Source organism: Pinus tabuliformis, chromosome 2_2, assembly GCF_031772625.1.
Source record: "Pinus tabuliformis cultivar Carrire ecotype Pingquan chromosome 2_2, CPIR1, whole genome shotgun sequence".
Lineage (NCBI taxonomy): Eukaryota > Viridiplantae > Streptophyta > Pinopsida > Pinales > Pinaceae > Pinus > Pinus tabuliformis.
Window position 1 is genome coordinate 316930697 of NC_142300.1, and position 144179 is coordinate 317074875.

Consider the following 144179-nt stretch of genomic DNA (forward strand, 5'->3'; position numbering starts at 1 on the left):
CTCTCAGAATAAGATTAGGATTTTCATATACAGGAGGTGGATCAGGATCAGGATTTGATCTGGTGTGTCGTTTGGAAGCCAGTGTGTTGAATTATTCCAAAAAATCAAATGTACAAAATCAACTTATTCAACCTATCGAATTCTAAACTCATCATCAACATTCTAGAATTATCTGAAGTACTGAGGCAATTTGAAATTCAGATGTTTTGTTTATAAGACTAGACCGAAGATTGATTGAAGCAATTTTTATCTACTTATGCACTCGCAAAGCAATGTGCAGTTCGAAGGCTACCTGGCATAACTTCAGGCTCCGTCTGTATTTTATAAAACGAAGAACACTAAAAAACAAAAAAAAAATTCCCCAGTAGAGTCGCGACTATGTTAGTGCCTAAATCTACCTCAGGCTAAGAAAGGTAGGATCTAGGGTAACATCAAACCATGCTTAACCTGGTAGCTAGTGCTACCAGGTCGAGAGAGGGCTCTCTCCTTGTCAATCTCAAAAAAGATGGCCAATGAAGTTTGAGATGACTGATGTAATGACTGATTTTAGGTTAGGTATGTGTACAAAGGTGTTTGATTGAATTTTATAATGTTTTGTTGGCTCGAATGTGAAAGGCAGATTTGGGTCCGGGGAATGAGGCTCAGTTTTGCAGAGATCTCTATGGGGCGAGGTAGGAAAATGGTTTAACACTTTAAATTGAGTGAGATGGAGAGCTTTTAGACTGGTGAGGAGTTGGAGAGGACATGAAAATCTCAGGGATCCTCTTCAAATAGCTGAAAACATAAATAACTAAATAAACCCTAGGTGGAGCACAGGAATTTCAATGGATTTTACCTTTATCCTTGTTTAATTTAGTTAAGATGAAGCAAAGAGAGATGATGGCATACATAAAACACATGTAAAACTTAAAATTAAAGAAGGAAACACAATACCAAATCAAGATGCCACAAGAATCCCATAAAGTGCTGGAAACCCTGGTCAATTCCTTAGCCAAACTGCTTAAAAGAGTGTACAACAATGCTCAAAGCATTCACAAGAGTCCAACCATGCTAATGACTGAAAAATTACAAGATATAGGCAACCAACAACTAATCCTAGCCTCTAGGGGTCAAGCTCATAAGTTTAGGAGCTGTTCCAACAAAGTCTAAACTGAGAACTAAAAAGTAGGTAGTGGAACAACTTGCCTCTAAAAACTAGGGAACTAATTCCTTTAGTTGCAAACTACTTTTTCATGGATGAATCTACCTCTATGAGTGAAAATTTAGCATAATTACATCAAAATTCATCATGTCATATTAAATTACATCATGAGTTTGACAATTAGAAGGAGAAAAGTCAAACTGTGAAGAAACTAGGTGAAAAACAGATTTTATTTTAGCCAAAATGAGCAAAATTCCTCCAATGCGCCGCACTGATTTCCCTATGCGTAGCGCCTTTTTGCAGCTGATTTTGGAGGCCTTCCCGGTGTCAAAAGTTTCTCCAAGTGGGCATTTTGGAAAGGTCAGCCTGTCTACCTTCCCGAACAAGTGGAATTTTTGAATTTGGCCTCCATTTGTCCCTCCAAAGCTGAGTTCTCCCAACATTGCTTCCTGTGTGTCCAAAAAGGGGCAGAAAGGTAATTTTTGAGGTGTTTTTTACCTTTTTGGAAGCTCAAAACCTGTCAAAATTTCTTGGCCATTTGGAAGCATGCATATTTTTCCATGAAAAATCCAAAAATGCTATGTTTAGCTAAAAAGGAGGTCCCCATCAAAAGCACGCACAAGGTGGCGCGGCACATCAAGAAGAAAAACCTGTTTTTTAAGCCAAAAATTTCAAAATTGCAAAAAGTGTCCCAAATTTCTTGAAATTTGGGTTGAGTGTCCTTCATCAAGAGTTGTGGTTGGCCAAGGAAGCCTCAACCAAGATCTGAAGTCTATCTTACTCTTTTCGCTTCCTTGATGCTTTCTTCAACTTGGCCTTCAAGTCCCTGATTCTTGCCTTGCACACTTTGTTTCTCGCCAAGTAGTGGTAGGACATGTACCTCAACATAGTTTTCTCTCTGTTGGCCTTCTCTAGCATCCTTTCCAAGTGGATATTTTCCCTCTTAAGCCAAAATTCATGATCAGCATTGATTTCTTGTTCAAGTGATATGAGCTTGACTTTCCTCCTTTTGGCAGCTTGCCGGTTTTCTCGTATGTTTTCTAGCTCCATAATGGTTTGCTGATCCTCTAACTATTTGTTTCTTTGCTCCAGATATTTAATTATTCACTTAGCTCTTTCTAGGTTGAGATACAAATGTTGAATGTCATCTTGTTGCTCCTGAATGATCTCTCTAAGCTTTGAGCTTTGTGAGCCCAAATCGGTGTCGTCATCCTGAAAAAGAATGAAATTTGTCTCCTGCCCTCCTGAAGGCCCCTGATCATGTAATGGCTTCTTGCCCTTGTGTTGTGCCTGCTTTGCTGATGGAGGAAGCAAGACCCCTTCCACCCTCGGTGGAGATAATACTCGCTTTGCTGCTGCAAACAACCTTTTAATGCCCTTTTGATAAGTGACAAACACTGGCACACTAGTGGTTTGTGTCTCATTCATCTCCTGCTGATGTGAAGGTCCTCCTATCTCATGAAAAACTGCTGGGGTACTTGAGGACCTGTGAAGACCTCATGTGAAAAGAAATCCTCCCATGAGATGTTCTGTAAACCAAGTTGATGCAAGACCACACTTTTGATTAGTGCAAAATGATATATACTGTTATACTACTGCTGAGGAGGCTTCCTATGCACTAAGGTGGTCGTCTTCTCATTGTTTCGGAAAATAAAATTGGCCAAATTCATCATTCTCACCCTAGTGAAGTGCATCAACAATCTGACGTGATAGGCATATAGGCGAGAAAACCGGCCCTCACAGCTGAAATATTTAATTATGAGTTTCATCAAGGGAGCATCTGTGTCTTTCAGATATCTGAAGGGAAAAACTCTATTGAGATGCCTCTGATAACCAACCTTGATGTAAGGCTCATAATGCTCTCTATCAAGCTACTACCTTTTATTCCACTACTCACCAACATTTGGAATGCCAGTTGCTTGAGAAATAGTCTCGGGTGTCAAGGTGAATGTCACACCTGCCAAAGTGACTTGACCATTATGAATATGGAGCACAAACAATCTGGCCAACTCATGATGGTATTGGACTCTCTCTGCCATCTCACAGAACTGATAACAAGATTTGTGTTGAAAGCATGTGACAGCAAGAGGACAGGCCAGTAGCTTGGCAAGTGAAGTAGGCTCTTCTCGTACATTTTTACCACCCTTGTGAGGTCTCCTTGGTGCATGCATTTCTCTAGAAGAATCACTGAGTGTCTCCTCATCTCGTTCATAGGAAGGATCAGACTCCATGTTTGCCAATGTTTGAGTTTTCTTAGATGAGTATGAGGAGATTTATGGTGTCTTTAGATTTTTTCTGCCAAATGTATGAGGGATTGTGGAGAGAATGTGTATGATGGGTTTTTGGAATATTTCTAACAGGATTTTTCGGAATAGAAGGGTTTAGGGACAGTAATTAGGCTTTGGGGCAGCAGTTAGGGTTTGGGAATCTTTAACTAGGGTTTGGGATAGTAGGACTAGGGATTTAGGATTAGTGATTTTAGGGATATGGGGTTTTGGGAATGGGTTGATGAAAATGTAATGAGAAGGAGAAAATGAATGAAGGAATGAAGGAGTGAGGGAGTGAGAGATAGCTAGGAGTGGAATTGGCAGCAAAAAACACAATTTGTAAACCCTAAGCAATTGTTTTTGACCAAAATTGCAAGGAGGTAGGGTTTCAAGTTTTTCTCATTAAATCACCATAAACATCAAGAGAAACTCATTCACTGATCATGGAGGAATGTTTGACTTACTTGAACACCTGAGGATTGAGAAAATTTTTGCAATTTGGGAGAGTTTGTGGGTGAAATCGGCTTCCAAACCCTGTGCACCGCACCACAAACCCAGTGCGCCGCGCCACTTCAATGCGCCACACTTGTGTAATTTTTACACTGCAGAGGGTGGCCTAATGCACCGCGCGAGATGGATGCACTATGCCCATGACCCAATGTGCCGCGCCTCTCAAGTATGCCCAAATTGCTGCAGTTTTGCCTCCTTTGCGATTTTTGACCTTTCTCTTGGTCACTCCTTCTCCTTTGGATGGAAATGAAGTTTTTTAAACACGACAAATGGTTTATATACAATGGATTTTAATTTTTCGCTTATCAAAAACCCACTTTGTAATGTTTTCCTTTGACTTGCTTTTAAAACTCTATTTTTTGGCAGTTTGCTTTATTTTTGCCTTTAATGAACTGAATGCTTTGAATTTTTGTTTTCCTTGTAGGGGATGAAGTTGCTGAAGGTTGGCAAGGTGACCAGGGTTGCTACTAAAGTTACTACATATGGAAAAAATGAAATTACATCAATTTTGTACATAAAAACATAAAAAAACTCTGTTTTTCCTCAAAACAAGGTTTTGAGGAAAAATCAATCACTGAGCATGTGATTATGGAAATTATTGTTGTTGAAACTTTATTTGTCTTCCTCATGCTCATGTTGACCTTTATTGAGCATTTTCAAGACCTTATTGATGAAACCCTAGACCTAATGCAACCTAAAACTCTAAAAATGACTTTTGCATATTTAAAGACAAAAATTGACTGCAAATGATCTAGATGAATGAAAATCGTCCAGCACATGAGGAAAATGTATAATAAGCCACTACCGTCAGATGATCTATGAACCTAATGGAATGCAACGGGTCAGGTGAGACACCTAACATGCAATGCAACAAGAGAATTTGATCACTGATGGAGGGATGAAGATACCAACACTAACTTTATAGATATGTTGTAAAGGAGTTATGGGTAACTTGCTGCATGACGTGTTAAGCCAAACTGCTAACTACTCTATTTGTAAATTTTTGGGGTAGATGTTTGAGGCTTGTAGCCTATAAAAGCAATCAAAAGTATCCACAATTGGGAGAAGTAGTGGGATTTTCTATGGCCATCTTTTTCTTTCTTGTAAAGCTGTTAGGTTGAAGGTAGTGTTTTGGAAGCCTTCATAGGCTGGAGATGACCTTTGGATTCTCAGTAGTATTTTGTGGCAGGTCATTGCTATGCTATGGGTTAGTTACATACTTTTCCAACAAGCTTGAAGCTAAGTGAGAGTTCATACATTTGGGAATGAGTTTCCTTCTTCGTTTGAATTGGGAATTTGGGGATTGGAGGCTCGTCCCTAGATCTCAGTGATATGGGTTAGTAGGGGGGCCATGAATCCACATTAATTTAATGAAGGATTTTAAGTGTATACATTGGGGAGGGGAAAGAGGCTCAAAATATCTAGATATTAGGATATTTGGGAATCTAGATGGTACTCAAACCAATAGGAGTAGGGATAATCTATATATCCAATGTTTTCGATATTTAGGCATCTCAACATCTAAAATTCTTGAAAACCAACCTCATTCCACAATATATAAATGTTATATGCGAAGGTGGAAAGGTTATTAAGAGTAGTCAACGGATATTGATGTCAATATGTCATTCATTGCAATAAGTGGGAGAAATATAAGTATTTTGGCATCCAAATGTTTATGTAGAGGATTCCATTTAAAAGTGATGGATGTTAGAACCCAAATGAAATAGAATGTGGAGGAGGAATAGTAGGATGAATTTGCGTATCTAGGAATTTGGAGCACAAGCATGAATAACTTATCGAAAAGTCAATGCCAGATACCAAATGTTGGAATCCATGATACAAAATTTGTAGGAGACAAAGCGCGTTTTGGGAATCCAAGAAATACTGAGAGGGAGGGGTGAATTAATATTATAAAAATTTTACAACTATTTGACCAATCAATTGCAGTAAACAAATAATCAATGCATCATTCACATAAGATGTTGAACAAAAGGAATTAACATGGAAACTCATATAGGAGAAAACCACAAATCAATTTTTATTATGATGTAAAGTTAAGCTTCAACTTCATATTACATAAAATTATGTAGGAATCAACCTATAGGAGGATATTACCCCCTTTTCTTTGCAAGCACCAACTCCCACTATTTGTAGGAACTAACCTACTGTAACAACTCAAATCCCCATTTCGTTCATTTTCAAACTCCAATACACTTACATTAAAATATTTTTGAATAATTGAATAATTATTAGATATCCTCATTATCCTCTACAACAAATTTTCTTTCATTTAATTCACGAATTCAATACATTCTACATTAGGTCTAAAATCTTCATTTTTACATGCAGTTCCCTTTTCTTCTCCTCATACAGAACAAATTGCTTGTTCGTCTCTATGTTGACAGTAACTAATTTCCTCAGTTATGCATGGGAATATTTTTTTTCTCATGTTTCCATCCTATATATTTATAGGAATTATTGCTTTAATTTCCATTCCTTGTATATTTTAACTTTTACTAGAATTTGGCACCTGAATTCCAAAACTCTCTCATAGCCCTTGTTGGCTAGCTCCCAAATTCACATAAGCACAAGTCAGGACCATGGTCTAAAATACATAAGGTGCTTAGTTTATACAAGTTTTCCAATTTTTTAAACAAATCAAACCTTCCAAATATGTGCCAAATTCTTTAATCAAAATGTACGGCCAAAGCTTCATCCCAATGCCCCCTTTCCTAACTGATAGTTAACAAACCAGTGTGGGTTTGAGATTTATTTCTTATGCATATTAAATCACCCCTATCTCAATTGAGCATGTCGATCAAATTACATGAGATGATATAATTTAATGACACATACACTACTTTGGGCCCCCCAGCTCCTCTGAGAATTGACGAGGGGGAGGGGGTTTGATATTTTTCTTTTGAGCCGCCAATCCAACATGGCACAATCGTTTGGCCAACTTATTTAACACTACCAAACCTTACAAAACTACTCGTTGGAATGATTCTCGAGGTTTTTCCACCTCACCTGCCACATCATCTTTGTTCCTGTGTCATGCCACATTGCCATCACCTTTCACTTAAAAATGAGCCAATTAGACACCCAAGAAGGAAAAATCTACCTACCATTTCTCATGATCATAGAGTGTCACATCATCACATGTCCATTTTTTTGCCACCTATTGTCATATAGTTGTAAGCTCATATTGCCACTTGTCATTGTCCATGTCCTATTTATTTATGGAGAAATATTGATCTAAGTTTTTGAAAAAATGGAATATATTCTCCATGCCCATAGACACAAATTCCTAGATACATATCTCATGGCTAGTTAGTTTCACATGTCACCTCCCTAGCTCAGCTAGCAAGTCATATAAGCCAACCAATTATGGTCTAACACCTATAATTTTTTCCATTTGGTTTCCACATCTCTTGTTTGAGAAAACCTTGTATACAATGATTTCCTTAAGTAATTTCTTGTTACATCTCAAGGGCCCCAAATATCTGTAGCACACCCCCCTCCTAATATGATGCACCAAACAAGGTTAGAAGGAGGTGGACACCATGTAGACCAAACTTCCATGGAAAAACTATTAAAATGAGTCTAAAATTCTCAATATTTCCCAACTTTCCCAAAACCTAAAATGGATGACATCAATACATTTGTCTCAATGATATATTTCCAACGATATATATTTTACCTTGATTTGAGTTACATATCATAAGAGATGATCATTCCAGGATAGACCAGTTATAACCGTGCCATGTCATCACTGATTTCCTCGTGTCAGTCATGTAATTCCCAACATGGCACTTGACGTGTCTACTCTGCCACCATGGAAAAATCCATGTAGATAGGCACACTCCTCTGAGAAATCAGAGTTCAGACTAATTCTATGAACCCTCACATTTAAAATTATTAGAAGGTGTTGACCCCAAACTTAGTGGTTGGCCTGACCATCATTTTACTCAAGTACCGAACCTCGACTTGGTGGTTGGACCAACCTTTGACTTATGCCATCAGACTGACTGTCCAAATACTAACTAGTAGACCCACCCAACTACTCTGGATACCCACCTTAGGTCAGGAAAAAGTCCATATGAGTTTAGAATTTCAACTGACCTCTCAACTTGGTGAATATTATAGGTGAATTCAAGATTCCATGACATTTAGCTATCTCGATAAAGGATGTGCATGATTTCTATTGAAGAAACCTGGAAAAACCACGTATATAGGAGGATGAATTTGGGTATGTTTCTTTAGAATACAAGGGAAATTGATCAGCTTCCTCACACAACATAATAACACATATCTTATAGTTGGTCAGCTCACCTTTAGAGAGAAACAAGCAACAAATAACCAGCATATCAGGCTCACAATTTTCATTGATAGAACACAACAAGTGATGTTCACACAACACTTATACATACATATCCAGAATACATGCCAACCACCAATTTCATCATATCTCACGAATATGCACAAAGATTCATTTATTCATCTGGGCTAAAAATCACTAATATTCATGCCCACACAACACATACAAGAATTCAACCATTACTTCAAGCATGCATACAAGAAATATAGTGACCATTAACATAAAACAATTCACATTCCCTTATATTAGCATAATCATATAACCAACATAAAAAATGTGTACATATCATTTAACATGAGAATATTAAGTAAATACTTATCTTATGTAACAAGACAAATTGGCAACTGAGAGTGGGACTTTAACTCTCCACCCAATCATAGACAAGTTGCAGTCAATCTTTCTTGCAACTATCACCCTCGAGACATATTCCAAAGCTTGAGGTAGAGTGATTTCAAAGGATTTGAAGCCAACATTGTCAGTTGAAATATGTTGTGTTGAGGATGTCTCACATCCACCCACTAGCTATCAAGAATCATTGACCATAGTGAATCACTTCACTCACATACAATCATCATCCACTCAAGGGATTAAAATAATGTCCTCAGTCGAAACAGGGTGTCTCAAGGCCACACTGCCTTCACCCACCATCTATTCAAAATTTACACACAAGGTGAGGAACACATTATTTTATGTAGAGGGACTTATAGATAAAAATTCCATCTTCTCTAAGGGTTTGGACACATAGAGTCTCAATTCATATATGGAGAGAGAGATATATAGTTAATAACATGAAGGGTTTATAACTTATTTTACCTTTGAAGGAATAAGAGTGCACTTTCTTGCAATTTAGTGGAATCTTACACCTAGGTTGTCAGCCCAAATCCCATGGAACTAGCAATAGGTGTTATCAACCCACTAGCCCTATGTGCCTCCAACTCTGAAAGGTTATCAAACAACATATTCTCCAGTGGATTTATCAGCACTGTACGACACAATCATTGCTATGTGATTATCATTAAAAAATAGTCATGGGTTTCTCAACTGGATATCATCAAAGTTACACTCTCCTCAATTCTCTCGATCCCACTATTCTTGTCCCTCCTCTCAAAAATTTAGCTTGACCATCCAAGAGCATCACTACCTCCCTCATTTTCATGTTCCCTTCCTTTTCTATGTGTATGAGTCATGGGTATTTTTCCATAGATGTTTTGGTATATTCTTCTTCTTTCTTCAACAAGATCCTTTTAGCTTCCTCTATTTATTTTTTGTTCTATCTGTGCATCCCCTCACTTCCTTTGGTACTTGAGAGAAAGTGTATCACATATTTTCACTGAATGAAGGAGAATCTCCTTGCATGGTCTACATGGATCAATTTGGCCTTGTCTTTTCATAGGTCTGTGTAGGCCTTCCTTGTGGACAACACAACACATACTTCTTCATTAAAATTTTCCCCTTTCTTTCTTGTAGTCATATCCAAAAGATACATTAGCCTGCCCTTCATTTTTCCAGCTAAATTTAATAACATGGATAGCTACACTAAAAACAATCAGTCAACCCATGATTGTTGTTTATAGAATCCAACTCCTAAAGAAATCTCCCTACTCAAGTAATGGAATTTATTTCCCTCTCTCAACAATTTTAATTTATAATTACAAAATTAGAAGGGAATTATTTACAATGCTTACAAGGGAAGCTAATGTAATTATTTACAATTCTTACAAGCGAAACTAACATGCAGAGGATGTCACAACATGGATACATTTTACAATGAGAAATCATGATCAACATGGAACTGTGAGCCATCATTATTTTGTTGAATTGGGATCTAGGTATTTTCTTAAGTGGCTACATTATGTAACCCCCAAATATTTGAATGTGTAGATATCTCTTCCTGCACATGGAATATCATTGAATGGAACCTTGATATGGCCACCTCCAAATTGAACCCATATTGAGGTATTTACTTAAGTGGTTTCCTAGTGCAACACCTAGATACCAAAATGTGTTGATACCTTTTTTTTATGAAACCAGCTCACAAAAAGATAGAAAAGATAGATCAACTCCTTAGAATTCAGCCTCTTCGAGGGGGCAACCTCCTTTACATTACACAAATGAATGATTCCTTGATGATTCAAATGAAAAAACCTCTTTTATATATATAGGAGTCTAAGGAGTCACAATATAACCCATCTGACCTAACAATAATAATATAAAGCCACAAAAGTAACAATAGAGGGATTCTATGGGGCACAGTAATAACAATATGGGGACAATAAGGGCACAACAATATTAATAAGGGATACAACTACAATAGTAATGCGGTAATCACTAGTATTGTAGGGACCTACATGCCCCTCTCCTTCAAAAAAGTGTTGTACTCAATGCTTGAGTAGCTCTGGATGCTTCTGTATAAAATTCTCATCCTCCCATGTGGAATCTTCAGCGGATAAGTTCTTCCACTTGATGAGATACTCCGAAATTGATGGATTTCGTAGCTGTCGAGTTCTTGTTTCTGTGACTGCTTCCAGTTCCAATATAATTTTTCCTTCCTCGTCAAGTTCCAGCAATATTGTTTGAACTAGGAGCTTGTCGCCTATAACCTTCTTTAAACATGAAACATGGAAAACTAGGTGCACTCGAGAAGCTGCAGGAAGCTCCAATTTGTATGCCATAGTACCAATGTTTTGCAACACCTTGTATGGACCATAATACTTTGGTGATAATTTATTATCCTTCTTAGATTGCTTGAGGGACATTGGTTTATATGGTTGTAGCCGTAGGAATACCCAATCACCTACATCAAAACTTCTTTCACTGTGATGTTGATCTGCCTATTGTTTCATTCTATTTTGTGCCAACACGAGGTTATCCTTTAAGAGTTGGAGGACTTGTTGTTGATGCTCGATGTGATGTTCCACTGCTTGAAGCTTAGAATTTTCTCTTAAATATGATGTGATGGATGGTGGTTGATATCCATAAAGTGCCATAAATGGGGTCATTTTTGTTGTTGTATGGAAGGAAGTGTTATACCACCATTCAGCCAGAGGCAACCATTTGACCCATTGTGTCGGATTATCAGATACAAAGCAAAGAAGATATCCTTCCAAAAATTTGTTTACTATCTCAATTTTCCCATCAAATTGAGGATGATAAGATGAGCTATGAGCTAACTGAGTACCGAGACAAGAAAGTAATTCTGTCCAAAAATTTCCAGTGAAAATGGGGTCTCTGTCACTTACAATAATCTTTGGATTTCCATGTAGCTTTTAAATTGTTTCCATAAATGCAGTAGAAACTGTACTGGCTTTAAAAGGATGTGATAATGCACAAAATTGTGCATACTTGGTAAGTCTGTCAACTACCACCATGATGACACTCTTTCCCTCAGACTTGGGTAAACCTGTGATAAAATCCATTGAAACCTCCTCCCAACATTGGCTTGGAATGGATAAAGGTTGTAATGGACCCGGGATCTTAATTGTTTCAACTTTATTTTGTTAGCAAACCAAAGATTCTGCCACAAAATTTTGAATATCTAATTTAAGGCCATCCCAAAAAAATTCCTTCTTAACCCTATGATAAGTTTTTAAAAATCCTGACTGCCCTCCTAAGGGAGAAGTGTGCAATTCCATAAGAATATTTTGTTTGAGTTGGGAATTCTTATAGAGGTATAAGCGATCTTTGTACCATAATGAATCATTTTTCCAGCTAAATGTATCAGATGTACTGGAAGATTGTTGTAAATTTTGAATAGGTGCCCACACTTCTTCATCATTCTTCCATTCCTCCCTTTCTTTGTTTATCCAATCTGGTTGGATAATAGAAATGGCACACAACAATGCTTCCACATCCTCATACTTTCTTGGGAGTGCATCTGCCACCACATTTTGCTTCCCTTTTTTGTAGATGATTTCAAAGTCATAACCCACCATCTTTGTGACCCACTTTTGTTGCTCTTCAGAGGATAATCTTTGTTCTAAAAATTATTTAAGGCTATCATGATCTATTTTTACCTTGAAGTGTCTTCCCATTAGGTAGGGTCACCATTTCTTAAGTGCATGTAGTATTGCCAACATTTCCTTCTCATAAATAGCTTTGTGTAGAAACTTTCCCTTGATTGGACGACTTTCAAAAGCAATGGGTCTTTCATCTTGCATTAAAATAGCACCAATTCCATTTCCTGATGCATCACATTCCACAATAAAGGCTTTTGTGAAGTCCGGTGTAGCTAAGACCAGTGCTTGGCACATTGCCTCTTTAAGATGCTTGAAGGCCTTTGTTGCTTCTGGAGGCCATGAAAATGCATCTTTCTTCAATAATGTTGTTAGAGGTGCTGCTATTCTCCCATAATTCTTAACAAGCTTGCAATAATACCCTATCAACCCGAGAAATCCTTGCAGATGCTTTAAGGATGTGGGGATTTTCCATTCCTTAATGGCTTTAATTTTGCTAGGGTCTACCTTAACTCCTTCATGAGATACAATATGACCCAGATATTGCACCTCTTGTACTCCAAAGAAACATTTGGATCTTTTTGCATATAATTGTTTCTCCTCCAATAGTTGTAGCACCCTGTCAACATGTTCAACATGATCCTTCCAAGACTTGTTGTAGATTAGTATATCATCAAAAAATACTAACACAAATTTTCTAAGGAAGGGTTTGAAAATGGAATTCATCAAAACTTTAAATGTAGAAGGTGCATTGGTAAGGCCAAAAGGCATGACCAAAAATTCATAATGAACCTCATGAGTTCTAAATGTTGTTTTCAGAATGTCTTCAGTCTTCATTCTGATTTGATGATATCCTGAACGAAGATCCAACTTGGTGAAGTAAATTGATCCATGCAATTCATCCAGTAATTCATCAATGACAGGAATGGGAAACTTATCTTTAATAGTGAGCTTGTTGAGCTCCCTATAATTCAGACACATGCGCCATGATCCATCCTTCTTGTGCACCAATACTACTGGAGCAGAGAAAGAACTTTGACTAGGTTGAATTATACCAGCCTCTAGCATTTCTGCAACCATACGTTCAATTTCATTCTTTTGGGCATAGGGATATCTGTACGGCCTGATGTTTGGAGGAACACTTCTTGGAATCAGGTGAATAGCATAATCATGATCACAAATAGGTGGGAGACTTTTAGGAGTCTCAAATACCTTGGAATGATTGTCCAAGACTTTTTGGAGATCTGGAGAAATAGATGATTTCGATGTGGAAACATCTAGTGAACATAATTGTGCAATTACACCTCTTTGTTCCTTTTTTAGAAGCTTTGTCATACCGTTGGAGCTGATTATCTTTCCCAGTTTCCTTGTAATACCCCTTAATTCAACTTCCTTTCCTTCCACAGAAAATTTCATGAAAATTTCCTGAAAATTAAAAACTATTGTACCTAGGGATTGTAGCCATTGGACTCCTAGTACAACATTAGCACCTCCCATTGGAATGGAAAACATTGGGCTAGTCAATACATATTATCCCATGGATAGCTTGATATTATGGCACTTTCCAGAGCAATTTATTGTTCCTCCATTTGCAACCATTACTTGACACTCTGGTGCTGGATATAGGAAGCAATTCAATTATTTTGCTACCTTACAATGAATAAAATTGTGGGTACTTCCTGAATCAATCAACACTATTACCTTTTTCTTCTTTATTTGTCCTTCTATCTTGATGGTTTGAGGAGTGGTAATTCCCACCAATGCATTACATGATATGGTTGGATTCATTTCTTTTTTTTCTAGGCTTTTCTCCTGGAGTATATCCTCTTCTTTTCACCTTTCTTGCTCCTTTTCTTCTTCCTCTTCACAATCTATGTAGAATAATTTATTCTGAGCACACTTATGACCTTTAGTGTATTTGCTATCACAACTGTAACAAAGCCCTTTTGCTCTTTTTTCTTCCAATTGTTGTGGTGTCAACCTTATAGGTTGTGGAGGACTAGGGGCAACAACACTTCCATCTTTATAGTTGTGAGTGGTATGCTTCCTGGTTGCCATAATTTTTCTTTCCATTTTTCTTGCTAACCTGAATGCCTTCTCTAATGAATCAGGTTCCCAAAGGCGAACATCATATTGGATATTATCCTTCAATGTCCCTATGAACACATCAATCCTATGCTCCTCTGGAATATTTTTTACCCTTATGTTCAATTTTTGGAACTCCTCAATGTGCTCCATTATTGAACCCTTTTGTTTGAGAGTTATCAATTAGCTAAAAAAAGTGTTGCTTTTTGCATGCTCATAATGTGCTGTCAATTCTTCCATAAAAATTGCCAAAGTGATAATTTGTTTACGAGAGCAAAGCCATTTATACCATACAAATTGATTTGGTTCCAAATATAAAGTTGCAATACGTACCTTTTGTGTGTTTTGCACATTATTGAGATCAAAAAATTGCTCCATCTGTAATATCCATGTTGCGGGATCCTTGCCATCAAACTTCCTCATATCGATTTTTGGAATGTGGTGGGTCTTAGATCCAACATTAGAGTCCATGAAATCATGATTAACATTTATTTTGTTCGCATCATAAGTTTCCTTTACTACCCTTTCACCATTAGTAAGTATTTCTTGTAGAAAATTTGTCAAATCTGTCTTCAAATCTGTCATGTCTGTCGTCAAATATTTCTTCAAATCATCCATCTTAGCTTCCTTGCCATTCATCTTAGCTTCCACGCCCTTTATCTTAGATTCCACACCATTTATCTTAGCTTCTGTTAGCTTTTGTGAGAGTGACATTTGTTGCACTTGGTCTTGTAATTTTGATATATCATGTAGTATTCTTCCTCTTCTTCATGAGTCATGCTAGAGATTTCAAGTCGCTTACTAGGTGTTTGCATTTTCTTTCCTCGGGGCATCAGTTACTGATAATAATGCTCTATTATTCCCTTTGAATTCCTTCAAAATATTTTTTCAAACCAAGCTTAAGCAAAAATTTAAAAAAATCTACACACCTTTTTTCACTTTGTAGGAGCTCGATATTGCCTCTGATGTATCTCTATAATTTCATATCATTCAGTTCTGAAATTTTGATCTGCAGTAGCACTCTCTGTCCTCTTTCGAATGCCACCAGTTTGATCCAAATTGGATTCTCCAAGGAAGAGTTATACCAAATCTCCCACAGTGACCTGATTATAGACTAGTTCAGTAGAACAAACTTGTACGACATGCCACGTGTCCCTGTTTTGACCTTTGGCTTTGAAAAATATATAGAAGAAACTAAAATCTGTCCTCTTTCTGTACCTTTTTATGAAATTTCAATCCGATGCTCAGAGAGAAAGTTATGACGATTTTCCCCAGGTCGCCTGTTTGGAATGTAATTCAGGAGTCTGTAAAAATACCAACTTCCTCAGATCATATCTCCACAAATATAGCGCGAAAAGCTTTGAAATTAGGATGCAAGGTTTAGTGCAATTTCGTCTCAAATGTGTTTTTTTCGCTTCTAAAACGTCGCAGAGAAAAAGTTATAGCGAAAATGCCACGATGACCTATTTGGAGCAGTGAAACCCTAGAATCCAAAGCTCTGATACCAAATGTTATGAAACCAACTCACAAAAAGATAGAAAAGATAGATCAACGCCTTAGAATTCAGCCTCTTCTAGGGGGCAACCTCCTTTACATTACACAAATGAATGATTCCTTGATGATTCAAATGACAAAACCTCCTTTCTATATATAGGACTCTAAGGAGTCACAATATAACCCAGCCGACCTAACAATAATAATATAAAGCCACAAAAATAACAATAGAGGGATTCTATGGGGCACAGTAATAACAATATGGGGACAATAGGGGCACAACAATATTAATAAGGGATACAACTATAAGAGTAATGGGGTAATCACTAGTATTGTAGGGACCTAACATTTTGTGACTCCTGGATACATGAACACCTAGATACATGAACGTCCAGATAAGTCTGAGTGGATTTGTATTTAATTAACATATTTGGAAGTACCAAATGCTCCATATGCCTAAGATGAGTCCAAATAAATCGAACATCCACCTCTTTCTTCCAAACACTAACTTGATTACACCCCAGATGGCCTAGATCCTTGGATTCCTTGATTCCCTATTTACCACCTAAACCTGCCTTCACTTCAAACCAACTTTTATCCTCATTCCTTATGACTTTGACTAAGTACCATATACCATTGTAAATGTATCTATTGGGGCTATCTAACCAAGAAATTTTAATATTATTTTGAATATGTTACTTGTAGATAAAATTCCTTCAAATATAGGCTACTAGGATAAACATTGAACAATAAAAAAACATAACACACATCAATAACAACATCAACAACTTTTCCCTAAACTTGGATTCACTGGAAATAAATTATTAGACTTGATATCAATGACAAACCACTATCAATTTTCTCCAAAATATCACCTTCGGAATTCATGGAAACCGCACCAAAAATTGTATGCCAATGATGGAAACACTTGCTTAACAAGTTATTAAAGATACTGGTTTCTTAGTCTCTACTACTGTTGTTTTCTCTCTCCCCATTTTCTTTTAAGGAGTTACTATCCCCATTTGATTCTAATAATTCAATCAGTAATCACTCTCCATCTTATATATCTTTTTATAAGTGGAATCTCATCTCTCAAATGTTTTCTCACTCTTCCCCTTTGACATCAATGGTTAAGGGATATCACTGCTAAAGCTACATGATATTCTTTCTCTAGTTGCATGAGGCACAATCATAGTCATTCCAACACCCAAATGATACCCCTAAACATGATACCAATTACATATAAACATTCCATGTCATTTTCTTTAGAATGCATAACATGATTCTTTGAAATAATAATAACACTAGTATTACCACACAAAATGGAATATGATCAACATATTCAACCTTTATATTCTTAAGTGTTTGCTTCATTGAATGGATCTAAGTGCAACATGAAATTGCTATTATAGAATCAGTTTCATTTGTAGACAAAGAAATAGTGTTTTTCTTTTATTACCTAACACACCAAACAATTTCCCAAAAATAATGTTGCACCATTTATGCTCTTTATATCATCAACATTACCTACCCAATATGTATCTGTGTATGCTAATATATTAATTTTTTTTCTTATTGCATACCGTAAACCATAATCAATTTTTCCCTAGATATATTTGAAGATTCCTTTTATTGCATTCACACAACTCTCCTTGGGGTTGGAGCAAAATCTAGAAACTAATCCTATGACTTGCATGATATCGGGCCTTGATGCTATTAAATATAAAATAATTCCAATTATTAACCTATATGAAATTTATTGTATGTCGAAGGATTCATCATCCTTGTTCAATTTACATCTAGTGACCATGGATGTACTTACATGTCTACAATCTTCCATTCCAAAAATTATTTAAAAATTGTTTTAAGCTTTTGGGTTGAGAAGTGAATATACCTTTGTTCGATTGAGAAACCAATAAACCAAGGAATAATGAAAGTTATCCCAACATGAACATATCAAACTCATTCTGCAGGTATTTTGCAAACAACTAACTCTTTTGCTCCAAATCACTTCCAAAGATGATATAATCTACATACACAACAATGATTAGCAAATTCTCATTATCATAGTTAATGTATAGATTACTATCTATTGTTCTCGTTTTCAATCCTTGTTACTGTAGGTATTTTTACAACCTTGTGTACTAGAATCTTAGAGATTTTTTTAACCCATACAATTCTTTCTTTATTCTATAGACTTGATCTACATATTCTAATAGTTGAAATCCCTCAGGCTTCTCATTGTACACTTCCTCCTCTAGTTCACCATAAAGAAAAGAAAACTTAACATCCATTTGATATACTTTAAATTTTCTGTATATTTCAAATTCTAAAACCATCCTTATTTCTTCTAGTCTAGCTACAAAGGAATTTTTTTCTTCAAAATCAATACCTTCTACTTGTACATACCCTTTGCATACCAATATTCCTTTATTTCTAATGACTTGTCCATCTTCATTCAAATTGCTTTTAAAGAGCCACTTGGTACCAATGAATTTTTTGTGTTTTGGTCTAGGTACCAGTTCCCAAGTGTTATTTTTCCTTATCGATCTATTTCCTCATATGTTGCCTTGATCCAATGCTTATTTTCACTAGCTTGATAACAAAGTTTGAATTCTACTTGGGACAAAAATTCCAGATTTGCATGTCTAGGAGCGCCAATAAAATTCCTTCTAGTTTGAACTCCCAATTCTTTATCTCAAATTATTTGAATTTTAGGGTTTTTTTTTTTTAATACCTGGACGAGGGTTTTTTTCTTTCGAGGATTCATTTATTCTTCTTCTCCATCCTTCCCTTCCTATTTTTGCATACTCTTAAAAAAACTATTCACCTCATCTCATTATTCATTTCCTTGATACCATATAGTTTGTGGCAAAGTTTCATCTATCTTTACATCAATACCTCCTAAAATGTATAGCCTTTGCTTCTTAATGAGAAACCAATAAAGATTCCTTCATCAAATCTTGAGTCAAATTTTCCTAGATTGTCCTCATTTCATTTTATATAGCACTTTCTTCGAGATACTTTGAGATGTTTGACTGAATTTATTTTCCATTTCGATAGTTGATAGGGGGTCTTATCATTATTTGGTCTGATTTGGAACTTTGTATGACAAATTGATAGTTTTTTGAGCCGATTCTCCTAAAATGGTGTTTGCAGCCTTCACTTCATCCATCATAGCTCTTTCTATCTCTTGTACTAATGTGTTCTTTATTTCCACTAATCCATTCTATTGAGGGGTTTTGGGTACTAAGTATTGTCTTCTAATTCCATGCTTCTCACAAAATTCCTCAAATTCATTTGAGGCAAACACATATACATTGCTAGGAGTTGTAATTAATCTAGCTACTACCTTTCCAAACTCAATTTTTCTTATCTCATAATATTTAGAGTGAAATGTGACATCATAACCTTCACAAAAAAACTTACACTTAGTAGATTATGCTTCAGACCATCAACATGTAAGAAATTTTGAGACTTGGCCTTATCACCTAAGTTGACAATCACTCCTCCTTTTAATGAGATGGTGCATTATTGCCAAATGTGACACTTCATCTTCTATCTTTCTTTAGAAAGAGAAATTTAATTTTGTCTCTTCTCATATGCTTTTATCACCCACTGCCTATATACCATTTACCTTATTAATTGTGGGCATATAATGTGAATCCACATTCCTCAAACTTTTTTGGCTTCTTCTTCCCCGTTTTTTCATTTTCGTGGTGATGAAATTGTTCAAAAAATTTCTTCCTAGGAAAATTAAAGAATATGATTCTTCATTCACTTGATTTGTGTCCAAATTTATTTCAATTAAAGAATTAAATATCATTCATGAGGGGATAAAATGTATTATTCTTTCTAGAATAAAAATTCCTATATCTAGAACTTGAAAAATGATTGGATCTAACATTTCAATTTACGATAAAATAATTGGCTTTGAAGTTAGGAGCCTCATGTCACATGAATAAAAATCACGTTGAAAGAGATTTGTGTACCTGAAATCATATGGTCATCATGCAGGAGTGATTCTAAGCATATCCTTCACTTTTCCAATAATCCCATACATGGAACTAAATTGATATTTCCTCATTTGATTCATCCTTTTGTCAGTGCCTTTGTTAATCTAACTGACCTTAACTTTAAGTGGATTTTCATGGCTTAAGGATTCTATATTTTCTGAGGACCCGGTGCTTGGCTCACCTTTTGATATCGTATAGGGTTCTTAGTAACCTAGACTCGCTTTGATGGTAGACAATCCTTCGATGTTGAGGATATTATTTAATGCCTCTGATCCTTTAGCAAATATGAGATTCAAATATATTTTTTCCTTGGTTTTCTCTAAATTGTTGGCATTATGATGCATGTGTTGTACTTGATGGAAACCCACTTGTAGCAGAACAACTCATTTGTAAATGGTAACTAGATGAATCTACATAAGAGATATCAGATGTGACAGAATGCATGGCAGTTGTGTTTACAGATGTGACAAAATGCATGGAAGTTCAAAGGAATTAGTTCAGAAGTAATGTACAACGACAACTCTTTCAGATGACAGTTCACAGTGCAATAGGTTAATAACAAAGGATTACAGATTAGACTCGAAGGGATGAAGAAAGAGAGGTATACACTGGTTCACTTTGTCCAAGAAGCGTATACACACAGGTTAACAGAACCAAAGTAGCGTATAATGTATACACGTAGTTTCACAAAAGGAAAAGAACATACATGTTGGAAAACCAAAGTTTTGGACTTAGGTATTTAGTCCAAGGTATTGATCCAAGGTACTTGGTCCTAGGTAATTGGTCCGAGGTATTGAACCCAGGTATTTGGACCAAGGTATTGGTCCTAAGTGGCTTTGGTCCAAGATATTGAGAAAATCCTAAAACTATATAAGGAGGAGAAGCTCATTAGGCCATGTGTGCAAGTATTGAATATCTTCTGAAGTATTAGATCATATATGCAGGTTATGAGCTTCTGATGCATTGCTTGATCTGATCTAAGGATGCTCCCATGTGGTTGATGATGGTTGATGGATCGGGATCATAAAGCCTTATATGTATTATCATTATGTGACTTTATCACGGATAGTCTAGATCTGAATACTGATGCATGTTTTATTCTGTAAATGATATGATCTAGGTATGACTGAAGTTTGGAATGTCTGTGAAGTTTTAAGTTAGCATTTGCAGATATGTACGCTATTTCACTTTGGTAAAAGAGCGTATACACACTGGTTCGACACATTGAAGTAGTGTATACTTTATGAACTATGATGTTTGAAGTTACAGTTGGTTCTGGTTGTTAATGCAGAGTTCTGGGTTTTGCTTTATGTTCTGGTGACTGAATTCTGGTGACAGTGTTCAAATTGATTAATTGTGATTTTCTCTAGTGATGATGGATGAGATCTAATGATGGATCAGGATCATAATGACTAATCATTATGTGATCTAATGGGCTAGATCTGATTGCTAACACATGTTTTATCCTTTATATTTGATGATCTGGGTATGTTTGAAGTCGGGAAGTGCAACAAAGTTGTAAGTAAGTATTTGCAGATCTATACATTGGTTCACTTTGATGAAGTTGCGTATACACGCTGGTTCGGATGTTCCAAGTTTCATATACACTCTGATGCATTTTTTTAAGGTTACAACTGTTCTAAATGATGATGCAGTATTCTGGGTTCAAATCTGTGTACTGGTTACAATGATCTATTTGTTCGAGTGGATTTGTTGAAGTTGATTAAGTATGAATGAATGGTTAATTTAGTTGTGTCAGAGGTTCAGAGGTAGTCAGTGATTGATTGAGTTTGGTTGATTCAGAGAATGATGATTGAGTTTCAGTGATTAGCTGATGCAGATGTAGTTGATGGTTGTATTTCAATGATGATTGATTCTAAGCTTCAACGTTGTTGATGGGTCCAGTATGAAAATTGGATGAAAGGAGGCCTTCATGTGAATTGTTGTGTACCAGGAGCATCTAGTCTAAAAATTTATGAAACGTGGTCCCTGGAGGAAGAAAGAAGGTCATAGCGTTTGGTAGGTTGGCACCTACATACTAGTAAACATATCAACGAGTACAAGAGCCAGTGGGTTGTAGCTCCCTTCCAGTAGAAGCTAGAGAATGAGGGAAGGTTGTAACCTTCTGCAGGTAGAAGCCTACATACTGGTAGAGTTTACACCAGTACAATGTTGTAAACATATTTTCTTATTATTAAAAGAAGACAGAGACGACAACAGCAGGTGTTTTTCACCCACATTGGGTTTCCACCTTAAATATTGGTGTTCATGTGTGTTGCTTATGTGTTATGGTTCATTCTGTTATTAACTTCACATGGCTACTGTTTAATGTTTAATAAATTACTGATGCACAGATTAAAGATCAACATATGATGAATTAAATGAATCATAAGTTCACTAGATATACGTTGGTTTCCTTAAGAACAATTGCGTGCACATGCGAGTTCCCTTCACTAAAGTAGCGTATATAAATATGATTATGGAAATGAAAAACATATTGATTTGCAAATACTAATTCAACCCCCTTCTCAGTATTATTTCCAACAATTGGTATCAGAGCAGGTCCTTTGGCAGAAGCTTGATCGCTTGAAGGAGATCTGTAGAAACAATGGGAAAGAAGAAAAAACCTCAAAAGAAGAAGGCATCTCAAAGGAACCATGATAGTGGGAGAATCAATTAGGGATTATGTAGAAGCAACACTTCGGATTCAGAATCACCTCAGAATGAAGATGAACAAGCAAAATAACTATCAGGTATGAATTTTTTATCCTCTGGTGATACATTTCTCTGTCCATTTCAAGATGATGAAAGTGACAGTGAAACAACTGAATTTGCTCTTATGGGTGAAAGAGAAAGATATCAAATAGAGGCAGAATTTAAAAAACTCACAGACAAAATTAGAGATCAATAAGATCTTTTGGAAAAAAGAGAGTGTGCCTCCAAAGAAAAAGCTACCAGACTAAAAGCTCAATTGGAGGAAGGAAATAAAGTAAGGAAGCAGTACAAGGAAAAGGAAGATCAATGTCAAAAGCTACAGGATGAAGTGACATCATTAAGAAATGAAGTAAATAAAAGGAGCACAACAATCAAGAAACCTAAAGATAGATCCAGTTACTATGAAGTTCTTGAAGCTAAGATCCTCTCTCTAAAAGAAGATCTTGAAAAATCAAATAAGCAGAATGAAGAACTACTCCAAGCTGTTGAAGAACAAGAAAATGAAGTTCTCGAATTAAGGAAACAAGTGGAAGAAGGAATAAAAGATGAAGAAATCATGAAGAAGCACTATCTTGAAAAGGTAGAGCAATATCAGGTTGAGGTAAATATACTAAAAGGTAAATTAGAACAAAAGGATAAGATTTTACGATTTCAAGATAGTATTAAGATTTTGGATGATATTCTTAGTAGTCAAAGGTCTCCTGAAGTCAAATCTGGTCTTGTTTTTCATGAATATGTTGAAGGTGAATCTAGCTCACAAGATGAGGCAAGGAACTCTAATGCAAAATCTGAAATTCTCAACAAGGAGATTAGAGGCCCACCCCATCAACAACCAAGGAAAGAAATTCTTCAAAGAAAATATTTTACTCCTAATTGTTCAAGTGATAATCAGTTATTTCCTCAAATGAATAATGTTGAATGTTTTATATGTCATAATCTTGGACATGTTGCAGCGAGATGCAGAAGTAGAATGGTTCAAGACCATCACACAAAAAGATCATCAACTTTTAGGTACTTTAAGGGATATTGTTTTTCTTGCAATATGTTTGGTCACAAAGCCATTGACTGCTATAGAAGAAATATGAAACATGTAAGATGTTATGCATGTAAATATTTTGGACATATAGCAAAGGAATGCAAGAGAAAATTTCGGACACCATACCAAAAGGAGAAAACATCATCATTGAAGATATGGAAGAAGAAGAAAGTACAATCAAAAAAATGTGGCATGGCACAGTGTACAGACATAACAAACTTAGGGGGAGCTGAAAGTGTGAAACTTCAATGTTCTAACTCTCATGTGCAAGTTCCATGAAGATAGGTCATGTATATACACGAGTTCGAAGCTACACAATCACGTATATGTTGGTTTGAGGAAAAATGTAGTGGGACAGACTCAGAAAAACTGATTTGATATGATTCAAACAATTATGAGTTATCTTTTTTGTTGTGATGATACATGACTACAATCTGTGGATGTTATTTAGAAGTGCTTTTGATCCTTGCAAGTTGTTGATAACTTGATGTATATCTAATTGATGATGACGCCTTGATACTTCTTACTGATATATGTAATGATCAGATCTGACAGTGAACAGATGGAACAGGTTCAGGGGGAGAACATGCTTCTAATAAAGCATTGTTGGCATTATGTTTATAAGTCTTTGGTACCTAATCAATGATGATGATTCTTATGTTGCTAAATGATACATCTTGTTATGTTATGGTTATGAGTTTCCCATGATAAAATCTCAGATGATACTTGGGATCACATAGTTGGTATTTAGATCAGATTTATGGATGATTGTGAATGAATTTTTGATGATGCATATAGTACATATATGTTTCTTACATGGTGATCTTCATAAGGACAAGGAGAAGTACAAAGCTTGAGTAACAACTTCATTATTTGATGATGAGCCACTCATTTATTTTATGTTGCTGTCATCATGCCTTCAAAGATACATAAAGTTCATATGGTGCAGCTATGATGCAGGATTCCTATAGTTCTTGACTCTCACATGGTTGAGGATTGTTGTTGTTGATGATATCAATAAATCTTGAAAAATGACAATGAGCTCATGGTTTTCTATATACATATTACTATCTCTTTGATGGATATACAGTATGTTGGATACATGGATGATTACTTAAGTTGCATATTGACAAATATTGTTGGTTGGCCAAGAGAATGGTGTTATTGCAGGTCACATGAAGACATAGTTGTTTGAAGACATGGATATTCGAAGACATGACCTACTTAGACACATAATGATGATGAGTTCTTACCTTATTATGATAGGTTGATACTCACATAAGTTGATTATCATGGTTGATGCTTATCAAATATGCGATGTTCCCTAGTGATGATACATGGTTAATACATTAAGGGTTCTTGTGAAAGATCATGTAGTCCTTGATGATGATGTGATGACTATGTTCTTTTTTTCACATATGATATGATGTGAATGATTTTGTGTTACTGCTTGGAGATATGACATATGCTTAGTTGATTCATGGAAGGTTATGATAAGGCTCTTTCTACTAAGGAAACGAAGCAAGTTGATCTTGATGAGATCAAGAGGATGAGTTGATATCTATATATGGCATACTTAGTCACAGGTTGATGATATTTACCTTGTCATATCTTCAGAACTGATGATGGAAATATACAGGTTGCAGGTCTGGATGCTATTGACAAATTCTTATGGTGCAGATCATACATGGTGTATGATAGTTGTTGATGACTATCATGGTCTTGTTTAGATATTTGGTCTTTGTTATAAATGTCATGTATATCATTCGATGTAAAGGTCATATAAAGACCCATGATGTAATAATTTGTCTCTATCTTTTGATGATTCCTTTTTGGTCATATGATGTAATTTTTACCCCCACTATGCATAGGAAGGATGATGTAATAATTGCTATATTTCAGTCATGTATAAATTGGTATATCCCCACTTGGTTGGGAGGATGAGTCAAATTCGGTATATCCCCACTTGGTTGGGAGATTGATATGTGTATGAGCCATTGGTGATAGGAAGGTCAAAGTCACTTAGTTGAGTTAAAGAGTCATGTTATTCTTTTGGAAATATTTGTAGACTCTGCATGTGATCAAGGGGAGCATGGATGATATAGTACATCTCAGCATGTACAAAGGGGGAGTTTAATCAGAAAATTCAGCATGTGCTTAGTGGGAGCATTATCAATGTTTATATTTAGTTGTTCAGATATGAAAGTCTTCTTTTTGGTCAGCCCTTTGCCCTTGATATCAAAGGGGGAGAATATCTTGGTCCGCCATTTTCCCTTGATGTCAAAGGGGGAGAGTATTTTGGTGTTGCTTGCTATCTCTAACAATTTCTATAGCTTGTGATAATCAACACCAACATGGTTGCCATCAAGTCCAAAGAGGGATATTGTTGGCATTATGATGCATGTGTTGTACTTGGTGGAAACCCACTTGTAGCAAAACAACTCACTTGTATATGGTAACTAGATGAATCTACAAAAGAGATATCAGATGTGATAGAATGCATGGCAATTGTGTTTACAGATGTGACAAAATATAGGGCAGTTCAAAGGAATCATTTCAGAAGTACAACAACAACTCTTTCAAATGATAGTTGACAGTGCAGCAGGTTAACAACAAAGGATTATAGATCAGACTCCAAAGAATGAAGAAAGAGAGGTATACGCTAATTAACTTTGTCCAAGAAGTGCGTATACACGCGGTTTAATAGAACCAAAGTAGCGTATAACATATACACATAGTTTCACAAAAGGAAAAGTTCGTACGTGTTGGAAAACCAAAGTTTTGGACAGAGGTATTTAGTCCAAGGTATTGATCCAAGGTACTTGATCCGAGGTAATTTGTCTGAGGTATTGACCTTAGGTATTTGGACCAAGGTATTGGTCCTAAGTGGTTTTGGTCCAAGGTATTGAGAAAACCTAAAACTATATAAGGAGGAGAATATCATTAGGTCATGTGTGCAAGTATTGAATATCTTTTGAAGTATTAGATCTTATATGTAGGTTATGAGCTTCTGATGCGTTGCTTGATTTTATCTAAGGATGCACCCATGTGGTTGATGATGGTTGATGGATCAGGATCATAAAGCCTTAAATGTACTACCATTATGTGACTTGATCATGGAAATTCTAGATTTGAATATTGACGCATGTTTTATTTTGTAAATGATATGATCTGGGTATGACTCAAATCTGGAATGTTTGCAAAGTTTTAAGTTAGCATTTGCAGATATGTACACTGTTTCGCTTTGGTAAAAGCGCATATACATGCTAGTTCGACACATAAATGTAGCGTATACCTTATGAACTATGATGTTTGAAGTTACAGTTGGTTTTGGTTGTTAATGCAAAGTTTTGGGTTTCGCTTTATGTTCTGGTGACTGCATTTTGGTGACAATGTTCAGATTGATTGATTGTGATTTGCTTCAGTGATGATGGATGAGATCTAATGATGGATCGGGATCATAATGACTAATCATTATGTGATCTGATGGGCTAGATATGATTGCTAACACATATTTTATCATTTATATTTGATGATATGGGTATGTCTGAAGTTGGGAAGTACAATGAAGTTATAAGTAAGTATTTGCAGATCTATACGCTAGTTCGCTTTGATGAAGTTGTGTATACATGCAGTTCCGGCTGTTCCAAGTTGTGTATACACTTTGATGCATGTTTTTGAGGTTATAGCTAGTTCTGAATGATGATGCAGTTTCCTGGTTTCAGATCTGTGTACTGGTTACAATGATCTATTTGTTCCAGTGGATTTGTTGAAGTTGATTAAGTATGAATGAATGGTTGATTCAGTTGTGTCATAGGTTCAAAGGTGGTCAGTGATTGGTTGGGTTTGGTTTATTCAGAGAGTGATGATTTAGTTTCAGTGATTGGTTGATGTAGATGTAGTTGATGGTTGTATTGCAATGATGATTGATTCTAAGATTCAATGTTGTTGATGGGTCCAGTATGAAAATTGGATGAAATGAGGCCTTCATGTGTATTTTTGTGTACCAGGAGCATCCAGTATGAAAATTTATGAAACATGGTCCTTGGAGGAAGAAATAAGATGATAGCCTTATGTAGTTCAGCGCCTATGTACTAGTAAACATATCGGCTAGTACAAGATCTAGGGGGTTATAGCTCCCTTCCAGTAGAAGCTGGAGAATGAGAGGAGGTTTTATCCTTCTACAGGTAGAAGCCTACGTACTGGTATGAGTCTACAGCAGTACAATGTTGTAAACAGATTTTCTTATTATTAAAAGAAGACAGAGATGACAACAACAGGTGGTTTTCACCCACATTGGGTTTCCACCTTAAATCTTGGTGTTTATGTGTGTTGCTTACATATGATGGTTAATTCTGTTATTGAATGCACACGGTTATTATTTAATTTTTAATAAAGTACTAATGCACATATTAAAGATCAACATATGATGAATTAACTGAATCATAAGTTCACTAGATATGCACTGGTTTCCTTAAGAACAGATGCATGCACACACAAGTTCCCTTCACTGAAGTAGCGTATATAAATCTGATTATGGAAATGAAAAACATATTGATTTGCAAATATTGATTCACCCCCCCTCTCAGTATTATTTCCAACATAAATAATTTCTTAAAGAAAAAAAATCTTCTTCTAACTTTTGACAATTCTTCTCCCATTCTATCAACCAATTTGTGAGGATCTCCTCTTTTTTATTTTCCTCTTCAAGATGGGTTTTCAAGGATATAATATATTTTTCATATGTATACGAATCTCTCTTTTCATTATTCTTTGATAGTTACTATTTTAGAGATGAATTCTCTCGCTCTAATCTATCATGACTATTTTTCATATCCTTTAGCTAATTTAGAAGAATTTATTTAATTTGATTTTCTTCTTCTAATTGAGTCTTTTAGAATTGAAGGATTATTCATCAAACTAATGATTAAATTCTTCTGTCTTCAAAAATTCTTCCTTTAGTTTTATTTTCTTCCTCATGGTCATCATTAGTGTGTTTAGACAACTAAATAATTTAACTTCAAGGTCAACTAGCCCTTTAACTTCTTCCTCGAGTTTTGAATTACCTTTGTAATTCTATTCAATTTCTATGGCCATGAGCATACATTCATCATACTCTTCATTAGATATTTGTTCACTGCTTTCTTTAGATGAACAACTATCTTCTTTGGTATATAAGCTCTTCTTTCTATAAGATTTTCCATTTGACATTTGCGGGATTTACTTCTACTCTTTTGATATCTTTTCTTTTAACTTTATTTTCTACTTAAAAGTAAGGAAATGTTGAACCAAAGTGACATATTCTACCATAATAAAAAAATTGAGAGGTAACTTACCTATATATTTTCCATATCCCCTCTTTAGCATCCTCACAAATGGGGCCATCTCCTGATCTTACTCATGCCTTGATCAATCTTGATGTTCTTTAGTTTTCTTTGAGACTTTGAAGGAAACATCATTTAGTTATGACCTCTCTTTTTGAATCACCATTTCATATGTTGTGAGAGTTCCGTATAGTTATTTCATCGTGAGATTGTTTAGGTCCTACATATCTTCAATGATAAAGATGTTGGCATTGGATTTCATGGGAAGAGACCTCAATACTTTTTGAACCACAACATTTTCATCAAGATGTTCATTAAGGCCTCTAATGGTTTTAGATACTTCATCAGTTCTAAAAAATAATTCTACAATACCTCCATCCTTATTCATCTATAGAATTTCAAACCTCATTCCGTGAGATTGAAGTTTAGCTTTCTTTACCTTAACATATCCTTCATAGCTATTCTTGAGTATATCCTATATTTACTTAGTATATTTACAATGCATTACTTTGGAAAGTTCAAATTGATTGAGACCAAACACGATTGCATTCCTTGCCTTAACTTTGTTTGAGTAGGCTCTTCTTTCATCTTAATCTATTGAAGGAGTTGTTGTCATTATGTATCCAACTTCAACTGACGTCCATACATCAACACTAGTGGACATTAGATAGGATTCCATCCTTTCCTTCCAAAATGTATTATTTGTCCCATGAGAGATTGGTGTTCTATTTGAAAAAATTCCATCCTAAATGACCATCTATTCCCTTTAGATCTACCTTCCAACTATTAAATTATTCCTGAAGGAAACTACTCTTATACGAATTGTTGGGAACCGAAGAAATACTAAGAGGGAAGGGGCTGAATCAATATTATAAAAAAATTATAATGATTATTTAACCAATCATGTGGAATCAACAAAACATCAACGCATCATTCACATAAGATGTTGAACACGAGGAATTAATGTGGAAACCCATATGAGAGAGAAAAAAATAATTTTTTTTTTATTATGATGTAAATTTAAGCTTCAACTTGAGATTACATCAAATTATGTAGGCACCAACGTATAGGGGTATCTAACCTCCTTTGCTTTCCAAGAACCAACCTATTGGAAGCACCAACTCGCACCATTTACAGGCACCAAAATTCTGCAGCTAGTCAGATCCCTATTTCATTAATTGTCAAATTCATATCAACTATCATTAAAATATTTCCGACAAATTGATTGATTCTTAGATCTCCTCTCTTTTTTTTTGCAACAAACTTTCTCCCCTTTAATTAACATATTCAATACATTATGCTTCAATTATGTAATCTTTCGTTTCTACATGCAGTTCCTTTTCTTCTCTTTGTACATATCAAATTATCTATTCATATTTGCATTGGCAACAACTACTTTTCTTGGTTACGCATGGGAATTTTTTTTCTCTCAAGTTGTGATAATTTTATTTATAGGCACTAACACTTTAATTTCCATTCCTTGCATAGTTTAATTTTTAACACATTAGAACCCAAACGAAAAAATTAAGTCTGATAACCCTTGTTGTCTAGCACACAAATTCACTTAAACACAGGAAAAAACCATGGTATTAAATCCATAAGACACTTAGCACATAAAATTTTACCCATCATTTAAACAACTATAACATTCCAAATGTGTGGCAAATGCTTCGCTAAAAATATACGGTCAAAACTTCAACTCGACACCCCATTTCCTAACAAAAAATTAATTAACTAGGGGGTGAGTGGGATCTGAGATTTATCATTTATGTTGTTTAAATCACCCCTATCTCAACTAATCACATTGAGTGAATACCATAGGATGATTTGATTAATGACACAAGTTACACTACTTCAACCCCCCCAAGCTCTTCTGAGTTTTAGGGAGGGGGAAGGGGTTCAAGATCTTTTGTATGCTCCCCCAATCCATTGTGGCACCACATCCTTTGGTCAATTTGTTTAACACTTCCAAATGCTACAAAAATAATCCCTAGCATGATTACCAAGGTCCTACAACTTCACCTAGCACATCATCTTTCTGGTATGTGTCATGACACATCACCACCAAATGTCATTCAAAAACAAGCCACTTGGCCACCCCTCAAGGAAAAATATACCTTCCATGTGTCACAGTCATTGAGTCCACACCATCACCTTACCATGTTGCTACCACGTATGGCCACCTCGATGCAAACTCATGTTGCCACCTATTGGGGTCCAACACTTGTTTATTTATGGAGAAATATGTATCGACGTGTTCAGAATAGTGGCATATCTACTCCATGCCTAGAGAACCTTATAAAATGATACATATCTCATGGCTAATTAGCTTTCCATTTCACTTAACTAGTTCAACTAACAAGTCATCTGAACTAACCAATTAAGGTCTTCCACATATCATTTCTCTCACTTGGTTGCCACATCACTACCTGTCCAAGAAAATATGATATCAGATTATTTTATTAAGTAATTACTTGTTACACCTCTAAGGGGCTTGAATACCCAGATACATTTTAGCGTGTGGAACCATAACTGACATGGAATAATGACTGATCAATATTTTGTTGAATCCAAATCAAAGCTTTTCCTTAAGTGGATACATTGTGCAACCTCTAGATCCCTAGTTTCTTGGACATCTCTTCCTCCATGCAGAACTTTGTTGGCTAGAACCTTGAGATGGATAACTCCAAATTGAACCTAGATTGGGGTATTTCCTTAAATGGTTTCCTTATACAACCCCCTGGTATTTAGATGTCTAGATACCTCTTGTAACTACCGAATACAAGAATGGCCAGATAAATTCAAATGAATCCATATTTACTTAGTTTATCCAGAAGTTCTTGATGCTTCCAATGCCCAAATGATTCTGGATGCCCCGAATGACTCTGGATAAATTTGGCATCTACCTATTTCTTAGAAACACTAACTTGGTTTCACCCTGGATAACACAGATTCCTAGATTCCTTGAATCCTTATCAACCAAATAAACCTGTCTTCACTTTAAGAAAAAAAATATTCTCATTCCTTGGGAGTTTTACCAAGTGCCATATACCACCTAAGAGGGCTATCCAACCAAAGTTTTTCTAGTAATTTTGAATAGGTAGCCTATAGAATGAAATAATACAAAGATAGGCTACTAGGATACACATCTAACAATCAACAAACACAACACACATCAATAACAACATCAACAATATCCCCTTTAACTTGGCTTCACTTGGTCTCAATGACTAGAATTCATACCAGTGACAACCAACTATCAACTTTCCCAACAATTGGAGAATTCGACACCTGAGCATCCAAAATAGCAGGTAAGTGTGACCTCCAATGAAATGTTGGAAGTTATATATAGCCAACCATGTGTGAGTTACATGGATTCAATGTGATTATTCCTAGACCTATGGGTAAGCAGGGGCTAGCATGACATGTTGACATGTACTGATGTGGTGTTGGAATTGTAACCAAGTTCAGTGTTCATAATTATCATTTTACTTGTGTCATTATATATTTCATGTAAAATAAAAAGAAGAAAAATAAATTATTATTTTTATTATTTTATATTTAGTCAAAGCATGTTCTTCATGCTTATAGGATTTATTGAGTCAGAAACAAAAGTTGTCACAAGTGAAATAGATGTACTTGATTCAAGCTGGCCTACAAAGGAACCTATTCAACCAGCTGGATGTGTATATATACAGAGCTATTTGACCTTATTGGAGCACCGATTCATCTCATTGATTTTTGTGCCAAGAAATAAATAAAAAAAAAATATCAAGAAAGAAAGAAAAGGTAAAAGGAGAGAGAGAAAAGGTCAGTAAGAGACAAAATCATACCTTTTCTTCACTAATATTTCGACATGTACTAAATTTTAGATCTGCAATAGGGACAAAGATTTTAGAACAACTGTAGGGGCATAAAATTTGGAATTTGATAAGATTTGATGAACATTGACCAACATTGAATTTGTTGGAGTTTACTTGGTTAAGGAAGGTTTGAAGGAGGGTTGACTTGGGTCTTGTGGCAAGTCTTGGTCTTGGTTTTTGGGTCTTGGATTTCTCACTTTGAAATGATTTATAAGAAGAGAATTTATTTTGATTTCCCCCCTTATGGGCTTTTTCCCTGGATTGGAGCCTGCATATTTTTGTTATTTTTCTCTTATGATATTAATGTTTTTATGTTTCGGTAATTGTTTGATAAAGAGAACATAATAAAAGCAATAATAATCCAACAAATATTGATAAGATGTTATAAAGTAAGAGAAATCAACCCAAATTTCCTAGCTTATTGGTTTCTCAACATGTTATCAAAACTAAGGTGAAAGGTAGATTGAATATCACTTTTGTTGGCTCATTTGAAGTAATATATACAACAATCATACTAGAAATTTACATGAGTTATTTTATAGGACATCATTTGTAAAATGGTATAAGGAATCAGACTCAAATTCCATCATTCGCTCTTGAAGGAAACTATTGTAGCAACTATCTATCTGTCTCTCCCTGTTATTGAAGGATCTTTTACAGCCATCATCCATCATTGCAGTAACAAATTAAAGATATTTTTATACCAACCTTCCTAGAAGACATATCTATTGCAACCATCATTCAAAGACACCTTTGAAGACTCTTAGATGCATCATCATCATTCAATCAACCCACTTTAGCAAGGAAGTACTTTACTAAAATTCATGTCTCAACCTTGAATTCAAATGAAATATTTTTGTAAGGAAGGAAACAAACTTGATGGGTCATAAAACTTAAAAGTTTGAAAGAAGAGAATTGATTTGGTTCTCATAGAGAACGGAATCATGGATCATGTTCTAGGAAAATTCTCAAAACTATAAAAGGGCAAGAATGAAGAAGTGGCCAAGTACAATAAGGGAGAAATAAGGGCTCAAAATATTTTCATTGAGTCCATCAAACATCACCTTATTCCATTTGTAGGAGATTTGGGCACATCAAAATAATTCTATGACAAATTAGTGAAATTATACTATATCAATATTGTAGGTCAAAAAATATCCCTAAGGGATCAACTTTACAAAACAAGATTTTCAAAAGATGAAAACTTGGCCTCATGTCTTTTGAAAATATCAAAATTTAAAGAACAACTTCAAGTGATTGGAGAAGTCATATTTGATTCTGAATTAACTACTTTCATACTCAATGCTCTACCTCTAGATTGGAGTAGTTTTGTGAACAACATCTATTCAAGAAAATATACTCCAACATTTGATCAACTGTGGGATTTATGTGTTATAGAAGAAACAATATTGAAAGCCAAGGATGACACTGAACCCAACAATGAATAGTCTCAAGATTTTGTTGCTAGATCAAAGAATAATTTTGCAATATTTGAACCTTGTCAAAAATACAACAGTAACAATAACAATAATACACGTGGAGACCAAGGCATGTCCAAAGTTCAATGCTTTAGATGCAATGAATATGGAAACTATAAAAGGAATTGTCCCAAGGATCCTAAGAACAAGAAGAACAAAAAGAGGAAAGAAATAAGTGGAGCACACATTGCAAAAGATCAAGAACCCTAGAAAAAGCCAAAGACTGAAGATAACAAAGATCTATACTATTGATAAAACACCAAGTTTGCAAGTAATGTTTTTCTATCAGAAGATCATAGTTAGAGTTGCAAATAATTTAAAAGGATGAAATCTTTTCTTGAGATTATTTATGGGAGTATATAGTTTGGATCATCAAAGTTGTCTACACTATAAGTAGCCATCATAGTATCTTCAATTATATCTGAAGTATAAAAGAATATGAGACTCATAATTATAAAATATTTGGAGAATCAAATAACATGAAGAATCTACCCAGTATTCCTAGAAGGAACAGTCTTCATAAAGAATTGAAGGCAGACACCATATTATTTAGCAAGTTTAGTTTTCTACAATTACTTTAGCAGTTTTATCACGATGATCTAGAAGTAGTTACTTAGTAGAAAAGGGACTACAAGGATCCACTATAGAAGTAGAACCATTGGCATAATTAGGGTCATTATGAAACATTATACAAGTTTCTACAACATAATATTTTGTCTCAAACCTATGAATTGAAGAATAAAAGTAACATCACAAGAGTATATTCTACTAGTAAAAGCATGAAAGTAGCAGTAAAGTTGTGTAGAATTATGAATGTATAGAGATACTCTAGAAGCAACAGAAACCATAAATAAAGCATTTCTCATCATAAAGAAGAAACCTCATCATTCATGGACATCATCTTCAAAGAAGGTTAAAGTAACAGTTCATTCAAAAGAATTCAACTAAATGGAAACATGAAAGGAAGAAGTATCCATATTTTAGAAAAATTCCTTCATTAGATATTAAAAAACTCTTATCTTCAGAGAGACTTGAAGGAAGATCAAGGTGAAAAAATTTACATTAGAGAATAAGCATGATATGTCTTGGCTAGATAGGAAAGTCAAGACTCTTCCATATGATTGTTTGATATATAAAAACATAATAGATTGGCAGAAAAGATGCTAATACTACTAATTTATCAATATGATTTCTTGAAGAATGTGAGGAAGAAAGTTATGTTGAATTGAGAGAGTCCTAGAGGCACAAGGTGACTTGAAGGATCTCACAGCTTGAAATTTGGAGTTACATCATTTTTTTTGGAAACACTGATAATGATGAATGGCATCGTAATTTTCAAGATATAATATGACTCCCAAGAATAATATGCAACATAAGTGTATACACTATATAGGAAAATCGATAAAAGAAGTCATGAGATAGTTTATTGATCACATGATGATATGATGGGTTCGATATTAATCTAGCAGAAGTTCACCCTCCTTGGTTTAAAAGAGGAAGCTATAATTGACTCTACATTGATTGGTTTGACAGGTATTATTGATGACATAGATACTACTAATGAATAGAGGAATATGATATAATTTCTTGAAAAATTCATGAAGGAAAAACCATGTCACTAAGAAAGTAGACGTGAAGGTTTGTGTGATCAACAATGAAGAAGTTTGGCTCCATAATATGTTTTATTAAATACTTATTGACATTGACAAAGTTCCAAGAAGTTCAAATCTCGTTATGATACGATGCAAGATAGGATCCCATCAACCACAATTGATCTCCACGGAAGACCATGTAGTCAATTCTTTCATTAGTATTTTTGATACAAAGTTAGGATTGTTGTTGTTCCTCTTTTTTTGAGAGGGAGTAAGGATTTCCTCCTTAGTTATGAGGGAGTGAGGATGGACACCGTATTCTCCATTTTCCATTCACTATGTCTAAGAGTAAAATTTGTAAGCCTAGTGAAGGAACTAATACGAAGAATGGTCAATTCTATAAGCATATTGGACTGGTACTCCTTGAGAAATGGTATCTAATATAGGAGTAATCCTGAGGGATTTTACTCTTTGAGGATTAGGGATCCAAATTAAGAGTAGTCCCAAGGACCAATATTCTTTTAGGATGTGGTGATATCCAAGATAATAATAGTCCTATAAAGTTATACCTAGTGAACATCTAGATGGGGTATGTTCCTTGAGTGATCTGAATCTTGATCATTAAATTGATACTTAGTTTTGATTTTTTTAAAAGAGTTTTTGTATGAAATTAAATCACCATGAGTAAACCCAAATGCAATGAAATGTGACAATTGTAAATAATTTTGAGCAATATAGAGACAACAACAAATCACACAAAAGAAACGACACCAAGAAATTGATAACGGAGTTCGACTATCTCAAATCCTACATCTCTGGGCCCAGTCTTTTGGGGGAGGACTCTTTATTAAAACATAAAAGCCATCTAAATACATCAAATGTACATCAAACTAATCCTAATTGATCCTATTGAATTCTGCTTAACCTCAAGAGTTTGTAGAAACTGAGAACGCTCAAAAATATATCCTAAAACTCACACAACAAGCCTTCAAAGTTTTGTTGTGTCATTAGTGATATTTGCATAAAGCCACTTCTACAGCATAAAAATTCAACTTGTGTGTATTTTTTTGATGGCATAATATTACACATATATAATGTTTGGGCTAAACAAAAAATAGCCACTTAATAAATTGGGGCATAATTCAAAATAAGCCACCATATAAAAAATCCCACCATATTATATGGTACAAAAAAAACCATATCTCACTTATTTAAACAAACCTACATATTATTCTAATGCCATGCCACATATGGAATTCGGATCTCACCACTTATAATATAATAAAGAAACTTTTGTAATATGTTTCCACCACGATATTGTAACCACCCACACTATATGAATAATCCCACATATTAATACATATTAACACCATGCCATGTTGAACCATGCCATGATGTGATCCATTGGTTATGCATTGATTACGGTGTATTATCATGTGTTGATCATAAAATTCGTTGGTGGAGGTTACGATGGAAGAGTTCGGATAATAGTTGGAGCGTCGATAGATATGGTGGAGCCGCCAGCGATGGCTTGATCTACCCTTTTCTTATTCCAAATAATAACGACACCATAATAAATATAACCGAGAGACGATGTTACAATAAAAAATGCACATGGGAGAGCGGTATGAGCCGCGATTAGTTGTAAAGAGGTCAAGAGATTCACTCTTGGTTGGTCTGTTGGTCATATATTTTGATCAATTTGTTAAGGCCACATGGAATTTCCCAATTGGGCCACATGGTTCTCTTTCATTAGGCCACATGCCTCATTGGGATTGCTAAATCGTGGCCATGAGCCTTTGAACCATGATCCAGAACCTTGAACTTTGAGCCTTTGAACCACGATCTAGAACCTTGAACTTTGAGCATTTGACAAACTTTGACTTTGACCTTTTGATCCCTTTGACATGAAAGTTGACCTTGAATATGGAGTCATACTTTTCTCATTCAAGTTGCATTAGATTCATTTTTATGTGTCAGAACCTTGAACTTTGAGCATTTGACAAACTTTGACTTTGACCTTTTGACCCCTTTGACATGAAAGTTGAACTTGAATAATGTCTGCATATGGAGTCATATTTTTCTCATTCAAGTTGTATTAGATTCATTTTTTCGAGTTCTATTCGATGGAAATGGTTCTACTGAAATCCGATGACTTTGAATTTTTGGCCTTTTTACATCCCTTTTGGGTCATTCTAGATAATTTGTTGATCTAGATGATTGAAAGGTAGTGGTGGTGACCAAATGTATGCCTCCCAACACTGCGTTATGATCTAGTGGAGAGATAGAGCTTGTTAGTCAAGGCCTTTCTGTTTTGTAATTAACAATGTTGATTATGATGATGCTTGATGATGCTTATGAATTTGAACTTTTCTTCTGAGAATATTTCAATTTTAGAGTATTCTTGTATCTTGTCGAGTCATTAGGAATACTTTCCTAGTTAAGAGGGATTTTTTGAAAATGGTGTGGAAATGTAACTAGGTTATATATTTCATGTAAGAGCAAAAGAAGAAAAAAAATATTATCTTTATTGTTTTGTATTTAGCCAAAGTATGTTATTCATGCTTGTAGGATTTATTCAGTTAGAAATAAAATTTATCATGATTCAAATAAATGTACTTGAGTCAAAGTGCCATTTGGACTTCTTGAAAGAAAAGTATAATTATTTTTATTTAAGTGAAAAGAGTCAAATATTCCTCCACAAGACCAATTCGGCCCTCTTGGACAACGTAACCTAGAAAGGCATCTATTCTACCTCTTGGATGTGTAAATATAGAGAGAAATTCAACCTCATTGGAGTACCAATTCATCTCATTCATTTATGTGCCATGTAAGGAAGAAAAACTAGTGAAGCATCACAAAAGACAAAGTGTAGGTCAAAGGAGAGAGAGTGAAGGTCAATAAGAGAGAAAATCATACATTGTTTTCCCTAATTCTGCGACATGTGCAAAAGTTCAAAAATGAAACACGACCAAAAACTTTAGAACCAACGAAAGGGCCAAAAATTCAGAATTTGATCAAATTTGAAGAACATTGACCAATGTTGAGAATGTTGGATTTGACTTGGTTGATGAAGGTTTGAAGGAGGGTTTGCTTAGGTCTTGTGGCAAGTCTTGGTCTTATTTTTTTGGTCTTGGATTTCTCACTTTGATATCATTCTATAAGAAGAGAAGTTGTTTGGGTTTTCTCCCTTGTGGGGGTTTTCGCTAGCTTGGAACCTAAAACTTTGTGTTCTTTGTCTCTTGCGAAATTAATGTTTTTATGTTTTGTTAATTGTTTGATGAATATAACATAATAAAAAGAATAAGAAGCCAACAAATATTCACAAGAAATTATCAAGTAAGAAAAATCAACCCTAATTTGCTAGCTTATTGGTTTCTGAACATGTGGTATGAAGCATAAGATTTGGGTAACATGGTATATAAATATGGACAAATGATGTGGAGAATTATGGTGAGAAGGCTCAAGATGGTAGTAAACATGTAATTGATGTGGAAAGTGGTGTGGAGTATAGATGGATCAAGGATATCTAGGAATCCAAATATCCAAAGATATGGTTTAAAGGTAAGAGGGATTCTTGATTTGTCCATGAATCTAGATGGGGGTCTAAAGGGAAGGGTCTTGGATTGGGATGCAACAGGGAGAGTGGTTGATGTTTCTAAAGGTTCGAGAATCTAGAGATTTGAAAAATCTTAATAAGGAACACTCAAGGAAAATCCCTGATCTGGTTCAGATTTTGTCTAATGTGTTGGGTGATGATGTGGCCCAAGCCATTGAGGCATGAGTGCAAGGACTACCACATCTCAGCCACATATAGCTAACATGTCATTTCATGGTGGGAACAAAGAGACAAAACAACTTCCATGTGTCTATGACATAGCAATGGTACAAATGACAACTTAGCGCTTGGAGGGATAATCTTCAAAAATACATAACTTTGTGCTCAAGCTTATTTTGATGAAATTTATATTATTAAAAATTTTCAATAAATATAAGATGTTGGCCATATAAAATGAAATTTCAAAGTAACGAGAATTTAAAATTTGTTACCCAACCACATAATCTATTGTATTTTAGTGATGGTAGTTTAATAATCTATATAAGATGTGTTTTCTTCAATGACCTATAACTCTTATGTAGTCTATTCATTCTTATCATACTTGTAATTAATCTCTTCTCAAATATGATATGGATGCCACATTGATATACAAATACAAGAGGAATCGTTGTGATGCATCACAATCCTTGCCTCTACCGCTATTAAAATATATTTTTTTACATAGTGTTTTCTCACTAATGACGTATTTGTTTTTCAATAATAAAATAAAATAAATAGATCTGCGTAATGAGCTAAATTCCACACAATAGACTAAGTTTTTTTGTTCTGCACCATAGGCTAAGTTTTTTGCACAATACTTATCAGTTGTTTTCTCGGTAATGATGTATTCACTTTCCAATAATAAAATAAAATGAAAACAATATTCATAAAAGAAATATTATAGCTTATTGTGTGGAACTTAACTTAATGTGTGAAGCCCTCCAATTGAAATGTGTGGGGTTGTTAGCTATAAACCTCACATTTATTTAGTACAAGGTTTTGTTGGTAATGGCGTATTCATTCTCCAACACAGTTGAGCTTATGGTTTATATGAATAGGACATTTTTTGCCGTGTGAACATTTTTGTTTAATAGTGATATTTGTGTTTTTGTTGTGCATAAAAGTTGTTCATGTAAAATAATTATCGAAAGTAGAAAGCGTTAATGTGACATAATTAATAGCTATAATTACATTCATAATAGTCTATTGATAGTCAAGCTAATAATAACTAAATGTAATAGCTATTGCAGTGTGTGGTTTAACTCATTAATTATTAACTATTAATAAAAAAATTAATAGTTATAGTATTAATAGTTTTCCATGTAAAATAATTATGAAAAAAAAAACATCAATGATGGAGAATTAATAGCCATAATCAAATGCACAATAATATATTAATAGTGAAGTTAATAATAGTTAAGTATAATGAAATAGCTATTGTAGTGGGGAGATACCTAATTAATTATTAAATATTAATGAAAATATTTAATCACTATAATATTATAGGTTAGTAGGTTTCCTTGTAATAGCTATAGTATTATAAAAATATAGTAGTTTCATAAAACTATTGTTGTTATTTAATTATTACAATTATTTATAGTTATAGAAGCTATCATTTATATATTTATGGTTAATTTTTTTTGCAAATATTTTTTCTTTCATTTTCATAACCAATTTAAAATTCAAATGGCTAAAGAGTGTGCCTTGGCATTGAAATGGGGTGTAGAGTTAGCAGAGTATTAGTTGCGCAAAGATTTCAGAAGCTTCGTAGAAGAAAATCTCTGCACAAAGGGTAGTTAGTCATCACTTTATCAAAAATAGAAAATGTTAACGTGAGAGAGATATAATCGCTATAATTAAATGCACAATAGTCTATTAATAATCAAGGTAGTAATAGATAAATATAATAGCTATTGTAATACAAAGTTTAACTCATTAATTATTAACAATTAATGAAATGATGAACTTTTTTGTTTAATCTATGTAAAATAGTTATCAAAAGTAGAAAGCATTAGTGTGAGAAAATTAGTAGTTATAATTAAATGCACAATAGTTTATTAATAGTCAAGTTCATAATATTAAATGCCATAGTTATGGTAGTGTGGAGTTTAACTCATTAATTTCGTTTTCCAATAATAATAATAATAAATAGCTCCACAGAGTCCAACTTATGGTTTATACAAATAAGACATTTTGTGCAGCAGTGTGAACATTTTTGTTTAATAAGAATATTTGTGTCTTTGTAGTGTGGAAGTGTTAACATTTTTGTTTAATAGTAATATTTTTGTTTTGATTGTGCAAAAGCATATAAAATAATTATCCAAAGCAAAAGCGTTAATGCAAGATAATTAATAGTTATAATTAAATGCACAATAGTCTATTAATAGTAAAGTGAATAATAGTTAAATGTAATAGCTATTGTAATGCAAATTTTAACTCATTAATTATTAACTATTATTTTTTGTATTCAAGCTTCTGTGATCAATAATGAATTAAACAAAGTCTTTCGGTATATAGCCGTTGCTCTCTATTTAAGCCTTTGCCATGGTCTGCCTCTTCATCTGGTCCTCATGATGAACCACACTTCAGTCAAAAAATTCTCTCATGTGATTTCTACCGAAAGACTTTGTCTAATTTATTAACTATTAATTATAAAAGTTAATAACTATATTATTATAGTAATTGTCCATGTAAATAATTATCAAAAGAAAAAATTAATGATAAAAAATTAATAGCTATAATCAAATACAAAATAGTCTATTAATAATTAAATTAATAATAGTTAAATGTAATAGGCGAAGTGTATCTCATGTTAATGAAAATAGTTAATTGTTATAGTGTTATAAGTTAGCAAGTTTCTTTGTAATCACTATAATATTATAAAAATATGTAATAATTTTAAAAAATTATTCTTATTTTTCGATTGTTATAGTTATTAATAGTTATAATTCATTTTACAAAATTACTATAACGTCATAATTAACATCAACCAACTAATTAATTAATAATTAGTAATTATTTTTTATGCTTTCATTTATATTTAAAAATTCCAATGGGTGAAGAGTGCACGTTAGCATTTAAAATGAGCATAGAGTTAGCAAGGGTGGAGCTTTGTGGGTGCAAAACTTTCCGCAGACGGAAAACTCCCTAAAAACAAAGCTCTACGCAAGAGGTAGTTTGTCCCCGCTTTATTAAAACCACCCAACATTGCTGGTGCAAAACGTTCTGCACATGGAAAACTCCTTACCAGCAAAGCTCTTTGCAAAATGTAGTTTGTCGCCACTCTAATAAAACCATAAAATATTAATGTGGGATAATTAATATTTATAATTAAATGTACAATAGTCTATAAATAGTCAAGTTAATAATAGTTAAATGTAATAGTTATTGTAGTGTGGAGTTTAACTCATTAATTATTATCTGACTGTATAAAAGTTATCAATGTAAAATATCTATAAAAAACAGAAAACAGTGATGTGAGAGAATTAATAGCTATAATTGAATGCAAAATAATTTATCAATAATCAAGTTAATAATTGTTATATGTAATAGCTATATTATTAACTATTAATAAGAGAAGTTAATAGCTATAACCAAATGCACAATAATATATTAATAGTCAAGTTAATAATAATTATATATAATCGCTATTGCAATGCAAAACTTAATTCATTAATTATTAATGAAAGTAGTCAATCGCTACAATATTATAAGTGTGTAGGTTTCCTTGTAATAATTATAATATTATAAAAACTACATTTCAGAAAATTATTATGATTGTTTATTTATTATAATTATTCATGAATATAGTTCATTTTTTTATTATTATATTGCTATCATTTATAGCTTCCTAATTACATCTAAATAGCTAACTAATTAATAACTATTAACCATTGTTTATACTTTCATTTATATTTTTATAGATCTTCGCTTTCATTTTGATTGTGCCAATGGACTATTAAAACCGTTGAAATCAAAATAATTAATTTAAAAAGTCGAATGGCTAAAGAGTGTCCATTGGCATTGGAAATAGTTGAAATCGAATAAATTAGTTTAAAAGTCTAGCATTGAAAAGGGGCATAGAGCTAGCAATGTGCGGAGCACGGCTTACGCAAATATTTTCGTACACGGAAAGCTCTGTACAGGAGGTAGCTTGTCGCCACTTTATTAAAAGAAAAAAAAGTTAATGCGATATAATTAATAGTTATAATTAAACACATAATAAACTATTAAATTAATAATAATTAAATGTATTATTTATCGCAGAGTTTATCTCATTAATTATTAATGAAAATGTGAATATTTTTGTTAAATAGTAATATTGGTGTATTTGTTGGGTGGAAGAGGTTTCCTCGTAAAATAATTATTAAAATTAGAAATTATTAATGCAAGAAAATTAATCGCTACAATTAAATGCACAATAGTCTATTAATAGCTTGTCGCCACTTTATTAAAAGAAAAAAAAATTAATGCGATATAATTAATAGTTATAATTAAACACATAATAAACTATTAAATTAATAATAATTAAATGTACTATTTATCGCAGAGTTTATCTCATTAATTATTAATGAAAATGTGAATATTTTTGTTAAATAGTAATATTGGTGTATTTGTTGGGTGGAAGAGGTTTCCTAGTAAAATAATTATTAAAATTAGAAATTATTAATGCAAGAAAATTAATCGCTACAATTAAATGCACAATAGTCTATTAATAGTCAAGCTAATAAATTAAATATAATAGGTATTGCAGTGCAGAGTTTAAGTCATTAGTTATTAAGTATTAATGAAAATAGTTAATCCCTATAGTATTATAGGTTTATAGGTTTCTTTGTAATAGCTATAGTGTTATAAAGATGTAATAATAGGAGGAAACTATTGTTGTTGTTTAATTATTACAATTATTAATATTTATAGTTCATTTTGCTATTCATTTTTCTATTACTATTGTGCTACTATCATTATAGATTCAAAATTAATGTCAGATACTTAATTAATTAATTATTAGATATTAGCGATTTTTTATGCTTTCATTTGTATTTTTATCTTGCTTTCATTTTCATTGTGCTTAGGGGCCCTTAAGATGATTGAAATCGAAATAACCAATTTAAAAAACCAAATGGATGGAGAGTCTGCATTGGCATTGAAAATGGTCATATAGTTAGCACTGCATAGAACTTTGCTGTATAGTTTTATTTCAGTTTTGAAATTAAAAAGTAATTATATTTTTAATAATGGAAATATATAGCTTTTAATTGTAAAGTGCTGAATCTTTTTTTCCAAGTTAATAGTTATTTTTTTTTTTGGGAGTGTTTTCCATGTTAATATTTCTTTGCACAAACTCGAGAGTACAAAGAATGGTATTGTGTGGAATCCTTTTATTCGAAGTTAAAAGTTTTTTTGGGAGGGTTTTAACTGTTAATGTGTCTTTGCACAAATTAGGGTTTATAGAATGGTATTGTGCCAGATTATATATAAGTTGTTTGAAACTAGTTTGTGTGGAGAATTGTAAAGTGTCAGTGTGTAGAGTTTTTCTCTTCTGCCTTGTGCAGAATTTTGCCCATTGCACTGCCTCCTTATTTCGCCTAGATAAGGGATTTGCAATATTGGGAAAAGTAGTAGCAATGTCCCCCTCTCGCCTACTTAAGGGACTTGCAACATTGGGAAAAGTGGTAAAAATGAGGAATAAAAAGGTCATGAATAACATTGTTAGTGTTATAGCACTCATGGAGAGGGTTTCCACACAAAAAATTAGTTTTTTTTTTTTTAATGAATTGTGAGGGCACATAAACACTGCTCTCCACCATAAAAATTATTTCCCATTAAATCTGGCTCAGCCAATCTAAAATTAAATACAAAATTTAGATAAAATTTCAAAATTATTTTTGAATTTACATTAAAATAGAGATATTCAGCATTTTCTTGAAAGTTTAGTTAAAAGTTAAAAACTAACGAATTATATAAAGTCAATGCACTTTAACAACTCATGCTACTTTACAAGATAAAAGACTAAAACGTTCACATTGATTGCGATAAAATGTTCCATTGAATCCCATAAGAATCTCTGAAAAGTTCACATTGATTGCGATAAGAAGTTCACACTGGATCCCATAAGAATTTCTGAAATTGAGCGGAAAAAAAATATTTCTGTTATTCAACAAATTTAGAGGTTTAAAACGATAAATTTATGGGTTATGGGAGGATTTTCGAGTTGGCTTCGAAGGAATTAATGATACCAATTACACATAACATCTCTTAATATGCCAGGACTTCGTGCTGGTTAAATAGTTTGAGAGGAGAAATGGCATCCATGACCATTCTCTCACCTAGAAATTTTTTTTGCGAACCAGTTGTTCTGGTTCGAGCGAAGATCTAGTCCACTTCAACGAGGGCGGCGGGAAAATCCCATCATTCCAGAAGTTTTGCGACAGTGGGGAAAGGGTCAAAAAGGTTATTAAACAAACCAGCACCGGCTGCTCGTCAATGAGATGCCTGTCATTTTCTCTCTAGATAAAAATGGAAAAATTTATGCAAACTAAAGTAACGTTCATTTTAATCTAGTCGTTGGTCACTGGATTCGTGTTCCCCGCAGAGTATGCGTGGCCGCTGTTTCCATGTCTATTAAACATATCTGATGTCTTCCCCACCATCTTCGTCCTTCAGTGTCATATTATAATAGCCATTGAACTTTATTTCCAGCACGAGATCTGTGGGTGCCTACAGATTTACAACGTGAAGGTCAGCATTAATTAATTAGACGCCTGTTGAATAGTGTTGCCTGATTAGATTTTGCCTGGTCGTTTAGTTTATTCAATAGAATATTGATAGTACTGATATCTCATCATTATATAATTAGAAAATGCGAATACGGGAGAGCAATTCAAGACATGACGGGCGACCCCCTGTGCATACAATATTTGGAGTAAACAACACCATCGGAGTTGTTCAAGTGTATTTTCATTTTAATATTTATATCTAAATTTAATTTTAATAAGCATTTATGAAATCAACAGTCAGAGTGATTTATATTATTTAGATGTTTATGATATAATAGAAAGAGTATATGTTTATGATATAATAGAAAGAGTATATGTTTATGATATAATAGAATGAGTAAATATAAGTGCTAAGGCCGTTATAAAATAAAAATTATATATATGACTGTTGAGAGATTGATAGATTTATATTATTTAGATGTTTATGATATAATAGAAAGAGTATATGTTTATGATATAATAGAATGAGTAAATATAAGTGCTAAGGCCGTTATAAAATAAAAATTATATATATGACTGTTGAGAGATTGATATAAATATAGGTAAAAGAAATCACATTATTTAGATGTTTATGATATAATAAAAAGAGTAAATTTAAGTGTTAAGGCTGTGCTGGTTTTATCTATATATATTAAAATCAAATTTTAAAATATTTATAAATATTACTTGCTAAAAAATAATATTTTAAAAGTAAATGAAGAAATATATATAGAATTAAATTTTTATTGAGATGATAAATTATTTTTATGGATTTTTATTGTTCTATATAAAAAGGATTTATGAATGACCAACTTTTTTGGGAGGAAAACTTTACATCCACGTCTTTTGCATAAATTGTTGAAAGAGGAATAGAGTCCTTTGCTATACTTGCCATTATTGTTCTTCATTATAACCATTATCTTTTTTATTTCTCTCTTACCTTTTTTTAGGAGGATGAGCATAAACATGTGGAGAAACACCTTGTAAATATCCTAAAAGATGACATCCAATAATGAAATGTCATATTTTCATAATCTAAAATCTAATAGAAAATTAAGAAAATGAATTCAAAATAAGATTTCAATAACTAATATAAAGTACAATTCCACATTTCCTCAAAATCTAGAAATAATTTTCGAAACATACCCAAATAAAAGAATTGAAAATAAATAAATAAATAAATAATCAGGGTTCTTTGTTCAAATGAATACAATAATATAAAATCAAACTAGGATGCCTTCATCCATTAAGTCATAAATCATTACATGTTTTCATATTTCGAATGTAGGTAATTCACTTTTAATAATATAATCTCCAATTAAAATATTCTCAATATGCCCTATGATATAAGCATAAAAATTTAGGTAAAAATGTTAAAGCATCACAAACATTATAATTCTTTTTTATTGCATCCTTAAAACATCCCAATACCCACCACTCCTCCATGCACTCACAATGCTTAAGTTAATAGTTAATTGTTCGCAAATATGATAATAAAATAGATGAAATGAATTCTTGGACTATTGTGCTTGATAAAGAAGACATTGTTGAGAAACCTGAATATCTGGTTTATGCTTGATTTTTACTTTAAATATTAGTAGTAACTACGAGATTTCATTTGAAAACATTACATTTTCCTAAAAATGATTGATATATAATGTAGTTTTCTATTTTTTATAAATTTTACAAACATTTCATTAAATATTTAACCAATAATCAATTATTATAAAAATCACAAAAATCAAATATTTCAATAATTATTTTGACCAAAACTTGTTTCTAGAATTTTCATTAAAAATATATATATTTACACACCTCAAAACTTAATAAACAAATAATTCACTAAATATTTTAGTTATAAATCAATTAACAAAAAAAAATTATTCATCCATCATAATTATAAACCAACTAACAAAGACAAATTATTCATCCCTCATATTTTGATATTGATTATATATAATCTTTGGTCAAACAAATAATAAAGCTTGGTAACATTTTTTCCTACAAAACTAGTGAGCAAATAATTGTCCATAATTTTAAAAATGTCCATATCTCTATCATTATATACCACTAGAATGTAGCAATATCAATCCATAATTCATTTGGAAAAACTCCAATTACCTTACAAAGCAAAAAAACTTCATATTATAAATACCTATTTAATCTTCATATATATTATCTTCCAATAGTACAACCCATCTTGCAATAATACACCCCATAACCCCTTTTTCTTCACATAACTATCCTTACAAGACCCTCTATTAAGAAGATTGTTGATCTTCATATCATACTCTTGCTTCCTATACGAAAAAACCAAGTCCGTGAAACAAAGATTTCACTGTTTTCTAGAAAAAAATCCGAGACCTGGTCCACCTTTCTCTTTTCTATTCAGTGCACCAAACACTCTTAGATGTGTTGAGGAAGATAAAAGTGTTCGAGTAACACTTTAAGGTGACTTACCGAAAAACAATTAGCAGTGTTAAAGAGTATTTTGGATTGAAAAAATACCGTATTTAAGTATCGCTTATTATTATAATTATTTTTAATTTAAATTATATAATTTAATTATCATTAAAAAAATTAATATACAAATAATTTAGAAATTTAGAAATTATTAAATACAGTATTAAAAATATTTATATCATTTAATAAATTTGGAAAAAATACATATTCAAACGATTATAATGTAAGCCATTATGTAATGTCCACATTAGTCGTAAACAAGATCAGAAGGCAATGTCCATGGCTCGGACACACATCTAAAATTTCTATAGTGCCAAAATACTTTGAAAGTATTCTATTATAAGAAAAAGTATTAATAACCAAATCCAAAAGGATTACTCGGCTTTGATTAGTAGGCTAGCCTATTTTGACATGAAGTTAAATTAAGCGGTTAGGGGACTAGTTTCAAATTATTGGCATGAATATATTGTCTTTATCTAATTAGAAGAATGTGTTAAATTATTAGAATGAATATATTGTTTTATAATGTGTTAATATTTAGAAAAGGAAGTTTGGAATATGGGAATTTTGAGGGAAAAAGTTAATATTTAGAAAAGAAAGTTTGTAATATGGGAATTTTGAGGGAAAAAGTCTAGGTTAAAATGAAAAATTTATTAACAAAACTAAATTTAAAAGAATCAATAAAATTGAAGATGATAATCTTATTTCTAGGAGTAAATTTTTTTGAATGAGAACAAAAGAATATTCTTTTAATCATATTAATATTCTTTTAATCATATTTTTAACTGATCTTCTTATAAGTTTATTCAAATTTCAGGTGTGGGCACTTATTGTATGTGGAATTAAATTCCACATCTAACAAACACCCACAATGTATACTTCTAAAAAGATGAAAATATATAAAATATGTTTTTTTGAAAGAAAGACATTTTTTAATGTGGGTATACTCAAAAGTGTGGGTAATCATTGGATGCAAAACCTGATGAGATACTTTGAAATGGATCGATTTCATAGTTGTCGAGTTCTTGTTTCTATGACTGCTTCTGATTCCAATATAATTTTTTCTTCCTTGTCAAGTTCTGGCAATATTGTTTGAACTGGGAGCTTGTTGCCTATAACCTTCTTTAAACATGAAACATGGAAAACTGGGTGCACTCGAGAAGCTACAGGAAGCTACAATTTGTATGCCATAGTACCAATCTTTTGAAACACCTTGTACGGACCATAATACTTTGGTGACAATTTGTTATCCTTCTTAGCTTACTTGAGGAACATTTGTTTATATGGTTGTAGCCGTAGGAATACCCAATCACCTATATCAAAACTTATTTCACTGCGATGTTGATCTGCCTGTTATTTCATTCTATTCGGCGCCAACATGAGGCTATCCTTTAAGAGTTGGAGAACTTGTTGTTGATGCTTGATGTGATGTTCCACTACTTGAACCTTAGAATTTTCTCTTAAATATGATGTGATGAATGGTGGCTAATATCCATAAAGTGCCATAAATGGGGTCATTTTTGTTGCAATATGGAAGGAAGTGTTATACCACCATTCAGCTAGAGGCAACCATTTTACCCATTGTGTCTATTTATCAGATACAAAGCAACAAAGATATCCTTCCAAACATTTGTTTACTATCTCTGTTTGCCCATCAGATTGAGGATGATAAGATGAGCTATGAGCTAATTGAGTACCAAGACAAGAAAATAATTCTATCCAGAAATTTCTTGTAAAAATGGGATCTCTGTCACTTACAATAATTTTTGGGTTTCCATGTAGCTTTTGAATTGTTTCCATAAATGCCGTAGAAATTGTACTGGCTTTAAATGGATGTGATAATGCACAAAAGTGTGCATACTTGGTAAGTCTGTCAACTACCACCATGATGACACTCTTTCCCTCGGACTTGGGTAAACCTGTGATAAAATCCATTGAAACCTCCTCCCAACATTGGCTTGGAATGGATAAAGGTTGTAATAGACCTGGTGTCTTAATTGTTTCAGATTTATTTTGCTGGCATACCGAACATTCAGCCACAAACTTTTGAATATCCGATTTAAGGTCATCCCAAAAAGATTCCTTCTTAACCCTATGGTAAGTTTTTACAAATCCTGAGTGCCCTCCTAAGGGAGAAGTGTGCAATTCCAGAAGAATCTTTTGTTTGAGTTTGGAATTATTACAAAGGTATAAGCGATCTTTGTACCATAATGAATCATTTTTCTAGCTAAATGTATTAGATGTACTGGAATCTTGTTGTAACTTTCGAATAAGTTCCCACACTTCTTCATCATTCTTCCATTCCTCCCTTGATTTGTTTACCCAATCTAGTTGGATAATAGAAATGGCGCACAACATTGCTTCCACATCCTCATCCTTTCCTGAGTGTGCATCTGCCACAACATTTTTCTTCCATTTTTTGTATATGATTTCAAAATCATAACCCAACATCTTTGTGATCCATTTTTTTTGTTCTTAAAAGGATAATCTTTGTTCTAAAAAGTATTTAAGGCTATCATGATCCGTTTTTACCTTGAAGTGTCTTCCCATTAGGTAGGGTCACCATTTCTTAAGTGCATGTAGTATTTCCAACATTTCCTTCTCATAAATAGCTTTGTGTAAATACTTTCCCTTGATTGGATGACTTTCGAAAGAAATGGGTCCTTCATCTTGCATTAAAACAGCAGCAATTCCATTTCCAGAAGCATCACATTCCATAATAAAGGTTTTTTGATGTCTGGTGCAGCTAAGACTGGTGCTTGGCACATTGGATCTTTAAGATCTTCGAAGGCCTTTGTTGCTTTCGGAGTCCATGAAAATGCATCTTTCTTCAACAATGTTGTTAGAGGTGTTGCTATTTTCCCATAATTCTTAACAAACTTGTGATAATACCCTGTCAACCCGAGAAATCCTCGCAAATGCTTTATGGATGTGGGGATTTCCCATTCCTTAATGGCTTTAATTTTGCTAGGGTCTACCTTAACTCCTTCATGAGGTACAATATTACCCAGATATTCCACCTCTTCTACTCCAAAGAAACATTTGGATCTTTTTGCATATAATTGTTTCTCCTCCAATAGTTGTAGCACCCTGTCAACGTGTTCAACATGATCCTTCCAAGACTTGCTGTAGATTAGTATATCATCAAAAAATACTAACACAAATTTTCTAAGGAAGGGTTTGAAAATGGAATTCATCAAACCTTGAAATGTAGAAGGTGCATTGGTAAGGCCAAAAGGCATGACCAAAAACTCATAGTGACCCTCATGAGTTCTAATTGCTATTTTCGAAATGCCTTGACTCTTCATTTTGATTCGATGATATCCTGAATGAAGATCTAACTTGGTGATGTAAATTGATCCATGCAATTCATCCAATAATTCATCAATGACAGGAATGGGAAACTTATCTTTAATAGTGAGCTTTTTGAGCTCCCTATAATCTGGACACATGCGCCATGATCCATCCTTCTTGTGCACCAATACTACTGGATCAGAGAAAGAACTTTGGCTAGGTTGAATTATACCAACTTCAAGCATTTCTGCAACCATACGTTCAATTACACTCTTTTGGGCATAGAGATATCTATATGGCCTGATGTTTGGAGGAACACTTCCTGGAATCAAATGAATAGCATGATCATGATCATGAATACCTTGGAATGATTGTCCAAGACTTTTTGGATATCTGGAGCAATAGATGAATTTGATGTGGAAACATCTAGCAAACATAATTGTGCAATTACACATTGTTGTTCGTTTTCTAAAAGCTTTGTCATATTGTTAGAGCTTATTATATTTCCTGGTTTCCCTGCAATACCTCTTAATTCAACTTCCTTTCCTTCTACATAGAATTTCACGAAAAGTTCTTGAAAGTTAAAAGCTATTGTACCCAAGGATTGTAGCCATTGGACTCCTAGTACAACATCAACACCTCCCATTGGAATGGAAGTATTGGGCTTTTCGATACATATTCTCCCATGGATAGCTTGATATTATGGCACTTGCTAGAGCAATTTATCATTCCTCCTTTTGCAACCATCACTTGACACTCTTGTGCTGGATATAGAAAGCAATTCAATTCTTTTGCTACCTTACAATGAATAAAATTGTAGGTACTTCCTGAATCAATCAACACTATTACCTTTTTCTTCTTGATTTGTCCTTCTATCTTGATGGTTTGAGGAGTGCTAATTCCAGCCAATGCATTACAAGATATGGTCAGATTCATTTCTTCTTTATCTATACTTTGTTCCTGGAGTATATCCTCTTCTTTTGACCTTTCTTTCTCCTTTTCTTATTCCTCTTCAAAATATATGTAGAATAATTTCTTCTCAGCACACTTATGACCTTTAGTGTATTTGCTATCACAACTGTAACAAAGCCCTTTTGCTCATTTTCCTTCCAATTGTTGTGGTGTCAACCTTATAGGTTGTGGAAGGCTAGGGGCAACAACACTTCCATCTTTATAGTTGTGAGTGGTATGCTTCCTGGTTTCCATAATGTTTCTTTCCATTTTCCTTGCTAACTTGAATGCCTTCTCTAATGAATCAGGTTCCCAAAGGTGAACATCATGTTGGATATTATCCTTTAAAGTCCCTATGAAAACATCAATCCTATGCTCCTTTGGAATATTCTTTTACCCTTATGTTCAATTTTTGGAACTCCTTAATGTGCTCCATTATTGAACCCTTTCATTTGAGACTTATCAATTAGCTAAAAAAAGTGTTGCTTTTTGTATCCTCATAATGTGTTGTCAATTCTTCCGTAAAAATTGCCCAAGTGATAATTTTTTTACGAGAGAAAAGCCATTGATACCATACAAACTAATTTGGTTCCAAATATAAAGTTGCAATACATACCTTTTGTGTGTTTTGCACATTATTGAGATCGAAAAATTGCTCCATCTGTAATATACATGTTGCAGGATCCTTACCATCAAACTTCCTCATATCGATTTTTGGGATATGGTGGGTCTTTGATCCAACATTAGAGTCTATGGAATCATGATTAACATTTCTTTTGTTTTCATCATGAGTTTCCTTTACTACCCTTTCACCATTAGTGACCATTTCTGGTAGAAACTTATTCATATTTATCTTCAATTATTCCATCTTATGATCCATGCCATCTATTTTAGCATCCATGCCATTCATCTTAAGCTTATATGCCATCCATATTAGCTTCTACCCTTTCTTTAAACAATCCATCTTAGCTTATACACCTTTCTTTAAACCATCCATCTTAGCTTCTACATCTTTATTTAAACCATCCATCTTAGATTCTGTTACTTTTTGTGCAAGTGACACTTGTTGCACTTGGTCTCGTAATTTTGATATATCATGTTGCATTTCTTCCTCTTCTTCATGAATCATGCTAGAGTTTTCAGGTTGGTTACTAGGTGTTTGCATTTTCTTTCCCCAGGGCATCAATTACCGATAATAATGCTTTACTATGCCCTTTGAATTCCTTCAAACTAATTTTTCAAACCAAGCTTATGCAAAAATTAAAAAAGAAGAAAACTACACTCCTTTTTTCACCTTGTCAGAGCTTGATATTGAATCTGATGTATCTCTGTAATTTTGGATCATCTAGTTCTAAAATTGTGACATGTAGTAGCCCTCTACATCATCTTTCCAATGCCAACAGTCTGATCCAAATTGGATTCTCCAAGGAAGAGTTATAAACAATCTCCCAAGATGACCTAATTATAGACCTTTCCAGAAGAGCGAACTTGTATGAAGTGCCATGTGTCTCTGTTTCGACCTTTGGCTCTGAAAAATATATATAAGAAACTACAGTCCGTCCTCTTTCTGTACCTTCTTACAAAATTTCAATCTGATGCTCAAAGAGAAAGTTATGACGATTTTACGCAGGTCAGCTGTTTGGAATGTAATTCAGGAGTTTGAAAAAATACCAACTTCCTCAGATCATATCTCCGCAAATATAGTACGAAAATATTTGACATTCGGACCCGAGGTTCAGCAGGATTTCGTCTCAACTGGGTTTTTTTTCATTTCTGAAACGTTGCAGAAAAAAAGTTATAGAGAAATGCAACGATAACCTCTTTGGAGTAGCGAAACCCTAGAATCCAAAGCTCTGATACCAAATGTTATGAAACCAGCTCACAAAAATATAGAAAAGATAGATCAATGCCTTAGAATTCGGCCTCTTCGAGGGGGAAACCTCCTTTACATTACATAAATGAAAAATTCTTTGATGATTCAAATGAAAAAACCTCCTTTCTATATATAGGAGTCTAAGGGGTAACAATATAACCAAGTCGACCTAACAATAATAATATAAGGGCACAAAAATAACAATAGAGGGATTCTATGTGGCACAGTAATAACAATATGGGGACAATAAGGGCACAACAATATTAATAAGGGATACAACTACAATATTAACAGGGGCATCACTATTATTATAGGGACCTAGCAATGGTCCTATTGTGCTATTCAACAAACCCCCCCCCCCCCCATTTATTGATTTAATAGTTAATATTCTATTAATAAATGGGGAACCTTTATTAAAAGACCCTCCAAGAAAAATTTAACACTTAGGCGCTTTCTTTTTAAAATTTTAGAAATAAATTAAGATATCAAGTCAAATCCCTTCAAGACAAACAATTCTCAATTTTTTCGCATATCACTGGACAAAGTGTGTCAAAGGTTAATTAAGAACCAAAATCCGCGAATTGCAATGGAATGGATCACCACATTTAAATTAGGATATCATTAGACTTTTTGTTCAAAGCTAAGACTTAAGGCATTCATTTTCAAATGAAGTGCTTATCACAATCTCATATTAGATTTCACAAAAGACACAACTCACAAATCTTGTTGTAATATGCGAACTACAATATTGCAGTAGAGTGAGCCAATACTTATCGCATCGCGACACTTTGATTGAAAGCCAATCTTATGAATTGCAAATGTTTGTGAAGTGCGATAGAACTTGGACCCGATAAAAAAATGTTATAAACTATATGTTAAGTCCGACACTTAGTAAAAAAGGAACTTTATGAATTAATTAGAAATTTAAGCAAAGTATGCTCTAAACAATGAAAAATATGCTACTCATATCGCATTGCCTAGAATTCTAAACAACTCTGGAAACATGCACAACCGAAAATGCGATAGTGTAATTTGCGATATTGTCATAATCTTAACACAATCACATAATCGACATTTTCGCACTTTAAACTCATCACCTTAAAGTTTTTCCCTTCCCGTTTTTGATGTGATAGTTTAAATGAGTAATAATAGGAATGATAAGAGACCTTAGTGGGTAGTTAATAAGTTTAGTGTCATTTATGTTAAGAGTGGCTCGATGGGATATGATATCTTTTCATCTGCGTTTTGAATAAAAGATGCCTTCTTGTCACCTTTTGAAGTTAACTGTATCATTTAATTCTCATTGTCATTCTCGCTTTGTGTTTATCCGATAACTTCCATTGCTCCATTTCAGGAAACCTCTGCAGAAAACATCATTAGAAAGAATGGCGAAGAAGGGAAAGGCGACTGCATCTAAGAAATCAGACATGGTACCACTTTTCTTTGATACCACATGTAGCAAGGATGGAGGAACTATGACATGGGAAGCCATGTACAACCTGTTAGAATAAGAATAGCCCAAGCCACTGGTAATAAAGGCCACGACTGATTCTCAGGAGTCATCTCATGCTTCCTATTTTGAAACAGAATGTTAATTCTTACATCGAATAGCTACAAGACCAAAGATAATGCCATACATAGATATGGTAAAATGGGTAATTGATGAGGTATACATCTCAGACATAACGTTCAAGAATAAAAGACAACAGGTTATGGGGTCTTTCTCACCATACAACCTATGACCAATGGGCCAGATACCAAAGCCTCAAAAGCTCTACAACAAAGGGTTCCTTAATGAATTCGCCAAAGAGAACGAGGACCCATCAGACATTACACAGACCTGGATATCAAGCGGAGGAAAACTCAAATGGGATAAAACTGGTATGTACTCAATGGCACCCATTTCTCTCCCTCATTGTTTCATAACAATAATGATATGTAGGTTATTTGGTAGACCCGATAGCACCAAATTTTCCATGGAATGGCTCCTGTTAATAGATGTAGAAGTTAAAACAGCGATTATGAACAATGCTCAAATTCTATCAGACAATTTGGAAAAGACCATTATGGAATATAGAAGGAAAAGAAGTCCTTCTTTAAGGATTTTTCCAACTTTCTTTATGAGTGCTTTTGTTATGGATGCAATTTGTTTTAGTTCTTAGTTTCCAAATATGGGATGGAAGTGGACTGTACATAACCTGCTTCCCATCCATATATACCATAAAATTTTGTGGGAATCTCAATTCCATGCCCATTTTTATAAAATCTTTGAAGTTGTTATGCTACATATTCATAAAGCAGTTTTTCATAGAACAAACCCCATGTTTTCTCAAGAGGCCAAAGTAGATATGTTTCCAATAGCCAGATGGGTTGTGGAAGAGACATTCACCCACATTGTGGTTTTTTTGAGCATTGCTTCGCCGCATGTCCTCCCATATTATGTCCCCAACAAACTTTTGGCCAGAGAAATATCCTACCAAATGGAAGGGGAAGGAAGTTTAACTAGAGGACTGAAAGAGCAGAAGAAAGCCATTTGGCCAACTTTCCCATTACAATGTAGTGCACTACATGATTATGGACATGCAATAAAGGAAGCATAGATTATTATGTCCTTGAAATTGGCTACAGTTCTAGGAAGGCAATACGACCCAAATCACACTGTTAAGGAATTTACTACTATGGTAAAAGTCAAACAATTCATCCATGAAGAGGATGCCTTTGATGACTCTTCCTACAAGAAGAAACATTTTCACAAGTTCTACATATGGCATCACTACTGTTGAGCCTAAAAGATATTAATTCTTTCCATGTGTACAAAAATAAGAGACTCATAATGATCCCATTGGTCCTACTGTAGATTGAACAAATCAAAGAGCCAACTCCTAGCGTAAGTTGGGACGAGAGTTCCAAAGAAAATTATGAAGAAGAAAAGAAAGAGCAGTTGACTCATGAGTTAGAGAACTCAGAATGAAAATCTCAAAATGGAGGAGGAAACACAAATAAAGAGTTTGAGAAATACATAGCCGGAAGTACAGAGGAGACGACTGAGTAGGCCTTGACAAAGAAGCGGGAAGTGGTGGCTTCTACTTCAACTCAGTCAATTGAAGCTCCAATCATTGACTTGGAACAAGAACGGGAGGAGTTTAATAAAATGCTCCATATAGACACAAATCTTGAGCAAACATCTGAACTGCAAACTCGCAAGCAAACTCATCATAAAGCAAATCCAGAAACAACAGGGGAAGGATCTATAGGCACCCCAGATATTGACATTATTCTTGTTGTTACTACTTCATAAATTGTCTCAAGAATTGAGGAAATACCTCCATTAGATATATTCTACAATCCTACCCACAAGGTTGTAGTGAAAAGACAAGGAAGAAAAGGAAACTGGACACCACTGCTATTACGACTCTAGAAAATGAACCAATGGATATTGCGTGTAAGGACCCACCTATCGACGCATCAAAGAATCTCACAAATTTGTCACAGTTCACAGGATCTTATGACACAACCACCATCAACAAGGCGACAGAAGTCCGAATGCTGTTGAAGGAAAGGGAATAGAAATTTCTGTTGCTAGAACAATAATTAGCGCAAGAAAAAAATAATCAGCAAGCAGAATTACAGGCAACCCAACTTCAAAGAGAATTAGAGTAGATGAGGATACAACACCAGACCAGCTTAGTAGAAAAGATTTCAAAAATACAAGCCATGATGGATAAATTCAAAGACAACCTGAAAATTGACGAATTCATCAAAGAAGTAGTCAGCCTCAATTCCCTACTATTGAAGCAAGAAGAAATATTTTGCCAAAAAATTTCGCAAATAAATCCTTAATGCGAAACCAATGATAAATTGATGAACCAAATAATTGATATGAGGCTTGAGTACAAAGAAATCCACAAAAGGGTTTCTAAATTTATCACCTGGCAAGAATTAGAGGATGGAAGAAAGGTTGACCTACCAAAGCTGGAAAATTATCACAAAGATAATATGTTTACGGATTGGGATTCTTGGTTGAAACAAGTAGAAAGGGTGACAATTATAGCAGCAGGAGCAACAATTAGCATAATAGAGGCCATAAATGAAAACATTCATCATTTCAACCTTGTAAAATAATGTGTACCAATGTTTCTACCAAATGTCAAGCAACTAGAACAACAATGGAAGCAAACATCGCATGGAAAGGGAGAGGCTATTTATAGCTAACCAACCTGAATTGGGAGACATACTAGCAGTTTCTAGTAAAACCACACATCCAACAGATGACTCTGAGGTGTTTAACAACCTCTACATAAAATATGGTGCCAACATTGACAGATGCCATATTTTCAAGGCAAATATCCAATCAGCCAACCGCCTCAGTTCAAGCCAATGATTGATATTTGTGACCTCAGAGATCAAGTTCAAAGGAGCTAGTCATTAATTTATTTTACTTTAAGTTTTATTCTTTCCCATTCTCAGGAAGGTTGTTTGAAGCCTCCTCAATTATTTTTGTAATAATCTATTTTGAGGCATATATTTTAGTATTTAAACCCCTCTCATTCATTTAGAGAGGGGTCCAGAAATTTTATCAAAAACACTTTTGAAGAAATTACACTTATGTACTTTTGAGGAGGTTTTGATGAAATGAATGGAACAAGATCTATTTTTCTTTAAATATCTAGCATGCTCTACTGAAATGCACTTTTGTGCTCTTAGAATGTGTTGGATTGAATGAAATTGGGTCAATATTGCTGAAGCAGATGAGGAGGACTTATCATATATGGTACTTTTATCACATTATTATGTTTTATTTATCTACTAAGCAATACTTCTTGTTTCAAATTTTTTATGTATGGAAGTCAAAATTATAGTTTTTTATTATTGCACTTTTGTATGATGTTAGCTCTGATTTTGTTTTGAATACATGAATGATTTTTATATGCGATATATTTCTCTCAATTATTTTGTCTAACTATTTATCAAAAGCAATTATCATTAAACAATTTCATTTCTTTTGTCATTTGAATGATCTTTACTACCAATTTTTGTAAGACATCATTGTAGATCACATATCATATTTTATTATATTTATAGTTAGATAATGTTAGATTAAGATATATGCATGTGTTAAGTAGTTAGATTAGATTACACTTAGATGAATCATTTCCTTTTGCATCCTATATCATCCCATCAACATTATCAAATCAACCCTTTCTGGGAAGCTAGTCCCATTATCCCCAGTGAGATCAACTATATCAAACGAAAAAGGACTTTCTTTCAAGGTCCAGACTGGGTGGTTTTCCCCCATGTTGTCACAATGATTTTCGAGGCTTCAACATTTTGGCGCTAGAAGGAGGGCCTGAATAGGAATGGAAAGCAAATCTAAATAAGAAAGTCATTCTAAGAGTAAAACTCCCTCACCATCGCCTCCAACTTCTCGGTTACATTCAAAATCCCCAAATCCTAGGCATGAAGTTGTAAAGAAATCCTTAGAATCCACTACTGTTTTTCCAAAGAAATTAGATCAAAATCTTCTTGTACAGAAACTCCCAAAGTTCAGCCCTTAATCCGTAAATTGCAAGCGATTTATCTATCTCAAGAAGAATCTGAATTATCCCAAACTAGTGTTTCTTCTCAGTTTCCTTCCTCTCAAAGGTTGACCAGAACCTACAGTGAAAAATCTAGGATTCCCCCACTTTAATTTCCTCTACCTCACCCTAGAAGGAAAACTAAGAAAACACCATCTGAAGCCCATAGTGAGACTCCTTCACCATCGCCTAAAACACCCTCATTCATTCCATCATATCCATCACAAAATCAATCATCCACCTCACAACTCCAAATCGTGATTTACACTGGTATTGAAGCACAAGCCTCCTTTACCCAATCAAATTCAACTACTGGAACATATTCCTCTACACAGATACCCATGATGTCTCAAATACCATGGACAAATCCATGAGCTGTTCGAATGTCATTACCATTACATCCACTACCTGCGCATCCAATGAAATGGTTGCCAAAATTCGACCCTGATGATGGTCTACTTGTTGAAGAACACATAAATAACTTCATGTTGTCCATAAATTTGAATGCAGTGGGAGAAGAAGATGCAGTTGTAATATTATTCCCTAATACCATACAAGGATCAACAGGATCATGGTATTTTTTGTTACCATCTAGTTCGATTAATAGTTGGGATTCCTTTCAAGAGTAGTTCCTAACCAAGTTTGGAGATGACTGATCGACAACAACTCTTCTCAATGATCTCTCCAAATTGAAAGCTGAACCTAGAGAACCAATTAAGGTATTCAATTCATGTTTTATTAATTTATTGAACAATATCCCAACGAAATCAAAGCCCAGTGATGAAGTTCAAAATGAATGGTACATTTCTTCTCTTCCCTCAAATGTAGCTATTTTTGTGGATAGGGATGCCAAACCTACTTTGGCATAAAATATGAAAGAAGTCATCGCTGAAGCTAAAATAAGAAGAATTCATTAGAATAAAGAAAATCCAAGAAGGTCACATTCAGGAATGACTCCAGGAGGAAAGCACCTAAATATCCTTTTGATCTTGAAGGTCTATAAAATGTCCTTAAGACCATGTCCAATGAAATGGTCAACATTAAAAAACAAATTGCTGAGACTTCTTCAAGGAAAGCTTACAGACCTTACAAAATAGATCCTTCCTATCATCCTAAAACTCCAAATACAATATCAAATGTTGAATCCGATGTGGAGGAAGAGGAAATCTCAACAGCCGAAGAACTAACTGATGACAAAGAAGTAGTTGAATTACAAGGAATGTGGGATTTTATTCTTCATAATGAAGAATAACAAGAAGCATTACCTGTCACAACCATGAGTAGGAGCACTATTGATTTGCCACAAACAAATAAAAAACATAAAACATCAACTCCAGTTCCCAATGATAAAGCAGTAGGTAGTAAATCTTCCCCCAAATCCACTGAAACAACTCCTCCTCAATCAAATTCTTTACCTTCAGCGAAAACTATGCTAGTATATGATGAAATGGAATACAACATCATTGAAGATAATGAAAAGACTAGGGCTAATATTACATTCCACGAGCTTATAAAGTTAAAACATCAACAGAATCTATTGCTCAAAGAGCTAAAACAAATCCCTACTTCTCCTCTTCCTGCTGCTATAATCTCACATGCTACTAAAGAAATGGCAAGCCCTCCTACTACCTCATGAGACAGAATCTGTTCAACTGATATTGCTCTAATAGGTGGAAGATCCCAATCCCATACACCTCCATTTCTTTTGACTTTTGAAGTTTTCAATAAAAATTTGCACAATTGTTTAGTTGATTCTGGAGCATCATCCAATATTCTACCAAAAACAGTTTGTGCAAAATTGAATGTGGAAGCCCAAAAATATGGTGTTCGCATCGTGCAGTTGGATCGATCTCAAGTCAAGGTTATAGGACAGCTCAATTAGTTCACTATCAGACTCTAATCAAACCCAAAACTATGTCAAGTGATTGACATTCTTGTGGCCGATATCTTGGAATTCTACGGCTTGAACCTTAGTAGAGACTAGCATAAAAAGCTTCATGGCTATTTCGCAACCGACTGGTCCAATATGTGGCTTCCTTATAATGGTAAGCTGAATCAAATAAGGGTTGATCATGAGAAACATCAAAAGTATATCATTACATAACTGGAGGGAGAAAATGAACCCGTCACATACAACAGAAATATCATTGGAAATTACTCAGTTGAATCATTTCTGGGCAATTTTAATGCAAATAATTCACCCTTTTTAGAAAATTCTATTATATCGCAAGTTGAAAACTATTCTCAAACATATTCTTCCAAGTTTGTAAATTTTGTAGATAAACCTGTAGTTGAGCCTTTATTTTGGAAATTAGTTTTTGATAGATCTAAATCTACTGATGGATGTAGAGAAAGTTGCATATTGGTTATCCTCGAAGGGGAAAAACTATGTTAGCATGAAAAATTGAATTCGAATGCACAAATAACACTACCAAATATGAAGCATTAGTTCAAGGGTTGTACAAAGCCATCGACCTTGATATCAAATATATTCAAGTGTTTGGAGATTCAGAAATTGTAATTAAACAGGTGAGGAATACTATACATCGCCTCTCTATATATTTGAAACATTATCAATCATTAGTCTAGGACCTCACCTACCATTTTATAGCACTTAACATTTCCCCTATTGCAAGACTTCAAAATGTAAGTGTTGATCTTTTGGCTAACGTTGCATCCAATCTCATTCACTAGGAGATTATAGCCCTGATCACTTTTCTATTGAATTATTTTTTAGGCCTTCTATTCCCGACAATATCACTAATTGGTGAGTTTTTAATAATGATCCAGATATAATAAATTTTCTAACATCTAGATGCTCTTATGATGACCAGATAATAGATGAAGATCAGCATGACAATCAACTTAAGCAAGAAATAATTGCAAATTCTATACCTAAATCTGTGGTTAATCTGGAAGATTTATATGATCTTAAGGATAGATTCAAGAAACCTACTAACTCAAAACTTCAGAGTTCAACTTTGAGGCTTGAATTAGTTAATCTTGGAACTGACCTTAAACCTCAAAATATTAATCTGGGACTTGGTCATACAACTGATGAATGACTAGAATTTATTCATTCGTTAAATAAATACACAAATGTTTTTGCTTGGAACTACGAGGATCTTAAGATATATGATACTTCCTTCATTCAACATACCATTCCCATGATATCCAATGAAAAGCCTATACAACAGAACTTGAGAAAGATTCATCTGAATTTAGAAAATCAGATCAAATCTAAATTGTATAAGCTTCACAAAGCAAAAATAATTTTTCCTATTAGGAATTCAAGGTGGGTTTCTAACCTTTTTCTAGTCAGGAAAAAAAATGGTGATATTCAAATATGTATAGACTTTCACAATCTCAACAAAGCTTGTTAGAAGGACAACTTTCCATTGCCTCCTATTGAACAAATACTGCAATCAGTTGCAAGATTAGAACTGATGTTTTTTGTGGATGGATTTTCAGGTTATAATCAGATTCTCATACATCCAGATGATCAATTAAAGACCACATTTTGAACCAAATGGGGAACCTATGCTTACCAAAAGATGCCATTTGGGTTAACCAATGCTGGTGCAACATTTCAGAGAGCCATGGATATATCTTTCAAAGGTTTGGTGAATAAATCAATGGTAATTTATTTAGATGACATAACTGTGTATTTAAAAAAGTGCAGTAAACATTTAAAGGATTTAAAATAAATATTTGAGCATTGTCAGAGATATGGAATTTCTCTAAATCCCAAGAAATCCTTCTTTAATTTGAGTGAATTAAAACTCCTTGGATTTATCGTATTAAAGAAGGAATTCACATTGATCCTGATAGGATAAGAGAAATTTCTGAAATCTCTTTTCCTCATAATAAAAAATCCATCCAATCTTTCATAGGTCAGATAAATTTTGTCAAAAGAACTGTCCCTTTCTTTTCACGAATTGTTTTACCCTTCCAAAATATGATTAAGAAAAATTTTGTTTTTAAATGGGTACATATTGAGCATGAAGCTTTTAATATGATCAAACAAGAAATCATAAATGCTCCCTCTTTAGCAACTCAGAATTTTTATAATAATTTCATTTTATATACCTTTACTTCTGAGAAATCATATGGAGCTATCCTGACAGAGGTCAATGATGACAAAATCGAAGCACCAATTTCTTTTTTTAGTTCCAATTTGTAGGAGCTGAATTAAATTATTCAGATGTTGAAAAACAAGCTTTTATTGTTTTCAAATCAATAAAACATTTCAGACCCTTGCTTCTCAAAAATCACACTAAGGTAGTAGTTCAATTCTCAGGAGTGAGGAATTTACTAATGCAAAGAGAAGTAGGTGAGAAAAGAGAAAATTGGGTAATAACACTGCAAGAATATGGCATTGAAATCAGACCAGCTAAAATTGTTAAAGGTCAAGGTTTTTGCAGAATGCTAGCAGGAGCATCCAACTTACCAGCACTACAAGATTCAAGTGATGATATACAAATATGTGAGGTAAGCCTCAATGATATTGAACCTAAATATGTAGATATCATCTTCTATTTGAAAAATGGATATGCCCCTATGAAACTCAATTACAAAAGAAAAAGGGCTTTGAGGATAAAAGCTAAGCAATATGAAATCATCAAAGATGTTTTGTTTAGGAAGAATTATGATTTTGTTTTACTTATATTCCTTGAAAGATCTGAGGCAGAAAAGGTTTTGTAGGAAATCCATGATGGACCAGTTGATGGACATTTTGGAGGAGACACAACAACACATAAAATCTTGCGTGATGTCTATTATTGCCCAACCTTATTCAAAGATGCACACGAATATGTAAGGAAAGGTAAAATTTTCCAGACAACTGCTGGAAGACAAAAGAAACCTGCATTACCATTGCAGTTGTTCAACATTGAATAGCCATTTGAACAATGGGGACTGGAAATAATAGGTGAGATTGTTCCTCACTCTTCAAAGAAACATATATATATATATATATATATATATATATATATATATATATATATATATATATATATATATATATATATATATATATATATATATATATATATATATATATATATATATATATATATATATATATATATATCTATATATATATATATATATATCTATATATATAGATATATCCTTACAACAACTGATTACTTCACAAAATGCATGGAAGAAATTCTTCTTAAGGTAGCCAATTCTGAAAACATCATTGAATTTATTGACCATTTTATTATTACCATATTTGGTCTACCAAATGCCCTCATGCTTAACAATGCATCTTATTTCATAGGTAATGCTATGACAAAATTTTCTCTTAAAAGAGGTTTTAAACTTAAATATTATGCTAGCTATTATCGTCAGGGAAATGGTTTGGCTAAATCTACAAACAAAAATCTCATAAGAATCATCAAATGAACTTTTGATGAAAGTCAGAAAGACTGGCATAAATCTTTAACATTTTCTCTATGCAGATCAAATAACACAGAAGGCCTCAGTAGACACTTCTCCTTTCAATTTGGTCTACGGGAAAGAGGTTGTTCTCCCGACAAATGTATTTATTCCTTCTCTAGCCCTGGTTCAATTTATTGAAGGAAGTCCTTCCTCTTCTATGTAATTAAGACAATCACAAATTCTCAAGCTCGAAGAAGAGAGAGATAAAGCCAAAATCATACATGCACATCATCAACAATTAGTTAAATCTTCATTTGATGTGAATTTTGTAAGTCCTAAATACTTTTAGCTCAGATACCTTGTATTGAAGTGGGATATAGCACACGAGGAAAAAGGTAACTATACCAATTTCCAAAGAATGTGGCTTGGCCCATTTCAAATTGTGAAACAAATTGACCCATCAACCTTTGTATTGCAAGATTTATCAAACAAGAGGAATTCTCTACCTGTTAATGGGCAGATTTTGAAGAAATATTTTTCATAGAAGATAACATCTTCTATCCCTGTACACTATTGCCTTTACTTTTTGAAGGAAAATAAAAGTTAAAAAGTATATACTTTTGGCCTTTCAATAATAATCTCTTTTATATTTTGACTTTTTACTTGTTTAAGCAGAGATTGTTGAGAAGATAATTTTCACATTTGAGACATAAGCTAAGTTCTATTTCTCCGAAGCCTACTTGTTTTGCACTAAAATAATTTGTCCTTTGTAAAACCTCAACCTTATAAAGAGACCTTTTTTCTACCATCAATCAGGAAAAATATCTTTAACAAAGCAAAGACTCTCTGTAGATAAGCATATTCAACTCTATAATTGTCACCCAGAAACTCTTAAGGAGTGAATGATTCTCCTCAGCTAGTGAAATTTTCTCTTTTTAGAGTGTAATTCTAAAATATACTTAAACTTAAAGGATAAGAGGTCTCATCAAGAGTTGAATTACCATGTTCATAGGGAAATAATAAACTGACATTACCAATACTACGTATCGAAACAGGGTAATGGCTTGAGATTATTTTAATCAAAAGACAAGGGGTCTCATCACGAGCCAACTTGTTCAGTTGAGTTACAACTAGTGAATGGCATTGTCAATTTTCGCCACCAAGCCAAGACAATGACCTTTAAGTAGAAAAAATGAAAAGTTTTAAAAGAAAAAATAAATTGTTTAGAAAAGAATGAAAAAGAGTAAGTATATGAATCTGAATTTATCTCTAAAAATTACAATCTTATCTGGATGGGATATTGAATCATTCTTGGCTAAAAGGTAACCTTGTCAAGGCTATGGATGCCTACTGGTAGTAGAGGCTCTATCTGTGACAAATGAGTACATATAAAAGCTAATATGAAAGAGCCCCCTGCTTTATCCTTAAAACCAAGTAAATACTGATGTAGACAAAGGAATTTTTATTTTGAAGAGGATATCAAATGGATGATAATTAGTTGGATATTTCTTTCTTATTCAGAGAAATGTTACTTATTTTAGATTTCATGTAATTCCCTTTTTTCTGAACTATCTTTATTTTAGAAGTTTAAGAAATTTCAAAAAACTATTAGAGATAACTGGTTCTTCTAGTGAATCGCTAATTGTTGTGTTATTCCACAACCCCCCAACACCCCCCCCCCCCCCCCCCCCCCTCCATTTATTGATTTAATAGTTAATATTTTATCAATAAATGGGGACCCTTTATTAAAAAACCCTCCAAGAAAAATTTAGCACTTAGGTGCCTTCTTTTTAAAATTTTAGAAATAAATTAAGATATCAAGTCAAATCCCTTTAATACTAGAAATTATCGCTTTCTTTGCATATCACTGGACCAATTGTGTCAAAGGTTAATTAACAACCAAAATCCGTGAATTGTGATGGAAGGGATCACCAGATTTAACTTAGGATATCATTAGACTTTTTATTCAAAGCTAAGGCTTAAGGTATTCATTGTAAAATGAAGCTCTTATTGCAATCACATATTGGATTTCACAAGAGACACAACTCACAAAGATGTAATATACGAACTGCGATATTGCTATAGAACGAGCCAATACTTATCACATCGTGGCACTTTAATTGAAATCCAATCTTATGAACTACAAAAGTTTTTGAAGTGGGATAGAACCTAGAATCGATAGAAACAAATGTTATAAACTACATGTTAAGTTTGACAGTTAGTAAAAAAGACACTTTATGAAGTAATTACCCATTTAGGAAATGTATGCTCTAAACAATGAAAAATATGCCACTCATCTCACATCCCGCAGAATTCTAAACAATGCTGGAAAAATGCACAACTGAAAATGCGATAGTGCCATTTGTGATATTGCGATAATCTTATCGAAATCGCATAATAAAAATTTTTTCACTTTAAACTCGCTACCTTAAAGTTTTTCCCTTCCCATTTGCGATGCGGTAGTTTAAATGAGTAATAAAAGCAATGATAAGAGACCTTAGTGGGTAGTTAATAAGTTTAATGGAATTTATGTTAGGAGCAGCTCAACGTGATATGTTATCTTTTCATCTCCATTTTGAGTAAAAGCTCCTTTACTGTCACATTTTGAAGTTAAGTGTATCATTTAATTGTCATTGTCATTATGGCTTTTTGTTTATCCGATAACTTCCATTGTTCCATTTCAGGGAACCTCCATAGAAAACATCGTTAGAAGGAATGGAAAAGAAGGGAAAGGCGACTGCATCTAAGAAATCAGACATGGTACAACTTTTCTCTGATACCACATACAACAAGGACGGAGGAACTATGACACGAGAATCCATGTATAACCTATTAGAAGAAGAACAGCCCAGGCCACTGGTAACAAAGGCCACGACTGATGCTCAAGAGTCATCTGATGCCTTCTATTTTGAAATAACATCTTCATTCTTACATCGAATAGCTACGAGACCGAAGATAATACCATACACAGATGTGGTAGAATGGGTAGTTGATGAGATAGACATCTCAGACAGAACCTTTAATAATAAAAGACAACAGGTCATGGGGTCTTTACCACCAGACAACCTACGAATAATGTACCATTTACTAGAGCCTCAAAAGCTCTCCAACAAAGAGTTCCTTGAGCAATTCACCAAAGAGAACGAGGACCCATTAGATGTTACGCAGACCTAGAGATCAAGTGGATGCAAGCTTAAACTAGATAAAACTAGTATGTACTCAATGGCATCCATTTCTCCCCCTCATAGTTTCGCAAGAACAATTATATGTAGGTTATTTGGTAGACCCGATAGCATGAAATTTTCCATGGAATGGCTCTTGTTAATAAATGCAGCAGTTAATGCAATGATTACGAACTACGCTCAAATTTTATCAAACAATTTGGCAAAGACCAGTATCAAATATAAAAGGAAAAGAAGTCCTTCTTTAAGGATTTTTCCCCCTTTCTTTAGGAGTGATTTTGATATGGATGCAATTTGTTTTAGTTCTCAATTTTTGAATATGGGATGGAAGTGGACTGTACAGAACCCACTTCCCATCCATATATACCGTAAAATTTTGTGGGAATCTCAATTCCACCCCATTTTTTATAAAATCTGTCAAGGTGTTATGTGCCTATCCATAAAGCAGCTTTTCATAGAACAGCCCCTAGGTTTTCTCAAGAGGCTGAAGTAGATATCTTTCCAATAGCCAGATTGTTTGGAGAAGAGACATTCACCTACATTAGGGTTTTTGGGAGCATTGCTTCTCTACATGTCCTCCCATATTATGTCCCTGACAAACATTTGGCCAGAGAAATAGCCTACTAAATTTTAGGGGAAGGTGGTTTAATGAAAGGACTAAAAGAGCAGAAGAAAGAAATTTTGCCAACTTTCCCATTACAATGTGGTTCTTTTGCACTACATGATTATGGTCATGAAGTAAAGGAGGAAGAGATTATTATGTTTCTAAATTTGGATACAGTTCCAGAAAGGAAACACGACCCAAATCACATTGTTAAGGAATTTAATACTATGGTAAAAGTCAAACAATTCACCCATGAAGAGGACAAATTTGATGACTTCTTCCTACGAGAAGAAACATTTTCACAAGTTCTACATATGGAATCACTACTCTTGACTCCAGAATATATGATTTCCATGTGTACAGAAATAAGAGACTAATAAAGGTCGCATGGGATCTATTGTAGATTGAACTAATAAGAGAGTCAACTCCTAGCATAAGCTTGGAGGGAAGTTCCAAAGAAAATTTTAAAGAAGAAACCCAAGAGAATTCAACTCACCAGTCAGAGAACTTAGAATGAAAATCTCAAAATCGAGGTGGAAACACAAATAAAGAGTTTGAGAAAGACACAACGGGAAGTACAGAGGAGATGACTGAGTAGGCCTTGGTAAAGAAGTAGGCAAAGGTTGCTTCTACTTCAATTCAGTTGGGTAAAGCTCCAATCATTAACCTGGAACAATAATGGGAGTATTTCAATAAAAAGCTACGCACATAAACAAATCTTGAGCAAACATCTGAACTGGAAAATCCCAAGCAAACCCATCATAAAGAAAATCCAAAAACAACACGGGAAGGAGCTATAGGTACCTAGGATATTGAGATTATTCTTGTTGTTCCTACTTCTGAAATTGTCTTAAGAATCGAGGAAATACCTCCATTGGATATATTCTACAGTCCTACCCAAAATGCTGTAGTGAAAAGACAAAGTAAGAAAAGGAAACTGGACACCACTGCTATTACGACTCCCGAAAATGAACCAATGGATATTGTGTGGAAGGACATGCCTATCGACCCATCAAAGAATCTCACAAAGTGGTCATAGTTTGCAGGAGCTTATGCCACAACGATAATTGACAAGGCGATGTAAGTCCGAATGATGTTGAAGGAAAAGGAACAAAAAATTATCCTTCTAGAACAATAATTAGCCCAAGAAAAGACTAACCAGCAAGTAGAATTACAGACATCCCAACTTCAAAGAGAATTCGAGCAGTTGAGGATACAACACCAGGCCAGATTAGCAGAAAAGGATTAGAAAATAAAATCCATGATGGATAAATTCAAAGACAACCTGGAAAATGACGAATTCATCAAAGAAGTAGTTAGCCTCAATTCCCTACTAATACAACAAGAAGATATATTCTGCTAAAAATTTCGCAAATAAAACCTTACTGTGAAACCAATGATAAATTGATGAACCAAATAGTTGATATGAGGCTTGAGTATGAAGAAATCCACAAAAGGGTTTATGAATTTATCACCTCGCAAGAATCAAAGGATGGAAGAAAGGTTGACCTACCAAAGCTAGAAGAGTCTTACAAAGATATTCTGTTTACGGATTGGAATTCTCAGTTGAAACAGGTAGAAAGGGCGACAACTATAATAGCAAGAGTAGCAAGAAACGTAATAGAGGTCGTAAATGAACACCTTCATGGTGCCAACCTTGTCAAAGAATGTGTACCAGTTTCTACCAAATGTGTAGCAACTAGAGCAGCAATGGAAACAGACATCGCAGGAAAGGGAAGATTTTATTAAACAACTAAGCAACTTGAATTGGGAGACATATTGGTAGTTTCTAGTAAAACCACACAGCTAGCAGATGGCTCTGAGGTTTCTAACAACCTCTACACAAAATATGGTTCCAGCATTTAGAGATGCCATATTTTCTAGGTAGTTAAAATCTACAATCAGCCAGCTGCCTCCGCTCAAGCCAATGATTGATATTTGCGACCTCAGAGATCAAGTTCAAAGGAGCTAGTCATTAATTTATTTTACTTTTAGTTTTATTTTTGCCCATTCTGAGGAAGGTTGTTTGAAACCTCCTTAGTATTTAAACCTCTCTCATGCATTTAGAGAGGGGTCCAGAAATTTTATCAAAAACACATTTGAAGAAATTACACTTATGTACTTTTGAGGAAGTTTTGATGAAATGAATGGAATAGGATATATTTTTCTTTAAATATCTAGCATGCTCTACTGAAATGCACTTTTGTACTCTTAGAATGTGTTGGATTGAATGAAATTGGGTCAATATTTCTAAAGCACATGAGTAGGACTTATGATATATCGTACTTTTATCATATGATTATGTTTTATTTATGTACTATTGAATACTTCTTCTTTCAATTGTTTTATGTATGAAAGTTAGAATTATCGTTTTGCATTATTGTAGTTCTGTATGATGTTAGCTTTGATTCCATTTATAATACATGAATGATTTTTATATGCGATATGTTTCTCTCAATTTTTTGTCTAACTATTTATCCAAAACAATTATCATTAAATGATTTTATTTCTTTCGCCAGTTGAATGATCTTTATTACCAATTGTTGTAAGGCATCATTGTAGATCGCATATCGTATTTTATTCCTGGGTATATTTATAGTTAGATAATGTTAGATTAAGATATATGCATGTGTTTAGTAGTTAGATTAGATTACACTTAGCTGAATCATTTCCTGTTGCATCTTATATCATCCCATCAACATTATCAAATCAACCCTTTTTGGGAAATTGGTCCCATTATCCCTAGTCGAAGCCACCATACCAAACAGAAAACAACCTCCTTTCAAGGTCTGGGTCAGGTGGTTTTCCCCCATGTTGTCGCATTGATTTTCGAGGCTTCAACAGGTCCTAATAGAAAATTAGGAAGAAATATGTAACACCCCACCCTAAATTTACCCTCTTTTACAAGGTTACTATAATAAACATGAGATGAGAGTTACTATGCATAAATCAACATCCAATTTCTAGTTATGGAAGTGGGGACTACCATTCTAAAAGTTACTGTGACCTCCAGGAACCCCTAATCGCACAGATGTCAACAGAATTCATTGGTAATCTTTTCCTGACTAGAACTAGCTTCTTGACTCACTTCAGAGCCCAACCACATGTATTCCAAGTGGTCCATGTGACTAGATGGCTCTATTTGCATGCACAAGCTGTCCTTCGTGTTACTACAGCTAAAATTCCTTAGCTTTGTTCTTGTGGCTGCGAATTCAATGCCACATTTTTAGGGCTTAACCTATAGGCCACTACCCATAACTCCCCAGAACCTTCCAAAATCAAGTCTAAGATAATCACAAGTCTACATAATCTATTCTAAGGCTTAGATCTTTCCAAAAAATGCCAAACACATGATAAACACTTAGACAAGAATATGGTAAAAATAGTAGATATAGGTCATGAATTCATATCTATTCATTGTCTCCTTAATTTCATCAAAGACTCATCAAGAAATCTCACTGCCCTCTCAAGCTAGCTACAACAATGCTTGTTAACTCATACATCCATATGACTATTCAATAACTTATCAAATCATGAGCAAGATCCATAACAAGAGCACATCATTTAATCGTGCCTATAACCAACCTTTAACTAGAATGAAGCCATGACAAACCAATCGTAAAATCAACATAATAACCAACATGTGTTCTCATTGGTCTCAATAAGAAATAAATATAGTAACATATGCATAAATCCAATCAAGTCAGGGTCTTCCATGTACCACCAAACCATACATTGGGCTGAACCAAATCTCTGTTTTAACAATTCAACCTTTTTCAATATTACAAGCATGAATGTGGGAACACATGGGATCAACCAAAACAAAATCAATGATGGCTTCCAAAGGCCAAACCACCTCAACTCTCAACCACAGTTATTTCACCTAAACTAGTCCAGAAATAACCAAAACTATATACACTTGGATGCCTCAGCCTTTCTTCACCATTCTAAGAGAAATTTTCATGTCTCCACCCACCTGTCAAGAGTTCTAGGAGAAAAACATCTCCACCTTCAACCCTTGGGAATTTTATAAGACCACCTCAACCAAGATCCAAAATATACTGGAAATATAATGTTTAACCAAAATAGGGAACCAACAACATCATGTTATCCAAATGGAAAATCAAGGTTGTACATCATTGTCAATCCAAGAATATCCCATGCCAATGTCCACAAACATAACATTAAACCAATGCATACACTATGCATAAAATCCCAACATGCTAAATCACATATGCACACTGTTACCTGCAAATCCACATCTATTTTTTGTTGTTGCTTGTTGTCGTACAAACTTCCTCTTGTGCTCCCTTACTTATTCCTTGCTTGATTTCTTAATTCCTCCTTGTGTCCAAGTGCTTGTTCTATCTCTCTTACTCTTCTCTTCTCTAAGTGAATGCTAGAATGTCCAAGAGTGTGTATAAATGTTCTCTTTTCCTTTTCCTTTATTTTTCCTTTATTTTTCCTCCTTTTTCCCATGCATGCATATTCATGTTCCTTCATCTTCTTTTTCTCCTATTTTTATTTATTTATTGTATTAAATTGCCATTTATTGTCTTTTTCCTTTTCTAATGCCAATGTGAATTTCCATAGCCAATAATAAATAATAAGTGATTCAGCCATAATCTTTTGCCCCTCCATTTAGGTTAGAATGTCTGTCCCATGACCTTGGTTTTATTTTATTTACATAGAAACTTAACCCAGGGTTGTTACAAAGCCCTTCCCCTTGGGGGAACACCTTCCTTAGTGTTATTTGACACTTATGATCAATAAATCGCTGAAAAACAACACATATTTCTTATTGGAGCTTTATAACACAACTCATCGTAGTATTTATGATGCAACACACACACACACATATACCAAAAACTCATTTTCTTCAACCAAAAAATAAAGATGGATATAATTCCTACATCTGATCACCCATCTCCCATTTAGCTTCATGAGGCGCAAAGTTCTTTTGTTGTACTTTAACTTGCTCTATTGCTCCATTCCGGAGCATGAGTTGTTTCCACTGCAATATGCATTTTAGCTCTGGCTAGAACTCTCCCTATGGTTCCACCCACTATATAGACCAATTAATCACACGATCAACATCCTGTACATATTTCTTAAGAAATGAAACATGGAAAATAGCATGCACTTTGACCAATGGTAGCAAAGTAAGTCTATACGCCACTGGTGCAATCCTCTCAAGGATCTCGAAAGTCCCATAATACTGAGGTGCTAACATGGCACATGACCCAATCCTCAAGGATATATTATTGGGCTTGATACATAAGTATATATGCTACCCAGCCTTAAACTCCTTGAACACCCTATGTTGATCTACATAACTCTTCTTCCTATCTCGTGTTGCCTTCAAATTATTTATGTTAACCTTCATCTCCTACTCCTTCTTAGCCAACATATCTGGTCTAATCAAAATCCTATTCACTGGATCACTCCAACTAATAGAAGCGTTACAACTCCACTTGTAGAGAGCCTCAAATGGACTCATCTTCAAGGATTCTTGATACCCATTATTATAATACAAATCTACCAGTGAGAGATACTCCTCCTACTTCCTCTGCTGATGCATGTCATACATTCTCAACATATCTTGAAGAATCTTATTTATTCTTTCTATCTATCCATATGTCTATGGATGATAAGATGTACTGAAATTTAGCTCTGTCCCCAAGCCTGAAAACAACTCCTTCCAAAACTGAGAAGTGAACATGGCATCTCTGCATGATATAATCTTCTTAAGAACTCCATGCAACCTCACTATCTCCTTAATGAAGACTTGAGAAGCTTCAATAGCTAAATTAGTAAACTTCACTGCCCTGCTCAACCTGTCAACCATAACTATGACAGAGTCATGTTATTTCAATTTCCTAGGCACTATAGTAATGGAATACATGGAAATGACCTCCCATTTCCATTCCAGAATCAGAATATACTGCAACATACTGGTTGGATGCTTGCATTCAACTTTCACATGTTGATATTCCAAGGACCTTGCAACAAACTCAACCACCTCTTTCTCTAAATTCAGCCAATAGTAGAAATTATTGATAGCTATCAAAGTGTTATGGCATCCTAGGTGGCCTAAATATGGCTTGAAATGAAATTTTCACAAACTAAGCTTCTTCAACTCACTGTTATCTGGCACATAGATCCTACTCCTGAATCTGACCAAGCCATATGTTATGAGGTGATACTCCTCATCCCTATTTCAGTCACCTTATTGTTTCAATCTCTACTTCAACTAGTGATACTTCTCATCATTTTTCCCTGCATGTAAGATCTGATCTTGTAAATATTTCCCACAAGACCTCACGGGTGAGATATGATTCACTTACACTGTCATACCAAGATCATCTCTAGCTTGCTTCTCCTTGATGTTAATGTACCTAATCATAAAATCAAACTTAGTAAGGGTAGCCAACCATCGTACTTGCCTTGCATTCATATTGGGTTAGTCAAACAAGTACATCAATACACTATGACAACTCATTAAGACAGACCTCCTACTAATAAGATAATGTCTCCACATCTTCAATGCATAAATGAGAGCTAACAATTCAAGATCACGAGTCACATAATTTTGATCATGATCATTCAATGTTCATGATTCATAGAAAACCACCTTCCCTTCCTACATTAGGAATCCACTAAGTTCTTCCTTGAAAGAATTTGTACAAACCACAACCTCCCTATCAAGGTCTCCAATATTAAAAAATGGAGCATTTGTAAACAATTGCTTCAACTGATGAAAACTTGCTGCACTATCAATAGTCCATTTAAAATTGTTCCCTTCCCTATGAAAAGATGTGATAGGATGGCTAGTCCTAGAGAATTTCCTGATGAGCCTCCTCTAATAACCTACTAGTCCCGTGAATGATTTGACCTCATCCACATTCTTTGAAATTTTCCACTCCATGATAGACTTAATCTTGTCTGGGTCCACTATTATCCCCTCCTTGGAAATAACATTTCCCAAGTAATGAATCTGAGTCTCAAAGAGGGTACACTTGTTGAGCTTGGCATACAAATTATGCTCTCTCAACAAAATCAATACTACTGCTAGGTTCTTTACATGCTCTTCCTCATTCTTCGTATATACCAATATATCATCAACAAATATTCTCACTAAATTATGCAGGTAAGGACCCAACACGGTGTTTATTAAACACATGAAGGTGGCCAGAGCATTGATAAGGCCAAAAGGAACCACCACAAACTCATAGTGCCCATACCTTATACGAAGTATAGTCTTGTAGATATATTCTTCTTTGATGCACAACTTATGATATTCTAATCTCATATTTATCTTTGAAAATATTGCAGCTCCCTTTAGCTAATCATTAAATTAATCATCAATTTGAGGCAATGGGTATCTGTTCTTGATAGTCACCTTGTTCAACTGCCTATAATCAATGCACAATATGAGGGTACCATCCTTCTTCTTTACAAAAAACACTGGTGCACCCCAAGGAGACACACTTGGCCTTATGTATCCCTTATCAAGCATCTATTTAAGTTGCAAATTCAGTTCCACCAACTGAGGCGTGCTCATCTTGTAAGGTGTCTTAGATTTTGGTGTTTCTCCGGCATCAAGTTAATAGAGAAATCCACCTCTCTCTGAGGAGGAACCTTTGGAATATCTATAGGAAACACATCCTGAAACTGCTATAAGAAAGGATACCTCCTCAAGTCTTCATCATCTTCATTCTCCTTCCCTCTTTCACTGGAAATATGAACTGCAAACAATACAAACCATTTCCTATGATTACTCTAAGCCTTCATAGTTGTAATTATCCTTACTGATGTAGGTTTCTTCTTTCTATACAAGACTCTCTTTTCTCTATCATCATGCAGGCACTCAATGGACTTGTCATAACAATCTACATTAGTCCTCTGAATAAACAACCAATGCATGCGCACAAGCATGCTATATGAACCCAAAGAAAGCACATTTACATGTGCTATTATAGAGATATCATTAAGCTCAAGTGCACAAGACCTCACCCAATGATCAACTCATCTCTTGGTCCCTATAGCCAACTGCACCAACCAAGATTTTCATTCACTTCCTTATTCAACCAGCACTAATCCACCATGTCAGGACTAATATAACTATAATTTGATCCAGGATCAATCAAAATAGAAACAACTTGATCACAATGTAGGAATTTACAGGGTAAGTTCCTCAGACAGGACACCAAAGGACACCGCTCACAAACAGATCGCAGATCAATACACCAGTACTTTTGATGTGGTTAAAACCCTCAAAGAGGGAAACAATCCACAGCTTGAGCCAACGTGGCTACTTCAAGCAATTTATTAATAAAAGAATGAAAATTTACATAAGCTTCTCTCATGGATGGTTAACCTACAAATGACCCTCCATGCTCTTTAAATAGAGATCATGGACCAATCGGGTGTTAAGCCACGGATCAAGTGTCGGTAATACCGAGGAGAGAATGAACCGTCGGATCACTACATATCATGACCGTTGGATTGTAAGTTAGAAAATGTACATAGTAAAGAAACACACTTTACCTAACTCTATACCTAACTCTATACTAGACCAAGTTGTACTTAACTATTTCCTATGTGTCGGAATATCCTAACATCCCCCATTAAGAACAACTTGGGATAGGATTGAAGGATTTACAAATATGACACAATAGGAGAAGGAAGGAGGCACTAGAGCCTATCCCCCCTTAGTGACAACTTCCTGAACTCCAACCATAAATCGAAGTTTAGTGAACTTCGCCTCTGTGAGAGCCTTTGTAAAGATGTTGCAACTTGATCATCTGTTGAACAATATTGCACTTCAAGAGCATGGTCATGAATGAGATTTCTGATGAAGTGCATGTGCAGTTCAATGTGTTTGTTGCGCTGATGTTGGACTGGATCTTTGCATAGTTGAATGGCACTATGATTATCACACCAAAGTGTAGTCGGATGCTGCTGCTGAAAGCCAAACTCTGACAGGATTTGACGAAGCCACAAGGCTTCCTTACTAGCTTCTACGGCACCGCGATACTCTGCTTCTGCTGAAGAAAGAGAAATGGCACCTTGTTTCTTGCAAGCCCATGTAACAGGTCCTGAACCAAGAGTGAACACATAACCTGCAGTAGACTTCCGATCATCAGGGTCACCAGCCCAATTGGAATAAGTGAAACCAACCAATAGAGGAGATGCTTCGGCACTGTAATGAATCCAAAACTAAGTTGTACCTCGAACATAACGAAGTATTCATTTAGCTGCTTTCCAATGAATTTCATGTGGGTTTTGCATAAACCGAGCAACAAGGCCAACGACAAAGGAAAGGTCAGGACGAGTATGGGTTAGATACAAAAGTTTTCCTACAAGTTGACGGTATAAGGTAGCATCAACTTCAGGAGAAGTACAAGTGACTGAAAGTTTGACTCCAGACTGAAAGGGAGAAGGGGTTGGCTTACAGTCTTCAATGTGAAAATGGTGTAGAATATCACAGGCATACTTGGATTGGGAAAGGGAAATACCTTCCTTGGATTGCAAGACTTGAAGACCAAGAAAAAAATGTAAGTGTCCTAAGTCTGTCATTTCAAACTTCCTTTTAAGGCTAGACTTCACATGGTTTATAAGGTTGGGATCACTACCAGTCAAGATAAGATAATCAACATAAAGAACAAGAATGATAAGGGACTTTCCCACTTTCTTGGTGTAGACAGTATTGTCAGAATGACACCTAGAAAAGCCATTTTCTAAAAGAAAGTTATCCATTTTGGCATACCAAGCTCAAGGAGCTTGCTTGAGACCATAAAGGGATTTCTTAAGCCAACATACAAGGTTGGAGTCTGTTTGTATAAAGCCAATAGGTTGTTCCATATAGATTTCTTCATGCAAGTCCCCATGCAAGAAGGCAGATTTAACATCCATCTGATGGACTTCCCATTTGAAAGAGGCAGCAAGGGAAAGAACAAGGCGGATAGAGTTCATTTTGGCAACAGGGGAGAATGTTTCAGTATAGTCAATGCCTTCAACTTGTGAAAAACCCTTAGCAACAAGACGAGATTTATGTTTATCAACTTTCCCATCTGGTCCATACTTGGTTCTGTAAACCCATTTGCATCTAACAAGTTTTCGTCCCTTTGGTAGAGGAACAAGATCCCATGTATCATTTGCCAATAATGAATGATATTCTTCATTCATAGCTGCTTCCCAATCTGGATGGCCTGAAGCTTTTGCAAAGGTGTCAGGATCATAATTCACTAAAGCTTGAGCCAGTAAAGAAGAGGCTCTCTCGAACTGAGAACGTGTATGTCGCTGATCTGTAGGATCACCGGCAAGATCACCTGCTGCATCCCGAGTAGCACGGACCCATTTTGGAAGATGAGGAGCTGAAGGAGGATCCTGAGAAGGTGGGGGAGGATTTTAATCCTCGCTTTCATCATCTGAAGAAGAAATATTTTCAAAAGTAGAAGAGATAGGGAGAGGTGGCACATCCGCCGAACTAGGCTCGCAGGCCAATATATTTTCAGCAAACTTTACATCTCTTCTAATGATAACATTTTTGGACTTAAGTGGAATAAGTCTATATCCTTTGACATCTTCAGAGTATCCAACAAAAATACATTTTTCACTCTTAGGTTCTAAAGATTTATGTTTCTCATCTGGAATATGGGCCCATGCTTCACTTCCAAAAACACGAAAGTGACTTACATCTGGTTTGATTGAGCTCCATGCTTCTCCTGGAGTGATATTATTTAAAACCTTAGTAGGAGTGCGATTTATTATGTAATTTGGACAGTTAATTGCTTCTTCCCAATAATTAAGACTAAGTCCTTTAGATTGAAGCATACAATTAGCCATTTCCTTTAAGGTGCGATTCTTCCTTTCAGCTACACCATTTTGTTGTGGAGTATATGGAACAGTATGTTGCATTTGAATTCCATTCTTAGTGCAAAAGTTGATGAATGTGTTTTTAACATATTCTCCGCCATTATTAGATCTTAGCTTGAGAATTTGATGTCCAGATTGTTTTTCACCAAAGGCCTTAAAGGCCAAGAACATGTTAAATACTTCACTCTTGAGTTTTAAGAAGTATACCCAAGTGCGTCTGGAGAAATCATCAATGAAAGTTAAGAAATACTAGTAGCCAGAGAATGAAGCAACTGGAAGTGGACCACATAAATCACTATGCACGAGCTGTAAAGGGGATGAGGCATGCCAAGAGGCACGTTTTTCAAAACTGTCCCGATGATGTTTTCCGAGTACACATCCAGAACAAACACGATCTCTGCAAGATACCATTGGAAGACCTGTCACCATATTTTCTTTACATAGATTCCGAAGAGAGCAATAGTTTGAGTGACCAAATCGCTCATGCCAAAGTTTGCTCACTTCATCATTATGAGCAACAAATACTGAGGGAAGATTTGATGACCCAAAGTTGTGAAACTTATACAACCTTGTAGAATCATCAGCAATGCCAGTAGCTAAAATCTATCTAGGATCTCTTAGGTCCTTAATTACAACATCGTGAGGTGAAAATTCAATGATTTTACCTTCACCTGAATGGGTTATCTGATATACAGATAGAAGGTTGCAAGATAAGGTTGGAACACATAATACATCATTAAACTGACCATTGTCTAGATGAATAGTTCCAGTCCCTACAACACTAAGAGATCTATCATCACCAACATATATATTTTTGGTGTTACAATCATTTAAAGAAGAAAACATGGCTTTGTTTTTGGCCATGTGATAAGAAGCTCCAGAGTCAATGAGCCACTCATGAGAATGAGAAGAAGAAGATACATTTAGTGCATAGCCAGACCGAGATGCTTGACAACCACATGCAGAAAGTGCCATTCCTGAAGATGAAGTTGAAGTTGAAGATTGCTCCAAATGGATGTTATGCTTCTTCATTGCTGCTTCCAAGGCTTCCATCTTCTTAAAGCATTTGGATTCTAAGTGGCCATCTCGATTACAAAAGTTGCAATGTCTATCAGTCTTCTTCCATTTGTTTTTATTTGTCTTATCATTTGTTGAAATGATTTTTCATTTTGAGGCGGAAATTGCTTAGGACCCTTGTTTGGTTTAGGACCATTCCTTTTAGGATACGAATTCTTAGGATTTTTTGAATTTGGTTGCTACTGGGCGGCTAACGCTTTCTTAGAAGAGTTTCCAAGATGAAGAAGAGCAAGGTGTAAGAGTTTTTCTTGTTCTCTTATTAAAGAATCACAAAAGGAATCAAAGGAAGGGGACTTGTAGGCTTGTCCTTGAGAAATGAAGGCTTCTCTTGTAGAATGGAAGGTGGAAACAAACACAGAATAGGCTGGTCCCAACTTAGTAAGAATGGAGTAGATAAGTTTACTATCTTCTTTCTTAACCTTAACACGTTCCAAGAGAAGTCTAAGGGTCTTGAACATGGACAAAAAACTTCAATGCAAGAAAAATTATTAGGGTCCAATGTAAGCAATTCATTTTCAAGTTGATGGGCTTTAAGTTCATTTTTATTTCCAAAGACTTTAGTAATCTGTTTCATTGATTCATCAGGAGTATCAAGTTCTGCAATATGGAATCTAAGATCTGGAGAAATAGACATCCCTATCAACCCACGTGCTTGGTCTTGCCTATTTTCCCATTTAGCTGCCTTGTCTTCATCTTTCGGTTTGGTCTCTTGGTCTGTGGCTATTCTGTAAAGACCTTTACTTCTAAGTAAATCCACAATGTAGGATTGCCATTGTAAGTAGTTGGTGCTATCAAGAATAACTTGTCATGGACCATTTAAAAAAAAATGAAGATATAGATGTTGAAACTAAGTGTTTCAATGGAAATATCTCGAAAAATTAGGCTGTTTCAAAAAAACGGTTCTGAAAACGGCTTCCGGATGAAGAAGTTATGGCTTTTTGAAGAAAGTTTGATGAAGTTGCCGACGAAGTGCGGGAATGTGTGGAAATGAAAAATCCGCCCCCACAAAATGGAGACTTGAACCCAAGACCTCCACTCTCATAAATTAGCTTTGCACCAAGTGAGCTATACAAAAAGTTTGAGAGAGAGAGAGAGAGAGGGGGGGTTGATGCTTTGGGTTGCGTGCTTGCTTTGAGAAAGCTCTTTTTCCCTACAAAACAAAAAACACAAAACCCAACACGGACATACAAAAAAACGAACCTTGTGGCTCGAAGTTAGCTTTAGCCAGAAACTAGATATTTTCGAAAACGAACCTTGTGGCTCGAAGTTAGCTTTAGCCGGAAACTAAATATTTTCCTCAATGTTTTTGATTTTCCGAGATCACACTAAGGTGCAGCGGAAAAGAGCATGCACATGAGAAAAATCCTTCCTTTCTATTTCTGATTTGCCCAGAACGCACGTAGAAATGAAAGGTATAGATCCGATGATAAAAAAAACTAAGTAAACCAAAAACCGAAATAAACAGAGAGAAAATAACTGTAAACTGCAAATAAACACTGTATACCTCCAGATCTTAAAAATGACGTAGCTAGGGCTACCAGAAAACTTTTCACGTGAAACGAAAGGGGTTCCTCACTGGAACAGATGCTCCCAATACAACAGAGCAGTCCTCTCGGCCTGAAAGCAGTCAGAAACAATAGATCTAGGAAACAGTATTCGGATGCAGTTCTACTGGCTTCAGATTTGGATCACCAACGGATGCGGCCCTCAAATAGCTCTGATACCATGTAGGAATTTACAGGGTAAGTTCCTCAGACAGAACACCAAAGGACACCGCTCACAAATAGATTGCAGATCAATACACCAGTACTTTTGACGTGGTTAAAACCCTCAAAGAGGGAAACAGTCCACAGCCTGAGCCAACGCGGCCACTTCAGGCAATTTATTAATAAAAGAATGAAAATTTACATAAGCTTCTCTCATGAACGGTTAACCTACAAATTACCCTCCATGCTTTTTAAATAGAGATCATGGACCAATCGGATGTTAAGCCACGGATCAACTGTCGGTAATACCAAGGAGAGAATGAACTGTCGGATCACTACATATCGTGATCATCGGATTGTAAGTTACAAAATGTACATAGTAAAGAAACACACTTTACCTAACTCTATACCTAACTCTATACTAGACCATGTTGTACTTAACTATTTCCTATGTGTTGGAATATCCTAACACACAAATATTACCTTTTATCTCGATAATGGATGTCTGATGATCTTCCTACCTATTATCCACTCCTGCATATATTTGGGTAATGCTTTCGCCTACATCCCTGATTGTGTTCGCCTCCTAAGCACTGTAGATCTGAGGCCTACCATCGTGATATAATGGACAATCCCTCCTGTGATGGTCTCCACCATAGTTCAAACACTTCAATGGTTTTCCATTGTTGCTACTATTCTGTTGTTGTCCAGGCTGAGACCCATGTCCTTTCTCTGCTGCATTGGACTTCTTATGCGGAGCCACATTTTCCTTTTCACCTACAACCTGAGATATTTCTTGCATCTTAGGCCATTTTCCTTTAGTTTTCTAATTACCCTTCCAGACATGCATGAACTCAAGATTTTTCTTTGACTGCTCATAATAGTGCTTCAACTTCCTAACGACTTCCTCCAAAGACCAAGGCTCATTAAAGTCAATACGATATTTGAATGAAAATGACAATCCAATGATAAAATATTGGATATTTTCTTTCTCATCCTTGAGATAGGGCACATATCTCAACAACTCCAGGAAATATGTCTGTATACTCTTCATTTGTAACACCTTATGACCATGAATTTTAGACGATTAATATTTTTAGACATTGAACTATTATTTGATTTAATGGAAAGGGAGGCCATGATGAGACTTATGTCATGATGAAATTGTATTATTATTATTGGGTTAATAAATAAGTTGGTTGGGAATATTCAGGAAGAGAACTAGAGTGTAGAAGACTTCTTTCTGACTTAGAAATGTTGTGGTGGTCAAGTCCATATGATGGACCTTCCAAAAAAAGGACTCCTAAAAATCCCTAGGATAAAACTAAAATAAAATTAACATAATGGGAGAGAAAAATTATGTTAATCATTTAGTTTAAGAGAAATACTATGTGGGGTGGAATAAAAAACTGTGGAAGAGAAAAGTGGGCTTTAAAAAAGAAGAAAATTATTGTTTTAGGAAAAACTAAAACAAAAAGTAATAGGTAAAATGTTGGTAGACCTTGAAGTAGGACACTGCTAAAATCTTCTCGGGAAGAAAATCTATAAAAAACCACACAAGAATCAATGGGAGGGGGGATTATGAATGGAAGGCGATCTTAGCTTGGGGGAGAATTGGAGGATACCGTTCACATTTGGGAGGAACGTGCTCAATTCATGAAAAAATTCCCTAGAAGTATTTTCTGTTAGATATTTTATATTATTATAGTTAACATTGCATATAAACTTAATTATCAAGTCCTATGTTGCATCATGGCTGATTACCAGGTGATGCTAATAGTGTAAATTGTCTCATTGACTAGATGATTAAGTAGTGTAAAAAAGCTAAATTCTTTCTGCATGAACCTATATTTATTGTTTAGGGGGGGATATTGTTTGTATAAGTATGCATGGAAAATTCAGAAATAGGAGGAAAATTGTGAATAATGAAGAGCGATAAATCAGGGTTAGAGATGGGGACCTGGATATGCTTATTATAAATGTAAAGATTATTGCACTAAAGTAGTTTTGTATGAAAGGCATAATGAAGTATATGTATGGGTATTGAAAGACACATTTTTAATCCAACTAAGTGTATAACGAGGATAAATTTGGTTTATGTTGGCTTAAAAGGGAGGTGAATCTCATATCTTGTTGAGGCAAAAGACTTAGTGCGAATACTAGAAAAATTGTAAAGGACGGAATAATTTGTTTTTATAGGAATGACTCTCGTGATGGATAAACTAACACTACTCTTATAAGTGATAAAGTATATGTATGGAATTAGAGAAAAAAAATACAACTAAAACTCACACGAAACCGTAGAATTCATAAGAAAAGAAAATACGTTGAAATGAATTAATGGGGGTCTCCCAAATAACAAAATATTTTTAGTGATTTGGAGTCATATCTTTATGTTGTTTCTAGTAATGTATACCAAACAAAACTAGTGACAAATAGAGTCCCTTGCTAAAACTTAAAAGAAGTTTAAGCACTAACTCGGGAAAAGCTGATATGAAGTTAAAGGTGCACCAAAATCCTATCACTGAAAATTAATGAGTTCAGTAACAACCAATCAATTATACACATATTTTATCCATATAGAGAAATGGGAAATGTTTCTATGGAAAGAAGGATGGGGTTTAGGTTCAAAATAAACTATTGGAGTTATTGGATCATGGTCACACCAAATCACGTAAAAGAAAAAAAAATCCACAAATTAAAATATTGACGTAATTTATATACCATAGTAGTAGTTACAAGTAAACTCTATACAAAGTAAAGATCCATTTTTTTTGAAATATATACAAGTCAAAAACATTCCCTAATTTTTGTAGGGGTAAGTCTTTGGTGCGAGCAAGATGAAATCTTATAGACTAGAGCAGACAAATATTCACTAAGAAGAGGTAGCCACTTTTGAATTTAAATCACAACTAGTGAAGGGAGACAGTGGAAGATCACATGGTGCTTAAGGCTCAACAAAAGAATAATTCTCATTCCAATGATATGAAAAGAAAAAAGAAAAACGCATAGCCATACAGGGGAGAGAAGCTTCACATTATATTATGAAATTATATAGTAAATGTTGTAAGGGTTAGAGGATCAATTCCTCATGCCAATATAACAAAATATCTTTGCAAAGAGGAATAAACTCTTATATATTGAAGTGAAAATAAAGAAAAATTACAGTAATCCATTGAGTTTTTAATTTTGAGCAGATACGAAAATTATATTAGCCCATCAAGGGTCTCTAACTTCTCCATGATTGGAATTGTACATTGAAGTCGCATTTATCAAAAGATACTCATATAGCTTACACACCAACCAGCGTTATGGTTTTATAAGACAAGCATCCCTAAGAGAACTTTGTGACTGTACACATAAAATTTAGAGATAGACATCGGAAAATGACAGTTCACCACGCCAAAACTAGGAAGAGGAACTGTGAAGAATGAGTGGATGAAAAACCTGTACAAATGGTGAAATGAGATTAGCCTCAAGAGCTTGCCACATTTTTTCGTTAAGAATCCAAAACAAACCCAGTAACCTCATACCTACAACCATGAAGTCCAAATCAAATGATAATTAGAGATTCTACATTATAGTTGAATTCGATGTGAGAATAAAAATACCCATAAAAACAACAATGTATTACCTATATTTATGAGAAAAGATTGAGGTTGGTACATGTGAGAGTTGCAGGGCACCATAAGAAAGGATAAGAGAAAGCAATAAATGCAACCAATGTAGTGCACAAGGGTTAGCACCCTTGGCGCCAATTGTTTAGAAAAGAAAAAAAAACACGTGGGTCAAATTTCACACTACTTCATAATCATGAAGAAAAGAAAAAAAGAAAATTCTCAACTACTCACCTATAATCATGGTGAGGGTAAGTACCATTTCCATTAGAAGACCGAGTATGTCATGTATGGATAAATTAAATGACTCCAGAGTTCATCAAAGGAAAAACAAATAAATAAACGTAAGTGAGAACACTGAGAACATAATGGAGAATAATGAAAGAGGACCAAGGGGAAAGAAAATTGGATTACCTATAACAAGTAAATAACATGCTAAAAAGTCTCCAAGGGGACAAACATATGAAGGCACCACATACCTAACAACAGAAAACATGGATGAAATCAACAAGTAAGATTCAAACATAATAAACCCTTCCCGAAAGGTAATACCCTAGAAATTTGAATCTAAGATATTTATCACTCACTGTTGGGTTGTGTCATATTCATTCCGCAACTAGCCTATATAGTTTATAGGGGGGTTAGAGGGGGGTGGAGCCCCCCGTTCGTTGTGTTGATTGTGTAGCCAGAGGGTCACAAGGGTTTGAGGGGGGCGAGTAGCCCCCGTCTACGGGGTCCGAGGAAGCACCTTGGGGAATTTTTTTGGGACCCTATATTAGGTTGGGCGGACCTACCTATGGTTTTGTGCATAGTTTTCACACATGGTTTTGGACGTGATGGTTTTTAGTCCATGGTTTTGGACATGATGGTTTTGGGTCCATGGTATTGGATGCTACAGCATGTATAAGTATGTATTGTAACATTAAAAGGAACATAGTGAAAAATCAATCCAGTAGTCCCGGTTTTGGGATCCAAGGGAAAATCTCAGTGTATATGTGTTTTATGTGCTATGCTCTCACATTTTTTATTTTATGTTGTTAGAATTCATATGCAGGTAACTTCTGTATGGTGTTAAAGCCTACATTTGGTATCAAAGTTGTTGTGGCTTCAAGGGGATGCCTTTGTTGCTGAGGGGTTTCGATCAGGCCTGTGGTAGACCCTATTCAGTGGGAGATCTCAGGATCAATTATGGTGGTGAAAGAAGATGGCGAGCAGTGGAAAGATAGAGATCGAGAAATTTAATGATCAGAGTTTTGAGTTATGGAAACTCAAGATGGAGGATCTGTTGGTGGATAAAGATCAGTGGATTAGGCTAGATCCAGGTACTAAACCAATGAGAGTGTCCGATGAAGAATGGAAGAAGTTAGATCAGAAGGCAAAGAGAACAATACGATTGTGTGTCTCAGATTTAGTATTGTTGAATGTGTCAGGGGAAGCTACGGCTAAGGCTTTGTGGGACAAGTTAGGTACTTTTTACCAATCTAAGTCTCTGGTGAATAAACTCTTCCTATGGAAAAAGCTGTATAACCTGAGGATGAAGGATGAAGACTCAGTGACACAACATCTAAATGCATTTAATACTGTCATAAGTCAGTTATTATCTGTTGATATTAACATTTCAGATGAAGATAAGTGCATCAGTTTGTTGTGTTCTCTACCAGATTCATTGGATAGTCTGGTTGTTACAATAGGTAGCAATGCAACTACCTTGTAGTTTGATGAAATAGTCTCATCCTTGCTGATGAAGGAGATGAGATGGAAAAATATGGAGAGCCAGAATGGTGATGTCTTGTCTGTACGAGGACGGTCCCAGAACAGAAACAAAAATAAGTGATCGAGTGGGAGATCTAAATCTCCAGGAAAACTTGTAAAGGTTGTTAGTTGGAAATGCGGAAAGGAAGGGCACTACAAAAGGGACTATAAATCTAAAGCTCCCGACAAAGGAAAGGGATTTGATGATGCTCCTTTTATAGAGGCAAAAACCACCAAAGATGAAGGTGGGGATGTGTACTTGGCTTCTTCAAGTACACATGTATATCATGAGGCATGGTTGATTGAATCAAGTGCATCCTTTCACTTAACTCCCCTTAGAGAGTGGTTCTGCGAGTATGAGAAATACGATGGTGGTGATGTCTTCTTAGGGGATGATAGGAAGGCTAGAATCCTTGGTCACGGAAAAGTAAAGTTGATGTTGCAAGGTGGAAGGGTTAGAACACTTCCAGATGTTCTCCATATTCCTACATTGGCCAAAAATCTGATTTCTATAAGCAAGCTGGATCATTCAAGTGTAAAAATAGTGTTCGAGAAGGATACCTGCAAGATGGTTCAGGGAGCATTGGTATTGATGTGGGGAGTTTGGATTGGAACTCTGTACAAGCTTCAAGGTAGCATTGTTGTTGATGGGTGCAACAGTTCTGTGGTTCCTGAAAGTGGAGGAGAAAATCTAGTGGTCTCCAGAGAGAACACCATGTTGTGGAGAGAAGGGCCTTCAAATACTTCATGATAAAGGAATGGTAGAAGGTATGAGTAATAGCTCTCTCGATTTTGATTTCTATGAAAATTGTTTATATGGGAAGCAGAATTGGGTGGGTTTCCCCTCTGGTGGTAAGAGGGCGAAACAGATATTAGAGCTTGTGCACAGTGATGTGTTTGGACCTATGAAGGTTACATCACTGGGTAAGTCTGTGTACTATGTATCATTTATAGATGACTTCTCAAGGAATACATGGATATATTTCCTTAAGAAGAAACCTTAAGTCTTTGATAGGTTTAAAGAATTTAAGGCTCTGGTGGAAAGCCAGACAAAGAAGAAGATAAAGGTGTTGAGGTCAGAAAACGGTGGAGAGTTTTGCAACAAGGAATTTGAAGAATTCTGTAAGAAGTGTGGTATAGCACGGCAAAAGACTACTCCATACACACTTGAGCAAAATGGAATTGAAGAAAGAATGAACAAGATGTTGATGGAAGGGGAAAGAATCATGCTCAATGGTGCCGGGTTAGGACAAGAATTTTGGGCAAAGGTGGTGGAGATAGCATGTTACCTCGTCAACAGATCATCTTCATCAGTGTTGGAGGAGAAGACTCCACAAGAGGTATGGACTAGTAAGAAACCCTCTCTTTCACATCTGAGGGTATTTGGATGTGATGCATATGTACATGTTCCAAAGGAGAAAAGAACCAAGATGGATAGTAAATCTGAAAAGTGCATCTTTATTGGGTATAAGGATGGTTTAAAGGGTTATAAGATTTGGAACCCAGTATAAAGGAAGGTTGTGTACAGCTGAGATGTGGTGTTCAGAGAGGTGAAAGATGTTATTAAAAATGAATTCCAACCAAAGGAACCTGAGAAGATAGAGTTTGAGCTTAAGGAGGAAGAATCAGACTCTACAACAGAGGAGGAATCAGAAGATTAAGAGCCACAAACTCCGGCTGTGAGAAGATCAATTCGAGAAAGAAGGTAGCCAGAAAGGTGTAGTCCATCTGCTTTTTGTTCAAAGTTTTCTTTATCTGCTACTGGTGATGATCCCAGAACTATGAAGGAAGCAATAGATTCAGAGGATGCAAAACTTTGGAAAGAGGCCATGGTTGATGAAATGGCATCATTGCACAAAAATGAGGCTTGGGATCCGGTGGAGTTACTAGCTAGAAGGAAACCCATTGGCAGCAAATGGGTGTTCAAGAAGAAGACAATTACAAAAACAAAGGTGGAGAAATAAAAATCTCGGTTGGTAGCAAAAGGTTATTCCGAGGTGTTGTGAATTGATTTTGGTGATATTTTTTCTCCTGTTGCCAAGGTAGCTTCTATTATATTACTTTTATATGTTGTTGTTGCTTTTGATTTTGAGGTAGAACAAATGGATGTGAAGACAACATTTATTCATGAGGATCTAGAAGAGGAGATCTACATGAAGCAACCTGAGGGCTTTGTGGTGAAGGATAAGAAAAAACTGGTATGCAAGTTAAATATGTCTCTGTATGGGTTAAAACAGTCACCAAGGATGTGGTATCAGAAATTCGATACATTTATATGGGGACTTGGCTTCATGAGAAGCAAAGCAAATCACTGTGTGTATTTTAAATTAATTGGTGACTGTGTTATCTATCTGATCTTGTATGTGGATGATATGTTGCTAGTTGGAAAAGAAATTATCCAAGATTTGAAGACCTAATTGTCCTCCAAATTCTACATGAAAGATCTTGGTGCTGTAAGCTATATTTTGGGCATGGAAATTAGAAGAGGTCGGGCAAAGAGGAAGCTCTGGTTAAACCAGAGGAAGTATTTCGAGACAATATTGTAGAGGTTTAATATGTAGGATAGTAAACTGGTGAAGGTTCCTATTCTTGTAGGTGTAAATTTATCTGTTGAATAGTGTCCCAAGACACAAGAAGAGGAAGAGGACATGTCCCGTGTTCCATAAGCAAGTGTAGTCAGTAGCTTGATGTATGCGATGGTATGTACTAGACGAGACATTGCACATGTAGCGGGAGTATTGAACATGTTTATGTCAAAACTAGGAAAGGAGCATTGGACAAGAGTGAAGCGGGTTTTCAGGTATTTGTGTGGCACTAGTGATTATGGTTTGTGCTACTAAGGAAGACCAGGATTGGACAGAGTTTTGGATATCCATGGCTTTGTTGATGCAAAATGGGCTGGAGATCTGGATGAGAGAAGATATACAAGTGGGCATGTGTTTAACCTATTTGGAGGTGCAGTCAGCTGGATGAGTAAGAAACAATTTGTAGTGGAATTATCAACTATAGAGGTAGAATACATGGCAGCCAGTCAAGCAAGCAAGGAAGCAGTTTGGTTGCATAGATTGTGTTCAAGTATGGGGTTAGTACAGGGAGCTATAAGGATAGACTATGATAGCTAAAGTGAAATTTTCTTGGAAAAGAACCCTGCTTATCATTCAGAGACAAATAACATTGTTGTTCAGTATCATTATGTGAGGGATATGATAGAATACAAAAAGGTGTTGCTGGTAAAGGTGGACACTTTGAAGAATACTGTAGATGCATTGACAAAATCTGTGAGCTCTGAGAAGTTCTCTTGGTGTAGAGAAACAATGGGCGTTTCAGCACTGGATAAATGACTAAGCTCTCTTCTGCCCCCCTGTGGAAAGAAAACAACAAGTGGGAGAATATTGGGTTGTGTTATATTCTTTCCACGACTAGCATACGTAGTTTACGGGGGTTTTAGAGGGGGGACGGAGGCCCCCCTTCATTGCACCAATTGTGCAGCGGGGGGGTCACATGGGTTTGAGGGGGTGGGTAGCCCCCCTCTATGGGGTTCGGGGCAGCGCCCCGCGGAAATTTTTTTTGTACCTTATATTAGGTTGGGCGGACCTTCCTATGGTTCTGTGCATGGTTTTTGCACATGGTTTTGGACATGATGGTTTTCAGTCCATGGTTTTGGACGCAATGGTTTTCGTTCCATGGTATTGAATGCTTCAACATATATACATATGTATTCTAACATTGAAAGGAACATAATGAAAACTCAAACCGGTAGTCCCGATTTTGGGATCCAAGGGAAAATCTCTATGTATATGTACTTTATGTGTTATGCTCTTGCATTGTTTATTTTTTGTTGTTAGAATTCGTATGCAACTAATTTTTGTATAGGGTTAAAACCTACACTCACTAGGTTAGAATTTTAAACTACATTTGGATGAGAGGTGCACTTTCCACTAGCCCTGGTGGAAACAACAACTGCAAGGTTATCATAGCCATTCATTGCAGTCCCCTCGTAGGAAGCCAATACACTAAAGCAAAGAAATTAACAAAAAAGAATGACTGAGACTGATGAAATAGGGTTAGGGATGGAATGAATAATCCGCACTATTGGAACATGGAAAACCCATCGGAACCCTCCACCCCATATTCAGACTAGAAACCATGTGACCATCACATGGATTAGAGAGACGTGGTATCCTCAGATTTGCTCAAAAAAATTTGTGAACTGTGTCTGCAAGTCCCTTAGTCCCATGTGTATTCCACTAGGGGAAAAGTCTAATGCGAAATTTAGACACAAATCCCATCATACACCAAGGGTCAAGCAATAATAAATTATTGAGCCATGAAGACTGAATCTTAAGGTATAACATAGTCATACGCCAATACACAAAAAATTAAATAATTATAATTATAGACCAAATTTTATTACATGGTTGTGTATAAGTATAGGTCAAGACCAAAGAGCGCATATTTTAGTTTGCACTTCACAAATATTACATATCATTATAACTGTACTGATCACCATGATAATTTAACTCAGTTGAAGTTAATTAAGTTAGAAGTGCCATTACATAGAGTATGTGTTTCTCGAGGTAGAGTAAATATACCAGACCATGGGAAAACTCAACTCACAATGCTAATTAGAAAAAAAATTAGTGAGTTATTTGGCATCATCTATCATCAAACCCATCTTGAGCTCATAGAACTCCTTGGCCTTTCCATCATAGTATCTATCAGATAGGTACCTCTTCCTAAAGAGCCCTTGAAATTCTTCCCAAGTTAGCTCCTCTTATTTGATACCTCTGCCATACCCAACATCTTCACACCATATATCTACATTTCCCTTGGGACTAAAGGAAGCTATCTTGGCATTCATGTTCTTAGAGTAATCATGAAGTTTAAGGAATTTCATTATCCCAAGTAAGAATGCTTTTGCATCTTCTGATTTAGTCAACTCGCTATCAAAAGTAGGAGGCTTGGATTGATTGAACTCCTCTAGTAAGTGTCACCTCTCACTCCTCCTATAAGGATGTTCGCGGTGATGGTGGTGATGTCTCCTAGAAGCTGAAATAGAATAAGGTCCACGAGTGCTAGCTCTCCTCTATGCGTATCTGAGAGTCTTTCACTCTTCACTATATCATCATTGTCCACCATGTGGCTTATTTTATACCTACTTCCGTCTACATCATTAGTCATTTATTCATGTCTATCCTGATGACTGATTCCCAGTTGACCCTGCTTCTGTAAATATGAAAGAATCTGCAGGATGACTTCATTAACCCCAACTCGCTTTTCTTGAGCATTCTCAAGCCTTTCCTATGCCTCAATCAACCTCTCATTATTTTCCTTGCAATTTACAATATCAACCTTCAAGATTATCATGTATATGATATATCAAGAGAGTCTCCCTCTCCCTACTTTTCAACTAATCTCTCCATCCCACTGATTTATCCTCCAGCCTGTACGGGGAGTCATATGAACTGTACTCAACTATTATTCTCTTCATCTTTTGGCCTTCTATTTCTAGAATACACGGCTGTTAGCTAAATAAAATCATAATCAAAAGCATACCTCAACTTACTTCTGGTGAGGTTATTGCATCTAAACATGACAATCTAGTTTAGCACAATAAAACATATCATAAATATGATATAATAGCAATATCAATAAGGAAATAACATGCATGCATGGAAAGCATATAGAAATATGATATGGAAGCATAACAATCTACATTTACCTTGAGATCCAGTGCTACAACCTTGCTCCGATGCCACTCTGTAATGCCCCACCCCACATTTACCCACTTTTACAAGCTCACCAAGGTAAGCATGAGATGAGAGTTACTATGCATGACCCAACATCAAATTTCTAGTAATGGAAGTGCGGTCTACCATTCTAGAACTTACTACATCCTCCAGGAACCCCTAATCACCCATATGTTAACAACATCCACTCATCATCCTTTCCTAAACTGGAACTACCTTCTTGTCTCACTTCACAACCCATGTGCATGCATTCCAAGCGGTCCATGTAGCTAGAAGGATCAAGACAAACACACAAGCCTTAATCCATGTGGCTACAACCAAAATTCCTCATTTCTGTGTCGATAGCCACAAATTCAGTGCCACATTTTAGGACTAGCCTACTAGATACTACCTAGAATTACCCAAAACTTTTTGTAATCGGGTCTCAGATAATCAAAGCTTACCTAATATATATTAAGGCTTAGATATTCCCCAAACATGACAAACAAATGATAAACCTTTAGACAAACATATGGTAAACGTAGTAGCTATAAGTCATGAATGCATATATATTCATTGTCTCATCAATTTCATTAGAGAATCATCAAGAAATCTCATTTCCCTGTAAAGCTAGCTAAAACAACACTTCTTAGCACATACATCGATATAACTATTCAACAACTTATCAAATCATAAACCATATCCATAAAAAGAGAACAATAGTTAACCATTCCCATAACCAACATTTAAATAGAATGAAGACATGAAAAACCAGTCATAAAATAAACACAATAACCAATACATGTGTTCATTGATCTGAATAACAATTAACACATAGTAATATATGCAGGGACTTCTACATACCACCCGACCATAGATTGGGTTGAACCAAATCTCTATTTCAGCCAACGACCCCTCTGCCATATTCCAAGCATGAATGTGGGATCACATGCGATAAACCAAAATATTAACAACCAGGGTTTCTAGAGGCCAAACCACTTCAACCCTCAACCAGAGTGATTTAACCTAAATCGGTCTAGAAATCACCAAAACCAAATAATCTTCGATGCCTCATATTTTCTTCATCATACCCAAAGGAATTTTCCTCTCTCCACCCACCTGTCATGACTTCCCAGAGAAAATTATCTCCACTCTCAACCCTTGGGAATTTCCTGAGAACACCTCAACCGAGATCCAAAATCTACCGAAAATCCAAAGCTTAAGCAAAACAAGGAACCCACTACATCACGGATATCTAGGAAATCGAAAAGGCAAGGCTATACACCATTCTCAATCCAAGCAAATCCCATGTCAATGGAAACAAGCATAACAACAAAGTGCATATACCATGCATCAAATCCCAACATGCTAAGTCACACATGCACACTATTACCTACAAATCTAGCGCTATTTTTTTCCCTTGTTGCTATCCAAACTTTCTCTTGTGCCCCCTTTCTTATTCTTTTCTTTCTTGCTTGAGTCCTCCTTGTGTCCAAGTACTTGTTCTCTCTCTCCCCCTTTCTCATCTCTTCTCCAAGTGAATGCTAGAATGTCCACGAGTGTTCGTGAAATTTCTCTTTTTCTTTTCCTTTTTTTTTTCCTTTACTTTTCCTTCATTTTCCTTTGCATGCATATTCTTGTTCATTCATGCCCCTTTTGTCCTATTTTTCTTTATTCCTTGTATTAAATTGTCATTTATTGACTTTTGTCTTTTTTAATGGCAATGCCAATTTCCATAGCCATTAATAAACCATAAGTGATTCCCAATGTAATAGTTTTTCCTACATTCATCTTGCAATATGCGTCCCATGGTCTTGGTTTCATTTTATTTATAAAGAAACTTAAATCAGGGTTGTTACAAAATATATAATATCATTGCAAGCATAAAAGACATCAAATGTGTCTAGAGAAACTAATAGGTGTTCCTAGAAAGAATGGATGCTAGACTAAATCATATTTAGCACCACACACATTGTATCCCTACTCCCTGAGCACCTCCAGGCTCTAGTGCTAAAGACTCAGCCCCTAGTACCTCATCAAAATCCTAATTTGTGAAATTATTTCTTGTAGTTTTTTGTTTTTCAATAAATTAGTAGTGGATACTTTAATTTTTTTTAATCTATTAATATTTTTAGAATTTTGGGAAAATCATTCTATACATACGTGGTCATAAATATTTGATTTCGTGATGGGAAGATCGAAACCAACCACTAGAAAAAATGTTTGAGATGGTTGAATGACTCATTTATTTTCTTATCATGATTTTGAGGGGAAATACAATATTAACTTACAAAATATATAATTTCATTTATGAAGAAGATACAATATAATTGGATTTAGTTTGCACTAGTTTGTCATTGAAAGAACTAGACTAGTGGTAATACCATAGTTTCTTCAACATCAAAACATGCAATTTAAAAGAGATTATAAAAAACATAATGGGAGTTCGGTCTGTAGGCCCATACAACCTAAGTTATCATATAACATCTAAACAGAAAAATGACAAAGAGAACTAAAGTAGCCACGAAAATTATAACTAGTTATGCGGACTTGGAGGAATATAATAAGTCCCAAAATATCGATTCCTTTCTATTACTAGGTGAGGTTCTTGGATTCTCAGGGAGATTCATATGGTATTCAATCCATTTTAAGTGTCTTTCCAGATTTTTTCGGAATAATTGCAATCCATCAAGCATGAGGAGGACTTCCTCTTTGGCTTCAATTCTATCCAATAAGACTCTTCCCAAAAGAATTGTTAGATGGGAGTAATTGTCCACAATGTGCATGTTTTGCCTAAACCTTCCTTTGGTTTACCCAAGTTAGGAACCTAGTTTGCAACATCTTTTGCAATATTTGAATTAGTTAGATAATTCATTTAATGTCTCATTATTCATCAATGATTTCATATTATATATTAAGGGGTATTTTGGTGCAATATAAGCCAATGAAGATTTTTCTCATTGTTGGGGGCACAAAACTCCATGACCTTTGTAGTAACTTTCCCCTCTCCTACTTCTAGCTCCTTGTTTAGGCATTGTTAACAATAGTGGGGGGAGGAAAAGTTTATTCAAGAGATAACTGTCTACTTTGGTGGTGGAAGTAAGGGGAAAGGGGTGCATAGGGTTGAGGGGAAGAAAGGGTGAAGATAAACCTAGGCAACAAGTGATTCCAAAAAGGAATTAACTAGAGAAAAGTTTGAATGGATAATTTTTCTATGAGAGAGAGAAATCATTATACTAGGGACAACCAAGTAACAACTTACTAGAGTGATCCAAGTAAGGAGGAGTAGAAGAACAAACCAACAAATGAAATTGGTAGTAGAGCTAGCGATGCCTAGAGAATGAGTTGAGGAAAAAGCACCAAATACTAAGGAAAAGGCACTAAAAACTAAGGAAAAAACAGGAAAGGGATAGCATACCATTTGACAGCTTTAGTGAAAAAATTTGGGAGGCCGCCACCACTTTTTTGACATAAGTAGAGAGGAGATTCCCATGAATAATAATAATAGTTGAAGTTTCAATCCCTAGTACCTTGAGTAAATAGTTGCATCATGTGGATTTCGACCACCTCCAACAACTACAATCCTCTCTTGCATATTGTGATTACATTTTGTGGGAGGATATGCTCAGAAAATACCTAATGGAAGCACCATGCAACCAAAACAAAAAATAATTAGTTCTTGTAATATCTGCCTCAACTTACCAATAAAGTTGTTATATGTTATATATTGATTCAATATTAAGTTGGTGAAATGTCTCCTAATACACTGTGCAACAATGCTTATGTCTCCAGTTATCATTGGACGTGGTTCTTGGCCACATCCTCATCCATGAGTACTTAGTGGGAGAAATTCCATGCACATTCCCCCTTGGTGGGTCTCAATCATGCAATTTGGGGGATTATTGTTATTGTTATTATTATTACTTTTATTTTAAAAAGTATTTTTTTTCATTTGAGATTTTTCCACTTTTTTGGGTTTTCCATTTTTCTTTTTTCTTTTCTTCTTATAGCTTTTTTAAAAAAAAAATTGGAATTTGAAACCATGATTTCTAAAATTTAATTTTTTAAACCCCAAATAAAAGATATGATACTCATGCCAACTCATGTTTTTTATTAAGGGTGATGGTCTTAGATTTTGGTTCCAAGCATTTTGGTTACCAAGACTGTGATTTAAGAAAACTTATAATTGTATTCCTCAAAAAGGGAGTTGTGTTCTGCTAAGAGCACCACTTATTGGTTCATAGGACGAGTTTTAGTATTTGTTTACAATGACATTGGTTGTCAATTTTGAAGGTTAAAAAAATGTAGTTTTAACGACAAAAAATAGAAAATAGTGTTATGTTAGCATCATCTTTTGATTTAAGGGTTAATTTGAAGGTTTTTGTAAACACGATTATAATATAATTAAGGTCATGATTGCAACAAAATGTGTCAATTTTAAACCTGAAAAAAGGTGCTATAATTAGTAGCACTACTATTCAAAAAGGGTACTAACACAGAATGAACCAAGAATACTAATGCATTAGTACGCTTGGATGGTGCAACACTTGGACATTTTCATGATATTCTTGTTGAAGTTTGGATAACAAAAATAGTAGGTGATACCATCAACAAAGTCATCCAAGAGGCATTGTTGGAAAAAATTAAGCAAAGAAACTTGTTAAAAGGAAAACTTAAACACAATGAAGTTATACATAAATTTTGGCATGAATACTGCAATGTAGTTGAATACGTCATGTGTGAATGGATACATAATTTTAGGTAGTAGGCTTGGAGAAGAAAAAGTTCTTGGGGAGGTCACTAAGGATGGAAATGACTTTAAGTAAGGGAGGATGTAGGGCCCTAGCCTTGCATGAGTTCAAGTGCTTATGCTATATGATTGGCTCAGTTATCATTGACTCGCATCGATGGACATGATGTAATCTTCATGGCTAGAAGAATTGGTTCTGCCAACCTTTGCATGATATAGGGTGGACCATGGACATGTTGGGTGCCCTTAGATGGGGAACACCACAAACCTTTGTTGTTTACAAGTTAGTTGGATACACAAAGAGAAACATGGAAGATAAAATGAAAAAGAAAGGAAAGGTAGTTTTCCCAAGAAAACTCATCTATACACATGCAAAACACAAGATGGATATGATTTGCATTGAGAGATTAACTAACTTAGGTTCCTAGACTACATGGAAACAAAGGAGTTGGGTAATCCACACCGAGGGGTTACAAAAATGATAGAAGGGCCTTTAGGGACAAGTATACATAGAGCATAATCATGGGATGCACTTGTTGGGTACATATCCACCAGGAAGACATCCATTAATCATACTCCATTGGACATACTTGAGTGCAATCAGAAAAATATCAATGGACTTGGGCATAGTCAAGTAAACTCGGATAGACTTGGGCATAGTTGGATCGACTTGGATGGAATTGGAGATGGGTGGACTTGGGATGACTTGGATGGACTTCCATGGATAGGGGTGAGTTGAATAAACATATTAGGGAGACTTGAGATGACTTGGTAGACTCGGGTTCACTACCAAGCACATTTGTTGGACGTCAATAGTTGACAGAAATGTCACCAAAGGAAGCAAGTTGATAAATGACTCTTAGGTATTCCTTAGAATGGATGGGCTTGTAAGTGCAAGGCATGTCCTATATAAAAGAAGTATGCCTCAAAAGTGGTAAAGCAAGAAAAAGTGATTGGTCAATCACAAGGAGTGTAAAGAAGCTCTACATTTGCACTTAGTTTAGGTTAGAAAAAATAGGGTGAATTGCAGTAGATAAGTATGACAAGAAGAAGAAGAAGATAGGACATGTGAGAGGTTTGTAACAACCTCAAGGGTTGGATTATGCAAGTCCATGAGTAGTAGGTAGAAGGCTATTTTCCTTAGATTCATTGTATATCTATAATAAGTTGTATGAAAGAAGTTGCAATTTCCTTGTTATATATCTTTTACACCTTTTGGTTAATGAAATTAAAGAACCTACCTTGAATGTCACCTATACATGTTTCATCGATTTTTTAGGATCTTTGGATGTTATTGCTTCTTGGTTTTCTTGTGTTGGTTAATTGTTGAAAACATTGATTAAGTGTTAAAGTATTGTTGTGACGATTTAAAGGCTATGGTTAGACATGTGCTTGGTGGAGTAACACAATTGCATTTAACAAATCGTAACTTAAGGTGAAGGTATCCAAACCAAACCTTAAGTCAATAAATGGAGCAAAAATCCCAATAACTAAGGCAAGTCAATATCACACTACTTCAAATACCAACATACATTAGGCTAAACTCAAATTAATTAAAAAATAAGATGAATAAAGGAAAGAAAATAAAGACATAGTTAAATTAAAAGCTATGGCCATGGAGTATGTCCTAAAATTACTTTTTCTTGCCTAAGAATTAGTCTTCCTTGGAGCTAAGGAAACATACAAGGCATCTTGCAAGAGTGAAAACCCACCCCCTTACGAACCACTAATAAGTAATTCTGGGTGGCATGATAAGTGGCATGATTTTCCTTGAATAACAATGATAAATTAGCTTACATTCAAAGATAACACCAAAGATTGACTGTCCCGCTATATATATATACTTATACTTTAGTGAGACTACTTTAACATCAAGATAGACTCTCTTTTCTTCTAACAGCTTAGCCTGGTGTAGCGAATTCATTCTCGTCGAGTTTGATTACCGTCTTCTCAGTCACGATATAGAATCTGTCACAGCGACATTGTTATAAACATAAAGTTCACGTTTAGTACACTAATAAGATTTTCTGTAATTGAACGAAAACAGAGGCTTAAAATGATAGTTTTTTTTAGTGATAAGATGATTTCCCTCTTGGCTTTAATAGAATTAATGATACCAAACACGCATGCAAGATCTCTTAATATCCCCCGACTCATTGATGATAATAAATGTCCCATAGAAATAGTTTGAGCGAAGAAATTGCGTCCATCACCATTATCTCGCCCAATAATTTGCTTGTGAATCCGATCTTCGTGGGTGGAAAAAGGATCTGGCCCGCTTAGACGAGGCGAGGGGAAGATGCGATCATTCCAAAAGTCTTGGGACGGCGGGGAAAGAGTCAAAAAGTTCAGTGAACGAAACAGTATCCGGTAATCATCCATTGGCGCGCCTGTCATTAAAGATGGAAAACTTTACGCGAAAATATCGGTCATTTAATCAAGTCGTTGGTGGTTGGGTGCATATTTCCTGGGACAGTACGCAGCCCTCGTGTTTCCACCCATGTTTATTAAATCATTTTTCAATTTCATATTACAATAGAGTTGTTTTTTGCTTGATTTTTCGGAAGTTTTTTTTCATGTTTTTATTTTATTTCTATAAAATCTCATTTTTTTTAATTGAAATCATAAATTTAATAGAAAACCTTGATTTTTAGTTAATTAATTATAGGCTTGTTGAAGACTGCCGGAATAGATTTTGTATAGTAGTTTAGTTGATTGAATAGTATGGATACTCTCATCATTATATAATTTATGTAGGCCCCTGCTGATTTAGAAGGGGAAAGTCAGCGTTTATTAGTTGGCTTGTCGAATACTGCCTGAATAGATTTTGTCTACTAGTTTAGTTGATTGAATATTCATAGTAGGGATTATCTCATCATTATATAATTTATGTTGCAGGTGAGAGTGGGCAATTCAAGAACAATAGGGCCGACCCTCCGTGCAACTGTGCATAAAGTGTTTGGGGCACACAACATCATCAGGTTTCTTCACGTTTTATGTTTGAGAAAGACTTAATTATGATGGAGATTCATAAGAATGTTGAATATTAGTGTGAAATTAATATACTTTTTCAGTTTTGAAGGTGAGTATTTTGAACAAAACTGTGGAGTTGCTATGGGCTCTTCCATATCGTCTGTTGTTGCGAATTTTTTTATGGAGGATTTTGAATCCAGAGCTCTTAACTCAGCCCGTCTCCTGCCTAATCTTTGGAGGAGATATGTAGATGACACTAATGTCATCTGATCTCACGGCCAAGAGGAGTTAGATCTCTTCTTTGATCATCTCAATAATCAATCCTCAACAATTAAATTCACTAAGGAACAGAAGGTCGACGGTTGCCTCCCTTTCCTTGATATTCTTATTTCTAAAATAGTGATGGTTCCCTCTCCCACCAAGTGTTTCGTAAGAAAACTCATACGGAGCAATATCTTCATGCTAGTTCGCACCATTTCCTGACTCAGAAATTGGGAGTTCTCAACACCTTTGCTACTTGTGCCTTAAGGATCTCTCATGAAAAGAACTTCGAGGAAGAGAAATCTCATCTCCTTAATGTCTTTGTTGAGAATGGTTATAGTAGATACTTGGGACAGAAAGCGTTCCTCAAAGCGGCTAAGAATTCGTTAACTAAAAAAGAACCAAAGGAACGAATTCTAGGTGTCCATCTTCCGTTCGTTCAGGGGACCACTGATAGAATTGCGAGGATTCTTAGAAAACATAATGTCCCCTCATCCTTTAGACCCCTTAACACCATTCGGAAGTCCCTCAGATCTGTGAAGGATCCTATCAACCCTAAGGACATGAAAGGGGTTTATATTATCCCTTGTTCCTGTGGGACCCCCTATATTGGTGAGACGGTCGCTCCATTAATCAAAGGATTAATGAGCACGCAGCTGACCTTAAGCATAGGAGAACCAAGTCTTTTGCTTTAGTAGAGCATGTGGAGAAAACCAATCATCACATCTGCATCGAGGAGGCTAGTGTTATTGCTAAAGTTTCACAGTTCCATCACTAGAAATTTAGGGAAGCCCTTGAGATCAAAAAAAGGCCTATCAATCTCAATAGAGAGGATGGCTGGAAGATCAGTAGTTGTTGGGTCCCAGCCCTCTCTTCCTAGGTATCCTGTGGCCTTTATCCTTTAAGGTGTGGTTGTTATTATTTGAGGTATTTTAGTAGCGCTTAATTTATGCTATTAAGTTTATTTTAATTAACAATAAAATTAATCTTAAATTAATCTTTGATAGGATACTAATTTTAACCCTTAATTAAGCTATTAACTAATTTTAAATATTAAAATTATTTATTTATTTATTTTTTCTAATGACCCTTAGGTTACTCTAATACTTTCATTTTTATAACTTTTATAAATAACTATTAATTTTTTATATTTTTTACACATAGTCCATTTAACTCGTATTTTAATAAGAATATAACTAACTATATTTAACAACTTTTAGAACTAACTATTAATTACTCTAATATTTATAATAACTTTTATAATTAAATATTAATTTATTTTATAATTAATTTAGTTTAATATATATTTATAACTATAAATGGTCCCTTTACTTTTATTTTAATTAATTTATTTATTTAAATATAGGTTTTTGCCCCTAATCTGGTCCTTCTAACCGTTTCCCTGTCAAATTTAGCCATTAGACAATATAGCCATTATCTGGTCAAGAATTATAGCCATTGGATGTTCTAATCTAACTATTTAAGATGCTAAGCTAGATCTGTTTCTTCAACTTGTCCTGACGATGAACCACTGGTTGGTTTAAAATGCGTTGACAAATGAAATTTCTTGTGATTTACGCTGAAAAATCTCTCATAAACTTGATATGGATCACAGAAGCCTCAATTCAACATAATGTATTTTTAATAAAATTAATTTGAAAAAAATATATTTAGAGTGTAAATTTAATCATAAGTATTTAAAGAAAATAATATGAAAAGTGATATAATTTTATATCGGTTTAGAAGGTTGATACATATTGAAAAGAGAGATAATAAGTATTTATATATGTTTATAAGTATTTATTGAAAGTTCAAATTCAATTACAAGTATTTGAAAAAAACAATTACATATTAAAAAAATATAATTTATATTGATTAAAAAAAATTACATTATTTAAGTATTTATGAGAGGTTAAGGGTGTTAAATATTTATGACATAATACGAGGGTAAGGGTGTGAAAAATATTGGAGAAAAGTTATGAGAGGAGTTGAAGAGAAATATTAAATAAAAGGACATAATGTGAAGGTGAGGGTTGGAGAAAACTATAAGAGGAGATTTTTTTCTAATATTTCTCCTCACTCTCATCATCATAACTTTTCTCTAGTATTCCTCCTCATCTTACCTTCATCGTCATAATTTTTTCCTAATATTTTCAAGGGTGAGGGGAATACTAGAGAAAGGTTATGAGGGTGGAGGGAGTGAGGGGAAATAGTAGAGAAAATTTATGATGGCGAGGGTGGGGAGAAATATTAGAGAAAAAGGGGGTGAGGTGAAATATTAGATAAAAGTTATGAGAGTGGAAGTGGGGAGAAATACTAAACTTTTTCTCTAGTGGGGTGAGGGGAAAGATTAGAGAAAAGTTATGAGGGTTGTGGTGGGATGAGTGAAATTATTAGAGAAAAGTTATGATGGTGAAGATGAGGAGAAATATTAGAGAATAAGGGGGTGATGGAAAACATTAGAGAAAAGTTATGATGGTGGAAGTGGGAATAAATATTAGAGAATTTTTTTGTAATATTTCTCCCCATTCCCACCCTCGGGTGTGCATGGGGAGATATATTAGAAAACATTTTCTCTATTATATCCACCCACTCCCATCCAACTTTTCTCTATTATTCCTCCCCTTCCCTACACCACCCTAGCTCGGGTGGGAGTGGGGAGAAATATTAGAGAACATTTTATCTATTATATCCACCCACTCCCACCTAGCTTTTCTCTATTATTCCTCCCCTCCCCTACACCAGCTTAGCCCACCCATGTTATAAGGGTGGGGGTTGGGAGAAATATTACACTTTATATATTTTTTGTTTGTATTTTTTAATTTTTAATTTTTATTTTTTTTGTAGTATATCATTCCACTCCACTCAACATTTCTCTAATATATCCCCCCACCCACACCCAAATGTTTTCTGATATACCCCTTAACCCCCACCCAACTTTCGTCTAATATATACCTTAACCGCCACCCAATTTTTCTCTAATATTTCCCTCAACCCTCACCAACTACGGTGCGGGTAGGGAGAAATATTAGAGAAAACATTTTCTCTAGCATATCTTCACAAGCCCCACCCAACGTTTATCTAATATTTCCCCCATCCCTAGTATTGTAACGAGGGTGGTGGTGTCGGGAAATATAAGAGAAACTTTGAGTGGGGTGGGGAGATATAAAATAGATATTTTTTCTTTAATATTACCTCGAGCCCCCACCTTTATATTATTATTCCCCTCCATTCAGATATGAGGTTTGAGGGTGGATCAAGAATATTAAATAGAAGCTGTGAGGGTGGGGATCAGGGGGAATATTGGAATTTTTTTCCTCTAAATTTCTCCATACTCCCACTGTAATATGATGCCACATAACTGACATCCTTTAAAAATCCCATGTGGACCTATGAGTTATGCCACATAACCTCCAAAGTGAAGCAAGGTTACACCCTTTCATAAATTCGGAATTAAAACTAATTAAATCCCTATTCACTTAACTTAACAAAACCCCATCAAATTATCGAAACCCAAAACAATAGAAAACCCGACTATACACTCGATCAATGAAAAGCAAAGATATAACCGATCAATGAGCCTGGTCCCACTTCGACCGCATCCGGCCGGATCTGAAATAGATTTAACCCGCATTGATAACATATCGAGTCCGAATTTTCCATCGACTTTGACCACTCTTACAGAGCCGATAAGGAATATAAATCCTTGAGGTATATATTTTCGGGTCCATTTTTGAAATTAATGTTCGATCACTTTATGACGCAATATCCATCAGATATAAGAGTCCATCAAATCTACAATTTGCGGGACTTCAAATAGCACACGATTTAAAAATGGGCTTAACTCCCACAATCGACTGTGATATAAGAGTTTGAATATGAGATCAACGGTTATGAGCGAGTGCAGGGCTTCAACCACAATAAGGAAATCCATACTCTCCTACCCCTGCAGTCGTTTTTCATCGTCGGATCTCCCAGCCAACGAACGGTCCTTACTTATTTTGGGGTTTCTTCACAAATTATCAATCAACTGAGTCTTTTGACGTTTCGGGTATGTTTCCTATATTAAACAACATGCACATTCATTAGAGAACACTTACGATCTTCTCACAAACAGATCATCATTGATCAAACCTGTGATCAATGATGATTCATTCCTTCATTCAATCTCTGTCTGCTAATCTGGTAGGGATAATCCACATCAACCAGTTTTCTGCATTATATACAAAACACACACTCTTATCCTATATTCTGAGTATCAACAAATGCAATAATTCTCAGATCCTCAATCCAGAGACTAAAAGTTATAAACACACTCAATACTAAATTACACAAAGAAATACACAATCCACACTGTATTCATATTGATAAATATTTACAGAAGAAACAATCACACTCGACTGTTTCAGTTCCGCCCTTGCTCATCCATCCTATCTTTCTATCTAAATCTAACCCCTTCACTCATTCCAAAAGATTACAATTAATACAAAATGTGGATTCATGAACCCATTTACTTTAGATCCAGAAATCTCTCATTCTTTGCTAAAGAATCTCTTTACTCCACTCTTTTCTCAAACAAATGCTAATTTAAGCATTCAAATCCCTCATACCCTATTCAAACTAGATAATTTAACTGTTTGGCTAGATCTCCATGTAGGGAGGATCAATCAGCTACTTATACCCTTTTCTCCTCAGATTTTGACAACAAATAAAACACTCTCATACATTTAAATTAATAAAATTAATTATTCTCTTGTCTTCCAACCCTTTGTTAGCCACAATGTGTGATCATACCATCACATTACTGACTAGGTCTAAATGCTTCTGCATCATAATATGGTAGTGGAGGGAATCATTACAAAAGGATTTTATATGAGAGTGTAGGGAAATTAAAAAAATAACTATAATAGGTTGGTGAATATTAAGAAAACTTTATATAAGGGTGGGGGTGAGGGGAAATACTCGGAAATATTAGAGAATTGTTTTCTCTAATATTTCCCCCAACCCATTTTCTCTAATATTTCTCCCCACCCCTTCCAATATTGGGAAATATTAGATAGAACATTTATCTAATATTTCTCCCCACCCCCACATATGAGGGTCATAGTGTGGAGAGATATTATAGAAAATATTTTTCTTATATAATTTCCAATATTGCCTCCCACTTGCCACCTTCACTCTCATATAAAATATTTCTCAAATATTTCCCCTCACCCTCATATAAATGAGTCATCGAGGGAACTAAAACTTTGTCTAAATTAGATGAATCAATGTCATGAAGTCTCTTTGTTCCACGTAAAGAGTCTTTATGAACAAATAATTCCCTTGAGGAGGTAAACATTGTATCCTTGTATTTTATATTATCTCCTGAAGGAGGAATGAAGTCTCCTACAACACTTACAATTGTTTCTTCTCATTTTAATCATTATTTTTCAAAATTCCATCTTATTTATTTATTTTTTCCCTTTCTTCTATAGGAGGATGATGAGCATGTGGAAAATTACCTTTTAAATGGATCATAAGAGATGACATATCCAACAATGAAATGACATGTTATCACAATCTAAAACTTGAGTTTGTTGATTTCTTTTAGATTTGAGAATCAAAGCGACATATCCAACAATGAAATGCCATGTTCTTGTAATGTAAAACTTATTTTTGTTGATTTTTTTTCTATTTAAGAAGAAGTTTTTCTCGATGATATTTTATCTTTACTAAAGTCTATCTCAATGGAAATGCATGCATATGTACATAATCCTCCCAAAGCTAGTACATGCAAAAATTGTTATAGAAAATTAGGAAGATGAAACCAAATTGAGATTCTAGTAATTGACATAGAGTTAGGTTCAAGATATAAAAAAAGGAGTTATAAAAAGTCCTACATTTCCCCAAAACTAGAGACCATATTTAAAAATTATCCAATTATTAACATGATCAAAGAATTTAAAAAAAAAAAAACCTTTAGATCAAAGATATATCTCACATTTATTTGTCCAAGGTGAATGAATCCACTAATATGAAGGTGAAGTAGGAGATTGATAGCCATCAATTCAGTGAATAATTGCTCTTTTTTATTCGATGAATGTAGATGGTTGACCTGTAATATTTTAGTCTCCACCTTTAGCACCTTCTCGACATGTACCATGATATAGGCACTAGAAATAGGTGAAGGTGTCAAAGCATTAAAAATAGTATAACCTTTTTTTATTGTGTCTCTAAAGAAAATTCCAATACCCACCACTCCTCCATGCAACCAAAATACAATAATAGTTGAATATTTTCAAATATGATAATAAAAATTGAAATAGGTACTTGAACTATTGAACCTAAGAGAAGAGGTGTTGTTGGGAATGCAAATATCTCGTCTATGTTTCAATTTCTCAAATCTTACACACAACTATGATATTTCACATACGAACATAAGGTTCCTCCATAAAATGATTGGAGGATAATTTGACACTCTATCTTTGTATCAAGTTTTACAATCATTTCATCAAACACTTGTAAAAGGTCCTAGGAATTGTAGTAAAAGTATCAACAACCAAATGTTTCACTAGTTATCTTTTCCAACACCTTATTCACAAAAATTCCATCGTGAACTTTAATTGTAATGTTTAGTACTTGTTAAATAGCCAATTCTCCAAACACTTTGCATATCTATATCTCTCTCTCTCTCTCTCTCTCTCTCTCTCTCTCTCTCTCTATATATATATATATATATATATATATATATATATATATATATATAAATAGTCATTTAGTATTTTGATCAACGAATTGCCAAATGTGCTCAATACTATTGCAGTAAGCTTATATAAGATTTTGGTCAAACACATAGTATTTTGATCAAAGAGATACCAAATGTTCTCAATACTATTGTATTTTGGTCAACCACATACCATACAAAATTATTGAGAAATAATTATCAATGCTCAAAGTCCAATGTTTTCCAAAACGAAGGAAAAACTACATCTCTATATTTATTTACTAGAATAGAGTAATGTAAATCACTATAAATTATATATTTTGAAAGCATCCAATTATCTCACAAAGCGTAGTGCCTAGTTCTAGTTGATTGACCCTCGTGAGAGATTGGCATTGATATATCCTTAAGGATTACATATTATTTTTTAATGAACCTCAAGTTAAGGATCCAAACACTTGAATCTTAATATTAGTGGATGTGATGGATGTGGTTTTTTTCTAATTGATGTTATGATAATAATAGATATGATGGATGTGTTTGTTTCCTAGTCGATGTTATGATGATACTAGCTACGATGGATGTGTATGCTTTCTAGTTGATGTTATGATGATAAAAGTTATGATGGATGTGTTTATGAGTATGTCTAATCATGTGATATCTTCATTATTTTGGATATTTACATTAGTTCTCGCTCATGTTTAACAACAACATCAATGATTTAGCATATTCCTTTAGGTCATTGACTAATACTATGAAACATTATTACTGATGATTATTGAGTATGGAAAGTGTTGTCCTCTGAGATAATTTTAGGTTAATTAATTATGCCAGGGAATCTAAAATGTTTTTCTTTTTTAAGTTTTTGGATGACCAATTTTATGAGAATATTAAGGCAGGTGTTTAAACCTTATTAATAATAAATATTAAGAAAGGGTTGATCCTTTACCTCTGAAGAATAATTTGATTTAAAAGTGTGTGGAAAAGCAGAAATGTCAGAGAGTATGATTTCCAAAATATTCAGATTAAATTTTTAGTTAATCGTAAGAAAGCATGCAAGTAAACAATGTTTACATCCCAACAAAATATATTTAATCTTATGAAGATGGTTGACAATTTATAAAAGTAGAGGAGCTTATATAGAAAAACAATCTAATAAACTAATATCTAAAATAGATTATAACCCTAGAGGGGGTTTAAGATAGACTGATATTTGGTTTTCTATTACCTAGTTAGCTTCATAAAAATTAAATATATGTAGAACAACAAAACGAAATGAAATCGTAAGAAAAACTCACAAAGTGACATGTTGTTTTAAGCAAATCCAAAATCCTTTCATTAATATGAGGCAATTTCAGTTTGATACAATTCTTCTATAGAAAAATCATCGAAGTGTTCAACCCTTAATACTTCGAATTTCTACTTATTTATACAAAAATATTGGATTCTAGAGACATCTAACTAATTACAAAAATAATGCAAAAATGTAGGAGTGCTTAAACTGTTGAGTTTGCTGGCATTATATTTGAGTAAATGGTGGATGACTTGACCCCCAAAATGTTGTCTTATTGTCTATCTGTTGGAGATAAAAATATTTACTTGATAGTATCACACAACTCATCCCACCTTTCATCATTTTGTATAGAAAGATTTATTAACTTTCTATAAACTTCATCTACTTCAATATATTTCTTGAAAGTTGGCTTGTTGATGAAAATGTGCTTGATTTCATGTGTGATAGTTAAATCGAACTCCAAGTCTTCAATGGAAGATTTAGCTGTAAAATGTCCTTTAATACTACAAACTTAAATGTATCTGTTGCAATAGTGTAAAGTTTCTCACAATAATTTTCTAAGCTAATTAATCTATTATTGGGTGCTACTAATCTTGGAAATCCACTTTGATTCAGCAAATTAAATTTAGTATAAAATATTTGGACAACATTTTTCAGAGCTTGACACTTAGTCTCCAACTGAGTCACTAAATTCCTTTTTTGCAATACCTTCTTGATTTCTAGGATGGTCTATTCTATTTGGAATATGAATTTGCTCTAACTCTGACCTAGTCTTTGAGTTCAATACTTTGATCATGGATGTAGCCTTAGCTGGTTTTGTCCAAGCACTATTCTAACTTGTTCGATTGTTGTTTGGCACGTGTCAATTAACTCTTCTTGTTCAAAAATAATTTGAATGGATGGACAAATCTTGGTTATTGCATGATTGATATCCACCCAAACTATGTCCTTGGCTTGGGCTGATGTTTGAGCCATTAATGACTGATTTTCTAATTGATCTATTTCCTTGGAAAGTTGGTGATATTTCTGCATCTCTTCGACCAAGAGGGTATCATTTTTTATTTTCTATGCTTCTAGGTTCTTTAGCTTATGTTGGAGCTCATCATTTTCTTGTCTTTAAAGAGACATGTCCTGCCTAGATTTGTTCAAATCTCCTAGTATTGATGTTGAATCCCCTACTGTCTGTTATGAAACCAGCTCAAGAAAAGATAGAAAAGATAGATCAACGCCTTAGAATTCAGCCTCTTCGAGGGGGCAACCTCCTTTACATTACATAAATGAACAATTCTTGGATGATTCAAATGACAAAACCTCCTTTCTATATATAGGAGTCTATGGAGTCACAATATAATCCAGCTGACCTAACAATAATAATATAAAGCCACAAAAATAACAATAGAGGGATTCTATGGGCACATTAATAACAATATGGGGGTAATGGGGGCACAACAATATAAATAAGGGGTATAACTACAATAGTAATGGGGTAATCACTAGTATTATAGGGACCCAACATGCCCCTCTCCTTCAAAAAAGTGTTGTCCTCAACGCTTGAGTAGTTCAGGATACTTCTGCATAAAATTCTCATCCTCCCATGTGGAATCTTCAGCGGATAAGTTCTTCCACTTGATAAGGTACTCTGAAATTGATCGATTTCGTAGCTGTCGAGTTCTTGTTTCTATAACTACTTCCGGTTCCAATATAATTTTTCCTTCCTCGTCAAGTTCTGGCAATATTGTTTGAACTGGGAGCTTGTTGCCTATAACCTTCTTTAAGCATGAAACATGGAAAACTGGGTGCAATCGAGAAGCTGCAGGAAGCTCCAATTTCTATGCCATAGTACCAATCTTTTGCAACACCTTGTACGGACCATAATACTTTGGTGATGATTTATTATCCTTCTTAGCTTGCTTGAGGGACATTTGCTTATATGGTTGTAGCCGTAGGAATACCCAATCACCTACATCAAAACTTCTTTCACTGCGATGTTGATCTGCCTGTTGTTTCATTCTATTCTGTGCCAACACAGGTTATCCTTTAAGAGTTGGAGGACTTGTTGTTGATGTTCGATGTGATGTTCCACTGCCTGGACCTTAGAATTTTCTCTTGAATATGATGTGATGAATGGTGGTTGATACCCATAAAGTGCCATAAATGGGGTCATTTTTGTTGCTGTATGAAAGGAAGTGTTATACCACCATTCAGCCAGAGGCAACCATTTGACCCATTGTGTCTGTTTATCAGATACAAAGCAACGAAGATATCCTTCCAAACATTTGTTTACTATCTCAGTTTGCCCATCAGATTGAGGATGATAAGATGAGCTATGAGCTAACTGAGTACCAAGACAAGAAAATAATTGTGTCCAAAAATTTCCAGTGAAAATGGGATCTCTGTCACTTACAATAATCTTTGGGTTTCCATGTAGCTTTTGAATTGTTTCCATAAATGCAATAGAAACTGTACTGGCTTTAAATGGATGTGATAATGCAAAAAGTGTGCATACTTGGTAAGTCTGTCAACTACCACCATGATGACACTCTTTCCCTCAGACTTGGGTAAACCTGTGATAAAATCCATTGATACCTCCTCCCAACGTTGGCTTGGAATGGATAAAGGTTGTAATAGACCCGGTGTCTTAATTGTTTCAACTTTATTTTTTGGCAAACCAAACATTCTGCCACAAACTTTTGAATATCTGATTTAAGGCCATCCCAAAAAAATTCCTTCTTAACCCTGTGGTAAGTTTTTAAAAATCCTGAGTGCCCTCCTAAGGGAGAAGTGTGCAATTCCATAAGAATCTTTTGTTTTAGCTGGGAATTCTTACAGAGGTATAAGCGATCTTTGTACCATAACGAATCATTTTTCCAGCTAAATGTATCAGACGTACTGGAATCTTGTTGTAGCTTTCGAATAAGTGCCCACACTTCTTCGTCATTCTTCCATTCCTCCCTTGCTTCATTTATCCAATCTGGTTGGATGATAGAAATAGCGCACAACAATGCTTCCACATCCTCATCCTTCCTTGAGAGTGCATCTGCCACCACATTTTGCTTCCCTTTTTTGTAGATGATTTCAAAGTCATAACCCAACATCTTTGTGACCCACTTTTGTTGCTCTTCAGAGGATAATCTTTGTTCTAAAAAGTATTTAAGGCTATCATGATCCATTTTTACCTTGAAGTGTCTTCCCATTAGGTAGGGTCGCCATTTTTTAAGTGCATGGAGTATTGCCAACATTTCCTTCTCATAAATAGCTTTGCTTAAAAACTTTCCCTTGATTGGACGACTTTCAAAAGCAATGGGTCTTTCATCTTGCATTAGAACAACACCAATTCCATTTCCTGAAGCATCACATTCCACAATAAAGGTTTTTGTGAAGTCCGGTGTAGCTAAGACCGGTGCTTGGCACATTGCCTCTTTAAGATGTTCAAAGGCCTTTGTTGCTTCCGGAGTCCATGAAAATGCATCTTTCTTCAATAATGTCGTTAGAGGTGCTGCTATTCTCCCATAATTCTTAACAAACTTGCGATAATACCCTGTCAACCCAAGAAATCCACGCAAATGCTTTATGGATGTGGGGATTTTCCATTCCTTAATGGCTTTAATTTTGCTAGGGTCTACCTTAACTCCTTCATGAGATACAATATGACCCAAATATTCCACCTCCTGGACTCCAAAGAAACATTTGGATCTTTTGGCATATAATTGTTTCTCTTCCAATAGTTGTAGCACCCTGTCAACATGTTCAACATGATCCTTCCAAGACTTGCTGTAGATAAGTATATCATCAAAAAATACTAACACAAATTTTCTAAGGAATGGTTTGAAAATTGAATTCATCAAACCTTGAAATGTTGAAGGTGCATTGGTAAGGCCAAAAGGCATGACCAAAAATTCATAATGACCCTCATGAGTTCTAAATGCCGTTTTCGGAATGTCTTCAATCTTCATTCTGATTTGATGATATCCTGAACGAAGATCCAACTTGGTGAAGTAAATTGATCCATGCAATTCATCCAGTAATTCATCAATGACAGGAATGGGGAACTTATCTTTAATAGTGAGCTTGTTGAGCTCCCTATAATCTAGACACATGCGCCATGATCCATCCTTCTTGTGCACCAATACTACTGGAGAAGAGAAAGAACTTTGACTCGGTTGAATTATACCAGCCTCTAGCATTTCTGCAACCATACGTTCAATTTCACTTTTTTGGACATAGGGATATCTGTACGGCCTGATGTTTGGAGGAACACTTCCTGGAATCAGATGAATAGCATGATCATGATCACGCATAGGTGGGAGACCTTTGGGAGTCTCAAATACCTTGGAATGATTGTCCAGGACTTTTTGGAGATCTGGAGAAATAGATGATTCTAATGTGGAAACATCTAGCGAACATAATTGTGCAATTACACCCCTTTGCTCCTTTTTTAGAAGCTTTGTCATACCATTAGAGCTGATTATCTTTCCTGGATTCCCTGCAATACCCCTTAATTCAACTTCCTTTCCTTCCACAGAAAATTTGATGAAAAGTTCTTGAAAATTAAAAGCTATTGTACCCAAGGATTGTAGCCATTGGACTCCTAGTACAACATCAGCACCTCCCATTGGAATGGAAAGCATTGGGCTAGTCAATACATATTCTCCCATGGATAGCTTGATATTATGGCACTTTCTAGAGCAATTTATTGTTCCTCCATTTGCAATCATCACTTGACACTCTGGTGCTAGATATAGGAAGCAATTCAATTCTTTTGCTACCCTACAATGAATAAAATTGTGGGTGCTTCCTGAATCAATCAACACTATCACCTTTTTCTTCTTGATTTGTCCTTCTATCTTGATGGTTTGAGGAGTGGTAATTCCCGCCAATGCATTACAAGATATGGTCGAATTTATTTGTTCTTCATCTAGGCTTTGTTCCTGGAGCATATCCTCTTCTTTTGACCTTTCTTGCTCCTTTTCTTCTTCCTCTTCACAATCTATGTAGAATAATTTCTTCTCAGCACACTTATGACCTTTAGTGTATTTGCTATCACAACTATAACAAAGCCCTTTTGCTCTTTTTTCTTCCAATTGTTGTGGTGTCAACCTTATAGGTTGTGGAAGACTAGGGGCAATTGCACTTCCGTCTTTATAGTTGTGAGTGGTATGCTTCCTGGTTGCCATAATTTTGCTTTCCATTTTTCTTGCTAACCTGAATGCCTTCTCTAATGAATCAGGTTCCCAAAGTCGAACATCATGTTGGATATTATCCTTTAAAGACCCTATGAACACATCAATCCTATACTGCTCTGGAATATCTTGTACCCTTATGTTCAATTTTTGGAACTCCTCAATGTGCTCAATTATTGAACCCTTTTGTTTGAGACTTATCAATTGGCTAAAAAAAGTGTTGCTTTTTGTATCCTCATAATGTGCTATCAATTCTTCCGTAAAAATTGCCCAAGTGATAAATTGTTTGCTAGAGCAAAGCCATTGATACCATACAAATTGATTTGGTTCCAAATATAAAGTTGCCATACGTACCTTTTGTGTGTTTTGCACATTATTGAGATCGAAGAACTGCTCCATCTGTAATATCCATGTGGCGGGATCCTTGCCATCAAACTTCCTCATATCGATTTTTGGAATATGGTGGGTCTTCGATCCAACATTAGAGTCTATGGAATCATGATTAACATTTCTTTTTTTCACATCATGAGTTTCCTTTACAACCTTTTCACCATTAGTAAGTATTTCTTGTAGAAAATTTGTCAAATCTGTCTTCAAATCTGCCATGTATGTCTTCAAATCTATCCTCAAATCTGTCTTCAGATCATCCATCTTAGCTTCCATGCCCTTTATCTTAGATTCCACGCCATTTATCTTAGCATCTGTTAGCTTTTGTGAGCGTGACATTTGTTGCACTTGTTCTTTTAATTTTGATATATCATGTAGCATTTCTTCCTCTTCTTCATGAGTCATGCTAGAGCTTTCAGGTTCCTTACTAGGTGTTTGCATTTTCTTTCCTCGGGGCATCAGTTACCGATAATAATGCTTTACTATGCCCTTTGAATTCCTTCAAACCAAGCTTATGTAAAAATAAAAAATAAAAACTACACACCTTTTTTTACTTTGTAGAAGCCTGATATTGAATCTGATGTACCTCTGTAATTTCGAATCATCCAGTTCTGAAATTGTGACTTGCAGTATCCTTCTATGTCCTCTTTCCAATGCCACTAGTCTGAACCAAATTGGATTCTCCAAGAAAGAGTTATGCACAATCTCCCGCAGTGACCTGATTATAGACTAGTTCAGTAGAGCTAACTTGTATGAAGTGCCACGTGTCACTGTTTCAACCTTTGACTCTGAAAAATATATAAAAGAAAACTAAAGTCTGTCCTCTTTCTGTACCTTCTTACGAAATTTCAATTCGATGCTCAGAAAGAAAGTTATGATGATTTTCCCCAGGTCACCTATTTTGAGTGTAATTCAGGAGTCTGCAAAAAGACCAACTTCCTGAGATCATATCTCCGAAAATATCGCGCGAAAAGCTCTGAAATTCGGATCCAAGGTTCAGCGAGATTTCTTCTCAAACGGATTTTTTTTGCGATTTCTGAAACGTCACAGAAAAAAGTTATAGCGAAAATGCCACGATGACCTGTTTGGAGCAGCGAAACACTAGAATCCAAAGCTCTGATACCAAATGTTATGAAACCAGCTCAAGAAAAGATAGAAAAGATAGATCAACGCCATAGAATTTAGCCTCTTCGAGGGGGCAACCTCCTTTACATTACATAAATGAACAATTCTTGGATGATTCAAATGACAAAACCTCCTTTCTATATATAGGAGTCTATGGAGTCACAATATAATCCAGCTGACCTAACAATAATAATATAAAGCCACAAAAATAACAATAGAGGGATTCTATGGGCACATTAATAACAATATGGGGGTAATGGGGGCAGAACAATATAAATAAGGGGTATAACTACAATAGTAATGGGGTAATCACTAGTATTATAGGGACCCAACACCGTCCTGCAACTGTAATGGGTATGGATGTTACTGGAGCTATAGTCAATTATGCAACCTCTTCTTTTTCCTTAAGTAGCTTCTCTATCTGTTCCTCCATCTCCTTTATCTATATAATTTTCTCAATGATCAATTTGAGCATGTCTTCTTTATGTTGCTCACTTTCATCAATCTCTTTTGTTTTTGGATCCTCTGTATAAGGTAACTTCAGATATTTCTTAAGTGATGCTATGTCTACATTCTTTTTCTTGATGATATCTTCCACTGCTTTGAGTCAAGGGAAAATTTTTGGAGCTAATATTCATAGGTGGGCTAATTTTTCATGCTTTTTCCAAGAAAAAGATTCGCTATTTCCTTTTTTTCTAAAAATGAGTCGCCCAAATTTTATAGTATAAAATTATTTAACATTAAAAAGCACCAAAAAATTATATAGAGATTGTATAAATTATTAGAAATTTGAATATTTTTGCAAAAATATTGTCAAACATTTTATATATTGCATATGCTCGACTAAAAGATTCGCCAAGGTTTCTAAACTTCAAGATAAATTTCCATCCTTAAAAACTTCCCTCGCTTTGACATCGCTAGGATCATAACTCAGCTTGATCACCAAATCTTCCAATCTTTTTATTTTGGTGTCCTTTGTTAATGAAGATTTTTTCTCCAATTTTAGTTATTTTTGGACATTTGTGAGAGATGTCCCTAACTTTGAAACTTCTATAGAATTATTTTTCATAGTGGAGAAAATCATTTCTTCCAGATTGTCTATGCATATCCATTTCATCAATGAGATGTATTTGCTTTGCATCAAATCAAAAGATAGTCTTGTTATAATCTACAAGAGTTTTTGGAGATGGTACTTGAGACTGTAAGAATGACATTTGCATCCTTCCTTTCTCAGTATCAAATGTTATTAACAACCTATGCTGGGAGGTTGAAGTCTGCTTCCAAAACTGAGCAAAGGTGCTAGCTTTGAGTGTTTCATTTTTCTGTGTAATCTACAAAAACTAACTGAAGATATTGAGATCATCATGTTCACCCAATTCTGTTGACTGTGATTTTTCTGAAGGATTCTGTGAGGCCAAGGAGGATGGGATTTCAGGAAGGTGTTCCTCTAAACCAGTGGAAAATTGTAAACCACTCATAAAAATAGTTTGATGTTCTTCCGCATTCTGAATGGCGAAATCTTTGAGATGTGTCCCCTCCTTTCTATTGACTCATGCATTTTTTAGCACTTATTTCTGTACATGCTAGAGATGAAGTTTCTTCTCTTTGAATTTTTCCTTGTTTATCTTGAGGTACTGGAGTGTGGAGGGTGGTTGTAGACATAATATACTCTTCTACTTCTTGTAGTTTATTTTCCTCCCACTCGCCTTGATTCATAAACTTCTCAATCTCTGGTCTAGGGGTATGATTATAAGGTGTGGTTTTGAGTTCCACCCTTAAATTAGAAATTATGTTGAACGGATCATATGACCAGGTGAACTAGGCTAAAAGTTGAATTGCTTGAAGATTGAGTCTTCCTCATCTACTACTGTTCTGGTATTACATATGAATGGCCCACTTGAATCTTGATCTTGAATTGTGATTTTCTTTTACCTGATACAGATTTCATCCATATTGATCATCTGCCTTATGTATTCCAAAGAAAAAATCTTCATTGGAACATATTTAGGCAAGTTGTAGGGAGACAAATCATATCCATATACTCTTATCTCTATATAATTTTGGTATAAATACCAGTCTCCATCCTTTGTGTTCTCACTCAAGTGAAAACCCTTTTTAATATCTAAACTGATCCTTGGCTCAATCTGACTGCTAAGAAGCCCTGCAACTGTATGAAAAAAACTCTCCATGAAGTCTTTAAACTTGAAATCTATTGAGTTTTTCCTCACTAATGAAGTCCATTGTATCAGTTATTGGTTTATGCCCTGATCATCTTGCTTATGTAAAGTTATTGGAAACGTATCCCACTGCTAAAATAGAAACATATGCACTAATACATATGCATAATTAAGCATGCCTTCTATAGTAATCTTCATCATCTGAACATGCATATTATCAGCTAGAAATTGACTAAAATTAAACATAAATGTTGGCTTGTGCTCATTAGAGAACATAGATAGAAAGTCTAGAATAGGTTCATCTGCCCACTGGTCTAATGGATACCCTAAAAGGCAAGAAACTAAATCAATTATCTATTTGGATTTCTATGGGAACATAAAATCTGGATAAGTGGTATTTTTCTTGGGAAACTGAGAATCTCCAAGAAGAAAAATCTTGCAAATCTGCACTCTTTGAGGAAAGGTGAGCTTATCCTATAAGTCCATAAGAACAACTGCAAAAAATGGTTGAGGGAGTCATTTTGAGGAATCAAAAACATCTGGTTTATGGTTTCAGGTGCAATTGAGATCATAATGTCTCCATTCTAGGCCACAATGGTTCTTTGCAGTCAATTATATATGGCCTGACACCACATAACAAGATCAGGGAAATAATGTGTCTGTGGGAAAATGATATAGGTAATAGGGATTCCCAAACAATAATGTCATGTTGCTGGTCTAGGTAATTTTTCTTCAACCAGTGATGTAGTTTGAACAAGTCGAATTCACACTCAGTATCAACAATATTGAAATATTGGTTTACCAATGACATGTGGTCCTGGTCCAGGGTAGCAGAAGTCTTTCGATTATCCTCACTCTTTGATTTGTTGCTAGAATTTTGGGTCTTTCCCTTTGCCGCCATGACTAAGGAGTTTGAGAAGGAAAATGACAGAGCTTTGATTTGAATAGATACTTGGATGGGAAATGAAAGTCTGTGAATGGTAGCAGGCTATGAACTAGCTGAAATTGACAGGTGTTGGAAATAAGGGTTACGAAGGTTGAAAATAGTACCTGCAATTTTAAAACCAGTAACAAAGTAGCTAAGAGAGTCACACGAAATGAGTCAAGGTGATTTTATAGACTTTGATCACTCATCGTTGCGGTTAAATCCATTACAGAACGGAATTAAGGAGAATTAATGGGAAACGAGAATATCACAACAGATAAGTGTATAATGGGTAAATGGTAATGGGAATAGGACATGAGGATATGATAGATTGATAAGTGGTGTGATGTGATTAGTGGAAGGAAATGTGCAACAGGTGACGTGGGGACCGTTGACAGGAATGGAGGAGCGATATGCAGATTTCGGGGGGGGCAATGGTAAGTGGTTTTCTGAGAGGGGGTTGTGAAGTCATGAGGGAGCACCACATTTTGTGCGGCATGGGAAAAGAAATACTTCCTTTTGGACACCCCCCCTGGCCCCCCTGGTGTTAACAGGAAATGGAATGAGGGGGTGCAAATTGGTTTACCTGCCGTTGATCTGGGTAGGGAAAATCATGGCCATTGAAAAGTGCTCTTTCGATATTACAAGCTGAAAAAACATCAAATCGTCTCCTGACGCTATCATAAAAATCAAGTTTAATGCTTAGTACATCTCACTAATCATGTTTAAATGACATGATTAGTTCATTATTTAATCAAAATAAATTTGTCAAAGAATGATTAATAATCCTAAGGGAACATTTGATCTAGCATGTCCTCTTTTATTTCCTAAAGGCAATTATCATCCTATCCTAATGCATAAAATGGAATTGACCATGTTTAAAAGCTTTGATCACCTTTTTCTCTAATCTATCATATGTTCCAATTTCAACCAACATTAAACAATTTGGTTGTATTATTTTCCTAATCTAAGAACATAAATTTAAACATGTTTGATCATGATTATACTATATGATTCAAACATAAATTATTTCTAGTGGAATTTAAGCTTTCTCACTTGTACACTTGTTTTTCTTTTCATGGGGTTCTTTGCATATTTTTTCAACAATTTTCATATTTTCATTCTTTTATTGTATTTTTTTATTTTTTATTTTTTATACCCTCTTTTATAAATATCTAACTTATCAAAACCATTTATGTTACAACAATAAGAGACCACCATATGCACTCGCATGTGATGATTCAATGACCTATGGTTTGATGGAATTGAATACTTTCTCTCTAAAATTATAAAGTTTAGTTTAAAACTTTCCTATAAATTCTAATGACATTTTAGTGGTTATAGGCACAAGTTAGTTGCTTGGACTTCTCACCCACAACTTAATCTTAGAGTTTTTGATATTAATATTTGTCACAATGTGATGTTTGGCAATGGTTAACAATGGATAACCATGATTGAACATGGTTGACAATGGTTTATTTTCATATTGAGACAATCTTTGTCAGAATCTGATGTTTAACCATAATTTACTGTGGTTGACTATGGTTGTCAAAATGTGATGTCAGACCATAAGGCACTGTTTATCACAATGTGACCGTGCTTTTTAACCATGGTTGACCATGATTGATTATCATATTGAGAAAATTTCTCTCACAATACGAAGTTGGACGTTGGTTGAACATAGTTTACTATGGTTGATATTCATATTGAGACAATTTTTGTCACCATGTGGCATTGGACCATGGTAGATCATAATTGACCATGTTTGACCATGTTTAATCAGTGTAGACCATTATTGGCCTTGGTTGGACATGGTTGACTGTGATTTCTTTACATATTGAGAAAATATTTGTCACAAACCCATATTGCCATTATTATAAATCTAATGGATTAATAAACCCAATGAATTTATATTATAAACCCAACGGATTTATATTAAACCTTAGGAATAATATTATAAACCCTACGAATAATATTATACCCTAGGAATAATATATAAACCCTACCAATAATATTATACCCTAGGAATATGAACCCTTAGATTAATAAGTGCAAGGGATTGATATTATAAACTAAATGGATTAATACTAAAAACCAAAGGGAATAATACTAAACCCACTGGATTAATATTGTAAATGTAAGCTATATAAAACCTAAGATAAATATTATAAACCCTAAAACAAACATGGTTTACCATGATTGATTTTCATATTGAGACAATCATTGTCACAATGCAATGCTGGACCATGGTTGACCATTATTGATTTTCATATTGAGAAAATATTTCTCATAATGTGATATTGGGCCCTGGTTGACCATGGTTGATCATGGTTGACTAGAATGGGTGATGGTTGATGATGGTTGACCATGATTGACGATGGTTGACCATGATTGGTCTTCATATTGAGACAATATTTATGACAATGCGATATTGGGCCAAGGTTGACCATGGTTGTCACAATGTGATGTTGCACCATCACACAATATTTGACACAAAGTGACCATGGTTAACCATGGTTGATTTTCATATTGAGACAATCTTTGTGACAATGCGACGTTGGACCATGGTTGACAACGCTTGATGATGGTTGACCATCATTAACAATGGTTGACCATGTTTCACATATGGCTGATGTTCATATTGAGACAATATTTGTCACAATGTGACGTTGGACCATGGTTGACCATAATTGATTTTAACATAGAGATAATATTTGTCACAATGCAACATTCGACCATAGTAGACCATGGTTGATCATGATTGAACATGGTTGATTTTCATATTCAAAAAATCTTTGTCACAATGTGATGTTGGAACATGGTTGACCCGATGAATAATATTATACCCTAAGAATATGAACCATTAGATTAAAACATCCAAGGTTAATATTACAAACCCAAGGGTGTAATAAATAATAATAATAATAAAATAATTGATCCAATCTTTATAAATAAATATTAATTTAATTAATAATAGTAAATCTATGTGAATTAAAAGTGTCTTTTTGTTTTGGTGAGTGGATTAGTGGCTATAAATGTCATATTATGTCTTTATTACTAGTGATTAGAGAAATATCTACAATCCAACTAGAAATCATTAAAGAAAACTTTCAATTTGATTTAGTGTAAGTCCAAATCTTATTTTTAAAATAGTTTGAATACCATCATCACACTAATTCCATGACATAAGAGGTTTTATAATATATTAAATTTTAATATTAAATTACATTAATTTTAATTATCTTATTATTATCATTTAATGAAAATATCAAATACAAAATCAAAGAAAAAGTATATTTAAAGTAAAATAACTAAAAATTGAATAATAATAACTAAAATAACAAAAACATTAAATAATAATAATGATAATAATTCATGAATCCTAGGAAAAATATAATAGTTCATAAATTCTAAGCCATAACAATGATAAAGTGTTAAAAATAATAAAAATGACAATTATAAATATTTAAACACAATGCCAAAAGGAAAAAAGATTGTAGGTATTTGTATAAGAGTTTATTTATTTTTTATGTCCATATGATCCATGAGTACTAAATATTTGATCCATATCTTGAGCATACACCATCACGTTTAACAGTGTAAGTCATGTTTAATGTAGATCTCATTAGAAAATAAAAATTGATAGTAAACCCGGGGACATTTGTTGAAGGTTGATAATTTGATAAAAAAAAATTAATAGGCATGAAGAGAGCCTACTTACTTTATAAGGCTCTAGGTACATGCATATCTAGAATAATTCCATCCACTATTTATTATATACTGCAAGAAATCTATGAGTCGAAGTTTCCTAAAAACCGTAAAAATGAAAAACTAAAAAGAGTTACTAATGAATACCATTAAGTATGTTGTTATTTTCTAGGATATTGATAGTTCAATTTATTGATGAAACCATGCAACATATTTCTCAATCTAAGAAAGCTATAAAGAAGGTAACATAATTCTTGTTATCATTATCTCTATCCATTAGGGATTATGCTCTAACATATGTGATTCAAACCAAACATATTCCTGTCGTATTCACTCAATATTGAAATCAACACTGCCCCATCCACCCAGGGTCGAAATAGAAATGCCTACTGTGAATAAATACAACGATTCCATTTTCTAGTGGGTTACCAAAAAATGATGATACAACATATCTGAAATATTAATTGTACACTCCAACTTGCTAATGTATTAACTCGTAGTTACAACCTTTAAAAAAAAATTCACATGAAGAAGAAGATAAGACTTGTAAGAGGCATTATTTTAATTTATTCAAGGGTTTGATTGTGTAAATCTATGGGTATTATGTAGAAGGTTTTTTTCCTTAAATTCACTAAACATCTATAATAGAGTTTCAAGAACGAGGCTTCAATTCCCTTTCTATATGTGCATGATATTCTTCATATGGTGAAAATAAGACGTCTACCATGGGTGTCACCTATACATTTGTGTTGTGGATAATTTATGATTATTTGTGTTGTGTATGTTTTAAAGGCTATGGTTAGATGTGCGCATACTATTGAATGAACTTGGTTGAGTAAAAATTAGTTGCATTGGGCGCATTGTAGGATAAGGTTAAGTTATGGCAAAGCCTTAGGGGAAGAATAATTTGGACATAATAAGAGTTGGTTCACCAAGCTCCTTCAACTAAGACGATAAATTGTTAAATAACCTTAGATGCAAAATTAGGTTTAAGAATATCTAAAATTTATAATGAAAAAATTCATATAATACATCCATAAAAATTAATGAATCATTTAAATTTGAATGTGGAGGCCCTCACAGTTTGTCATATATTAATGTGAAAAATCTACATAAATTAACTCCAGAAATTTACATCAAAAAATTAACCAAGATATGATCTGCAATGCCACCCACTTCCCCTTTCTTTATATATTAGAAACTTCCTCCTACAATTCCCTATCTATATTAAAAAGAAAAATTTTCCATATAACATAAACTATTGCACTTCATTGACGATAGTTTAATATCCTTTATAGGATCTCATTTTCTCAATGATTTGTAAAACTTATGTAGTGAATTCATTCTCATCGTAAGTGTAGTTACTCTCTTCTCAGTTATGATATTGAGTGTTTCAGGGAAACATTGATGTGAAAATAAAAGGTCACATGGACTACGAGAAAAAAACCATGTAATCGAAAGAAATCAGAGGATTTCAGTAATTCAAGAAAATTAGATGATTAAAATGATAAAATTATGGTTGATGAGAGGATTTCACATTTGGATAAAATGGAGTTAATGATACCAAATACACGTAAATTATTTCCTATAGGATCTATTAATATCCCATGAATCCTTGCTAGTTAGATTGTTTGAGAGGAGAAATTGCATCCATGTGACCATTCTCTCAACTAGTTTTCTTGCGAACCAGATCTTATGGTTGCAACAATGATCTAGTGTGCACAGATGATGTGACGTGAAGATCTCATCATTTTATAATTTTTGTGACAATGAGACGAGAAAAGGGTCAAAAAAGTTATTAAACAAACCAACATTAGGTACACATCCATTGGAACACATGTCATTTTTAACGTCTATTAAACATATCTGATGGATTCACACTATATTTTCAATTTAATCTCTTATTATAATTATTATGAAAGGATATTATAATAACTATTAATTTTTATTTCTAAAATGAGATGTATGAATAGTGAAAAGTAGTTGAAGAGATTAATTGTGAATGGATACATGGGTTTGGGTAACAAGCTCAGCAAAAAACTTGTTATTGAGGATGTTTGTAAACATGGTAATGAATTTCATCGGGTATGGGGAGGGCATGCAAGGTCTATCCTTAAATGACTTACATCATTTTGGTACATAATTACCTAGGTGATCATTGACTAGAATTGATGGAGATGACTGGAGGTTGGTGGATATAAGAGTCAATTTTGGGAACTCTTACATGATGCTAACATGGAACATGGACATGTTAGGTTCCCTTTCTTAGATTGTTCACAACATAGGCCTTGGTATCTCACACTCTTTGGATGCGCTGAGAGAAACTTGGAAGGGAAACTTTCATGGAAAATTAAAGGTGTTTGTCATGGCAAACATCATATGGAGTATTATAATGCACATGAAAAACAATATTGACATAGAGACCTCCATTAGCTAAGGTTCTTATACTACATGAAAACCAAAGGAGTTGGGTGGTTGACACTTGGGGGTTGCAATAGATGATAGAATTTCATTCCATATAAGTATATGAAACGTGTGAACATGGGATGCACTAGTTGCACACAAATTAGTTAGGAATACATCCATTGGATGTAGTTAGGTGAATTGTTAGGGACACTTTGGTTCCATTGAGAAGACTTTTATGGACTTGGGTATAGTTGGAAAAACTTGTATGGAATTTGGCATAGTCAGGTGGAGTATAAGGGACTTGGGTTTAAGTTTGGTAGAATTAGGATGAATTGGATGGACTTGTATGGGAAAATTAAGTAGATTTAGGATGACATTATTGGAGTTAGGAATACTTGGGTGCACTGAAAAATTCACTTCTTGCATGGCTAATTGATAGACATGTCATTATAGGAACTGAGTTGAAGGATGAAACTTGGTTCCACCTTAGAATGAAAGGACTTCTAAGTGCAAGGAAAATATCATATAAAATGAAATCTATTATTATGCTAAGTTCAGGGTTAGGAATAGTAGGAATAAATTCATTAATTAAGTGTGTGAAGAAAAATAAAATAGGACCTAAAAGAATTAGGCTTATAGTTGTTACAAGGGTTAGATTGTGGAAGTATATGGGTAGTATGTAGAAGACTATATATATTAGATTCATTGTACATATATAATAAATTTGCAAGGAGGACATTTCAATTTTATTGATGTATATCCATGACATTCTTCATATAATGAAACTAAGTCACCTACCTTGGGTGTTTCCTATACATTTGTGTTGTGGATTATGTAGAGCTATAAAAACGGTCTCTTTCACCTCTAATTACCTCACATTAATATGTCAATCTGGGAACGTTTTGTTATTTCAAAGAGTGTCTCAGTCTGAGGCTATCATTTGTTAGAGTAATGCTAGTAGTACCGTGTTGAGAAATACAAGAGTAAATGGATGATTGTCTACAACTTACTCACTTCAAAAGATTAAATCACACATTCAAAAGACTAAGCAACTTATCAGTCAAGGGTTCGGTAGCAATAACCCATCCCTTTGGAAACTGATGGAAAAGGAAATCAGAGAATAGATCGTGGATCTGGGAGCCGAACAGTAGATGCCAATGCTCACTACAGCTTAATATCGTTCTTCACGCCAACACCAATAAAGGGAATGGCAAATAAGAAATGGAACAACAATTAAGAAATCGAACAACAAATCTAAAATGGAACAGCAAATCCGAAATGGAACAAAAAATCCGAAATGGAATAGCAAATCCGAAATGGAACAACAGCTAAGAAATGGAGCAACAGCTAAGTCTCACAAGTAGTAACATTTTAATCTATCAGATCAAATGTATTAATCGTTATCTACAGGAATCAAATGGCAATCTTTCACTCTTAAGGGCAGATTAAATAACACACACCAATGGAACAACACTAATTACTAATAAGTTATGGAACAACGCTTGAAAACCATATACGCACATAGCACACTTAAATAGTAATCTAATCCAAGTATCGATCTCAGTTAGAAAGAATATGACTGCAATTCAAAATAGAACAACATTGTTCATAAATCCCACAGTCACAAAGAACATAACTTCCAAGATGAATTCTGTAGAGTCAATGAACAAGTGCACAGCACAAAGGCTCTGTAATGGAACAGTAACAATATTATGTAAAGACTAGAAGTATTATATCAACTCCTAAAAGAATAGTAATATGATGCAGAGTCAATACAATCGTTCTATCTGTAGAAACCTTAATAAATTGAGCATAATTGAGCATGTGATGTAAACTTATAAAACACACTAGATTACCAAATGACGTCGATAAGCAAACCACGCATACACCAAACGTAATAATATAGGAGCAAGTGTCCTCCAGGGCCGGGCCCTTAGCCTCCACGGGTACACTGCTTGAAGTTATTGCAGACTCAGAGATGAAATAGTAACCAAGTTTGTATTAATGCATAGAGAAGAATTACAATAAACCAGTTCTTAGCGAGACTCGATGATCAAAGTCTTGATCTTAAAAGAAATTACATAAAAGCATAACCGTTTCTAACCCCCTCCCGAGCTAACAGTGCTACCCCTTTTATAAGGGTGACGATGGAGATATCTAAGTGCAGAAATAGATAAAACAATGATCCCTCAAGATCAAGGATCCTGAGGGATTTGCCGAACCGTTAATCCTTAGTCATTTCTTTTCTCTCCTGCGCCGAGCTGATATCTCCACCTCCTTTCCTGGGTTGATTCACTTTGATTTGCTTTGCCTTGTTTGCATTTGGTCTCCCATCAAAGGGACAGCGGTTAACCCATCCTTGTCCTTTCCTTTGGAACGACAACTTCTCGTTTTCTCTCTTTCCTTCATAAGGAAATGACAATTGTCAGCGTTTTCGTCTTGCATATTAATTTCACATGTTTTATTATCATTCTTTATCATTTTCCTAGTTCATGATGCAAAAGGTTTGTAAGTTCTAATGAAAAGATACTGAAATAATCATCAAAACATACCTTCTTTAGTACTCCACAGATTATTTATGATTATTAGATGTTATTGTTTTCTTTGCTTGTGTTATAATATTGGCTAAGTGTTCAAGATTGTTGGGATGTTTTAAAAACTATGGCTATATGTGTGCCTAGTATTTAATGAACTTTGTCAAGTACAACCTAGTTTAATTCGACATATTGTAATTTAAAGTGAAGTTATGGGTAAATCTGAAGTGAAGAGGCATCGTTCGGTTACAATAAGAGTAGGTAGCAAAAAATCCTATATCTAACAAAATGAAATGTTAGATGACATTAAATGCCAACAGAGATTTAAAAGAAGATCAAATTTATAAAAAAGGATTTAAACATAATATAAGTCTATAGAAATTAAGAAATCTATTAGCCACAATTCACCTCTTGGGCCCCACCTCTCATCCCCCCGTAATCCTTCTCTAACTATATAGTACGATCTCTCTCTCTCTCTCTCTCTCTCTCTCTCTCTCTCTCTTCTCTCTATATATATATATATATATATATATATATATATATATATATATATATATATATATATATATATATATATATTGGTCTCAGTGGACGTTAACCACCACCATCATCATCATCATCATATATATATATATATATATATATATATATAGAGAGAGAGAGAGAGAGAGAGAGAGAGAGAGACAGAGAGGGACAGAGAGAGAGATTTACATATATAATCATGTAAAGTTGCAACTCCCATTTTTAAACCACCAAGTTTTGTAATTGTAATTAAGGATTAAAATATTGTAATGGGTAGCATGAACATATTTGCCTAATTCCATTAATGTAATATGAATTTTATTTAATTTCGTACAAAAACTATAGAATAGAGTAGGAAACATGGACCTTGTTGCCAAAGAGAAGCTATGAGAGGGATATGAGGAAACATTTTTTAACATGAATTTAAATTCTTATATTTCATTTTTTCTGTAAGTGTCAATTAGGTAGTTGAACTGCTAACTACCAACAATTATGAGAAAATAATATGGAGTGGTTCAATACTATCTGGAAGTATGGGAAATGTACCATATGAATATTTCTAAGTTGACCCTGTAATCGTAAAAGGAGCTTGATTTTTCAATCTATCTGGTGTTCTTGTAGATAGTAGTAGAGTAGAAGAGAGGTCATAGGTTAGAAATTAGTAGAAGTAATTTCAAAGAGGTGTGTCTATACCTTGAATGATCCTTGAAATGAAAAACAAAACGACATTAGGATTATAGGACTATGGATGGGTAGAAGGTGAGAAAAATCCTTTAGATATGTAATAGCCCACGTGAATTTATATATTTCCTAATTTGTTTGGGTATTTAGTGTTGCAACGTTGAAACAAAGATAAAGGGCATGGAGCAAATTGCTAAGAAGGTTTTGTTGGATTTATGCGTGAAGATCATTAAGAAAGGGGAAGTATTGAGGGACTCTTGGATCAAAGAAGGACTCACTTTATGTTGTGGAGATAAATGTGGAAAAATTGTGAAATATCATAGGGCTTAGTTTAGTGGTTGGAGGGAATCATAATGAAATATTGTGTATGAAGGAGAGTAGCCTTCATGTTCTCTTCTTGTTGAGTCAATAATATTACGTAAGTGAACCTTTCTCTCAACGAATTAGATGTGGTATAGTGGTGGCCAATTGCGAGAAAAATTGTAGTATAATTGAGCCTATATTTGGGTGCAGAGTGGCTCTCCCTTATTGAGTATCTAGCAAACATAAATAGATAAGCGAACTTATCTTCTCTATTACTAAAATTAAATTTATTAGTAAACATTTTATGAATATTATTGTGATAGCTATTGGGTATATTATAATGTTGAGATGAACGAATGTGTGAGTGTGCATGTTTACTATATATTATTGTCTTTATGTATGAGTTTTTCATGCATAAGTGTTTCTTTGAAATATGTTTACTATGATAAATAAAAAAAATTATGAAGTGGATTTCAAAAGTTTATTTGGGCTTCTATCATTTACAATGTTTTGTTTTTACGATGCCATCTATGGAATGGAACAACTGTGTTTCAATTTAGTATGACGATAAGAAGTATAAGAGGTTTCCTTTGATTAGATACTTTTGGGGAGGATGGTTAAGGCCTATTGTGATAGCTATGAGCGGATGTTGCAGATATGTTGTATAGAAGTTACGGGGAAATTGTTTCATCATGTGTTAATCCAAACTGCTAGCTACTTTATTTGTAAGTTTTATGGGTAGAATTTGAGGCTTGTATCCTATAGGAGTGAGGAGAACTCTCTAGAGTTGGGAGATGTAGTGGTTTGGCTATGGGCATATTATTTTTTTCACTTTTGAAGAAGTTGGGTTGAAGGTAACATTTTGGAGGCCTTCATAGGATGGAGATGACCTCTACATTCTCAAAAATCTTCTAAGGAAGGTCACTACTTTGCTAAGAATCAATTTCATCCTTTCCAACCATGAATAAAGTTAAGTGAGAGTTCATGAATTTGGGGATGAATTTCCTTGTTCTTATGTTGACTTGGAAATTTTGGGATTCGAGGCTCAACCCCAACCCCTAGTCACATGGGTCGGTAGGTGGGGCAGGGGGGGAATTATTGCATGCTATGTTTAGGAAGAAGCTTAAGTGCAAACAATTTGGGAGGGGAAAGAGTATTTGGATATCCAGATATCAAGATGTCTAAGCACACTAAATTATTCTCCAAGGAGTAGAAGTAGGGATGATAAAAATATATAATGTTTTGGATATCCAGGAATACGAGCATCCATAAAATTTCACAATAAACCTCATTCCCCAATAGTAAAATTCTAGATGCAAATATGGAAAGGTTTTTAAGTGCAATATATGGACATTAATTCCAATATCTCATTCATTGTGCTAAGTTAGGAATATATGGATATCTAGGCATCTAAACGTGTGTGTGGAGAACTCGTATCCAAAAGTTTGGATGTTAGAACCCAGATGAAATAAAACTCAAAGGAGGGATAGTAGGATCGATTCAGGGATTTGGTGATTTGGACCACAAGTGTGCATGACTTATAACAGAGTCTTATTTCCCAAAGATAAAATGTTGGAACTCATGTGACAGAACATAGAGGCACTATAGTTGGAGATATTAACATCCGAGCATCCAAAATAATTCGTGAGTGTGACCTTTAACAAAATTTTGGATGTCAGATACATCCAACCATGTGGGAATTATGTGAAGCCGATGAAGCTAAGGCCCTATGAGAAAGCATGAGTTTACATGGCATCTTGACATGTATTGATGTGTCATGAAGGGTAGGATTTGTGCAATGTGGTATTCTGACATGTGTTCACATGGAATGTTGATGTGGTGAAATAATGGTTACAAGGGTTAACATGGTAGTTGAAATTTCACTAAGGTGGAAAACGTTGTGGATTCTAGATGGATCATTGATATCTGGGAACCCATATGTTTAGAGGTATCACTTAAAGGTAAGAGGGACACTTACATTTTCCCCGTATCTAGATGGGTGCATAAAGGTAGGGGTCTTGCATCTAGATGCAAGGGGGGGAGTGGTTGATGTATCTAAAGGTTGGAGTATTCAGAGATCCAAAACTTCTCAACAAGGATCACTCCATGAAAATCCTTGATCTGGATAAGGTTGTCGTTGATGTGTTGGGTGATAATGTGGCTAAGCATATGAGATAGGTACATAAGGAATGCCATGTGCCTACCAATTAACTATGGTACAAGTGTCAACATATCACTCGAAAAGACAATCTTCACAAGTATAGAAATTTGTGTTCCGAACATGGATTTTGATGAAGTTTAAAATGTTGAAAATATTTCAATAAATAGAAGATGATAGTGGCATCACAAAAAGATTTCAAAATAAATAAAGGAAAGTAAAACATATGTATCCCAACCTCCTAAAATTGACTTAATTATTTAAATACGTTATAAATCTAATATATTATACTTGAGTGATGCTAGGTAGACCGAGAGACACTCTATAGCCGATTATAGGGTAGATGTGTAGGTGTAATGTAAGTATGTAAATAATTTTAAATTTCGGGTCAATTAAAAAAAATGAAAAGTTAAAAGTAATATAAACCTAGATGACTTTAAACATTTAAATGTTTTATCAATAAATATTAAAAAGTTAAAAGTAATAAAAAAAATTGATTTTTTTATTAACTTTTGAATATGATTTGATACAATACCTTGGGCCAATACCATGGCTTATCAATACTACATGCCCAAAAAACCTAATTTATTTAACAATAAAAAATGTTTCATATCAATATGAAAATATTCTTAACCATAGATATTCACCCCCACTTTATAGTGGATATTATTAACTTGTAAATATGCTTTGTTTCACTATTGTGAACCAATACCATGGCTTATCAATACTAAATTCAAAAAAAAAACATAACTTATTTTACAATCATAAATATTATTAACTTGTGAATAGAATTTGTTACAATACCATTGGCCAATACTATGTCTTATCAATACCACATGCCCAAAAAACATAAGTTAAAATATTTTATAACAATATGACAAGATTCTTAACCATGGATAGTCACCCCACTTTACCATGGATATTATTAACTTGGAAATAGGCTTTGTTAGAATACCACGAGCCAATCATGGTTTATCATTGAGACATGCCAAAAAGCCATAACTTATTTCACAATCAATTTTTTTTTAAACAATTTATTTTAATTTAATTTTGTACAAATTTTTTAATTAAATCTAAAAGGAAAAGGGTAAAAGTATTCCCATCGAAATTGAAGAAGGGTTTTAATAAAGTGAAAATGAGAATACTTTTATAGATAAATATGCCAAATGTATATAATATAAATAAAATTATTAAGAACTAGTATAGATCTTAAGATACAAGCCATGAGAGCAAGCAAAGTGACTCACACTGATAGAGAAAATATAGTGCATGATTCTTTGATGTTTTTCATTATTATATTTTTTTTGTCATGATTGATCCAAAATATATGTTTAACGTTTTACAACAAATTGTGTTTTTTAAATTTAGACACCTTCTTAAACATGATACAATGAGATCAAATTTAAGAGATGGGTGGTGAAGAGAGAGAAAGAGGGAGAGAGTGACAAAGCTCGAGATTGGAGAGAGAGAGAAAGAGAGACTGTGTGTGATGGGGGGAGAGATGAAGGAAGAGATGGAGGAAAGGGGAGAGAGGAGAGAGGAGAGAGGGAAAAAGAGATGGATTTGGAGGGTGGGGACGGATGGAAGAAATAACAAAGAAATAGAGAGATAGAGTTGGAGAGAGGAGAGGACAAAAGAGAGAGAAGAGGAGTGGAGAAAGATAGGGAGAGAAGAGGAAGAGAGAGAGATGAAGACACAAAGATGGATGCTGAAGAGAGAGAAGAAGGGAGGGAGGGAGAGGGAGATGGAGGTGGGAGAGAAAGGGAGAGAGAAGGAAGGAAGAAGAAATTCATATAGAGAAAGGTGGAGAGAGAGGGAGTGAAAAGGGGGAGATGGAGAGAGAGACCGATGAAGAGAGGAGAGCGGGAGGGAAGAGAGAGAGGAGAGAGAGAGTGAGAGAAGGGGAGATAAGGGCGAGAGAGAGGGAGAGGAAGATGGATGGAGAGAGATACATAGATATGCAGGGAGGGAAGAGAGAGAGGAGAGAGAGAGTGAAAGAAGGGGAAGAGAGAGAGGAGAGAGAGAGTGAAAGAAGGGGAAGAGAGAGAGGGAGATAAGGGGAAGAGAGAGAGAGAGGGAGAGGAAGATGGAGGGAGAGAGATAGATAGATAGATATGGAGAGAGAGTGTGTATGTTTGGTGGGTGAGATAGAGAGAGGGAATAAGAAAAAGACACATAGATACAAATATAGATAAGGATGAAATCTCTAGAGGTGCAAACATGTCCTCAAATTTTGCACTCAAAAAAAAAAAAATTCACCTGAAGAGATTGATTTGATCCCTCTCTAGGAGGCTTGATAGATTGGGGATTAAGATGTATCTCAGCTAGTTTAACATCCTAAATAAGATCTCTTTTCCTGAGTAGCCTATAATTCTTATGTAGTGATTCATTATGTAGTGATTCATTGTGTACTTACTCTCTTCTCGGTTATGATATCGAGTGCCAAGGCAACATTGGTATAAAAATAAACGCTCACATTAACTAGGATATGAATTTCTGTAGTTGAACGAAATCAGAGAAATTCTGTAATTGAACAAAATCACAGGTTTTGAAAGATAAAGTAATGGGTTATGAGAGGATTTCCACTTGGCATCAACGGAATTATTGATATACACATAACTCTTTCCTATAAGATCTCTTAATGTACCACGACTCATTGCTGGTTAAATAGTTTGAGAGGAGAATTGGCATCCATGACCATTTTCTCACCTAGCAACATTCTTGCGAACCAGATCTTCTGGTTGGAGCAAGGAGCTAGTCGACTTAGGCGAGGCGACGGGAAGACCCCATTATTCCAGAAGTTTTGCGACGGTAGGAAAGGGTCAAAATGTTAGCAAACAAACCAGCACCGGGTGCGCATCCATTGACACGCCTGTCATTTTCTGTTTAAATAAAATGGGAAAACTTTTCCCAAAATAACGGTCATTTTAATCTAGTCGTTAGTGGATGGATTCGTGTTTCCCGGGAGAGTATGCATGGGCGCTGTTTCCACGTTTATTAAACATCTCTGATGGCTTCCCCACCATCATCGTCCTTCAATGTCATATTGTAATCGTCATTGAAGGATTATTATAATAGCTATTTGAAGGATTATTATTTATGGAGCCGCCTACAGATTTAGAAGGTCAAGGTCAACATTAAATAAATCAGGCCTGTTGAATACTGTTGCCTGATTAGATTTCGGTGGTCGTTTAGTTCATTGAATATTCATAGTACTGATATCTCATCATTATATAATTTAGAAATGCGAATAAGGGAGAGCAATTCAAGAACACGAGAGGCGACCCCCGTCGTAAAGTATTTGGAGCAAACATAACCATCCGAGTTCTTCACGCGCGTTTTAGAATTTGGAGGAAACGTTCATCGGTATCAACTTTAATCATTGTGAATTATGATAATTTTGTTCACGGAATCTAAACGATTAGAGGTTTACTGACCACCTTATGTTTATCTTAATAAAAAAATGAGCAGAGAAGTAAAAATTCTTAAGCAGGATGAGTATTGATAAAATCGTGAACTTATACGTAATGTGCGTATACATTTTGTCTTTAATACCCTTTTTTTTAATGCATTTACATTTAAATTTATTTAATTATATATAAATATAAACATAAATTTATTTACTTTTTAATTAAATTTTTTTAGATGTAATGAAACATGTTAATGACCTAAGACTTAGAGACATCTAGCATGACTGAAAGTTTGGTAATTATATATGTTGTGGTTTTTTTCAATAACAAGGATGAATCAATTTATATTTATGGGTAGTAGCCAATAATGATTATATCCATTATTAATTTGACAATTAAATTATGATAAATTTTCTCTATAAAAATAAATAAATAAAAGTTAAATATAAATTTAGTATTTAAAAAAATCAACAATCCTAAAAAAGTATATCTAAATTTATATTTAACAACCATCATAAAAAGTATATCTAAATTTATATTTAAAGAAATTAATAATTATAGAATATATATATGTGTGTGTGGGGTAGAGAGGATATTATATAAAAATTTAACGGTTGGTATATATATATACAAAATCAATTTTTGATATGATGACTTAGTTTCAGAGATTCTTATTTTTGTATATGACAAATTAATGTTTTTGAAGAGGAAAATTTAGTATTCATGTCTTTTACATAAACATTTGAAGGAAAAATTCCAATATTTGCTTCTCATTTTAGACATCAATTTTTCTATTTCTTTCCCCCTTTTTTCTAATAGGTTGAGCATAAATATGTGGAAAATTACCTTGTAAATGTTTTAATAGATGACACATCCAATAATGAAATGTCATGTTGTAATAATCTAAAATTTGAGTTTGTTATTTTTTCTTTTTTCTACTGGATGAAAACTTTGAGTGGATGATCTTTGATCTTTGCTAAGGTCTATCTCAATACAAATGCATATTTACATACAAAATCATACCAAAAATAGTAAATGTCAAAAATATAATAGCAAGTTAGGAATGTGAATCCAAAATCATATTCTAGTAACTAACATAGATTTACAATCAAAATTTGGAAACCAAAGAGCTATAAAAAAAACCCCAAATTTCTCTAAAAACTATAGAAACTCCTCAAAAACTATTTAATAATTAACACGAAAAACTATTTAATAATTTACATGATCAAAGAATCAAACAATTAAGAAAACTTCAAATGTAAGACAAATCTCAAATTTATTTATTCTAGATGAATGAATCCACTAATATAAAGTTGAAATAGAAGGCCAATATCCAATAAGTCGTAAATAATTGTATCTTTACATATTAAGAATGTAGATAATTGAGTTATAGTAATGTAATCTCTAGGATTGGCACTTTCTCAATTGGCTCTATGTTATCGGCATTAAAAACAAGTCAAAATGTTAAAGTATTAGAAACAATATAATTATATTTGGCTGTGGCCCTAAACAACATCCCAATACCCACCATTCCATGCCACAATGCCAATTTAATAGTTAAGTATTTGTAAATATGATAATAATAATAATAATAAATGAAATAAATCATTGAGCTATTGATCCTCATAAAAAAGTAGTTGAAACATGAATCTCTAATATATGCTTTTATTTTCACTTTAAATCCAACAAATAGGTATGATACTCCACTCACAAACTAAGGTTTTCCTAAAAATAACTTGAACATTGTCTAATATTCCATTTTTTAATCAAATTTTACAAACATTTTAGTAAACAAATAATTCAACATTTCTTTTTATGAAAAACACAATAATCAAATTCTTCAATATTTAGTTTTTTTACTCTACCAATTTGGTGATATAAGTTTAATTAAAAAACACATAATTCCCATAATACCTTGCTTGCAAAATATTTATACATTGTCAATGAAAAAATTAATTACCAAACACAAATTATTCATCCACAATATTTTGAACACTTGTTATAAATGGTGTAATAAAATATTTTAATCTAAAAAATACAATATTTAACACTTTGTTAGTATAAATTTCATTAAAAAACACATAATTCCCAAAATACCTTGCTTGCGAAATATTTATACATTATAAAAAAAAATTAATTACCAAACACAAATTATTATAGATAATATAATAAAGTATTTTGGTCAAAGAAATGCAATATTTGGGCACTTATTATGTATAGTCTTTTCACCAAACAAATACAAGTGTTATTAATACTATTGTAATAAGCCTAAGACTCCAAAGCTCCTAAAGGAGTGAAGACGGACGATTCAGAAGAACTGAGCACAAGGTTGTAACCCACATACTCACACAATGAAGGAAGGAAAACGTGGGCGACAATGGAATAGCTGGGGGTGGTAGAGAAGACAGACGGCTACAAGTGTTATTAATCTAAAATCTAAAGGTTTTTAAAAAAAACCATATTTTTAATTTTATATAAGTTTTAAAAAAGAACTCGTGTCTTTACTTTTATATATAAATTATAAAATAATATAAATTTATTTTAAGTACAGATCTAATATGAATTGAGAGGGACTAAATTTTTTCACGTGTAAATTTTTGAACAATGCAAAATGTAATGTATTATTTTTCATTGTATAAATTGTATTCTTGAATGTTAAATAGAGTATACATAAAATCAAATAAACACTTCAACCATAACAACATAATTTTTTTATGGTATGAACATATTATTTTGTAATGATATATAATATATATGTAATTAACATTAAAATATTTTACATCAAGTCATTTTATCAAGTAAATTCAAATGATTTTTTATTATTAATATATTTTAAAGTATATGTCAATATTAATTCATATTAAAATATTTTATTGATAAATCACATTAAATATGTTTTCATATACAACATTATAATATTTTATTTTAACAATTTTGTTTTCTATAAATAAATATATATGAAGTTAGTATCTACATAAATTAGTTAACATAGATTTTCAAATAACTTATTTGAATCTCTTATTGAGATATTTTGTAAAGTATAAGACTTAAACATATTACACACATTTTTTAATTTTTAATTACTTTAAAACATACTCATCTTTTATTACAATCAACAATATTTTTCTATTTAAAATATAATTTTTATTTTAAAGAGACATGGATGAATGAACATAATTTCATATAATATTCATATAAGAAAAAATGTCTAAAAACACCACGCTACCGCATATCAATTATAGAGTTACAGCATATTAATTATAGAGTTTTTGATTCTAATACAATAAAATTATTAAAAACTCATTTAAACTTAAAAAAAAGTGTTTCAATTAATTTTTACCTGGATAAATTCACATAATTTAGTTATAGTTAGAAAATTCTCGACAAACACTAATCACAATTCACAATGTTAGAATTATTTAGGCTACATCTGATAAATTTAAATTTGAAAAAATACTCATTTAAATGATCATGACGTAGCTCATTATGTATTGTTATTGATTTTGTATTGTTATAATCAATAGTAACCAACACGAAACCCAATGTCCTTTACTTTCACAAACACATCCAACATTTTTAGTGTAACGCCAAAATGTGCAGAAAGTATTCTATTGGAATACGAAGCGTAAATAACCAAATTCAAATATATCATTAGGCCTTGATTAGTGGGCTATTTCATTCAAAATACAAGGAATTGCGGTTAATAAACTAGTCTAAAATTATTATCATGAAAATATTAAATAAATTTTACAAAAATTAATGGAATATAGTTTTTGATAATGTTATTTTTATAGCACATATATATACACCTCCATCATGTTTTCATAATAACTATATACAGGGATTATTACTGTAAGTGTCATTAAGAGACTTTCTTCATAATTTCAGTTGTCCAACGTCTAATAGAAAAAACATCAGGTAAAATATTTTTAAATAAGACAAGTCTCTTCATAATTTCAATGGTCCAAACATCAGTTAAAATATTTTTAAATAAGACATTAACAAACTGAAGGCCACGAATTATTGAGCCTATGCATTCATAAAAGTGAAGGCCACGAATTTGGCAAAATGGTAGTTGACATGAAACTATTCAAATATGTCCTATGATCTAAATCGTGGGCAGGAAAGTGAAAATATGGTATTAAGGATGTCCCAAGTCAATGTAATCTAGTTAAAGGGAATACATTCTTTCAAATTGCATTGAGAAATTTACATATATTTTGAGAAGGAAACATTTTACTTGTGCACAAAATTTTGTGTCACTAGGTACAAGTGTGTGATTTCATTAAGGAATTATTGGAAAGCTATGTGGCATGATGGTAAGATGGATATTTTAGAATGTTTGGGAACATGTTTCACCTTGTTATTATATTATTAGTTGGGAATTTTGCTGACAATCACACTCTCCCATCACAAAATGAAATCTAAAGTCGATATAATCATTCATATCATTTTGATTTTCACGTACACTGCAGATATTTACTTTGTCACCAGTTAAAACTCACACGTCTTGGTTTCAATTTGGAGAAAAATAATTCAGATCATTTCAATATTACGGGACATCTCACATATTGGCATGGTTTAGATAATAGTAAAAGAAAAATAAAGTTATTGGCATGGTTTAGATAATAGTAAAAGAAAAATCAAGTTATTGACTTAATGAGAAAGATTAATTTAAAAAGAGAATTTTAGAATTAATTTTTTTTATTTTAAGTTAAAAATACCCAATTTAATTACTATTTCAAAAATTAATATTATAAATAATATATTTCTTTTAGGATTAAAATTACAATATTTTACATTCATGATCTTCAAAACATTATAATGTTGTTGACAAAAACTTGAACCCAACCTCTATATTGAAAAATAGTGCTAACAACATGATTTTTATTTATATTTCCAAAATTGAAACGACACATGCTTAAAACATCTAGACTCCATCACTTCAACCTTTCAACCTCCAATATTTGAAAATTGGTACTTTTAATAGCACCCTCCCCGACCTTCATGATTTTTAGTGAGAATAATTGTAGTTTTTTGAAATTCTGGCCATCGTAGCTAATATATTTGGAACCAAATTCTTAGAACGAGCCCTTGAATTAAAAAGAGGTTATCGCGTTAGCACGTTGTTTTTTTTTCGCGCTTTAAAATGAAACATTCAGAAACTATGGTCCAAAAACCAATATACTTGCAAAAAGTTATAAAAAGGAACAAAAATGAAAAGAGAAAAGCCCAAAAATGTTATTATGGTCCGAAAACCAATATACTTGGAAAAAGTTGTAAAAAAAAAAAAATGAAAAGATAAAAGACCAAAAATGTTATGGGTAAATAATAAAAAAAAGAAAAGATAAAAGACCAAAAATGTTATGGGTAAATAATAATAATAATAAAAAATTAAAGGGAAAATTTAAAAAAATAAAATAAAAGAGAACAATGAAGTTGCTAAGTATGGATGGGGATAATTTTTAGAAGAGGGGCAACGGAGGATGTTGACTTATGGATTTGTTTCAGAAAGAGAATCAAAGATTATGAATTTAATTTAATTGTCAAAGGTCATATACAACTTATGAGGTGTGTATCTATATTATATTTTTTATTTTTATTGGTTTATTTTCTTCTTGTAGTATCAATGGTTATATTTGTAGAGGGAATATACATAATTGACAAGGTTGTTAAGGTTCAAAGGTGTAATGTCTAAATATATTTGTAGGAAATGAAACATAGTTGCAAGAAAAAAACATGGAATATACATAATTGACAAGGTTAGTAAGGTTCAAAGGTATAATGACTAAATATACTTGTAGGACATGAAACATAGCTCTGAGAAAAAAACATGTTTGTGAGAAAGTAAACACACTTGCACGAAATAACAAAACATGCTTGCGAGAAAGTAATCACACTTACACGAAATTAAAGATTATATTTTTGAAAAGTTGAAATAGAAAAAATCTACTTAATGGGCTTAGCAAGATTAATGTTATAAATCCCAACACAAGTAAAAGAAACCACATAGACAGATATAAATTAAATTAAATACTAATACTTGTCAAGGAGATCCCTATTTTTACTAAGACAAACAAATATAATCATTACATTGAACACATGTATTCAACAACATCAACTAATGCAAACTAGTCTGAAATGTGAGCATGTCAAATTAGAAATAAACATGAATAATCAATTACATCTAGATAAATTCAATACAACCATGAATATATAATTAATTTCAAAAATCCCATAATTAGGAATTAATTTCAAAAGTGAATTCTACATGAATAAATAAATGAGGATTTAGATTTCACATATAGAAAAAATAACTACTCAAATTATATAAATCTTTACTTTATTGGAGTAGGCCTTACCTCTATAGAACAAAGTGCAGAAGTTTATCAACATTTTGTTACATTGACAATATAAATTAATTAAATGAAATAACCTAATTAAAATTAATTATTATTTGATAAATATGACAAGAAAATAAATATACAAAAACAAATAAATAAGATTAATTAGTCAAATTTCATACACTATGGACATTATAAATGACAATTAAAATAAAAAAATCAATAATTAAATTATTTCATTATTATTCATGCATTTCTCTTAGAGTCATCTCTGTGTAATGAAAGAGGGATCATTTTTATACATAAGTTTTGTTTAGAAATAAAACAACAACCAATAAATGAGATCCCCATGTTTCTCATGTGGTTTGCTAACAATTAACAAATAATTAATGACTCAAACATAATTCAAAAATACTTATTAACAACTCAATTAATCGTGTATAGTAATTCTGAACTTGTTTCCATATCTAATATATTCCGAATTTTTGGCATATCTTGGTGGTTGTGGATTGATCCAAATTGATGTAGTGAAACAAAAACTACGTAATATCATTATCTTAAGTTTTCAATTTTCTATAGGTTTCAGTGACTCATCGTTAGTTATTGCGTTAAGTTGCAATTTTGAGAATTACAACATCAAACTTGTGGCACCAGAGTTACAATAACAAGTTGCAACAAGAGAGTTGTAGAAGTGAGTTGCAACAATTATTTGTAGTAGCATGTAGTGGGACTAGAGTTGCAACAACAATTTGTGGTACCAAAAGTTATAGTAGGTAGTTTTGGCTCTAGGTTTATAACAATGAGTTTCATATCGAGTTGTCGCACCAGAGTTGCAACAATGAGTTGTAATATTGATTTTCACACCAAAATTGCAAAAATGAGTTGGGGCACTAGAGTTGCTACATGGTTTGTGGCACCAAATTTATAGTAGAGTTGCAATACCATAGTTACAACAGTGAGTTGCAGTATCAAGTTGGAACACCATAGTTGTAACGATTGAGTAACAACAACTATGACCAAGATATACCATGTGGTGACATTAAAACCTACATGAAATCTTTTTTTACACTTTTTCCTTGCACATTAACTAAAATATAAATACAAATATAATCAATTTTCTAACATTTAATGATAAATTCACGTAAAATACTAAGGAAATGCAATGGAAAACACTTTATATCTAAATCCTGCATATAAGCATCAGAATGGACTATCATAGGGTCATACAAAAGTGAAAAGGAATTAAGAAAAGGGAAAAGAGGATGTAAAAATATACAAATTATGAGGCTTTTCATCTCCTCCTAGCTAAAAATGTTGCATGCATGAATGCAACCTAGTACCAGTGTATCAACCAAAGTATGGGACACTTGTCTTTTTCTACTGCATGTTCTTCTCTTTGATCAACATTTCATTTTCCTCAAATACTTCCTATGCATTGTAAAGCATCCTTCAAACTTCAATATTAACATCTTAAAACAATTCTTCTTATCTTACAAAAAATGCGACGAAGTTGTAGAAAACCTGTACAAGGAGTTGCAAGAAGGAGTTGTAGGAGTAGGAACAAGCTTCACAAAATGATTTCTATGAAATTATACAATTATATGTATCCCGTTGTTCCTTGAAGATATGAACAAAACATTTTATCCAAATAAAAAGTGGAGTTTCAAAAATAATGTTTTAAAATTAGTAGTAGTAAAAAATTATAATAGTTTAAGTCATCTGACATAATAATGTTTCATTTCCTTCTATTGGTTCTTGTGTATAAAAAAGAGGACTTCCTATTATTGGTTCTTGTGTAGTAACATTAAGGCTTATTATGTCATTATTGTTATTAGACTTCCTTGTTGTTTACAAACGAAAAAAATAATACATAACCAAAACATGTGTTATGTTGTATTACAACACATGCTTATGTTGAAATGGGTTATATAGTGGCTTCTTCTATTGTATGTTATTATGGAGCAACTTATTCATCTCTTAAGTGAATGATTTTATTTATCTCCCAAACAGAAAATTTTATGTCAATTGGGAAGGAGAAGA